The sequence below is a fragment of the Epinephelus fuscoguttatus genome, linkage group LG15, assembly GCF_011397635.1.
Source record: "Epinephelus fuscoguttatus linkage group LG15, E.fuscoguttatus.final_Chr_v1".
Classification (NCBI taxonomy): domain Eukaryota; kingdom Metazoa; phylum Chordata; class Actinopteri; order Perciformes; family Serranidae; genus Epinephelus; species Epinephelus fuscoguttatus.
In genome coordinates, this window is record NC_064766.1 from 13,832,507 (window position 1) to 13,976,685 (window position 144,179).

General features: G+C 41.5%; 4 protein-coding genes across 7 annotated transcripts in view; 3 read left to right on the forward strand and 1 right to left on the reverse strand.

Annotated features, from left to right (window-relative positions):
* The window catches only part of LOC125901650 (tripartite motif-containing protein 16-like), a 2,192-nt gene extending 775 nt beyond the window's left edge, over window positions 1-1,417 (forward strand). The window contains exon 1 of the mRNA XM_049597419.1: window positions 1-1,417. This exon is cut by the window's left edge and continues 775 nt beyond it. Within this exon, the coding sequence (XP_049453376.1) occupies window positions 1-1,061 (1,061 nt within the window). The 3' untranslated portion in view covers window positions 1,062-1,417.
* An 8,481-nt stretch (window positions 1,418-9,898) lies between these two features.
* On the forward strand, window positions 9,899-11,943 carry LOC125901661 (tripartite motif-containing protein 16-like). The gene is made up of 2 exons (XM_049597449.1): window positions 9,899-10,252; window positions 10,285-11,943. Exons 1-2 carry the CDS (start codon window positions 9,944-9,946, stop codon window positions 11,671-11,673), a joined length of 1,698 nt encoding a protein of 565 aa, XP_049453406.1. The 5' UTR covers window positions 9,899-9,943; the 3' UTR covers window positions 11,674-11,943.
* Window positions 11,944-13,553: 1,610 nt separating this feature from the next.
* LOC125901651 (tripartite motif-containing protein 16-like) lies at window positions 13,554-15,767 on the forward strand. The gene has a single exon (XM_049597420.1). The coding sequence runs from the start codon at window positions 13,618-13,620 to the stop codon at window positions 15,295-15,297; it is 1,680 nt and encodes a 559-aa protein (XP_049453377.1). The 5' UTR covers window positions 13,554-13,617; the 3' UTR covers window positions 15,298-15,767.
* Window positions 15,768-22,953: 7,186 nt separating this feature from the next.
* LOC125901646 (zinc finger E-box-binding homeobox 1-like) lies at window positions 22,954-97,022 on the reverse strand. Of its 4 annotated transcripts, none has more exons than XM_049597413.1 (8): window positions 96,889-97,022; window positions 47,995-48,174; window positions 35,010-35,150; window positions 34,600-34,802; window positions 34,176-34,302; window positions 28,713-30,520; window positions 28,295-28,478; window positions 22,954-26,853 (listed from the first exon to the last, which is right to left on the reverse strand). In XM_049597413.1, the coding sequence occupies exons 1-8, from the start codon at window positions 96,944-96,946 to the stop codon at window positions 26,177-26,179; spliced, it is 3,378 nt and encodes a 1,125-aa protein (XP_049453370.1). In that variant the 5' UTR covers window positions 96,947-97,022; the 3' UTR covers window positions 22,954-26,176. The 4 variants fall into 4 exon arrangements, with proteins under 4 accessions (XP_049453370.1, XP_049453372.1, XP_049453371.1 ...); XM_049597415.1 differs by having other exon boundaries at window positions 96,794-96,905; XM_049597414.1 differs by lacking the exon at window positions 96,889-97,022 and adding an exon at window positions 95,194-95,454.
* Window positions 97,023-144,179: the final 47,157 nt, after the last annotated feature.

Below are 144,179 nucleotides of genomic sequence, written 5' to 3' on the forward strand. Positions count from 1 at the left end.
AGCAGAGAGTCCAGGACAGAGAGAAAGATGTGAAGCTGCTTCAACAGGAGGTGGAGGCTATCAATCGCTCTGCTGATAAAGCAGTGGAGGACAGTGAGAAGATCTTCACTGAGCTGATCCGTCTCATGAAGAAAAGACGCTCTGATGTGAAGCAGCAGGTCAGATCCCAGCAGGAAACTGAAGTGAGTGGAGTCAAAGAGCTTGAGGAGAAGCTGGAGCAGGAGATCACTGAGCTGAAGAGGAAAGACGCTGAGCTGATGAAGCTCTTACACACAGAGGATCACACCCAGTTTCTACACAACTACTCCTCACTGTCACCACTCAGTGAATCTACAGACTCATCCAGCATCAATATCCGTCCTCTCAGGTACTTTGAGGATGTGACAGCGGCTGTGTCAGAGCTCAGAGATAAACTACAGGACGTTCTGAGAGAGAAATGGACAAACATCTCACAGACAGTGACTGATGTGGATGTTTTACTGTCAAATTCACAACCAGAGCCCAAGACCAGAGCTGGATTCTTGAAATATTACCGTGAAATCACACTGGATCCAAACACAGCAAACAAAGAACTGTTATTATCTGAGGGGAACAGAAAAGCAACAGCAATGGGACAACAACAATCTTATTCTAGTCACCCAGACAGATTCACTGAATGGTGGCAAGTCCTGAGTAGAGAGAGTCTGACTGGACATTGTTACTGGGAGGTGGAGTGGAGAGGGGAGGCAATTTATGTAGCAGTCACATACAAGAATATCATCAGAGCAGGAAACTGTAATAAATGTGCACTTGGACACAATGACAAATCTTGGGCTTTATATCCTGACAACAACAGCTATATGTTTTGGCACGACAACATCCGCACTCCTGTCTCAGGTCCTCAGTCCTCCAGAGTAGGAGTGTACCTGGATCACAGTGCAGGTATTCTGTCCTTCTACAGCGTCTCTGAAACCATGACTCTCCTCCACAGAGTCCAGACCACATTCACTCAGCCTCTCTATGCTGGACTTTGGCTTTTCCTCCCTGTTGGAAGCACTGCTGAGTTCTGTAAACTCAAATGAACAGAAGTCATTTAAGTGACAGTGGGTTAATTAGGAACCGGTAAATGTCCGTTTTTGCTATACCTGGTTATGATCACCTTTTAAGGCACTTCATATAACCTGATACCCCATGTGTGCATATCAAAATGTGCAGAATAATCACAGCTATTAGATAAATGAAAAATCATTTGTACTAGACATTGCTACAAGAAAATATTGGGCCCTGAAGCTGAAAATTTAGAATTTCGGTTTTGAAAAAAAGGTAAAAGCAACAACTTTACTACGTGTGAATGGTTTATTAATTTGTTTTGTTCCCAAAGTCAGTGTAAAATATCAAAAATAGCCAAATAAATGCATAATCAAAGTCTAAAATAAAATTTTGGAAAAGACAATTTTTTTGAGTAAATTGTTGTTTTTCACTTTACTTTCACCAAATGTAAGACTGAGATGAAATGACACTGAATAATGAAAACACACCACATATAAACCTTCATGGAATGTCTGCAAATAAAAAGAGCATGGAAACAGGTTTTTTTTCCAAACTTATCATTTACCTATAATTTTGCACTGGAATGAACAAACAAACAAATGAACAAACAAAGAAATACCTAACTGTGGTACATTAGAATAATTTGTCACGATCATAATCAATTGTTTGATCAATCAATCAGTCAGTCAGGGTCAATTGTTCATCTTGGCACTTGGTGACACTCATGGAAGCAGTTACGCTCTACCTGTAGGCAGAAGGGGACATCACAAGCCTCGCACTTCCATGGTGTGTCCTTTGGCCTTTGTTTTTTCTCTCCCTTGTTTCTCTGCTCCTTTTCCGTCTGGGCACACAGCACAAAGAACTTGCATCCCTGGGTGGCAGGGCTGCCTGAGGGTTACAGCCAGGGTCACAGCAAGGGACAGGGAGGTGTCTGTCAGAGGCCTTGGGAGGGGGAATATGGAGAGGCACCTCCCACAGCTCAACAACCAGGGTCTCCATGAACTCCTTGTGAGTGAGTTCTGGCATTGTTGGCTTCTCTTTTCGAAGCTCTTTGTTGAGGATGTAGGAGTTGGTGGTGGTGATGTCAAGGAAGTGGTAGAGAAGGTGCCAGCATCAGCGATAGGTTTTGTGCTGGACGGAGTAGTACTGAATCAGCTGATCCGACTGATCTACTCCACCCATGCACCTGTTGTATTCCATCACTGGAGTGGGACAGTCGAACTGTTGTCTCTGAAAGCCGGCATCTGTCTTCACAAGCTTGTTCACCTTGCCTGTCTTGTCATTGTACACTCTGTGGATTGTGGAGCAGACAGCCACCTGTCTCGTATCCATCCACTTTGTGTACACCACAGGGCCATCCCGGATCCATCTGATGGAACCTCTCTCAGATCGACTGGTGAAAGCATTGATGGTAGGCCTCAGGCAGACCTGCCGGGTTTCCCTGTAGGTCCCACATGCACCGCTCTTATGGGTATTGAGGGCTTTGAAAAGCTTGGGGCTGAGGTAAAAGTTGTCGACATAGACACTGTATCCAGTGCCAGGGTAGGACGGTTAGACAAGATTCATGACAGGGTCATGTTGCAACTTCACTTTTGCCGGTGTACACGTTGAAGTCCACGATGTAGCCATTGGATGAATCTGCCAAAACAAACAGCTTGAATTCCCAAATGATGGGTTTAGCTTTCATATATCGCGTCATGCCTGTCTTAGCCTTGGTGGTGACATTGCGTTCGTCGACAGCCAGCTCCTGGCAGGAATGGTAGCATGCTTTACAAGCCATTGTGACTGTGTCCATCAGTGGCTTTACACCACAGTTTATCAAAGCCCACTGTGCCCCTCTTCTGTTCATTTGCTGCATCATCTGCTCATGCACCACGAAATGGTCCTGAAGGTGTCCCGTAACATGATCTTTCCTGGTGATAATACAGAAAGAGGGTGGTCTTTCTTCCAATAATCAGCAATTTGCTGTAGCCTAATCAATGCCATGAAGACCAGATCATGAATTTATATAAAAGGGGCACATCCACATCCTTCCACGCACTGTCGAGGAGTGCGGCCATCATCCAGGAAAGACTGGAGAAACTCCAGAATGGTGGCCACTGAACAAGAAGTAGGATCCTCCCCCCTGCCTGCACACCAGGCAGAAAACCTCTTCCACTTGCTCTCATACTGGAGGCAGGTGGACGGCGCACAAGCATGCAAAATGGTATTCCTGACAGACTCAGCGCAACCAGTCAGGAGTGGGTCAGGCCCTGCAGTGGCCAGACCCAAAGGATAGCACAGCTATCCTGCTTGGAAGTGTCAACATTAGTCAGCCCAGCTCCCTCATCTGATAGGCAACCGCCTGCAGTGACGCGTCACAGATGTCGTGGATGGAATCGTCCACCTGCGCATCCTGCAGGGAGGTCAAGTGGGCAAGGAGGAAATGGGAAAGAGTGTTCCCAAGGCGGCCTTGCTTTCATTGCTTCATCCAGAGCTACAATCATGGCTGCGATTGCAGGTTCCACCGCCAGCATGTGGAGAAGGCCAACCGACTCAGCATTTTCTATGGAAGCCAAAGCTCGCTCATTTGACCCCGGCCTGGTGAGGGCTGAAGTGTCCCTCCAACAGGAATACAGCTCCTTTTAAAAAATCTGGAGAATGTGCTACCGTAACCTTCACTGAGGGAGGGTTGCACCTATGGAAAGCGCTTGGAGCCTGCACTTGACTTGGGTCGTCAAGCTGCAGACATGCTAGGGTTGCCCGGATGATCGCTCCAATGGCTGAGTCATCAGACCCCCGCTAAGAGCTGGGTGCTGAAGAATGAGAGGAGCCCGTCGCCGTAAGAGGGGCTGGACTACCCTGTAAGTCAAGAAACTGGCTCGACGAAGCTGCGATGGAGAGAGCATCGTCCAATGGCAGCGGTGATTCCTAAAACAAAGAACATAGAGCACTTTGGAGAAGCACAATGCTGTAGTGCGAAAACTACACACCCTCTTTACGCACAAAAACAATGAGCGGAAATTTATTGTTAAGTTCATGAGGTATAGTAAGATTGATAATTTTGTGAGCATAAACAGTGGCTAGCATAAACAGTGCTAACATAAACAATCGCTGACATAAAGAGTTCCTAACATTATTTCCAGTAACATTACCAGCAAGTCACAAGACAAAGAGCCACTTTCTCTCGAGTTTTTTTCAAGACAGACCCAGAGCCCTTGAATAGAGACTCGTGTCATCTGCGTTCACTCCAATGGACCATTTTTTTCACAGTGATGGCGGATCGTGGAGCCTCTCAAGAGTTCCTGGAAGTAAGCAGCACATGCTAGCAGTGCAGAAAAGACCGGTTGTCATGCACTTTTAACGGGTATGACGTCTAAAGACTCAAATTTTACCTTATCATCACAACTTAACTAAATGTCAAAAGATAAAATAACAGATTAGGCTAAGACACTGTAAATACTGTACATACACATAATGCTAACCATGAACAGCCTATTAGTTTTAAATTGTCTTGTCTCCTAAACCATTTTATCTAACATTGGGAAGTTAGGGGGAAAAGTGCTTCCAGTCCTGATTTTTTGCAAGCCAGTAGGCTATGAGTTAGATATCAGCTCAGTTAAATTTAACATTGCTGCCTGATTGAGTAGAGGTGAAATGAAACAAAAACATAACTTATGGTGTGTGTTTTTTAGGCTTTGTGATTCTGTCTATAATACCTGTCTATAATATGTCACGGCTCAGCCAACATTACATTGATAGCAAAGGGAGAGGGAAGTTTGAGGACCTGAATGAGATTTAAAACACAAGATAAGTAATTTTGACAAGTGAAACATACCAGGCTAAATGGGGAATTATTCTAAATACCAAATGTATGTATGTATTACTGTGTTATACAAATGATCATGGTAAACATATATTCTATAACAGTATTAGATATGTAATCTTGTATATTTGTAACCTACTGTAGGAGCACTGGGTGGTGGTGGAGCAGTATATGAAATATGTAAAATATAATATACAGTGTTGGGTAAGTTACTTTCAAAATATAATACACTGTATATTACTTGTTAACGTCATTATAATATTACAATATTAATAGGCATTATAGAATAGAAGAGGTTCATGTTGTTTCATAGCAGCTAACCAAAGCTTTAATTACAGTTCATTAACTTACAAATCCAGTAGTGGGTGATATTGCATAGTCTGATGAAGGTTCTCCTTTGGAGTGCAGATCTGTTACAACTTCGTATTAACATCCCCTGCTTATATTAATAATAGTGTGATGATATAAAACAATTAAATAGCCCAAGCCCTTTCAAATGAACAGATAACTGTGGACACAGGGACGAGAAGACACAGGATCAAAGTATGATAAATTATGATGTTCTATTCTATGGCACTGGACAGACCTATCATTGGATCATTGGTTTATGTCAAGAGACTGACATAAACCAGTGCAATATGACATGATTTCTGTGCGTGTTTCTATGGCTAAAACAAAAATAAAAACATGCGACGCCTGCACCTGCACGAGCACAGACTCTAACTTATGTGTTTTAATTCTTTAACCTATTTTATATCTATCATTGTTGATGAGAGCTGATTTTGCTTTTCATTTTATCACTGTCAGTCAAACACTATGGCTGGTACTTTGACATCTTCTCATTAGTTGTGCTGTAAATGTTTGCGTTTCTTTAGGTGGCGCTCCTTCCTGTGTCTGTTTAACCATGGAGGCTGTCACTGCTCATGATGATGTTTGTTTACCTCAACTGATATTTCTCTACACTGTGGTGGAAATTTTGTCTTCTTTGTGCATATTATTATATTTTTTAATTCTTCCTATGTGTTTGCAAATGTGTGACCTTTGCATTCCCCTTTTGTAAACATCTGTTGTGAATTGATGTCATCAAGAGATTTACATTCACCATAATCTCGCCTTCAAAGACAGTCCATTGACTGTCTAACACATACAGATGATTACCTAACATGTTCTATACTAGATTGCAACAGGTATGCTCCTCTGATGTAATCAAGAGAAAATAAATCAATCAGGATAGCCCAAGAAAGCTACAATTGATTTCTCTTCCCCCCCCCCCCACTTGTCTGCATTGGTCTTCATAGCTTAGCGCCACAAAAGGGTGTAAACTTCTTGTGAAGATTGATGCACTGTTAATCTTGCAGTCAAGTATTTTATACCCATAATGCGTGGTTGTGACCATCACCCACCCTCCCTGGAGACTAGCCTAACAGCCTTTATTGGAAAAACTTCCTAATATGAGCCAGAGAGGGCCGTGATACACCAAAGTGTGTCAAGGGGGAAGTAAGGAAACAAACAAGGGGGAGGGGGCAGGTGCTTAAGTCCTGAGTTGTATAGTGACAGTGCATGCGGAGAAGAAGGAGGAAAAACAAACAAATAAACAAACAAACAAAAAAACAGGGGAGAAACAGGCAATGTAGCTGATGTATTGTGGCCTTGAGGTGGTTGTGCTCCATGCAGATTATCAAAAATAAACATATACATGTCTACTATACTGTACTGAAAAACAAAAACAAAAGAGAAGTCTATACTGAACACCAAAAATGTGAGAGTCTTGGTGGAGGGGGAAAGCCCGATTGTAGAGAAGAGCTGCCAGCGCGGTGTGGTAGGTTTGAGAAGCAAGTGGGCCCCTTTGGAGTGATCCCATCGGTTCTTTGCGATGCGTCACGGAGCTGAAGTATCAAACATGCATGCGTGTATTTGAACCCTCCCAATGTGTTTATGAAAACCATCACCAGGGTCCAGGGCCAGCCCTGCGGGGGAAGGGGGGCAGTATGGCACCCCAAGACCGCAGGAGCGCCCAGACCCCAAGACCAGGGAGCCACAGAGGCCGCAGGACACCACGCAGGCCCAGGGACCCGGGGCGGCAATGGCCGGCACTCCCAGAGAGCCAGAGACACACCCCAGACAGGCAGGGCAGGAGAGCCCACCCACCCACCACCCGACGCGGACCGCCCCCACGCCCCCCAACCACCACCCACCCCCGAACACCCGCCCGCCCCCACCCACGGACGCACCCAGGGACCGCCCCCGACCCAAGGAGCCAGGCTCGGGGGCCCGGCACCGCCCCCGGGGAGAGAACCAGCACCGCACCGGACGGGCCCGTACCAGGAGCCGGCCACCAGCAGACGCCGGACCAGACTGTAGTGAGAGCCCACCCATGCCCGGGCGGACGAGGGAGGCAAGGAGGCGGTGATGCTGCAAGGCATATGTCCCCGGCGCATCGGGAACCAGGGGACAACGAAGGGCCACCCACCCGAACCCCCAGGATGGGCCCCCACCAACACACAGGAGAGAGCGGCCCGCCACGAGCAGTCAATCCCCCATCGGGACCCCCTAGCAGAGGGCCCAGAAACCACAGCCAGTCAGGAGGCAGAACCCAGGCAGGAACCCACAGAGCCCCCAGGGCGCCACCTGGCCCACCCACCACAGGGCCACGGGACCCCCCAGACACCGGGAACCCAGCAACACCACCATGATGTAAATGGGCTCCCTGCCTCCAACCCTCAACCCAGGAGGGCCGGGCCCCACGAGCCACGCCATGCATATCTACAGTGTGTGTAAACCCACCACCCCCCCCTCTTACTATGATTCTCCGATCCCTGACGGAGAAACATTAACCCTACACCGTGAATGTGAATGTGAGTGCCCATAAGTGTGATGTGGTGCATTAAAATTGAGGGACAAAGGAGACAGGTGGGGGCAAGGCTGATGGCTACAGCACACTGCTGTCCTGCAGCCCGTGCAGCCATAGGCACCTGGAACCTGTTCCCATCTGTCCCACAAGATGTAGGTGTATGTGGTGCTTTAAAATTGGAGAACAGAGAAGGATGGGCCGGGGGGCAGCATGGAGGGCTACCGGACACCACTGTCCCATAGCCTGCCCCATCATGAAGCCCCCCAATCCATCAGTGGTCTGCACCTCGAAGAGTGAGTGTATGTGGTGCATTAAAACTGTGGAATGTGTGGTGAGTGAGCTAAATGTGGTTTAGGAGGCCAGGCCAGTGTAGGCCCGGCCCGAGGTCTGGAGGGATGGATGGGAGGGGCTAGAAGGTGGCGCCAACCAGACCCCGGCGCTGCGAGGCCCCCAGTGCCCATGGACAGCGGGCCAGGCGGGCCCCAAGGAAACCCAATGGGCCCCCACCCAACCCCGCCCCACAAGCAACTGCAGCGTCAGGCCCCCGCAATGGTCCCAACCTGGGCCACACCGCCCGCAGCAAATTGACCCCCAGCAGAAGGACGAGGCGCGCCACCAGGGTGCACGGACGACGGGCCCCACCCAGCCCCCCCGAACCCGCAACCCCGCGAGTACCCCCCCAGACCACCACAGACCCAAAGCCGGACCCCCAGCCCATCCGACCTGCCCCCCACCGCCGGCCGCACACCAACGGGCAGGCCCACACTGCGCAGCACCAGAACATCCCCCGCGGGCAGCCCCCAGTCCCCACACCAGGCCCCCCAGCCCAGGGGAGGACCCCGGGCCCGCCCGAGACGGGGAGAGGGGGGAGGGAGGAGGGAGGGGGAAGGGCGGGAGCGGAGCGAAGGGGGGTGGAGGAGGAGCCCACCCACCCCGCACCACCAGGGGCGGAAACAGCCCCCCAGGGGGGCCGGCCACGCCGCCCCAGGCCCAGGGAGCACGAGGAGACCCCGCCCCCGCCCCAGGCACACAGGAGACAATTGATTTCTCATCATCTTGTCGTCTGAGTGGAGGTAGAGAGATGCCCTGTATTCACTGTTCTGGGCACAAACTCTGAGCTCTGAGCCGGAGGTTGCGCCTTCTCTATGGAGAATAAACTCTCATGCATGAAGCTACTCAGTCTTGTTTGCTGACACGACACAGCTTTCCTCACTAAAACAGCTTTGTCACAGAGAAATAAGCAACCCTGAGTTCACCCTGTCTCCTACCTACTGCTGAACCTGAAGCAAGCTGGCAGACAGACATGGGTTGTTCGTATGGAGGAAATCTGATCAATATTGAGGCAGAATTCATTCTCAATGCCTTACGCTGGGAGAGGATCTTCAGACGCCGTTTAGAAATGAGGTCAAACAAGTGTTAAACACACAGTGAGATGGTCGATATATTTAGAGAAACTGGAGCATCTGACCATTATGAAAATTTACATACTGTAAACATCTCCTTGGCGAAGGAAGTTTTGTCTAACACATATCAGAGTAAATGGTCACAGGACACGGGGGGGGGGAAAACAAATTTTTACGTATTGTAACACTGATATTGATAATGAGTTCCATTTTGTGTTTTATTGTCCCTTGTATCATGAGTTGTGCCAAAGTTATTTGATAGGTGTAAAAATATTGATTTGATGTGGCTGAGTGATGCAGAGAGACTAAAATGGATTTTTGACTATAAGGTATAGTATATTGCACTTGCTGAATATTTAGAGAAAGCTTGGGACAATCGAACGAAAAGTACATATAGATGTATTTTTTCTGTTTTCCAGGTGGGCATATGTGGAATTGTTCATCTATTTTGGTGTACAATGTGTAGCTTTCAAACCATAGGAAGTGAATGTGATACAGTCAATTATTGTTTATGGTGTCTTATAATCCCGTAAGGGATGGGTCTTCAGACAGGACACGGAAATAAAAATTCATTCATTCATTGTATCTCTCAAACTGCTCCTTCTCTCGGAATGAAGCAAAGCTTGATAACCCCTCCCCCCACTTCCTGCTCTCAAACTCAGCCAGCTCCACTCTGTCTGTGTATTTCCTTGTTCCCTCCCCTTCAGATCTACAGTTTGAACCAACATGGTGGTGAAGTGAGAGAGCTGACAGGCCCCATTCACTGCACAAACACATGCTGTTTAGATCAGAGCTCAAACTACTTTCAGTTCTGAGAAAGTGAAACTCAGACAGTCGTTGTCACTGAGAGGTGAAATGGCGCAGAAAGGAGTTCAGCTGGACAGAGAAACCTTCTCTTGTTCCATCTGTCTGGATCTACTGAAGGATCCGGTGACTACTTCCTGTGGACACAGCTACTGCATGAACTGTATTAAAAGCTTCTGGGATGAAGAGGACGAGAAGAAAGTCCACAGCTGCCCTCAGTGCAGGCAGACCTTCACACCGAGGCCTGTCCTGCTGAAAAACACCATGTTAGCAGTTTTAGTGGAGGAACTGAAGAAGACTGGACTCCAAGCTGCTCCTGCTGATCACTGCTATGCTGGACCTGAAGATGTGGCCTGTGATGTCTGCACTGGGGAAAACTGAAAGCTCTCAAGTCCTGTCTGGTGTGTGGTGATGTCTGCACTGGGAGAAAACTGAAAGCTCTCAAGTCCTGTCTGGTGTGTGTCGTCTCTTACTGTGAGCAGCACCTTCAGCCTCATTATGATGTAGCTCAGTTAAAGAAACACAAGCTGGTAGACCCCTCCAACAAGCTCCAGGAGAACATCTGCTCTCGTCATGATAAGGTGATGAAGATGTTCTGTCGTACTGATCAGCAGTGTATCTGTTATCTCTGCCCTGTGGATGAACATAAAGGCCACGACACAGTCTCAGCTGCAGCAGAGAGGACTGAGAGGCAGAGAGAGCTGGAGGTGACTCGACAAAACATCCAGCAGAGAATCCAGGACAGAGAGAAAGATGTGAAGCTGCTTCAACAGGAGGTGGAGGCTATCAATCGCTCTGCTGATAAAGCAGTGGAGGACAGTGAGAAGATCTTCACTGAGCTGATCCGTCTGATGGAGGAAAGACGCTCTGATGTGAAGCAGCAGGTCAGATCCCAGCAGGAAACTGAAGTGAGTGGAGTCAAAGAGCTTCAGGAGAAGCTGCAGCAGGAGATCACTGAGCTGAAGAGGAAAGACGCTGAGCTGATGAAGCTCTCACACACAGAGGATCACACCCAGTTTCTACACAGCTACTCCTCACTGTCACCACTCAGTGAATCTACAGACTCATCCAGCATCAATATCCGTCCTCTCAGGTACTTTGAGGATGCGACAGCGGCTGTGTCAGAGCTCAGAGATAAACTACAGGACATTCTGAGACAGAAATGGACAAACATCTCACAGACAGTGACTGATGTGGATGTTATATCGTCACAATTAGAGCCCAAGACCAGAGCTGGACTCTTAAGGTATTCAAGTGAAATCACACTGGATCGAAACACAGCAAACACACAGATGTTATTATCTCAGGGGAACAGAAGAGTAAGGCTCATGAGACAACAACAATCTTATTCTAGTCACCCAGAAAGATTCTCTTTCTTTTGCCAGGTCCTGAGTAGAGAGAGTCTGACTAGACGTTGTTACTGGGAGGTGGAGTGGAGAGGAGAAGGAGTTGCTGTAGCAGTCGCATACAAGAATATCAGCAGATCAGGAACCTGCAATGAAAATGAATTTGGCCACAATGATAAATCTTGGGCTTTATATCGTTTCAACAAAGAGTATATGTTCTGGCACAACAACATCAGCACTCCTGTCTCAGATCCTCAGTCCTCCAGAGTAGGAGTGTACCTGGATCACAGTGCAGGTATTCTGTCCTTCTACAGCGTCTCTGAAACCATGACTCTCCTCTACAGAGTCCAGACCACATTCACTCAGCCTCTCTATGCTGGACTTCGGCTTTACTCCCCTTCTGGAAGCACTGCTGAGTTCTGTCAACTCAAATAAACAGAAGTCATTTAAGAAACAGTGGATTAAATTCTGTGTTTTTGATCTGAAATGTATTTTTTTCTCCATCATTGTTGCTGAGAGCTGATTTTTCTTTTCATGTCTTCGCTGCACAGAGATCAGCTGTCAGTCAAACACTATGGCTGGTACTTTGACATCTTCTCATTAGTTGTGCTGTAAATGTTTGAGTTTCTTTAGGTGGCGCTCCTTCCTGTGTCTGTTTTACCATGGAGGCTGTCACTGCTCATGATGATGTTTCTTTACCTCAACTGATATTTCTCTGTGTGAAAATGTAAACGTGTCTTTGCTCCAAAATGTTTCCTGATTAATGGTATTAATGTATTTGTCTGTTATTGTTTCTCTTCAACTGCATGAGTCTGAGGAGAGAAATCACCAAAGCCAAACCAAACAATGTTGTTGTTGTCCAAACTGACGTAGAAATGAGGATCTATGATGTATTACAAAAACAATATTATGATCATAATCAATAAGGAAATCATTCATTACTTTCTTTTACAAAGCTCAGATTCTGGTCAAACAAACTGATTGTGTGGATGAAGTGAATCTGTGCATGAAATCATTAAACAAAGCTCATTCACAGAATTTACAATATGGGATGTGTCAACAAAACAAACGTTTCAATAAAAAAATGTTCTATACAAATGAACAAAGTATTTTCTTCTTGTCTTCATTTGTATCAAACTCAGCTGATGGAGGAAATGTGAAACTGATATGAGAGTATAACTGAGACAGTTTTCCTCCTGAAACAGCACAAAGTACAGAGTTCATGTTCAGAGCAGAAGAACATTTGTCAGTCAGTCTCTGTCCTTTCAGCTTTCCTCACTAAAACAGCTTTGTCACACAGAAATGAGCAGAGATTTGAAAGAACTTGTTGCTTTTTACAGACAAGATTTTGGCTGTAAACTTTGTCATTAACGATGATTTTTTTTATACAGACATAAAAATCTTCATAAATGGAACAATTTGGATGAGTTGTTGAAGTTTCATTGAGTCCTGACACACATGAGACAGCAGATATTGTGAACTTGAGGTCATTTCATTTATTATGTTGATTTTCATGCAGATGAAACTTCAGAATGAGGCTGTCATGTTGTTCCAGTGTTTAGCTCTGTCACCTCACAGCCAGACGATCCTGGGTTGGAAAGATTGAATCCAGACTTGATTCAAACTTCTTGTGACTCGTTGTGTCCAGGGTGTAATCTGTCAATCCACAAAACAGCCGGCTGTGCTCTACACTTTCTCTAATTTATCCTCAACTGGCAACAAATGAATCTAAAACAGCGACCATTAGTGTTCACATTCCTAAATATTTACAACCTGAGAGCTGAAGTGACTCATATTTGTAAAGTGGAAACTCTTCTCTACCATCTGTCCCATGTGCCCTGAATGTAGCATCAGTGTTACAGACTCCTGTGAACAAACTGATACAGTGTGATATTACAGATATTTAAACGTATCTTTGCTGATGTTGTTTGAAGCTGCCAAAGGCTCAGTGAAGTTTTTCCGTGTCTTCCTGCAGTGAACATCACAGCAGGTTAACAACTGAAATGTCAATACTGATTCACAACACAAGAGGGCGCCTTCATTCTGCTGACCAGGGTGGAGATTAAAAACATGTTTTTAGATCGATAGGATTAGATTTATAATAAAAACACAAGGTGTCACAGATCATGGGTAGTGATGTGAAACTGCTGCAAGTTATCAGCTGATCAGTGTTTTCAAAGGAGAAATTAGATCAAACTAGTGTTAAACACACAGTATCTCACAAACTGCTCCTCCTCGTCCTGGAATGAAGCAAAGCCTGATAACCCCTCCCTCCTCTTCCTGCTCTCAAACTCAGCCAGCTCCACTCTGTCTGTGTATTTCCTTGTTCTTTCCCCTTCAGATCTAGAGAAACTCAGACAATCGTCACTGAGAGGTGAAATGGCGCAGAAAGGAGTTCAGCTGGACAGAGAAACCTTCTCTTGTCCCATCTGTCTGGATCTACTGAAGGATCCGGTGACTACTCCCTGTGGACACAGCTACTGCATGAACTGTATTAAAACTCACTGGGATGAAGAGGACGAGAAGAAAGTCCACAGCTGCCCTCAGTGCAGGCAGACCTTCACACCGAGGCCTGTCCTGCTGAAAAACACCATGTTAGCAGTTTTAGTGGAGGAACTGAAGAAGACTGGACTCCAAGCTGCTCCTGCTGATCACTGCTATGCTGGACCTGAAGATGTGGCCTGTGATGTCTGCACTGGGAGAAAACTGAAAGCTCTCAAGTCCTGTCTCGTGTGTTTTGCTTCTTTCTGTGAGCAGCACCTTCAGCCTCATTATGAATCTCCTGCCTTTGAAAAACATAAGCTGGTGGACCCCTCCAACAAGCTCCAGGAGAACATCTGCTCTCGTCATAAGGTGATGAAGACGTTCTGTCGTACTGATCAGCAGTGTATCTGTTATCTCTGCTCTGTGGATGAACATAAAGGCCACGACACAGTCTCAGCTGCAGCAGAGAGGACTGAGAGGCAGAGAGAGCTGGAGGTGAGTCGACAAAACATCCAGCAGAGAATCCAGGACAGAGAGAAAGATGTGAAGCTGCTTCAACAGGAGGTGGAGGCTATCAATCGCTCTGCTGATAAAGCAGTGGAGGACAGTGAGAAGATCTTCACTGAGCTGATCCGTCTCATGGAGAAAAGACGCTCTGATGTGAAGCAGCAGGTCAGATCCCAGCAGGAAACTGAAGTGAGTGGAGTCAAAGAGCTTGAGGAGAAGCTGGAGCAGGAGATCACTGAGCTGAAGAGGAAAGACGCTGAGCTGATGAAGCTCTCACACACAGAGGATCACACCCAGTTTCTACACAACTACTCCTCACTGTCACCACTCAGTGAATCTACAGACTCATCCAGCATCAATATCCGTCCTCTCAGGTACTTTGAGGATGTGACAGCGGCTGTGTCAGAGCTCAGAGATAAACTACAGGACGTTCTGAGAGAGAAATGGACAAACATCTCACAGACAGTGACTGATGTGGATGTTTTACTGTCAAATTCACAACAAGAGCCCAAGACCAGAGCTGGATTCTTAAAATATTCACGTGAAATCACACTGGATCCAAACACAGCAAACACATACCTGTTATTGTCTGAGGGGAACAGAAGAGTAACATTAATGGATGAAGAACAATCTTATTCTAGTCACCCAGACAGATTCACTAAATGGTGGCAGGTCCTGAGTAGAGAGAGTCTGACTGGACGTTGTTACTGGGAGGTGGAGTGGAGAGGAGGAGGAGTTGATGTAGCAGTCACATACAAGAATATCATCAGAGCAGGAAATTATAATAAATGTGCACTTGGACACAATGATAAATCTTGGGCTTTATATCCTGACAACAATAGGTATCAGTTCTGGTACAACAACATCAGCACTCCTGTCTCAGGTCCTCAGTCCTCCAGAGTAGGAGTGTACCTGGATCACAGTGCAGGTATTCTGTCCTTCTACAGCGTCTCTGAAACCATGACTCTCCTCCACAGAGTCCAGACCACATTCACTCAGCCTCTCTGTGCTGGAATTGGGCTTTACTCCCCTGTTGGAAGCACTGCTCAGTTCTGTCAACTCAAATAAACAGAAGTCATTTAAGAAACAGTGGATTAAATTCTGTGTTTTTGATCTGAAATGTATTTTTTTCTCCATCATTGTTGCTGAGAGCTGATTTTTCTTTTCATGTCTTCACTGCACAGAGATCAGCTGTCAGTCAAACACTATGGCTGGTACTTTGACATCTTCTCATTAGTTGTGCTGTAAATGTTTGAGTTTCTTTAGGTGGCGCTCCTTCCTGTGTCTGTTTAACCATGGAGGCTGTCACTGCTCATGATGATGTTTCTTTACCTGAACTGATATTTCTCTGTTTCTCCCTCACTTCATGGGTCTTACCAGAAAAATCATCAGAGCTTCCTTTATTGTAGATGTACAACTGTTTCTGTTATGTGTTATAAAACTAGATATCATGATCATAATCAATCAGGAAATCATTGATTATTCTCTTTTATATCACTGAGATTCTGGTCAAACAAATGTATTTACATAATAAAGGATTTTTTTAAAGAATGAACAAAGTATTTTCTTCTTGTCTTCATTTCAGGGTACCAAACAAAGCTGATGCAGAAAATGTGAAACTGATACAAGAGTGTTAAAGAGAGCAGTTTCTCCTCCTCCTGTGAATGAGTCGAGTCTTGTTTCCTGTCCGTTACCCACAACTCATTTCGGCCATGCAGCCTGAATCAGTTCATCAGAAGTTTCAGCTGGTTGCAATCTGCAATCCTCACTGCTATTTGCCACTATATCCCCTTAAATCTCACACACTGAACCTTTAAAGGCATAAATTTAATGTGTAGTCTGCATTTCAAAATATAACTCACCATGCATTACATACTCTACTGCATATGAGCTTTTAAAACATGTATTTCAGAGTGAAGAAACAAGGTGTTTTCAGTTTCTCTGGCTGAATAAAACTCTATTACAGTTAAAATGAGGTGGAGCTATGCAGTGAGTTACATGTGCCCAAACTATATGAACCAATGAGAATGTGTCAACCAAAAAATCAAACGTGTTAGTGTTTTCGCTATGAATGAATGAATGAGGAAGGAGTGAACTTTCTTAACAAATAGGAAGAAGTTCAGTAATTATTAGATTTTAAATATTTTTAGCCCTCAGGATTTCATCAGTGGCATTCATAACTTCATCAGAAACAAATTCTTTCAGTCTGACATGAGCTAAAATGTTAAGGCTCGACTATTAGCAATTTCATCAGCTTGTCATGTTGTAAACAATAGTTTTCTTGATCGTAGTTATTGGACTCAGTCATATATATATAAACCCAGCATATAGCAATTAAAAATGCCTTTCACTCAAGTCAAGTATAGTTTAGGCAGGTTTTTAAAATGTGCCATCTTTGGCGCCCCCTACTGTTAACACTGGGGGACATTAGACACATCATCCATCCACCCATTTTCTGACCTCTTGAGGGTCACAGGGGGGCTGGAGCCTATCCCAGCTGACATTGGGCGAGAGGCAGGGTTCACCCTGTCGCCAGACTATCGTAGGGCTGACACATGGAGAGGGACAACCATTCACACTCACATTCACACTTAGAGGCAATTTCAGGATCAGGATCAGGATAAACTTTATTGTCCCTTGCGGGAAATTTGTTGTAGGCAGTCGTGCTAAATAAGCTGCAAACAACATAACAATTAAACAGACTCACAAAAATCAGATAATAACAAAAAAGGAAGGTCAGCAGTCGCAATGTCACAGTGTTACACAGTATTGCACATTTCCCGGGGAATTGCACCAAAATGATGCTATTACATCAAGAATCATTAGCACCATAAGTAGTCAACAAGAAAAGTGCTAAAGTGTTATCAAAGATCCCACCAGCAAATAAATAGTCTGATTAAAGGGCCAGTGTGTAATATTTGGCATGGTTTATTGTCAAATCTGAATCTGAATATTCTACCCATTAATATGTTTATATAAGTGTATAATCACTATAAAATAAAATTCGTTTGGTTTTCGTAGCCTTATAATTTATATATATATAGCAAGGGCCTTGCTTTAGAGAGGTCACCATCTTGCGCCGCCATGTATGTACGGCAGCCCGAGCAGACAATCCAGCCAGCCAGAGAATGCGTTTCGCGTGTATAAATAAACCAACGAAGACAGCGCAAGGAAGGAAGGAGGAGGAGGAAACAGCAGAGAGTGTTAGTAGTTCGTCGATAGAGAGTAGTGAAGTTTTTTTAGTTATAAAGTTTGCGAATGGACCACACTTACCACGGAACAGGAGAGAATGAACCCGAACCGTCATCTGCGAGGAAAAGACGACGCAACTTCACTCCTTGTGATGCACTCTCTGCGGCGCTTTTCCTCCTGATGTTATATCTCCCCAACAATGGCAGCAGCAGCACCGAATCCCATTCTGTGCATTCAGCCTCTCTTCTCGCCCGCTCAGCATCAAACACATGGAGTTCCTCATCTGTATGCTCCGGCTCAAACAGGTATGGCTCTGGGTCTGTGTCTGCTACAAGAAACTCTTCAAAATCGTGTTCAAAGTCGTCCATTGCAGCTACTATAGTCCGGAGATATTGCTAGGCTAAATAAACAGCTGAGCTCTGTTTACAGGCTATGTCTGTGCCTGCTCACCGGTGTATCCCTCCGCAGATCACAGCGCAGGATGTACTGAAAATTTTAGTCTTATGTCAGTAACACACAATAGGATAGCAGTAACGTTACTCCTATGTACCCTGCTGATTGGATTCAGTACAGCTAAAACCACATTTATTACTGAACAGTACAGGTTACTGTTGGCCGTAACCACGCCAAAACAACCAACAAACAAGAATTTAGCTGTAACTCCAACTGTGCACTGCTGCTCTCTCCTCCAGCTCGCTCATACACACACCAGCAAGCGCACTCACACAGCCCTCGTCCCCGTCACACTCGCACCCCGCCCCCTACCTATACTCATTCAATCCCAAACATGCCATTAACTCACAGAACATTGACATTATAACAGAACATTTACTGCAGGGTTGCTAGTGGTGAGTGTGGTAAGCTGTCAGTCAGTGTGCGTGCTGGAGATTGGTGGAGCGGAGAGGGGAGGGCTGCCCCGCTGGGTACTGTAAGTGAGTATTTGTGTATGAAGTGTGTGTGTTACGCTAGAAGAGTCAGAGTTTGGGAAGGAGTCTTTTACGTGCTACCCCCTGGAGTGTTACCGGAGTTTTTGGAGTGCTCAAATAAACAGGCCTTTTTCCCGAACGCTACTCTGGTCTCCTGCTCGTGAGTGATTCATTACAATATCGTAACATGGTTTAGATTTCTAAATAAATATTTACCTTGTCGCTAGATAGACCTACTCCTGAAAAACTTGTGTCTGCGCAAGGCTTTTGGTCCTACGAGGCCACCGTCATTTACCCAACAGGAGGGGTGAGTGAGTGAGCCCTGCAATCTAGAATTTGACCACTGATGTCACTGTTTTCAACCCATTTTACACACAGGCCCTTTTAAAACAAGTTTACAATAATATAAAATCAATAAATAAGAAACAGAACAGCAAGATAAAAGAAACTGAATAAAATCAAGATAAAAATTAGATACTAACCAGATAAAACCAAGGCACATATAAGACCAGAATAAAATTTAGGCGACTGTTTTGTTTAGAAGGGTGATGGACGTTGGGAGGAAGGAGAGCTTATAGCGATTAGTTCTATGTTTGCTTGCTCTGTAATGTCTCCCCGAAGGTAACAACTCATATTCAGAGTGAACGATGTGAGAAGAGTCTTTAAGGATTTTTTGAGCCTGATTTACAGTGACTCTCTTGAATACAGTCTGAAGGGAAGAGTAGTTTTTTTGTCCAATCATCTTCATTGCAGATTTGATCAGTTTCTCAAATCTTAGATTTGTTCTGAATGGAAAGAGTGCCGAACCAGGCAACAACACTTATCTGATGAGACATGTCTCCATGGCTAATTTAGAGTCACCAATTAACCTGTCCCCAATCTGCATGTCTGGGAGGAAGCCGGAGTACCCGGAGAAAACCCACGCTGACACGGGGAGAACATGCAAACTCCCCACAGAAGGGCTCCCACACCCGGGATCGAACCATGAACCTGAACCCTCTTGCTGTGAGGCGACAGTGCTTACCATCACACCACCGTGCCGCCCAGTACCACAGTTGACCTATGGCTCCAGTCACTCAGACAAACTATCAACATTCAGTGACCGGCGCTATGGCAGGTGTCACAGTACACAGCATTTCGCAGGAGGGAATTGATGATTTTGGGGACATAATGTCACTGAGTAGTAACCAAAAGCGCCTAAACTACGCATTGGAGGGATGTGTTAATCATTTTATTGTTGAGAAGGTCAATGAAAAGTTTAAATTACAAGCCAAAATTTACTGGTCACAGTGTACGCTTGTGAACCGCATCTCGTTGCCATCGCCATCCAAGACAAGTTAAAGTGCCACTGAAGTTAAGGTTTTTGGCTCAGAATATGAGAAAAGGATAACGGCCTTTTTACCATCTTTACCAAGAGTGTCTCTCCGTTAGTTTGGTGCTGCGATATTTACATTGAATCATTCAGCGTAACGTTTGCCAACCTTTGTTATCTCTGCGATTACAGATAAATTAATGAAGCTAAGCTCCAGAAGTTAACGTTAGCTTAACTAGAGCCCCATGGACAACAGCTAACAATGATGTACGATCACCAAAGTACAAAAACTACAACAAAATAGGCTAATGAACTCCGAAAAAAGCTCATAAAACCGAATGAAACTGACTTTCTGTAATGCATTTCAATGGACATCCAGGCAGACAATGTCTGAGTGTATAATGGGAATAGCTATATGCACTGTGATTGGCTCATCGTGTTTGAGGGCGGGATTTAGTCATAGGTCAATTACTTATCACCAACTTTAAAATACATTTCTCAACTTCTGCTGCTCAAACACTAACCACTTTAACAAAAGGTCCGTGCATGTAACATTGAACCACTCTGTGCAAATAAATGAATGTTTTTTTCTTTGGAGCCTTCAGTATATTTCATTTTAGCACTTTAATACTTTAACTGAAGGACATCAATCTCTCCTGTAGTGATATTCCATTAGGCTCTAAAATATTTGAGCACTTCCTCTTCTAGACTGTCGTCAGGACAAACCTGCAGTGAACAAACCTCTCATGACAGACAGCCACACGGGTCAGACCTCCACTGCCACCTACTGGTACAAGAAGTTAAGTTCATTCACAGTTCTGCATCTTTATTCACACTTTCACCAAACCAGCACGCCTAATGTTAAAGGCATCAAACCCTTGGTCCTTACAGTTACAGAAGAGCTTCTGGCAGCACCAGCATGAACAAGCTCCCTCCTTGTAGAAGTAAATTTACATCATCATCATCCACGTACACAAATATGCACGCAAAAAAGACCATATCCTCTCCTAACAAGTAAAATGTATCACATCTACAAATGCATCTCTGCACCACATCAGCCTCCCATCTTTTACTGTCCTCTGCAAAGCTGAGTTGACAATATTTTAAATGTCTAACGACATTCGAGCGTCACGTTGGATGTTGTGTTGTTTTGCAGACATTGGGTTTTCCTCTTCATACCATACAGCTGAATGTTATTCTACGTCAAGATGACCTTGGCATAAGATGTTGGATTTTGGTCATTTAACAATACAACATAAACTAACTAAATATCAATGTCATCTGTCGTCAGTATTCTATGTCAAATTGAAGTTGGCAAGAGACATGCCCTGGCCAATGACGTCTAAGAGCACTGATGGCCAGCTGGGAGCAACTGCTTGGGGCCCTCTGAGCTAGAAAGGCTTTTTAAAATGAAAATAAGACAGTAACAAAATAAAATTTGACCTTCTTAAACAAAAACTGACAACACTTTGTGTCATTTTTGCCATCAAATAGTGACAAAACCAATATAAGCACAGTGACAGGTGAACTGACATTTTAGGTAGGCTAAGTAAGTAATTTCCTGTCCCCTATAAAACAAGCACTCTGAGTATTCATTTGAACTCGTTACAATGAGGGTGCCCCCCCTCAGGTGGCTCAGTTTTTCTTCTCTTCTCTTCACCACACAGAGGACAAATTAATAACCATGGCTCATAACTCAATTAATTTAATGATAAGAGTTGTGTAATGCATTGTGGTCTGCAGACTTCAGCGCTTCCTGGCATTGTAAAAGTGTGTTGGGTAGTCTTCTAGCGCCACCCGGTGATAAATCTTCATTTTGCTTTAAATACAAAACACAACCCCAATTCATGAGAACTCTCTTCCTCGGTTTTTGGTACATTTAAATTTTCTGCTCATTAAAAGCAAACTTGATTCCACTTTAAATTTAAAGGTAGTCTCACTAGTCAAGATCTCTTTTGCAAGTGAGCCCCTGAGTATAGCAAGTGAAATAGACCAGAGAAAAGATGCACAAGCATCAGAAACAATCGCACACATCCCTACAAGATCCAAAATTACACATTTAAAACCATCCTATGGGCTGAACATTCAAGCTTTTAAAGGTGCAGTATGCAGGAATTGTTTGGTACTGTTAGTAAACAGTGAAAGCCAACCTCAGATTTACTTGTTAAGGAACAAGCTTTGTCTGCTTGGCTTTTGTTCTCTGGTTTTGCTTCCTCTTGAATACGTGCTGCTTAAAAAAACATGGTCACTACGTTTTTATAAAGCCCCGATCTCTTCTGTGTACTGAGCCAAAGAACGTGCTGAACACAGCAAAAGAAAGAAAGAAGAGAAGCAGAAAATACCAGCAGAGGGTGGAGTCTCTGCAGATAAATATCCCACCACACACTTCTAGTGGGTCATAGGTGATGCCTGAGACAGATTAGTTTTCTGAATCTATACATTGTTTTGTTGTTGTTGTTTTTTTTAGGAAAAATCCTGCACTGTGTACCTTCAATGTCCTCTAACGTTTGTTCCATTTATATAGTGCAAAGTACTGAAAGACAGTATTCCCAAGTTCAGTATTTACCAACCTAATTTGAAAAGGGATTTGATGTACCGACCTATTCTGAGTCTCACATCCTCAGATACCAACACTGTGTCATGACCCTGACCTGGGAATGACCACAGGTTGGATATACTTTGGACATTTTAGTCAGATACATTTGTAAACAAGTAATAGTGTGCAGTTTGTCTGCTTTTTTATATAACACAGTAGATTAGTGTGACCTTCTCTGTTGTATGGAGCAGTGAAGTCCAGGCTCTGAATTGTGATCACTGTCAGGCTGTTTTCTGTTCAGTGTATTTTTAGATCACGCCAATGCATAGGCCTACTTATTAAATACAATATTTATGGTGTGGCAATTTGCCAAGTGTGCTAAGATACTGTCACTCCAGTATCATACCAAGTCGACCCCTATGACCTGGGTGGTTTTGCCTTCAACCAAGAGAGTAGGTTTCGTTTCCATTTTGGGGAGGGACACATGAAACAGGGGGTTTGGGGTCCTCCTCAAGAACATTTTTAGCATTGAACATGTACTTCCTGGATTCTCGTAATATTTTAAAGCAACAATTTGTGGCTTTTCTGTTTGAATTTATTGTGTAATTGTCTAGATAACTATGTGCCACCTTTAGAGCATCAATTCACTGGATTTCTAGGGACGAGTGACTGTAAATGTTCTTCTATCCTTGCATGAAACATTGCAGGTGATAAAGCAGAAACTTGAGAAGTAAAACCAGCAACTCACAAATGTTGTCTTATATTTTATTGTGATGGGGAGTCATAAAAATGGAGCAAAACTAAAATAAAAACAATACAAAAAGACAGTGGATTTACAAAGGGTGAGGACAGAACAAACGATATGCAGCCTTCAACAGTACAATGGAACAAGTTGGCACAGAACAGAAAACAGGGTGGCGGAACGATTCTAAATTTGGCTTCGAAATAAAAAGGGAGGCTTCATAACAAGATCCTTCGTTAAAACGGCGACGACTCATGCTTTTAAAATCACAGAGTTTTAGAATTCAGTAGCTTCATAACGACGCAAAGAGCGGATGCACATGTAACAGTTTCTATTTCTCACTTCATTCCTGTCTTTTTTCTTTTTTTCTAGCTTAAAACAGAAGTCATGTTTACAGAATACATGTTTTATCTTTTTATGGGGTTTTTTTTGTTAAACAAACGTCAGCTCCCAGAACCACATTTTGGGTTGTTGGTTGTAGTTTTTTTTTTGTTTGTCTTGAGATTATTTTTCATACTAAAATATATTATTGTATCAATTCAAACTACAGTAATGTACACTACAATGTGTAATAAATAACCATTAAAGAAAATATAAAAATAAGACACATAAATATAAAAAAGTCTTCTAAAAACTAAACAGGTACATTTTTTTTAATCTGTGAAAAGGGTTCTAATACTGCCATTGTTGAAAAAACATACAGAGGACACACATTAAAAACCAAAACAAAAATAGTACAGACTAATATCATAAACACTGTTCGGTAAAACCAACTGAAAACACTTTGATAGAGACCACATTCACTAACGTTTGTTACCTGAAGTGCGGGACAGCTTGCCACAATTTTTCCTTATTTTTTTTATAAACTGATAACAAGTGCACAAGTTTGGCTAAATTTACTGTAAAATCCTTCTGTCTCCATTTTCCTTCAAATCGACTGATTTTGTGTATTTTCATTTCTTCCAGAGCCAACCAGGTGGAGCAGAGCGTCAAACTGGAGCTGGATAATATTCCCTGCAATTTTTAGCACTGAATATTATTATTATATTTCATTGTGCCTTAACAGAGCATTTTCTGTTTTTCGCACTTATGTAAACATTTTTAAAACTCGGACTTGTGACATGAAGTCAAACATGCTGACTCCAATTTTAGAAACAACAGTGGGAAAGTGATTATCACAACTTAACAAGGCATTTCATATCCACAGGTAGGCTCAGTCTGGACTAGGACTGCAACTAACGATTATTTTCATTGTCGATTATATTCTCAATTAATTAATCAGTTGTTTAATCTATAAAATGTCAGAAAATGGGAAACACTGATCAACATTTTTTTTACCAAAGCCCAAGATGATGTCCTCAAATGTCTTATTTTGTCTTTAACCAAAGGTTGAATGTCGTAGATGAGTAATGAATCCAGAAAATATTCACTTTTAATTTTGACTTTTTTCTCTTGGAAGTAATTTTTTTATCAATAATTAAAGTAGCTGCCGATAAATTTAACTATCGCTAGATCGCTTAATCGTTGCACCTCTAGTGATGTATATATTCGTCAGTGGTTCTCGCACATTTCTCTGCCTCACAACGCTTTACTTTTAAACTAAAATGTTTTAACTATTTGAATATTTTGGGCACTATTGAGCAACTACGACTGTGAGGAAGGCCATAACTGAAAACTATTCCTCAATAGCAAATGTTAATGTCTTTAAAAGTCAAAAATATGCAACAATAGGTGTCAGGACCAGAAGCATATATTTTTTAAGAGATATACTTTGTAGAGCAGCAAAATAAGCTGCAGCTTTTTCGATAACTGATAATAAATTTGCCAAACATTAATTTTATTTGCTGCTTTTCTTTTTTTTATATATAATTTTGGACTGAATGTCCTTGAGTGTGAAATAGCTCTTCAGCTGAGGGCGTGATCGTGGGCTCTGGGAAATTATAACAGGCCATCTTTACTATTTTCTGTTATGTATCAGACTAAATAATCAATGATAATACTGTGTTTCCCAGCTTTCATGTGTGGTTTAAATCATTCTATAGGCCTTGAAGTTTTATTTGATGGGAAGTTTCTTTCAGTTATTGTGACAAATTAGCTGTTCTGTGCAAGTGGACAAGCATTAGTCAATATGGGTCTTGTGTAAGTAACAGAGGGACATAATACTGGCTACATGTGTGAAGAAGAAATGAGAACACTGTTCAATGGCACTTTTAACAGCACACAGGTCTTGCATAAGGCTGGAGGCATTGGGGTGGAGCAGGGAACAGCCCTGTTCCTTCACGTACAGTATGACTTCATATATATATATATAAGCTAATAACACTGAAACACTGACTCGGAACTAAAGTCGACCAAAATAAGGAGAAGCTTAGTAAGAATGGGCGCACGTGTTTTTGGATCCACAGCTGAGCCAGGCGAGGTGGAGTCTGCTTTTGCATCTTCACCTGGAGACTCCACCCATACAGGCTACGCTGGGTTGCGAAACATTGGCGCCTGATGCTGGCTTTAAGGTTGTGACTCCACCTTCCCTGATAGGACAAATTTGGTTATGGCGTACAGAAGCCACCATCTCATCCCGGACTCCCCTTCCCGCCCACAACCCTCCCCAAGAATACTTTGTTTTCCTTAAGGCTAACAGTCAAACTGAAAACAAAAGTAATGCTAGCTAGCAAAGACTAACACTAACATGAACAACATCTCGCTAGCTAGTGTAGATATTATAACACTGAAGGGCATACAATGCATGAGGCATGTATCCATAGGTAAACCAGGAATACTGTAGTGCAGAGGTTTTTGTTCGTAGAACTCAATAAAATACTGATTTAGGAAACTTCATTGGCAATAAAAAGGTATAGAAATCTTTATCATCTTTACAGGTTAAAATGTTTCAAACAAGAACAGGATTAGTAACACTGACCAAATTAAAACAAACAATAAAACAACCTAGTATGTCTCAGTAACAAGTCTAACAAGTCGATGGGTGAGTTCTGCTTTAAAATCTGTACTTCTATAAACAATTTTTAACACTGATATTTCATTTCCACAAGAAAAAAAAGTCACTGTTTTGTTTTGTTTTTTCTTTTTTCAAGTTCAGGCACACCTGGGTTTTTGTACACAGTAGTGGACCGTTAAGATCAGGCAACCGCCGGAACTTTCTTCACTTCTCTGCGGTTTTGTCTTAATTGACTTGACTTCATTGACCGAGGCATTTGAGCTGTCCCGAAGAGATTTTCCATCCTTTATTTGGCGTTTGTCACCATGTCCTCTGTGGGTTCAGCGCCCTCTGACCCCTCCCTGATGCTTTTGTCCGTATTTGCTTCACAGTCTGCCATTTCCTCTGCATGCGCACTTGCTGCTTCCTCCTTGTCTTCAGGTGGTTCCTCCATCTCTTCTTCTTGCATGTGATCGTCCCCCAGCTCCACCTCCACCACATCACAAGCGAACTCGTCTTCCACCTTGTCTCCGTCTGCCTCTTCCTCCCCTGTCATGTCTTCCTCATCGTCATCCTCAAAGTTACCTTCGTAGATCTCGCACTCGCCATCGTCCACCTGCACGACCCGGATGTCGTCCATGCACATGGCCTCATCGTCCTCTTCTTCGCTCTCCCTCTCGTCTGAGTCCAGTTGAGAGCGCGGGGTCGTGGTCCGACTGTCCGACTGCGGGCCAGCACCGGGGCTGCCGAGCTCCGACTGAGCCCTGCGTGGCCCTGAGCCGGAGCTAGGGCTCAACCCATCCTTCTTGCAGTAGGAGTAGCGGTGGTTCATGTGCTGGGAGTATGAGCCAGAGTGAGAGAAACGCTTGCCACACTTATCACACTGGTAGGGTTTCTCACCGGAGTGCAGCCTCGAGTGTTCGATCAGGTGGTGTTTGTGTTTAAAGGCCTTCTTGCAGATGCTGCACTCGTGGGGCCGTTTTCCTGAAGATGATAAAACAAAGAGTCAGACAGGGAAATAACACAAACTCAACTGACGCAGCCTGATTTAAGTAGCAGAATAAGAACTACAACTGATAATTGTAGGGGAGGAAAGGTGTTATTAAAGATGTCTGAAATACTGAAGTGAAGTGCAAGTACAAAAATGTTCATTTTGTTAAATGTATGTATTTAACGGTGCTGAATGTAATTCTGAAAAATGATAACTGCCTTCTTCCCAGGTCGTCATATACAGATGCTTTGGGCTGGGAGTCAGATCAAACCACCAACCCAAAGCGTTGGCATCTGACATCCTGGGAATGATGTCCAATAAATGACTGATAGGATAAGCTCAAATTTATTAAGACTTCACTTTAGTTGTCTTTTCTTTTCCCCTACACATTATTTGAGTGTTTTTAAAGGTGAAACAATGACTTAATTTAACTGGCAACTATTTCGATAATAAATCAATCCCTTAAGTAATTTTTCAAGCAGAAATGCCAAGAATTGCCTAGCTCCAGCTTAAAATTACGACGATTTACTGCTTTTCTTTGTTTTACTTGACAATAAACTGTAAACTTCTGGTTTTGGGATGATGGCCATATGAAATAATTCATTTCATATCATCCTCTGAGGCTCTTGGGGAAATTGTGACGAGCATTTTACACAATTTTCAGACATTTCAAAGGCCAAGCTAATTACTAATCAATATTTAGCATTACTTATATATAAAATAAGTGACAGGGGTTTAAGAGCTTTAAGGGGTCACAAGTCAAAAAAAGTTGGAGCCACTGCTCTAAGGTAACTGACTATGCCTTTGCAATAAAATCAAATGATGAAAATAATAATGAAATGATTTCCAGTTACTCCCTGAAAGCACCAGTCTCCATCTTTACTCAGTTGAAAACAGGTATACAAAGTTGTTTTAAAGTTTGTAAATTTCGAAATCTCGCCAGGCAAAGTAATTGCTGACTCATCGGTACAATAACAAAAAAAATGCCCCTGATGACTCTATAAACAGGCAGTACTTGTGAATGTGTGTCTGTTGTTTGTGTTTAGGTGGATGATGTCAGGGCTGAACCATCACACCAGTGCACAGTAGTGCAGCACACAGCTAACTACTAACAGACCTTAATAAAACCACATTCAGTGTGATACCATTTGAAGCTTCAGGGAAAATATCCAGTTAATTCACCTCAAGAGTCTCATCTTTATAGATACTGATGTCAACTCTTTCTGAGCTGGTGCATTTACAGGCCAGCTGTCCCATAAAAGTTACACTCACACTACGTATAACACATTTAATAAGAGATGATGTCATTTGTAAAGTCATGGCCTTGAGAACTAGACCTACCTTTTAGCAAAAAAGGAAATCTGAGACCCTGCTGAATAAAATAAATTAGACTTATTTAAATTATAAGCCACAGCTTTGACTTGTAGAGCACACCTGTGTGTTCATATTTGTGCCTGAGCAGGGAGCTGCCCTTCTGGAAGACTTTGGAGCAAAGGTCACAGGGGTAGACGCCGTTTTCCAGCCGTCGCTTCTTCATCAGTGCAGCTGAGTCGGAGTCGTTCTGCTCCTCCACTGTGGAGACGCCGTCGGAGCTGCTGTCCGGCCTCTTCTCCTGTTGCTAATGGGAGTGAAAGACATTTATCAATGTGGTAAAACAGTTTAATGCTACGCGTCAGGCGGAGGCAATAATCAGGCAGTGATCGCTGTCTGAGAGATCTTGATGGTGAATGTTAATGTGTTCCTTTGATGGAGTTGTTGAGCTGCTCTGTGGTCAGAGCAATGGTAGAACACATAAGAGAAATCAAAATGGAGAAAATATATTCTGGCAATCTTAATGTTTAGCACTACCAACCTTATGGCCGTTCAGTACGACAGTCTTTGCTCCAGTAGCGTTGCCAGCTGTAGTGGCGTAGGTGTAGGTGAGCTGGGGGATGAGGATGGTGCGCTTCGTTGAGGTGTTGAGGGCACCCAGACAGCCCACCGTGCCCTGACCAGCGATGGCCACCAATGTGGGCAGCTGTGCAGCAGTGACGATGTTGACAGGTCTTCCGGTCTGAGGCGTGGTGACGTAGATGGTTCGACCCCCCAGCTGCTCCTTCCTCAGGCAGGTCAGGTTCAGGGGCTGCTCCTGCTGCTTGGCAGGAGGTGTGGTCCTTGCCAACGCCGCTGCTATGTCTTTAGGGAGGGAGAGGTCAAGCGGCTCGGCCTGGGAGTCTGGAGCATCTGGGTCCTCTGGCTCGCTTTTCACGATGACGAGGTCCCTGGTGCTGACGCCGAGTGATGAAGAGTCTGACGGGGAAGCGCTGTCAGATTCTGATGAGGCTTTGTGTGATGTTTCCTGGGAGCTGTCTTCCTCTGCATCTCCGTTCTGATTCGACACGTCCTCTGAACTGGACTTTGTAGTTTCAGTCTTTTTGGAAACTGCAGTAGCAGCGCTGCCGCATTTGCCCACATTTTTCCCAGAGTTCATCTTGGCAAACCACTTTCTGACCACATCCACTGGAATACTGACAGACTCTGAGATCTTTGCCAGTTCTTCCTCACTGGGGTTGGCATTGGAGGCAAAGTAAGTCTTGAGGAGTGAGAGGAGGTCGTCCACAGGTGGCTCTTCCAGCGTCACCCCCGCCTCGCTTAGCAGGGCAGCGAAGGAGGGGTCTAAAGCGGCAGAGTCAACAGCCTCCCCATTGGCTGCTTTGCGGTGCTGGAGGAGGTGTAACGCCTCCAGGTTGTCAGGACAGTCATCGCATAGTAAACACGTACTGGTGCTGCTGACTTTTGGCATCTGAGCTGTTTGGGCGACTGGAGTTCTAACAGTTTCCATTTCTGTCTGCGTGGCTGCCTCTGTCTCCATGTCTGTGATGGCCACTGATTCTGGCTCTGTCTTTACAATAGAGAGGTCAGCCACCTCTGGGGTCAGGGGTTTATCTGTCTTGGTGGGGGTGGGGGCTGCAGCAGTGGTGACAGTGGGAGGGGGAGCTGGATTGTTTTTGGCAACAAGTGGTGCAGGCTGGGTGGTGGCAGTGGTGGCAGCTGCAGGGCTAATGCTGTAGTTGATGATGATCTTTGTGGTGCCATCGTGGTCCACAAAGGCGGGAAGGCTGATGATCTGCTGCTGGGGCTGCTGGACAACAATTCCCTGCTTCCCCTGCGTCACCACCCCATTAGCTGTACCCAGCACCTGCCGGAGCACGTTTCCGTCCATCGCCACTTTAAGCACGTTCTGCAAGTCATTCAAGTTGATGCTGATGGGTGACATGAGGCCGACTGTTGGTACGACCATAGCCACACCCTGGGGCAGGGTTGCAGCTGGAACAACAGCTGGCTGTGCCGTGCCTCCGTTGACCACTCCGTTGGCACCGGCTGATGTTGCCGTTGCCGCCATCGCAGGCTTGCACTCATATTCCACAGGTTCAGATTTGATCTGGGTGACGGGGAGCTGCTCCTGCAGGGGCTTGCTTTCAGTCTTCTCTTTAAGGACCATGCGGGCGGGAGCAATTACGACTGGCGTGGTCTGGGTGGAAGGTGGGGGTTTGATCGACGTTGGAGGGACGCCATTGGGGGGCGCTGCACCCACGCACTTCTTACTGCTGATGTGGGAGCTGTAGGAGCCTGAGTGGGAGAATCGCTTCTTGCAGTTTGAGCATTCATACGGTTTCTCACCTAAGAGGGGGACACAGAGGGAAAACAAAGTGTTAAAGAGGCAGTTCAATCCCATCTTCAATTAGGATAAGCTTAATTAAAAATGCTTCTGATTTCTCTTCTGTGTAAGTTGAAGTTGTCAGTGGGAATGGGTATGGAACCTTTTTTGATACTGGCAAAAAATGTCTGTAGCACAGAGTATGACAAACTAATTAAGTACCAAATATCTCTTAAAGTGTATAGGTAAACTTATTCTAAGGTAATGAAAACATAATGATTGTTATTTTCAAGAGATTATAAACTAATGAAAATATAAGAATAACATATTATTTCTGCCAGTAGATGTCTTTGAATCCTACACACTGGACCTCTAAGTGTCTGGTCAGATTTTCTGTCTTGTTTAAGTGGAAAAATGTTTTGCTTTTACTTAAAATTATGAACTAAATGTTGATTGCACGGTGTGATAGCTACAGTATTTAATGTTTAGATTGGTTCCCTGTAAGCCTCAATTTTGCAATGCAATTCTGTCTGGGATTGGGTACCATCTGCCGGGAAAATACAGCACAAAGGCAGAGAGAGGATAGCGCTTTTGTTTGCCCAGGTAACTTTCCCCAGCGGCGGAAATGGCTGCACAACCGCATTAACTGTGTAAGCTGAGGTTGTTGTAATGCTCTGAAGAAAACGCAACGCGACAACCAAGTGAAAACAAAACTTTTCTTGACAATATACTGCTGCACAAGTCAACAACACAACAAAATCCCGATGCCCGTGCACCGAGCACTGTTTGTATACACACAAAGTAGGACTCCCGTCTTGCAGGTATCAGTTGTCCTGTGCACACGGTGCAGCAAGCGGCCCGCTAGTTTCACGGCAGCGTCGGGAATATCACGGTCCCGCCTTGTCTGGGTCACGATCAGGATGCATTTCTTTGTGTTTGGCTGCGATGTTAACTTCAGTCTCAGCGCGTTCATCGTGTTGCAAAGAGACCGTGTGTTTGAGAGGAGGGTGGTGGGGAGCGGTTGTTAATGCGGCGCAGCCTTTAGCTTAGCGTGCAGCCCTGCTCGCTTCCCCCCAGCCGCCGCCGCCACCGCCTCTGGTGTCTCCCTCCTGGGACAGAAGCCAAACCTGATCCCGGTGATGTGACGCTCTCCGCAGGTAGACCGGTGGATCTGCCCGCAGTCAGACACGAGGTGGTTGCACACAGTGGCGCCTCCTATGAGATCATGGCAGCTGTAGGCTAAGTGTGCCTGAACTTTACGGTCTAAAAACGAGCAACACAAACAGGCACACACAACTTTCCGGTAGCTGCCGCTACGTCCATGCGGTTACCTGCTGTCGCATTCATGTGGTGTCGGAACAATCGGAAATATGAGTTTCCGAATGGGGAGATTCACGGGAACGCCCCCTCAGGTCGGAACAACAACCATAGAGCTGCTGCATTCACGTGATCCTCGGGTGTTCCCATTTCCCCTGTTGGGAAGTCGTTCTTTTGACTTTGTAGACAAGTCAAAGGCAACACGAACAACATGAACGATACATAGAAGATGTGTTGTGTTTCATTACTCAGAGCGTTTAACGTCCCGGTGAAGATTCATGTTGTTATCAAAGCATGGTGAAACAGTTTGAAATGTCCCACACTTACTGCTGCACCATAACATTCCCTACAACCACTGAAATGTGTCTTAATCCTTGCTATCAGCGTTGGTGTTAATATATAACTTTTCTAACTGGTCTAGGTCACGCTACATGGACAATTACTAACACTCACAACATAATACCATATTACAAGCTACATAGTAGTAATATGTAATATGTGAACTATTCTCCCAGGCCTATGGTTAATTAATGTTGGTGTGTGTGTGTGTGTGTGTGTGTGTGTGTGTGTGTGTGTGTGTGTACAGCACTTTGAGTTTACATGTAATGAAATGTGCTATATAAATTTAATTGCCATTAATAAAAGTTTCACATCAACCATGCAATTACTTTTGTCAGCCATGTTTCTGTGTGATATGACATCTACTCGGCAAGTCATGTACCACTGAACTGTACATGTACACTGTAGTTGAGGGGGCATTCATGTGAATTTTCCCAGTGGGGAACTCATTTTTACAATTATTCTGACACCACATGAATGCATGGACTGTAACAGCTGAGAAAGGTGGTAAAAATTTTGGTACAAGACCTGCTGGCTATGACGTCATGAATGCATAAACACAATAAACACAGAGTAAATGTTTTGTTGATGGTGAGTTCACATTATTGCATATCAGTTTGTGCTAACACGTAATTTGTATGGTATTACGGTGTAAACCATTAGCTGCTGTCCAAGAAGAGTGACCTAGATTTGTTACAAAATGTATTTATTAGCTATAACTGCAATAACAAGTCAGATAAAGCAATATTTTAGTGATTTCAGGAAACGTACTGGTGCAGAAAAAGCTACTTAAGTGTTGCTTAAATGCTCTGAGCAGTAAAAAAAAACATCCTCTTTGTAGCATATATATTGTTTCCACGTAACGACTTAAAAGCTCATCAACATATCAAAGTCGAAAGAACGACTTCTCAACTGTGTGAATGGGACCATCAGCTGTTCTGACAATAACACCACTCAACAGTAGGGGGAGAAAAGTTCTGTTTTCAATTCAGTCTTTGATCACATAGTTCCAGATTTCAATCAAAATAGGCCTTGTTAAGATCTTGTACTAATGTTTGCGTTTGTACAATTTATCATTTAAGAACTTCTTCTTCTTATGGCTTTTTTTATGAAATGAAAAAAATGTGATTAGTAGAATTCTACTATACTTCTCGAAATAAAGTATCGAAATATGTTTTGTATTGTGATCATATACCAAAACTCAGGTGTTGTACTCTAGTATTAAAATATTTTAACCCATACCTGAGCCATAGTTGCCAGTTTCAGTGAAATTCAGTCGCCAGTCGTCCCTTATTTTGTATTTTAAAAGACAACTTAAATTCAAAATTAACCAAAGAGCCCAAAAAAAATCCATCCACCCATCCATTTTCTAACCGCTTATCCTCGTGAGGGTCGCGGGGGGGCTGGAGCCTATCCCACCTGACATCGGGCGAGAGGCAGGGTACACCCTGGACAGGTCGCCAGACTATCGCAGGGCTGACACATAGAGACAGACAACCATTCACGCTTACATTCACATTTAGAGTCACCAATTAACCTAGCCCCAATCTGCATGTCTTTGGACCAGAGAGAACCCACACTGACACGGGGAGAACATGCAAACTCCACACAGCAGGGCTCCCACGCCTGGGATCAAACCGGGAACCCTCTTGCTGTGAGGCAACAGTGCTAACCACCACACCACCATGCCGCCCCAGAGCCCACAATATTTTGGAAAACCTTACATAACAGAGCAGAATGATTTGATTAAATGATTAAAATTCTCATGCCAAAACAAGCAGAGCCATAATGAGCTTATGATGAGTGTGTAGATTTGATGATGACTATAAATCACCTGCAGACACAGTGATTACAGATATTAAATAAGCGCTACAAAACAGGAGTGGCCTGGGGTTTTGAACAAAAGATTGGACTACCAGGGTGTGGTCTGTGTGTGTGTGTGTGTGTGTGTGTGTGTGTGTGTGTGAGTGTGTGTGTGTGAGTGAATGAGTGAGAGCAGCGGTTGTCACGGCAACAGCTCACCGCTGTGAATGCGCAGGTGCTCCTTCAGGTGGTGCTTGTATTTGAAGGCCTTGGAACATTCGGTACACTTGAACTTGCGGGTCCCACCTGTTGCTGCTGATCCAACTGTGGACTGGGAAACGTGACGCTGAGACAAAGAAATACAAGGAAAGAATGAACAATGAGGAAGGTGACGAGAAGCTGCAGAATAATGTGGCCATAAACACAAATAAGTAAGAGGTGTTAGTTTTTCTATTGTTAGCATGAGCTGTTCAGTATTCATGGAAGCCAAGTATCAAATATAAAGCTTTGACCTTTTTAAAAAAACAAATTAAAGATTTCCATTTTTTCACGTTTTACTGTAGGTCAAAGGGTTAAAAGGAACATTGATTATCTATGCAGAGGTTTGAGTTTATGACTGAATCTGCAGAGGCTCTGATGTTACCTGCTCCCTGGTGCCCCTGTGGTGGCTCATGTGCCTCTCCAGCTGCGAGCGGTAGGTGAAGGTGTAGCTGCAGTGCGAGCAGCTGTAGTTGTCCTCGCTGGTCTCGTGGCGATACTTGATGTGCTCCTTCAGCGAGGCGTTGCGCTTATAGCCCCGGGAGCAGTAGGGGCAAGTGTGCAACTGGGAGAAGGAGTCTGGTGTGCCTGTGACAGGGGGGAGGTACATGGAGGACGATGCTTAAATTCTGCCATCTTTCATCCGACTTACTCATTTGTAGTGCCTGACTGTCCCATATAATGATAGGCAGAGTGTATTTTGTGTTGTTGCCACCACACCAGCCTGGAATCACTAGTTTTATTACAGGTTTACATCTCTCACAGTATTGCTGTGAGTTGGTGTGTAAATGTTACCATTTTCATCAGCGCCTCCGGTCTCTGCCGGACTCTGCTCATCCTCAGGGGCTTCAGGATAGATGACGGCGGTGTCTCCCTGCTGGAGAATCTCGTCCACTAGAGTATCCTCTTCCTCTTCTGAAATGCACTCCTCCTTCACTAAAAAGACACACATAAACAAGGTTTCAGATCTAAGCGGGTTGATGGACTTATTGATCAGTGATGAAAAATATCCATCTAACTGATGCTATAGATATTTACAAAACTGTCTGTGTTGCACAGACTGAATCAGCAGCTGAATATGATGTTGTTTCACAACAGCACCACTAGAGAGCGCCACAGGGATTCTTAATTCCATTTGATGGGTTCTACCTCTATTAAACCAATTTATATTTGTAAAATCAAAGCCTGGAGAGCACAAATTTCTAAAACACTTCAGAATAACATTTTTGGACCTTGGCTCTGAGAAACGGTTTCTAATGTTATTTTTTTAAATTCTACCTACCATACTGTTCATGTTATAAAAGTATTGTTTATAATATCATCATCATGGAGCTGTGAGAAAATATGAAGTCACAAGAACAGAGTAAACATTTAGATTCAGGAGTCGATTTTAAAACTCGTACAAGAGAAGCCAAAACTCATCTTAAGGGCACAAGTAGTCACTGAACTTTCTCCGATTCAAAGATGAGACAGGTGAAAGGAACATCAACTAAAACCACTCCAATGATTCAGCTGTTGTGACTCATCTCGACCCCATTTTTGTACAAAACCAAGTGCAAACGATTTCAAAACAACACAAGGAAATATCCCACTAAAACCACAGCTTGTTCCCCTGACCTTTTCAAGTGCAAAATTACTTAGTAGGCTAAGGTTAAAAGAAAAATTCCAAAACTGCTGGTCATGTAATAGCTGCACTGTGCAGAGAGCCATGACCTCTCTGATATTCACTGAGAAACCTTCCATCCTGCTGATACTGTAATGTTTTCTTTCTGAAAAGCAGAGATAAAAACCAGCTTCAATTTATAACTTGTATACAGCGACAGTCAGCTTATCTGATCGGGTGAACTCTCCTGATGATGTCTAAGTTCACATGGAACAGCTGGCTGCTGTAATAGAAACTGCATGTGTTTTCCTGTAACTATAAGGAGCCTTATTTGACGGCTGGACTTCATTCTAATGTGACAGTGAGGAGGAAAGTGAAACAGCAGTATGACGCAGTCAGTTTTCACCCAATACTTCCTCTCGTTAAACACAGTATTTAAATTAAGCTTGAGTAAGAGACTCTCAGACACACTGACATGAGCGCATAAGGTCGCAAACTCATATAAAAGTGTTATCACCAACCACAAGCTTAATGTCTGAGCTTTTTCAACAGCGACTGTGCGCAATAAGACACGAACACGTTTGGCATACAGGCTGGAAATTGCTGTTATTACTTGCCATGACATTACAGTGATATTTGGATGTTTACAGAGCAGAGAGGGAGGGCAGGCTTTTATCACATTTACCTTTTGTACAATCAATGTGTAAAATTGATCATATCAAGATCATAATAATAATAATCACTGATACAAGCAACAGATGAATAAGAAAGGTCAAAGTGGCCGAAGAGAAAAAAGAAAAAAAAATGTCAGTGTAGGATCACAGGCTTTATTCTGAAAATGAACTGCAGCTGTAAGACTAAAGACTGTGAAGCATTCTCAGTGTTTCCCTTATTTTGTACGTCCATACAAGATTACAGTTTAACTGGATAGCCCTACTCTGATATCAACTTTAAGATTTTAGTTGACACAATGGTAGATAAACAGTCTATAAAGGGTTAATGCCTGTATTAAAGCAACTTAGTACTACAGATTAGAGACAGATTTTTCAAACAGTGGGCAAAATCAAGGCAGCAAAGGCAGCAGAGACATCTTGATGCGTATGTCTCGTTTCCACGCAGTTTTGTTTTGAGTCTGTACTTCCATATATTTTACGGAGTGTGCCCCTAGTGTTCAACACAAGGAAATGCATCTCTTTACTGATGAATAAAAACGCCACCACAGAAATGGCAGAAAAAGTAACTTTTGTTTATTTATTTGTTAATTTTGCTGTCCAATCTCTGTAATATGCACATGGAGCAGTACACAGTCAAAGAAGTACCAATAATGTGTGACGACAAAGAAGTGAGGAGGTTGGCCTGCACTCTTTAAGTTACACAGCTAGCATGCTACCAGTGTTAGCTAGCTAAATATGCCGTTGAACTTGTCATTAAGAAAAAAATGTATAAACAGAGCTAAACATTCAGCAATCTGTCAGCTGATTTGCTTTAAGCTAACTTCCTGTGGCACAGTGCATATGGTAAATCCGAAATCTGCTGTAGGAGTTCAGTTTTTTCAGTGTACTCAAGGCAAATTCTGGACTGGAAAAAAACTGAAGGAGTTCTGAAACACATTGGAGATCACAGAAGTTCTAATAGAAATGAAAAGACGTCCGGTCGACTCGCATATGTGCACAGATCTATGCGGGAACAAAGCTCCAAAAACATACATTTCCCATTATACAACTAGATAGCATCTTTTATTCAACACCCCGCCTCTCAGGTTTAAAGGCAAGTAAGGCAAGAACCAAGGCAACATGATTTTGTCTTTGTAGTGTAGTAGCAAGATTTATTTGTCTCACAGCTGTTTTGCTTTTCTCCGTGCGTCTTATCATATTCATTTGCTGTTTATTCTCTTGTTTTTGTCTCAAAATATTTCGCTCTTGCTTGTAAAGCACCTAATAACATTGTTTTGAAAGGTGCTGTATAAATAAATGTTCTTCCCATTCTTATCACGAGCAGACACAGAGTCCACGTCACTAATTGGTCTGAACAGCATTTCATCACTTGTAGCCGATGATGCCTGTCACCTTGTTAAAGCTCTGCTGTTGCCTTATATAATAATCTGTGTAAAAACAGTGGTAAAGTATCTGGGGCAGACACGTTACCTCACTTTCTGCATGTAAAAACATTGATAAGAATAAGCAGTGAGGTAAAACTGCGACCAGCGTTGCCATGGAGATCAGGCATTTGAAATGCAGGCAGGACCGGTGCCAAAGGCCACGCCTCTTCCTGCTGAGCCTTGTCAGGGACAGGTGCAGCTGTGTGTGTGTGTGTGTGTGTGTGTGTGTGTGTGTGTGTGTGTGTGTGTGTGAAGAGGTGGGACCAGGCCAAGCCCTGTTAAGCTTCGTTTTAAACACACAGATCTCTGCTTCCCATGATCTCATCCAAAAGCTTTCCAAGTCTCGCTTTCCCCCTCTGAGACACACTCATCTAACTTTCATCATGCTTCTCTCTCTCTTTACTCATCCCTCAGTGTCTTATTACCTCCTTCCTTCTCTCCCTTACCTTACTTGTTTGTCACTTCTCTACTCTTTGTCCTCATCACTGCCTTTTTTTTTTTTTGCGGTTTCTCTCCTTCTCTCCAGTCTCTCCCAGAATACGTCCACACTAACAGCGCGTCTACACCGCAGCAGCTTCAGTGCTGTCTGGGTCTACACAAAATGTGTTCTGGCACAGCACTGAGTGTGCATGAGCCAGCTAAATTGAAAAAGCACCCTTTTCTCTCTGTTTTAGCCTCCGCACTGAGCCAGCATATTTGACACCTACAAAGAAAAAGCTTTTTGACAGTGAATCAATGGGAAAAGTTAAGGGGACAGCTTTCTGACGACCCTCTGTAATCACTCTCTTTGAATGTTGATAGAGCTGATCACACACTGCAGGTGTTGTCAACTTGCATGTAGTGTAGGTTGACTTGGTTGCACTTTTAGTGATCATAAAACTGACTGACTGATGTTTCACTGCAGCAGAACGAAGGTTTGACCAGCTACGGAATCACCTAGTGTGTCTCATTCCTTACAGGTATTAAAGGCTGCAACTTATGATTATTTTCATATTGATAAATCTTTTGGTCTTTGAAATGTTCAAAAAACATACTGAACATTTTTCCTATAGCCGCAGGTGACGTCTTCACATTGTTGTTTTTGTTTGACCCACAGATATTCAGTTTACAATCACACAAACAGTGATGTTGCTAGGTGCAGGTCCTGCGTCCTGAAATCATAGACACAGTGGTGTGTCTTCACTTCATGTGACAGAAACCACCAGGAGTGAAACTAATGTTATTCTTACTGTCATATTGTCTGTGATGTGTCTGCTTTTGTGCCTGCACTCTGCACAGATCTGACGCCTGCCCCCCCGTCACCCACCCTAATCCCTGCCACCCTGCTGCCTGGAAAATGGCGGCGGTGTCTGAGGCGTGGCACAAGGGTCCCTGGGGACTACCAGTAGACAATAACCTTATTATTAAGGTTCATAAAATACAACTAAATTTAAGGATTATGTAAGATATTACTAGACATTCCTGCAATCTTACATCACATCTGCTGTGACATTAGATGCTGTATTCACTCATGTCAGTGCTTTACCATCCAGGGGACACACCCTATTTTTTCCCCTGATAATGCTACACTGTGATAACGTGACTGGACCACTGATCAAATCTGTACTGACTCATGTCGATGATGGCCCAATGATGCAACCTGTCCAGGGGGACATGTTGGGTTGAAAAAATATTTTCACTGGAGGCCGCCATTTCCTACCACCTGCCACCATAGTCTCAATGAGTGAAAGGAAAAAATGAAAAACTCCTTCAAAACGAAAGAGAAAAAGTCTATTTCTCAAAATTTATACAGTAGCTTTTTGATTTTTTTATAGAGTATCACAATCATATATCACATTTGATTCACTTGATAGTGAGTAGATGATTTTGGTCCTCTCTGTACTCAATGCCAGATCTGACATTTGCATAATTTTTTGTACATGGACAATGTATAAAGATATATATACTATATAGCTAGGTGTCAATGGATTTTGTAAACAAAGCTTTAAGATTTGGGTTTTTATTTGTTTAATTTTCAGATACAGTGGTGTAGTGGTAGTTGATGAGGTGGGTGTACTACTAAGTGGACAGGCAGGTTAGCGTGGAGGAAGTGGGTATACTCTCCTATATATTACAATGGCTTTTTGGCTGATAGGTGGGTATACTGGAAATGGACAGAAAAAGAAGTGGGCATACCCCGTATACCTGAGTATACCCTCCACTACACCACTGCAGTTTTCAACATACATAAACATACCCATAAATAAAACAACAAAACATCAAACACAAGTTTAACACTACAATGTAATAATGTTTGCCATCAGAAAATCAGAAGTAGGCTGAAGAAGACGAGATGAAGTTGTTTTCCTTCTGATGTGTGGTTTTCAAAATGATTCAGGTTTGGTATGGATGTAATCTCACTTATTCCATCTTCCTCTACACCCTCCTCTGTCCTCCTGTCTTTTGCTAAGTTTCCTTCCCTCCATCACTCTTTTACCCTTCCGTCCTAACCCCCACTCCTTATCAGGCATTTCTCTTTCCTCTCTCCGTTTTCGTCTCTAACTTTCCCTCCATCTGTCTCTGCACCTTCATCTTTTCTTTCAATCCTCTCCTTTGCCTTTCTTGGATTCTGCCCCTCCTTGTTTGCCTCATTCCCTCCATCATCCCCCCCCCCCCCCTTCACTGATACACCTCTCTGCATATTTTCCCACCACACTCTACAATTACACTTCATGCCTCGCAAAAAGCTACGCAGTAATGACGACCAGAACCCTGCAACACACACATGTGGGATATCAGAATGGAATGAAAACAGGAAATCATGTGGTGCACACGCACACACACACACACACACACACACACACACACACGCACACATACACACTCAATGGGACATATTTGCACAACCTGGCTCACACACATATTATTCACGAGCACAAGCACCCGCTACACAGAGCACTGCACTCGTATACCTTGCCAGAACCTGTCACTGTGAGTCCGTGGTGAATTTATAAGGCAGGATGGATTGGAGCTGCAGTGCGGCCCAGACTGCAGGGGGAGTAGCAGACACTAATCTCTCACCAGAGGACCAATTCAACACCAGCTGCTCTCCCTGCTTTCTCCTCTTGCCTCAGACAGGGAGGAAAGAAAGGAGCGAAAGACAGACAATCCAAAAATATCACGCGAAGCCTTTGAAGGGTTCCCAACGTGGCTCTGCAGCCCTGCAACATTTCATGACTTTTCCATGACTTCCCTCCAACACTGTCGGAGCTCGCACACACACTAAGGACGTTACTCCTTCCTGGATTGTTAATGTTTTTCTAAAGGAGTGAGACGGCTGGTTTTTACTGCAGGTGCAGCTGTAAAACAACAGGTAATGCGATGAACGCGTGACTCAAGTCAAATACATTATAGCACGGTCTTATACCAGGACCTCAAAGAAGTGATCCGATTTCCTCAACTTCCCTGTCCAGACTACACCTTTATAAATTCAGCATGTTGCTCTGTATATTATGTAGTTTTCTATCCTACATTATTGCCACCTGATGGTAAGAATCAAAGGTTGGAAAGCACAGCATTCAGACAATAAATGAAGTATACTTCTCTGCTCAGCACTACATATTGTACTCAATTTTGCACCAAATATGCTGCAAGCCACACTGACGATAAACAGTAAAAAGCCCATACAGCACCCCAAAACAGCTGCTTTCTTATTAAGTCACACACGTCTACTTAATACAAACAGCCAGGTTTAAGTTCCTGCTGACATCCTCCTGAGAAAGTTGTAGCTGCACCAGCACTGTTCTGATACTGGCCTCTGTGGCAGGCAAAACCAAACACATTCTTCCTACTGAAATGAATGGCAAGTGAAGAGATCTGCAACTGATCAGTGTCACAGGAAGTGTAAGAAGAGCATGCACATAATAGGAGCAGAGATGCATCAAGAAAAATATGTGACTGTGTGTTGTGCCCCCTGCTGCTAACCAGCAGTGTCTGTGTGTGTTAAACTGGTCTGAGTGTGGGATGGGCTGGTAATCAGGGCTTTATGGTGGCACCTGGGCCCAGTGCTCCCAGATTATAAATTGAGGCTCTGTCAGTCATTCTCCTTCTCCCTCTGTGCCAGACAGGCACCTTCTCCAGTGATGTATCAGCCTTGGTTAGTCCTTGGTTCCCCTTTGATTATTTTGTGCACTCTACAATGTTCCCACACTACAATGATCATCCATGCATTCACATCCAACTCTTTGTGTTCTTTTCATTATGATTGCAAATTCAGTTACTTTTGTTAAATAAATTGCTTTGCTTAATCCTCGTGTCTACCTCATATTTGTCATGTCCCAAGAGCCAGGCTCTGACACTGTGCATAATGCAATTAAAACACATCTTTATCGTTTGTTATCATCGATCTTACACATAATTTCACATAAAAGCATTTTGTGATGGTTTGTGTTATTGTTCACTGGCGCATGGTTAATATGCTCTGTTCTTTTTAACACTGGATGTGTTGATAATGTGCTAACTGGCTAACTAGCATCAAGACAGTCTTCCAGTTTCCTTTTTTGCATGACAATTACAGACGACCACCATCTGCTGGTGTGGAGAGTTGTTTCCTCTCACACAGGTGCAGAACATTCGTGCTGGTTGGCTGTCGGCTGTAGTCTTTTCAGTGTGATCATGTGCAACTTTCTGGCCAAGACAGAGCGACATCAGGCGACGAAGCAGAGGGCCTTTGGCGCCGCCTGTTCTCTTAAGTTGGTTTGCTGTTTCTAGGCCTTAAGACCATGATATGTTCTGAACTGGACATTTTACAGGTAAGAAAAACAAATGCAATAATAACACTGTTTCTTATGTTACCTAAAACAAATTCTCTGCATCTCTGTGTTGTAATTTCTTGTTACTTGTCAGCCATAGTCTGCCAGCAATATAGGCCGTGCTGATGTGAAGCTGTGTGCACTGTCCTACCTCCCAAAAAGAGGATGAGGCCTAAGAACTTAGAGAAGTTAGTCCAAAAAAGTCAAAGAAACGATGCCAATATCAAGGTTTACTGAACAACAACAAGCTCAGCAAACCTCTGTGGATAATTAACAGCTAATAATATCCAAAGTCAGAGCACCACCTATCACTTCAAACACTGAGGAGAGACTTTCATACAATATCTGTAGTTGGATTCTGAGCAGAAGAAATGAGGAGAGGAAAATAGGGGAAACAAAAGCAAAGAAGGCAAGCTGGAAGAATACAAAGAGATGAAAAGAGACCAGCAACTGTAGAAAAATAGCAAGTTCACAGAGGAGAAAAAAAGAGAGTTGAGAGAAGGAGAGACACAAAGTGAAAGAGAGCGAGCAGCGCTCATGAGCACTGCTCACACCATGTAAGGCTTTATTCAGAAACAATGAAACAAGCCTTGAGAGCAATATCTCTCAGTGTCACATTCTCGCTGTCTCCATGGTTTTAGTATTTCCTGCTTGGCTGTAACTGACTGCTGTTGAGATGAAGGCAGATGCTTGCGTAGGCTGAGCTGTTTGCTGGGAATCGAGGATTAAAAGGGCATTGAGAAGCGGTGTAAACACAAGCCAATCAACCTCTGCTGTTGAATGCAGACTTGGTTCTGCCTCTAGTTATTAAATCTTGAGGTAGTTTTGTTGTTTGGTGTGTATGCTAAGGTGTGTCATGTTTTTCAGAGTGTGCTTGTATGGCTGAGCGCTGATCCTGCAAACTGTCTTACTATACTGTAGGTTATCGGGAGTTTTAAATTTAAGAGTTTAAAGAGCTTTCTCAAGCTGTCTGGAAGTGCAACGCCAACCAATGTGAAAAACAAAATAAAGACACAAAGCTTCCAAAAGAGGCTTTCTGTCTGCACTTCCTGCAGCTGGGGAAACTTCTAAAACTATAAATGGGGAGCAGAAGAGGAAGGACAGCAGGAAACTGATCGATAAACTGTGTTTAATAAAGCTGTGTGATGCATCCTGCATGACTGAAGCTCTTCCGTTTTAATCTACAAGTGGACATGCACTGCAAAGAAATCCTGTCTGCAGAGACCAACAAGAAGCAGTTTAGCTGACTCAACTCCCCACTGTCAAACACGATCCTAGCAGTGCTAATGAGGAAACTCATTAAAATGTTATTTCACTAATATTTCAGTCAACACACCTGTCTTTACACACTGCATACTGTAGGTGGAATCATATGCATTCAAAAGCAGAGCTGAAATTATGAGTTGATGTCAAATATCTTCTCTTTCAGGTTCTCAAATTTTCGAGTTTTGCTGCTTTTCTTTGCCTTATGTGACAGTAAACTGAATTTATTTAGGTTTTTGGCTGTTGGTTGGACACAGCAAGACACTTGAAGACTTCTCCTTGAGCTTAAGAAAATTGTCATGGGTGTTTTTCACTACTGTCTGACATTTGATCAACTAAACATTGTTTGTTAGTTGCAGCCCTACTCAAAAGATGTTGCAGCAGAGATGCATTTTTTAAAAAGGTATTAGTAGGTGTTTTTTTTCCATTAATATGTTAATTTATGCGGCAAAGAACATCAACATTTAAAAAAAAAAATCTAAAGTGAACAGATGGACAAGCACCTGCCAAGACAATATTACTGAACATGTGGCCAAATAAGTCCTATCCTATCTGTTTTTCATGGTACTCTAATATTTGAATACCCTACACTTAGGTGATAATATTTTTTTATCTCTTCAGACTTGGCACCCTAACAGTCCAGTGGGCACTGTTTTGGGAAAAACTTGAGTCATTGATTTTGAAAAGAAACACCAATCTGAGGACAGAGAAGACAAGGAATAATGATAAAGCTTATTACTATGACTTATCAGAGAGGGGTGGAGAGGGGGAGATTGAATTCAGAGGAAGAGGATGCGCGCGCACGTGTGTGTGTGTGTGTGTGTGTGTGTGTGTGTGTGTGTGTGTGTGTGTGTGTGTGTGTGTGTGTGTGTGTGTGATTAGCAGATTAGACTTCAGGATGTAGAGTCGTACAGAAACTCAGAGAAGAGATGAGAGCACAACATCTGGCTCTGCGAGCGAGCAGGCGTTTCCCAAGGCTGAGAGGAGCATTGAACTAACCTGATCAAAGAGAAAGCAGGTAGATGTAAACAGACGCATAAATCATCAACGGTAAAGAATACTCCCAGATACGCTACGTGAAGACGGTGTTATTGTGGGCTCACACTGCAAGATGGATCGAATAAAATCTTGGTTACAATTTGTGTCAAACTGTACAATCTTTATTTTTAGGCATATCAGACTGTGTGACTTCTACCTGGTGAATCCTGGCTCTGACAATTTTTTAATTAAATGCAAGCAGATCTGCACTGCAGCTTTGTCAGCCAGTGCACTCTGCAACTTTCATGCAACATTATGATTGTAGTTTGCATGTAAGTTAGTTTGTGGTTCATAGCAGCAATTAAACTGTGAAAATTTGGTCCTACATTTCCGACATTGTATGTATTTGATGCAGGTAGTCACATAAACTCTGAATTGGCCGCTGGTGGAAGCATCTTAAAGTACAAGCGATACCCACTGTTTTTAATTGATGACCAAAAACTACATGTTTCTCTCACAACTTCCGGACTTTATCTGACACAGCCCAAAATCCCAAAACATAAAGTGGCCTTCAGTTTGATGTCAGGGTGTTTCCACAGGCTAACAAAAGGTATAATATAAAAAGTTGACCTAAAAAGACGTAATTACATTTTTAGTACATTAATCAATATTGCAAAAAGAATTTTGTCTTTCTTTTATACATTCTATAAGCTTCACTTCTCTGCTCTACAACTCTGACTGGATTACACTTTCACTCTAATTTCCACTTCACCAGTCATCACTTTCATCTGTGCAGTGGCTCAGTAATCTCATCCGAGCATCTCTTGTATTTGCATTACGCTGCATAATGTGTAAAGCAGAGCAGCAAATGGTTGTCTCTTATACTGCTGTCATACCAAACAATGAAAAACTGTGAAGAAGAGGTCCTACACACAACAGTTGACCCAGATATCTGTGCAGATCTCTGCTCTGTTTGTAAATCTGTTTGGTCCATTATTTTCTGTCATGGGTGTGAAAGTTGCATCATACAGGGGCCACATTTACAGAGCTTAGACTGTGAAGCAGCAGAGAACAGGGCTCAACACTAACTTTTAAATGTGGTTGCCAGGTTTGCAGACAGACATCAGCTTGTGCTCCATGAGACTGAAAATGTGGTTGCCATTTTTAGTCACATTATATTTTGAGTAATTAAGAATCTACGCAGTACATCAGTTAAATAATGAAAACGTGACATAAAGGAATGTTTGAAAGCTTAATTACAGCAACCAAACAAAATCCGCTGATACCTGACATGTGTTGTACATACTTTGCAGTATCAAGCTTCAAGCATGTTCATCTGGTTCTCTGTCACTTGAATCAATTTGCACAGGTTAGTGAAACTTCTCAACCTTGAGTCAAACAACTTAATTTGCTACGCCACTGTCTCTAAAACAAATCCCTGTGCAAGTAAGTGCACCAACACACTTGCAGCACTGTCGCATGCAGTGCTGTCTCATTCCAGGTTTTTCTGTCTGTAACAGCAATATTTAAATACCACTTATACAACAAATATAAAAAAATATCTGGGATGCACGTTTTGCTGTTTGCAGCTGATGGCAACCAAAGCCCAAGATTCGGTTGCCAATTTCTCAAAATGGTTGCCAGTGCAACCTGTTAACAGTAACTGTCAAAGCCTTGAGAAGTTAAATAATCTTTAAGAGTTGAAACAAAATGTTTCTGGTTAAGTTAAAAAGCAAAAGCCAGACCAAAATCACAAAGGAGGAAAAACACCTATCACATAGCTGGTGTGAATGGAGTATTGTCATGGATTTGGGATATGAACTGCCTGCAGAGAATCGACCCAGGGCAGAGTATTATGTTATTGAAAGGTGTGTTAGCCTGTTAGGGAATGTAAGGGATTTGTTAGTAAGGATGTGAGAGCTGGAGATTATACAGAAAACCCTCTGCATGACGGGCAAGATTATACATTTTTGAAGCGTGTCTATTTCTCAGACATGCTAGCTTTCTCATCTTCTGTCTCTTTCTGTTTCTCTATCTGCATGCCTCGTGTTTTCCCTCTTTCGAATGCTCTCCTTTGCTTCTCTGTATTGTGATCACTCTATATTCTCTGTTGATGTGAAAATGTCTCACCATGCAGAGCTGTGATCGTGTTCAGATTTTCCACACACCGACGCTCGCAGCAGAATGCTTACTTTACGTGTTTTTATCCTGGCGGCATCTGGCCATCACATTTCTCAATTAAGATGCAAGGACTTCAAAAAACTGTGCTGTATATGTACCTTAGCTCATGTAGCACTGTTTCACAATAATGCACAGCCGCCACAGTGAACATAAGTCTGCTTCTGTCCTGATTCGGTTACACTTGACAACAGTTGCGTGGATAATCTCACCACCTGCTCTAATGCATCTACTGAAACAGAGGAGCCAACGCATGTCCATATAAAGATGATAGTACTACCGTACGCTGAGCTGACTCACACCATTATTAATGTACCTTTTTAAGGTTTATTTACAGCGGTGATGGAGACGAGTGCGAGCCATACAGACATTTCTGTGCACATTATTTGCTATCACTTGTCTATTTTTATTAAAGTCCTGACTGTTAAAGAAACAGGTTTAGATTCAGTATTGTTGACATCGACTCTGCAGACAGGCTGGGAGAATATGTGTAATTCATGTGAATAACACTCCCAGAACTACAACCAAAGGTGCAGCTGTGTAAAGGTTTAACTTATCTCACAAGTGCTGCAGCAGAGCTGTGTGGTGACAGCTTGTGTAAGCCTGTGGGTGTACTGGGCAGCTCCCAGCTGAGAATTTGTGTTACTGTGTGAATCTGAAAGAGGGCACTGCTGAGAAAGAGCAAACATGCTCAGCAAACCGTCCCAGGATTAACAGATATAGGGAAGATCAATCTTGAAAGTCTCGTCTAAAGCCAGGGAAAATCTGACCTACATTTACCTTCACAAAAACACCGCACAGTTAGCTGGAATAAAAAAACCTGCATACTGATAAACGAATAACCTTCCTGCTTCTACGGTGGTGTCTCACCTCCATTCAAGGAGCCGTTGTGGGGTAATACTGTCGTGGTGGTGTCATGGCTGTCCTGCGTTTTGGTCCCATCAGCATTAGCGACCTCAGGCTCCTGCAGGCTGTCCTCCTCCACAATGTGTAGCTTGTCCTCATCATCAGAGTCTGAACTGGCCTCCAAGCCATTGTTGAAGTCTGTCACTGCAGAGAAGAGCAACAGAGATGCAAGATGATCTAACATGTACCACTTATAGTGTAAGATTTTAGCAGCTTCACCTCATAGCGCTCATTCTGATTCCCAGTGTTAAGGAGCCAGCAACCCGCTGCTGTAATCAGCTCTGATGAACATCTGGGATGCAGAATATAGGCAATTACCTGCAATTACTGACTGCCAAACATGACATCAGTGTGATCAGCATCTACGCTGCATGTGGAAAGGCATAGCAATATGCCTCTATTGGAAGGAGTCCAGTCTGATTGCCTCCTGAAATGTCTCTCCTTCATACACTGAAAAATATATAAACCCAACACTTTGTCTTGGCTACCATTTTTCAGAAGTTTAAATAAAAGATGTGAGACTTTTTCGATGCACACAAAAGACTTATTTCTCTCAATTTTGACACATTTCTTAAAGTCTGTGTCAGTGAGCACGTCCCCTTTTCAAGATAATCCATCCACCTGACAGATGTGGCATATCAAGATGCTGATTTAACAGCATCATTACTACACAGGTGTGCCTTGGGCTGGTCACACTAAAGTGAGATTTCTAGCATCCATGGAAGTCTTCAACCAAAACAGCCTTTGTGTTTTCCTCTACTCACTCACAGAGCTATGATCTGGCCCAGAAAATTCAGTCCGACCCTACATGAACCCACAGTTTCTGTCCAACACCAACCCAAGCCTAAATCATGGTAGCCTGAGCCTGACTAAAAACCCTTATTTCAACTATTAAAAATTTATTTAGGACAGGCTAAAGTCTTAACTAAAGTCTTTTCAGTGTGGTAACAGATATTTGTGACACATCTCATTTTCCCAACATATGCACAGGACACAACCTGATTCAAGCCTGGGAGAATTTTGAGACATTACAGCCCAGCCTGGCCCGAAACCAGCACGTCAGGCCTGCCCCAATAGGGTTTGGACGGTCTACAAGAATATACAGTGAGGTAAATGGGACAACAGTGCAGAGACAAGCTGTATGTTGGTCGTTTGTGAAGAAAGCATTGTGTGATCTTACTCTCTAGTTTGAAGCCACTTTAAATGCAGTAATAGGTGCTAAAGCAAAAATGCAACACTGCAATCCTTTAATCATCTACTGCAAATGTGTTCTAAAAGTGTGTCAATTATGGCAGCCATAATGATGCTGTGATCTTCATGGTCATTTCCTCAAGACGAGACCCCCACACCCATGCTAAAGGTACATAACCCTGCTAACCGGTTAGTGAAAGGTGGATCAATGGAAAGCAACACAACACAGCATCAATTAGCCCACCTCAACCAAGCAAGACCATCAGCCACCACAGACCAGAAAATACAATGTACTTGTTATCTGCTGTATCAGTTAAAATTAGAAACAGACATCGGATATTATGTCATTCTATATTCAAATTAAAAATAGGAAACTAAAGTAAGGAAAGGAAGCTGCAGTTCTTTCATCACACTTTCACTTTTGCTGGAGTTGCTAGACAAAAACAAGAAACTCTGCGTTAAGAAGACTTCAAAATGTTTCTTTAGCATAATGTTTTTACATTAAACTTCATTTCCGCTGACCCTGACCTCTCAAAACCCAATTAACTAGCCAAAACCACAACAGTCTGAACTCCAAACCAGATCTCATGTCTCCAGATCCTCTGCATCATTTGCTCCAAACTTTGCAAAACATAATCTCCATCACGTCGTCTCATCAATCTCTGATTCAAGGTACAATTTCCTTCTCGTCATGTACACAGAGAGACATAAGAAAGGACAAACTGCAGCCAAGGGGAAAAATAATCACTTGTATATCAGCCTCAGAAAGCAAATCTATTTTACACTATGCTGGAGTCAGTCAGTTTGTCTGTGGGGTACAGCCTCTTAATGGGAGCTCAGGGTGAAAAATGGACCAACTGGACTGGTCTGAAGGAATTTAGGGGGCGAGTTCTGTGTGTGTGTGTGTGTGTGTGTTTGCGTGTGTGTTAGCAGAGAAGTTGTAGATGATGGAGACGTGTGGGTACACAAGGATGCAAGTGATGATGAGCACTATGCGGTAAGTATTTAATTGCTTTTTCACTGTCAGCATGTGTGCACTTATGACTGTGTGTGAGCACAGTGAGTATATACCAATGTATGTGAGGGAGCAAAATGATGTGCAAATGTGTGTACGCTCTCCGCAGGGTAGCTGTACGTCTTAGTGGAGGTGCTGAAGACGCCTAATGAGCAGGAAAGCTCACGTTGTTTGTTCACAGGTGACAGGTGCGCACACACACAAACACACACGAAGGTCCCAAACCACAAAGCAAGCTCTACGTGTGTTTGTGTGTGTGTTTGTAAGTGTGGTTCCGCACCTCTGCATGAAATGGGAGGCTATTTCAGGTGGAGTTGTTAACCGCTCACATACCCTTAAATGCACAAATGCACATACTGCAGCAGACCAGAAGACAACCATCTACATCCGAGACCCACCCTGAGCACATGCTTTCTACACACACACACACACACACACACACACACAAACACACACTCCTCAAGGAATGATGCGGTTCCTTTTGGAGACGATGCTGTCACTGCTCCAGACAGACGAACGGAGCTGTGAATGCAAAAGTATGAGTGTGTGTGTGTGTGTGTGTGTGTGTGTGTGTGTGTGTGGGTGGGCGGGTGGGGTCTCGGGGGGTGAGATCGATGCACGTCTGGATCGATATAAGAGGCTGGAGCAGAAAGAGAGGAGCATAATATGTTTGTATGCAGGAGCTCTGGTTTGTGATTTCATATAAGCCAGATGATGGAGAGAAACATGACACGTACACATCTTTTTCTGGCTGCTGTTTCAAATCCTTGGACATTTCTGTATTTTAAAGGTTGCAGCTTAATTGCGGCTCAGTACAGAATTATAGTATGTCTCATAGATAGTGATACAGTCAGCGATAGCAAGAGTAGGGGGAACAAAATGATATCCTCAATGTGCTTGCAGTGTTGATTACTCTACACGTTATTTTCTCAGTTAAATAATTAATGTATACTAAAAAAAAAGCCAGGAAAGAGTTATAAATTTCCAAAACAGTCTCCCAGAGTCCAAGATGATGTTTTCTAACGGAATGTTTTACCCAACCAAACGTCGAAAACCCAAACATCAGCAGAAGTCGAGGTAAACCAGCAAACATTTATATTTGGAACTAGATCAGACGCTGTGGCCAGTAATTTTTGGTATTTTGTCTTAAAAAGTACTTCAAATGATATATTTTCAAAACATATGTGATGACATTACAGTCACCTGACATACATTAACATATGTATGCTAACATTTTGGCCTTCCCTGTCTTGCAAGACATATTTCAATCTTAAAAGACCATCCTAGTTAAATAAAGATGAAAAATGTTATCAGGAGACAAAATATTGATGAAAGAAAGATCAAAGAGTCACGTGCCTATGTGCCGTGACTTGGTCCGACCCCAAGGGAGACAACTTCTTACATGTGACCTGTAGCTCAGCTGACTTCTGATAGAAAGCTGAGCATTAGTATTTGACTACCCATGGACAGTGTAACCAAAAACCTAAATGCTAGCTTCAGTCACCCTCTGCGGTTTGGCCAGATGCAGATCAGTTGAGTAGTTAATAACTTCGGTGCAGACAGTCAGCCATAACACACCCCTGCTGCAGGCGGCAACTTCCTAAAAATCAACAAACTGTGTCTCTGTTCATTCAAACAAAAACACGCATTACTAAACAGACAGTCTTGTGGCGATTCCAGTAATAGAAATGTCTATAGTTTCAGAGAAACAGCCTGTGTCTGCTCACCACACCAGAGGCTGCCTGTTGCAACACTAGTGAGTTATTCTTAACAATGGTGGCCGGAGGGAACAGCAACCAGCTGAGCTCCAGATAACAGGGAATAACTGAGAGGGCATCATGCCTTTATATTCTGTTTTCATTCATTCAGAGAGGTTGAAGATTTTGTTAAAAATGCTTTAAGCAGCAATGTGTTGTCTGGATTTTACTGCATATTGTGATTAAACAATCTATTCCAGACATCAAATGCAATTCCTTATCTTTTAAGGATTGTAATTATTCTCTCTATTTTTCTAGACTTGTGAGATATCACAGAGGATACGGATGAAGAAGTCTCTATTGCTTTAAAATATACAGTGAAACTGCTCTACTCAGCATCTACAATATTATAACAAGTCTCTTCAGTCAGATAATATTCTCTTTAATATTCTAAAAAAATATTTGCTTAATGTTTTATAGAATCTGCGTAACACTGATGCTTAAAAGCAAATGAATAAATCATAACGTTTGTTTAAACTTCACTTAGTAAAAATGAAAAAATATCAAGCGTGTCATCCCAGGCAATCTAGATGCTCGTTCTACCTGCCTAAATAAAGTTCTGGTGTCAGGTATGTACACCAATCTTGTTTTTTAATAGACAGTGACAAAGCAAGAGGTAAAAAAGCAAACTCTGTTTTGTAAGTCAGTCAGTTGCTTCTGTTTGAAATTAGAGACATGATTCACAGACAATATGAGAGTGGACCCTGACTACAGCTAAGCCTGAGGTCAATGATCATCATCATGTGCTTGCTTTGCTCTCCTGGGTGCAGTTACCATAACAACGGACAGGGGACACTGCTGAGCAGAGAAGCAAAGACAAAACAATACAAGTGCTCTCCAGCTCATATGATGTAAACATAACTATTACACACACACACACACACACACACAGAAGTCCTGCAACAACTTTCTCATGTATGTGTGTGTTTGAAATCAGAGAGTTACTGTGTTGGAGAGAGACACAGAGACAGACCTGTCCACATCATCATGACAATGGGTCAAATGAGCTGTTAATCCTCCATCTGGAGGTCTGCAAAGAGGAGAGGCCAGCTGAGAGAGGAAGAGGGAAGTCTAGACGATTGCATTCCTCCCTTCCTGCTATCAGTCTCTCTGATTAAGAACCAGTTTCATAACGGGCCCCCTCATTATTACTCCAAACTAATGTTTATTCAGATTTCTTTTCTTATTACTCACTGGACTTCTGCCACGTCAAGTCATAAAAGTGAAAACATGTTTCATTATTCAGCGCACTACAGGCCTGGCTGGAAGGCTTGGCTTGCTTTTCATATCATTGACAGGGCAGCTAAGATTAACTTTATGTATACTGTACTTCAGTTAACTGAATGAGCTCACAAAAGAGGGTATAAAACAAGCAAAGGAGTAATGAAAACAATACTGAGGTTTTGCAGCTTGAACGTCTAAACCATCTTACGAAAATTATTTCCAGGGACAACTTTAGCAGTAGATACAGTAGTACCTGTCTTTCTTTCTTCCTTCTTTCAAACATATGTTCTGACTCGGCAAGACATGTTTTCGAACACATACAGGTGCAAACATAAAAATTATGGGCCATATATTGATATAAAGATAAAAATGTCATGTCAACACTTTGTCAATCGTTAGCCAGTAACAAGAAACACAAACCACCAGAGTGTATTTCAGTTTCAAGGTGCACTGCAAACAGCACTTTTCTAACTGGGTGAAATTTCTCATCAATTATGAAAAAGGAAATGTTTCAGAGAAAGTGAGAGCAACAAGTCAGAGGATGGAATTCATAATATCCTGTCTGCTTCGTGTGACTTCATTTGACCTAACCTTCATTTAATCGAATCCGACTGAAATAAAAAATAATCTGCAACAAGACCTTAACAAGGAAGCAGCTCCAGTGATACACAGCAAAGTCATTTCAATAAACAGCAAGAACAAAAATAAGAAAATTACACCTAAGTCATTAACAGGTACCAAAAATCACTCCTCTAAAATTTCAATGAATAATGCCCACAGTTCCTTTTTATATAAGTCTAAGTGCACAGCAGCAGCAGTTTCAGCATCTGACTTCCACAGTGTCAGCATCATTGAGCCAGACACACATCAGGACACGTGACCCTGGAGGGGAAATCATGTGTGTCTGACACACCACAACACAACCCTGACTGGACCACATGGCCTGGTTTCTGGGTCAAAGGTTGGCTGCTGTGCAGTCGGAAGAGACGGCGAGGGGGGGGGGGGAGCTAGAAATAGACTACTATCAGTCTGTAGATACAGTAGCCTATATCTGGAGAGTGCTTTGAGCTAACATGCTCACAATGATGATGCTAACATGATGATGTTTAGCAGACATAATGTACTGAACAAAAGACGCAGCTGAGATCAAATGTTATTAGTTTAATTCAAAGTATTGGACAAGTTTGGTTTTGACCTGATGACCGCGCCAGACAAAAAGTTAAGAGATCACCAAAGTTATTAAAAGTCATCCTGAGAGGAAGATGAATGTCTGCACAGACTTTCATGGCAATCCAACCAATAGTTTTTGAGCCGCGTTAGTAACATGGTGAGAAACATCAATGAATTTGGCTGTGCATATTTTCATATTGAACAGTACAAGATAACTAATAATTAGTGAAGAACTCATCACCATCAGTCATTAATTAAACACTTAGTGATTACCTCTGACAGCTGAACAAACACTCATTATGTTGTACATGACTGATTATGAGTCAACTCCTTTATTTATGATGTGTTATCGAAAAAACCCTGACCAAAGAAAGACGAGCGAGCAAAACATCACACAGCACGACAAGACCGCAGCTAGTTTGCTAGATGTGTGTGTGTGTGTGTGTGTGTGTGTGTGTGTGTGTGTGTGTGTGTGTGTGTCTCTGTATTGACCCAGTGCAGCTGTGCAGCATGGGACGTCTGCCAAGCCCCTAACAGACAATTACCCTACTGTGTGTGTGTGTGTGTGTGTGTGTGTGTGTGTGTGTGTGTGTGTGTGTGTGTGGCACACCAAACACAAGAGTGAACATCACTAAAGCTGTCTGTCTGCTACTAGATGTGACCAGACTTTAACATGGTGAGCAGCTGCAGAGAGAGTCAGCCCACTTAAAGGGACAGTCACACATTTTCTCCTCCTTCATGTGTGTCACACACACCACAGCGTTAACGCAGTAATCACAATGTAATTAAGGTCCAAACATAACGCGTTAATCACACAAATCACGTTAATCGCATGCTGTTATCTTGTCTCTTCTGTGCAACCATACTTGAAATCAAGCCGTCATAGTGGCTTCCTGCTGCTGTAGCGATATAAAAAGAGACACCACTGAACACTTGAATCGCTCCTTTCACGTTAAAAAACAAAAGTAACATGCAAATTTTGTCAAACAGAATTAAAACATCACTGAAGAACTTCAAGTGTGAGCTACCACTGGGGTTGCAACAGTATGAGATTGTCACGGTATGATAATCATCTCATTATCATCACTAAATATGATGATTTCATGGTAGCCCAGAATTTATATCATCAGTCAGAACGACCCTTAAAGGAATGAAAACATAGGGGTTAACGTTTTATTACTGTAATTGAAACTTGAAACCTTTTTTGTTAATGGAAGTATGTGTAATAGTCTCCCCCTTTTAAAATATCTAAAATAAAGGGGAGAGTCAACGTCCAGTTGTATTTTTTTTCAGTATCATAGACATGCAAATGTACACGGTGTGATAACCATCAACTTTTATATCACAGTATACCTTGAAACCGCTATATCACTGCAACCCTAGCTTAGCTTAGCTGATGTCAGCGGGTAACTGAAAAGCAGGCAAATTTTAAACATGCAATTAAAAAAGCAGTTAATCGTAATTAACTATTAAAATTCATCAATTCATTGTGATTAAAAACATCGATTGTTTGACAGCCCTGATAAATTTATATTAACTAGAGCTTCAAATAAAGACATTTTCATTACTTATTAATGTCATTTATTTAATTGAAACTAATTATAACATTTTAGAATATGGTAAAAAAAAATATTCATCACAATTTCGCAGAATCCAGTCAACACTAAAGGAATTCTTCGTTTTCAATGTACAATAATATAAGACAGAGCGAAGCGGTTAATTTGCATATTTGAGAAGCTGCATCTAGCACATATTTATCATATTTCCTGACCACTTAGCAATCAACTTCCAAACAATTCAACAGTAATCCATTTTGATAACTGATTATTGTCAAAAATGCCAAACATTTGCTGGTTTATCTTTCTTAAATTTAATGGCACTTTTCTGTAACATATAACAGTTATATGAACCTTTCGGGTTTTGGACTCTTGGCTGAACACAAGCAGTCGAAATAGATGACCTCGGGCCGGGAGAAACTTCTACCATTTTTCGACATACAGACATGGAATGGAAATGGTTTTTTGCTGCAGCCCTGCTAAAGTTTCTATAATGTGGATTTCCCATAAATCATACTGCTTCCTGCTGTAAAAGGACTCTTCTTCCATTTCTGACAAGGATAACCAAGTTTGGAGTGATTTTTTTTTTTCAGCTCCCTTCACCACAGTCTCCGAAGGCTTTAACTACTGCTGAAGAACAGCACTGGCTTTCTGTTTTGCGCTGTAAAGCAATCAACCAAACTGACCATCGGAAGTAAAAGGCCCCACAAACACCTGAAGAGGCCGACAATCTTCTCTGCGATGTTATCCTTTGTTTGTGTTAATTATATGTACAATAATCACTGTTAAAATGCTACAGTATATGCCGCCGCTGCGAGGGCCTTCCAGGTTAAAGAATGGCTACATCATTATAAAAACAGCCCTCGTTGCAGGACTGGAAGTTGTTAGGCACTGAGTCATATTCTTGAGGTGTCTGTTAAAAGTCAACATCATGAGGTAAGGCTGAGGCTGCGTCATCTGCGCAGACAGGAGAGCAGGGGTGTGGTCACTTATTTCCCTGGCACACCGCACCGGCTTTCCATGCCCATCTTGCCTTAATACAGCCAACAACCTCTGGATAAGCACACACACTGCAGAGCTATAAATGCATCATCTCCACACACACACATACACAGGAAAGCCCCTCTAGTTGCAGCCAGCTATGTAAGCCAGAGGCCAGGGGACTCCCGCCCCCCGTCCCCCCCTCCAAAAGAGACAGAGCATCTGCCACGTGTATGTTCATATATATATGCGTGTGTGTTTGTTAGAGTGAGAGAGAGGAAAAAAGCTCAGTGTGCATTTGTGTGATTAATAACTGTACAGTGAATCTTTATAATTCACCCTGGTAAGTCACTGAAGCCTGACGTGTTTCAGGAATTGTGTGTGTGTGTGTGTGTGTGTGTGTGTGTGTGTGTGTGTGTGTGTGTGTGTGTGTGTGTGTGTGTGTGTTTGTCCACAGAGTAATCAGGACTCTCCAGCTGCTTCCTGCTCAGCCCAGGTGCTCAATCAGACCCCATCAGACCTCTCTCCCTCCCTCTCTGTCTCTCTCTCTGCAGGGTGGGCCCTTAAGCAGAGAATAGTAGGAACTCCAGAAAATCTGAAGGGCCTCAACATTCTGCACCAGGGCTACAACCTACACTGAGAAAAAAATACTTTTAAATTGGATGCAGGTCTGACTAGAGCTTGGAGAATCTACCACCACCTCTTATGCTCACTAGTTAACACATTCTATCTAGAGACTGTATGAAATAAGGGACATAGCTTTACATCCAGTTACGTGGCATTACCCGTTGGTTTGTGGACAGTTTGAAGCCCTGAGTTTGGCATTTCTGCCGTCTACATCTTGTTTTTTGGGGGGATTATTTTGGAGCCAGAGGTGACCATATTTGGATGGGATGGTGGAGCTTTAGAGGAGCGAGGTGGATCTGACTCATACACCCTTTTTCCACACTCATGTGCTGGCGTGGCTTTGGTTTGGTTTGACTTGGCAGGGATTTGCATATCCACTGCAACAGGACTACCTGCCTGAAGGTGTGACTTTAACTGATGACCGGCTTGTCTTGAGTGATCATGTTCAAAAGTAGCGAGCAGGGCTAAATTCCCTTGTTACTTTGCTGCCAGTGTTTTTCCATCACACTTAAAAGACATTTACCAGATGGAGGTGAGCTGTTCGCAGAGGTGCAGTAAGAGCTCTCTGCCTCCCTGCAGTATTAGTACACTTTTTTTATTGAAGAAAAGCTGCTAACAAAGTTTTGCTAATTTAGTGATTAACACATTTCACTTCCTATACATTCTTCACAATAAAGGTTCCCAGTTGTTTTGTTATGTAAACGCTTTTATTGTGAAGCACCGAAATAGGGAAATTATAAGTTTTCATCAGCAGTAACTTCACACGTCTCATATAGCTGAAAGTGAACATGAAACTGTAAAATAAAGCAGGTATTTAAAGTAAAAACAAGATGCAGGAGAGGCACTAAACTTAAAACCAAAGACGCTACAAAAGTACTAGAACTGAACCTCCTTGTTGGAGGCAGTCAGACCTGCTTTTGGATCTGCTCTGGAGATGATCCATCTTTGGCGGAGCTCAGTGTGACTCGATAATATGAAAGACAAATCAGTGTGGGATGGTTTGACTCTGCCAAAAGTGGTAATGGCAAAAGGGTAATAGACTGCAGCGACATCTTGCAGATGGCCTGTCACTCAAAGCGGCCACGTCTTCAATTATGCCGAACTTTAAGCCTTCATAAAATGTGAGTTACATAAAAAATCATCTCCCGTACAGTTGTCATGAAGGGGAAATTAGCTACAGAGACCAAAACCATTTTTGTAACCATATAACCATGGCCTCAAGTGGCCATTCAAAGAGCTGTTTTTGGCACTTCCATGTTGGCTTCATTTTTCAGTCCTGGAGTGTGCCACTTGGTTATATCTTGTCTTCTAAAATCCATACAATAACCTAAGTGTACCTTAAGATACCAACATTTTAACGCCTGACTTATAAACAGTCTTTGCTCCTTGTTTGTCCTTAAAAAACAAATTCCTGGGACATGTCTGTTCCCACAATTTGACTGGAACCCATCTGGAGACCAACAGGAACCAGTTCAGTCTGTAAAAGAGTGTTAACCCTTTTCTTTCACCCTCACAATCACCAACAACAAACACGATCTCTTCATGTGAAACATGCTAGTGGTGGGCAATATGGATAAAAATCCTTATTTACAGTATTTATATTGCAATGTCAATACGTAACTTACAATATATTTTCTGATTATCCAAAAACAAACATTCCTGTCAAGTACCTGACAACATATAAAGACACTTTATTATATTGTTGCAAAAATCAAATTAAATCCAACTGCTACAAATCAACTGTGCTCTTTCACTGCCAGCATTTCTCACAATGTCCTAATAGACCTGGAGACATTAAAGGGCCAGTTACCAAAATATGAACAGTATAAAAAAATCTGATGAAAAATGTGTATCCTCTCACAGTATATACAGTATATTGTCATATTACCCACTACTGCACGATTGTCGATTAGACAAATAAAGAACAAACTGTAAGAAATAGGCTCCTAATTGGTCAGTTGTCGTGCTTTAAATGATGCAGTTGGTTTGGTTGAGTGGGTAAGCCCTGTATAAAACAGGTGTTACATGACTAAAATGGAAAAATTAAAACTAAAATAAACTAAAAATATTGCATGAGTGTTCATACTTAAACTAACTCCTTTTCATGTCCTTTCATTTCTGAGTTGAAAGGCTGTTTTTTTATACAATATCTGATTACATGGGACAACTGAACAGTTGCATGAAAAAGAGCAATTTATTCTTGGCATTTCATCTATTATTTACAGTCACCAGCCTTGGCAGGTTACCAGAAGGGTTAACTTGACAGACTGACTCCACCCACTTCAAGTCTCTCCGTGTAAGAGAATCATCATGAATCTAGGTTAGTCCCACTGAGATCAAGGATCCTCTTTTACAAGGTAGACCTTTTAGCACACCGCTATGCGTGTCAAGTGTGAGCGACTGATTTTCAAGGTTTCATTCCACACCGGAGGTGGAGGGGAAAGCTAACTAAAATTCACATGCCAGTGTCGCAGCAGAGGTCCTCAGAAGGGTTTAGTGTTATTTCGGCTTCATAATTTTGAGTTGAAATATGCTGCTAGCTGAGGGCTTGAGTAATCATGGCATGTACGAATAAATGAATGAATGGAGGAAGGGAATCTCAGAGATGGAGCCACTATGAAGTGTTCAAAGTCAACTGTTCAGTTTTTTAGATTTCATAAAATACAAGATAGTCTAACAGTCATATTTAGGTTAAGTTAGATGAATATCCTGATGACACTGTTTCCAGGGATAATTTTGACCACAATAATCGTAGTGAGGACAAGACTAGTGTTCTTATATTTTATAAATTTATAATTTGTGGGTGGTGCAGTCTGACAAATACTGAACACCTTCAAATCTGTTTCTAAGATAAAGGTCTCTATTTTAACAGTATCATCACCAGCTAACATTATAGACATACAGCGATGGTATCAGTAAAGCTGGTGTTAACAACAAAAATGTGGGTCTAATACTTTCATCTCTCAAGAAACTTCATCAGAGTTAAACATGACTTTGTTTCAGAGCAGTAACCCTTCAGCTGCTCACTGACATGCATTAGCCTCTAAACAAAACTAATTACATTTGCCTGAGAATGCAGCTTCTACCAAATTACACTGGGTGTAATATATCATATCCAATAACAGGACGCTCTTACTGCCCGAGTGAACCGGCACTTGTGTGTTATCTGTCAACTGCACCAGTTTCTGCCATCAAACTAGAGCGTTTATGATTCATGTAATATTTGAAAAAGCAAGAACTCTTGGCTCAACCACTCAAACATTATCAAAATTTCATGTCTACATTAAACATACAAGAGGCAGAGAGAGACATAGAGGGATACATCCCAATATAACAAGGTCACTTCAAGATGATTCATGACTCTAATAGTTACCATATCATGTTACTTTGTGCCAGCGATAATTTTCTCAAAGAGCATTTTATCTTAATCTATTCTGGCAGCGTTTCTTACAAGCTGCTCTTAAAAGCAGAAAACAGGCCTGAAGTGACTCTTACATCATTTTCAAAACTTCCCAGACGTTATTAGGTGACTTACAGGTGATAGGTGGTACAACACCGCGGCTTGGGTAATTTCCCCAAAGCTCCCGTTTACTGCAAGTGCAGCATGCGTGACTCACAACATGAACTCTACACCTGAGAAACCACTGACATCACTGCTGGAGTCTGTGTGTGCAAGTGTGTTAAAAGAGTGAGAGGTTGATTAAAGTGTGATTGATGTGTTGAGTGCTTTAACTATGGAAGTAAAAAAAAAACAACAATGACCATTAAGTAGTAACTGAGGACATAATTCCGTAAATCAAGATATTAAATTCTATTAAAGTTCATTCGATCAGTCAGTTTTGAAAAGGATAATATGCATCAGGTTAATGGCATACATGGCTCGCTCAATTTGTGTGTGAGTGTGCGTGTGTGAGTGTGTGTAATGAGTCATGCTCGACAGGGGGTGGCAGTACACTGGGGTATTACATAACAATCCCAGCTCTGATCTCAGTCCTGTTATAGCTGCCTGGAAAAACCACTGATTTCACTGCACCTCTGTGCTACATCATCTTCTGTCTCACCAACTGGAGTTCATCAGTGAGTCATATAAACACAAATGGGCGAGGATGTATGGATTAGAGCTGCTCTAGGCCAGATTTTTATATAAATATCCTCCTGTCTCATTAAGTCTCCTCAGAGTGGGGTTTCAAGTTAAAGAGGTAACTCTAATTAAGATGCTCATTTAGTTACATTCTGGTGTCGGCTCTGTGAACAGACGTGAATTAAACCTAAAGAAAGAACCTTCCAAACAGCAGTAAGCGATGTCTATTCAGAGAAAGCTTCACCAGCACTAAATAATTTCCTCTCTTGTCCTTTTAATAAAAAGCTTCACATATCAGACAGAATGGGAAACATTAAATGTGCACTCACGGTGCAGCTTTGATTGAAATGCAGCCTTAGATGAACTGCTGTAGATATTAAAACACAGAATAAATTTTTAATGAATCATAATCAGTCACTTAAACATCGAAAAATAAAATGATTCAAGGTGTTTAACTTTTTTTAGCTATTTAAAACAGAATGAGCAGCACTGCTTTAATCTCATAGGTGCACTTCGGTAAAGCAGGTGGGCTAACTTCCACAAATCTGCCTCTTTAATGCCAACTAAAGTAGGAGTGCAGTACAAAGACAGTGCCAGGTGGAGCTAAGTATATCTGTGTAAGTGTAAGTAAGGAAAATGCTAAAAACAACCGCAATTGCAGGTGGAGGAAAACAGGTAAACATAAGGAACAATTTGTTTCAGTTCACCTGAATTTTTTCGGTTTCAATTTTACATGAGCACAAGTCAAACTGAAACCTGCATACATTCTTTGTACAACACATTTCCAGAGCAGTGCTGCATCTCAGATATGTATCAGCAGCGTTCAAGACAGCAAGGCGCCACGCTACAGATGTGACAATGAGCAAAGCCTGTTCAGCACACAGAATACGCAGATTTCACAAAGCAAAATTTTGCTCTTTTACAGCTTTCTTATCTAATCTTAACTTGATTTTGAGCTCCATGAAGCCCATTTGTGTTTAGTAAAGCAGATGGGATGCACACTGCACTATTAATCCTGCCATGCTTGACCTCACAGGGTTGAAACTATCAAACTCTAATTGGTTGCCAGAGATCTTAAAATACTTAATAAAACTAGGCAACAGCTAAATAAATTAGTGTATTACCACAAAAAAATGCTTACATCTCACTGTGAAGTCAAACTCTTAAATTATGAGCATATATCTGGTCATTAAAAAAGTCAAAAAATACTGTAGAAGCCTTAATACATTAAGGTTTCCAACTGAAAAGCCAAATGTTTCTGCTGCTACCACTTCCAGGGCATTTCTCTGTGTGTGACCTGCTCTCTGACCTCTGACCCCAGGGGTCTGTTTGTTCCAAGACAAAAGAGCTTGTGCTTTTGTGAGCGGAGCTCCACAGTGAAAAGTCCCACTGAGCCTGGAAGTCGGTAAAAAGTGATCTGCCGACTAGGTGCATCTTTGACATTCATCTGCCACACCGACTTATTGCTACCTGCCTGATGAAACACACACACACTCCATCCACTGTTGGTGTGTGTGTGTGTGTATGAGACAAGTGTAGGATCAGCAGGATTTAACTCTCTCTGACAACAACTGGGTCACACGCTAACACAGTGCTGTTAGGAATTTACTCCCACACACACACATATATACAAACATGCAGTATAAACACAGCTTTGACCTACATATGAACATATCAGAGGCTAATAGTCTAATAAAACAGGTCATGTCTGTCTCTGTACTGACACACTCACACACACCTCTGGTTCAGTGACAGGAGAAGGAGGGTATTCTCCCTCTCTTGGTGACAAATGTAACCTAAGTATTCACGCAGGATGTTACATATGAGGAAGTGAGGGGTAGAGTGGTGAGTGGTCACTTCCTGTTTACCTACGCACCTTCTCCCCCCTGTCTTCCCTTCAGAGCGCTGTCTGCGCTCAGGTCTACACTGGTGTATGAATGGATCAGCCATCACTCCAAACATTAGTGTTATATGCACATCACATGGGGATAACAGGGAAACTTAGATACAAGGTGGATACATGTTACAATGTACATGTTCAGTTACAGGTGACTGCAGACAGCAGGACAACACCTACAAGTTCAGCACAACTCGCTCCTTTAATCGTGAATCTAAATATTAGACAGGTACCAATACAACTTTTTCTTTCTCAGTACAGATTCAGAAACCTCTACTGGGTATCTGTCAGAGGTAAAATGAGGCCTGGAATTGACCAAGTGTAGGCTATACAGTCAGTAGGCTATACCTTCTGCAGCAAGCTAGCTAACCCTACACTTTTCAGGGTTGAGTTTAGTTTTTCCACTCTCTCCAGGTAATGAGTATCATCATTACATGCACCGAGGCACAAAATTAAGCTTAAAATCAACAAAACCAGCCTGAAAATGAAGAAAATCTGACACAACTGTACGAGAGTCTATGGAGCACAGCTGTGTAGCTGTCAGATCACTATGATGCGCTATGATTGACCAGTCTGCATTCAAGGGGCAGGACTTAATGAAGGGTTAATTATGGTGGCACTAAAATCTGAGTGTGCGTCCGGTGTGATTCGATGAGTATACACTAAAATAAACACTGACACTGACAGACAGCTTTCACATGAATCTGTCACTTCAGGGCCAAAACCCAAATGTGTTTAATAAGGGCAGTCATATCAGACACAAATCCACTAGATCCAGGGCAGTAGTCACCATATACATTGAGGGGGACACCCCCCCCCCAATGTTCAGATATGCCCAAAATGTCATCCCAAATATATAACTGAAACTGAAAAACAGCAAAAAAAAGTTTTTTTTTCATTGCTATTCTACGATAGTGTGAGTCATGAGACAGACCTTTCTATGGATCAAAACACTTCAATATGATTATGGGTGAAGTTGTACTTTATTAATCCTTCATCCCTAGTCTAATGCACTTAGACATTAAAAAAAAAAAGAACCGTATCGCATGTGTTAGTGAATTTGTACATATTTTACTTAAGAATTTCAATGTCAGGAAGTAAGGGTGTGTTTGGGGGGGTGGGGGCGTGCAGATTTGGTCCCCCCCCAGTTTTGACTCCATGGCTACAGCATTGACTATATCAGATTGGTGCAAACCTATCGAAAATTTGAGCAAACATCTCACTTTATACTATCTTCTGCATGAAATGGTAAACTGCACAATTCATTACATCTTGTCAACATTCAACAAGGGATAGTAGAGCTACACATGAACACGCAAGCAAGCAATCAAAAGAGAACAATCCACTCACAAAAACGCAGCCCAATCTTCTGCAAAAAACAAACAAAGAAAACATGGATTACCATTAGAGCTGGGTTTGAACTAGGGCCAGACCGATTTATTGGCCAGCCGATATAATCGGCCGATTATAGCCATTAGAGAATAATCAGCAATCGGCCAAAAGTTGGCCAATTGACGCCGATGTTAACACTTATATTTTCATCACTAATAAAATGCAGGGAATATGGTGTTTTACTTAGAAATGATGTCCTTGTGTTACTTTTTGCACTATAACCTACCTCTGTTAAATTGGCAATAATAAGAAGAACTCTGGTACTGTGAACATACATGTGAATGTCTTAATTCATATAGACTTTGCATGATTATTTTATTTCCCAGAGGTTTACTGCCTTTTTGCACATCATATTTTTGATTTATTTTGTGTTCAAATTGTTCATATGCTGCTTGTTCCACACAATTTCTGATAATAAAAGTATTTGAAAATAGTAAAATGTTCTTCCTTCAATTTATATCTTTGTAACGTGTGTTTGAACTATATTTAAGCCATCAAAAGCAGGTATTTCAGGGGTTTTTAAATTGAAAAACGTAAAAATTTAATCGGCCAATATAACGGTTATTGGATTTTTTTTATTCCATAATATCGGAATCGGCATCGGCCCCAAAAAATCCATATCGGTCGGGCCCTAGTTTGAACCTCAATACTTCCATGGCACAAACCAAAATACATCCATAGCAACAAGCAGAGACAACTATTGTACAAAAATGCTTGTTTGATTATTCTCTTAATTCTCTGAATCCCTTGCCTGTGTAACATTTTATACCTGAGAAGTCTGGCTTCTGTTGGTTAAATAAAATGATTGGCAGAAAAACATGTTTAGAATTGTCAGACTAACGTCTTCTTTCAATACCTCAATCTGATGATGATACGAACAGAACTTAGCACCTATATGAAAACACTAGATATTCACCAGGTCTTAGTTACTCAAGCCTTGACAAGACAAATGAAGACATAGAGAAACACAGACAGAGTCACAGATCTGTGGCTGTTTGGTCTATAACTGTTTTCTGGCCTAATGGACTGATTCCTTTCTCGTTTGTCACCCGTTCACTTTTGATTCGCATCTAGGAAACAAGAAGAACATCACTAACATCACCGGGCTGCTGGTGGAAACTCCCTGCTGCCAGTCCAGTTCTTCTAAATGCATGGGAGGAGAAACAGAAGTACTCACTTCAAAACAATAAGTACCTAACAGCCCGCGGACTGTCACTGTGTGTGTGTATGTGTGTGTGTGCGCATATTGTGTGTCAGGGACGAAGCAAGCAGGCATTCAATCACATAACCTGGACTGTCATACTCACTCACATACTCACTCATAAACTCCCTCCCACTCAAATACGCATGCACACACACTCTCTCTTTTTCTACCTACACACACACGCGCTCTTTAGCTCTCTAATACACACACTCGTCCTCACTCATGCAACCACTCTGGCAGGGCGTTTCCCATCTTCCTCCACCACAGCGGCTGCTGAAGGGAGCATATACTGCAGCTTTAATTTAATGCTACAAGACATGCATTAATCTGCTGCATGCAGGACACACACATACTGTACACACACTAATCTTGTCTGCCAAAAGGCCAACCATACCAGCTCTACACCTGGATTAAAGGGCTTTAAACAGTAATCTATCATGGATGATTTAATGTGTACAGCTACTGTTCACTAAAATCTCAGGGTTTTACCTGCTGTGTGTCAATTAAGTCACAGATCTGAGTGAAGCTGCAGATGAAGGCTGACAAGGTCGTAGTTAATGAGACGGCTGCAGACAACATCGCAACTTTAAAACTACCTGTATACCTGTATTGTTGTATAAATTCGTATTTGCATTTAATTACTTGTTTTTTAAATAATCATATTGTTGATTTTATTCTGGCAAATGTCACAAAATAGTGGAAAAAAAGGCTGTTAAAGTTTCCCAGACTCTTTGGTGTCCAAAAGCCCAAAATACTCAATTTTAAAATGATATGGAATAAAGGAAATCAGTCTCTAAATGAAGCCATCTATGTCAAGCTGGAACAACCATCGTTAAACAGAGGGGGTGGCTTACAACACTACTTATCCCCCACCTACAATGCAATCTTGGGATCCCTCCCCAGACGACTTCACACCCATTCACCCCTGGTCCCACCTGACCCTAACGACTCACATGGTGGCCAGGTGGGTCAACGACTCACTTTGTGACCTGAACGACTCTGAAACTAAGAGCTCACGTGACCCCTACGATTCTGCAAGGGCTTCCACCCACACAGGGTTTATAGCCTGCAACTCCGTACCAGTCATTTAGAACTGAAGAAGCTTCTTGGATGAGAGGCGAAACGTCATCAAGAAACGCAAGCAAGTCCTGTTGCCTACGATATAGCACTTACGAGTCTCTAAATGATGGCTCTCTGCTTACTTTATCATGGTTGCAACAACGAGTCTTACAGGTGCCACAGCTGCCAAAAAAATAAAAATAAAAAAGCTGCTTGCCGTTCCGGTAAAGAGCCCTTTTATGTTATCATACCAAGACACTGATAACTTTGTTAGTTGGATATGATGTATTCCGAGCAACAAATTTAGTCTGAAGTGGTGGAAAACAGACAGAAGCTTGTACATTATACACCTTTATTAATATTTATGTAAATATCAATTAAGGTTACATCTTCCTATTTCTTCCATTAGCAATTAATCAGTATTTTTTACACTTTACAAATGAATTTTCTTTCTAAAAAGGTCCAAAAATAATAAAATATACTTGTTATACTTTCCCACTGTTCAATGTGATGTCTTCAAATGTCGTGATTTGTCCGACTAAAGATCCAAAACCCAACTCATTGTAGACACATTTGCTTAAAAAATACTTTCACTCTGAATCACTGAATCAATTGTCAATTTTTTTGATGGTTTCTGTTGGTCAAGTAATCATTTAACCTCTAGACATAACGTTACATCATCTACATATAGCCAGATACACACGGCAGAAACAAACAAATCAGATTTTCTAACACTATTAGGCTGTTTTAGTTGAGACAGAAAAGACTCAAGACATTTACTTTGAGCAACTTACACAACATCCACATCGCATCGATGCAGACATACAGCTCTGATGTCAGAGAGGAGAAGGCTGGGTCAGCAGAGGCCAGGGCCCCTCCCACCACTGCTACTTTATTTAACTCTCAGGACTTCAAAATACTATTTAGGACAAATGGTGTAGCTGATGGGCTCTCTGCTGGTGTAACATCAGTCACCCATGAGTAAGAGAGGCTAGCAGGCTAATCACAGTGATGTAGTCTGCCTGCCTGTCTGACCTGCTTCCCTGCAGTTTGACAAACAGCCTGGGGAACGAGAGGCTGGATTTTGGTGAAATATCTCTTTAATAGCCTTCTGAGTCTGAAGGCTTAGATGGAGGACAGGTCTGAGGGCAGGACCTGAAGTCAGGCAGAAAATAGCTCAAGGAGATACATGCGCATGTGTGGAAGTGTCTGTGTGTGTGTGTGTGCTGTCTCAAGCCTGCCTCGCCAAGTATAAGCGATTAAGAGGAGCTAGATTGACCCTGTTTTCTACTACAGTAGTCCCTGAAGCAGACCCATGAGGATAAAAGACCAAGGAGGTTACATAATCTCTGCTCCCAGAAGACACTCGCATATACAGTATAACCGCTCCTGTCACAGTCATAGAGAGACTGACTGACTACTGCATGCACTGCTGGTGACAGAGATAAATCAGAGGGAGGAGGCACCTTGGGTTCAGCAGCCAGCAGCCAGTTAGCAACCTCCCAGGCTTTCAAATCTGCTGGATGCAGCTGACTAGTCAAACCGTCCCTGAAACCACCAGGTTGAACGAGAGGGAGGCCGACTGCAAGAGAGCAAAAATCAATCTGATAGCTTGAGTTTCCATGCCAGGGGCCACACAAGAGCCCCGCCGACCGGAGAGCGACTGATTCAATTTACCTAAGAAGCCCAGCTGTTACTCACAGAGACAGAGAGCGAGACAGGGAAAGTGTGTGTGTGTGTGTGTGTGTGTGTGTGTGTGTGTGTGTGTGTGTGTGCCAAGAGAAACTGCTATACTAGCACTTTCCTTTCTTCTCTCTTTCTTTTTGTAATTCCATTTTTATGTCGGTCCCACTTTGGCAGACACCATGTTCAAGACTTAGACATTAAATCTTGTTGTTGAAATGACTTTGTGTGTGTTTGTGTGTGTGCCGCGCATGCATTTCTCTTTCACAGTGCTTAGGCTCATGACAGGCTATATATTATCCATACATCACCTGCATGTGACTCTTTGATTTCATTATGGGCACAAACAGACTGCAGTGCATGCGCAGCACGACCCGCAGTATAAACAGGTTCCTTTCAGAAAGCTGCTCAACACTCATTTCCCTGTTCCCTGCTTCTTGCTATATCAGTATTACAGTCTGCACACTGTGGACTAAGGTTTACCCTCCTCACAGTCTGGTGTTATGCAGTTTAACTTTTATTTGGACGAATTTGGGAGACAACTTGCCTGTTAAAAACCATAACAGAACACATCACTTGTTAATGATGAATGTGCCATTGCAGTTTGACCATCATACTTATTACAGCATACCTTTGCATGTGCTGAACTTTTTGGAGGGACACCTGTGGTTCTGGCATACCATCGCCTCATTTTATATACTTGTATAGTTTGCTAATGCCTATGCCCTAAGCCTGTGTGATGACACATCTTACAACAGTGTAAAATGTGATAAAAATTCCTTGGACTGAATTATACTTTATGTTGAGGCACTGAATGTTTTTTGGGGAGAAAGCAGCAAACAGGTGATGCTAAAACTGCAAAAGGTGCCAGGCAACAATGTGACAATATTTACACTTCGATTGCAGTTGCTTGCTCTTTCATTTTCTGTTGCATGGAGAGCTGCGAGTCTCTGACCTCTCCACTACTCTCAGCCTTACTTTACTGGAAAGCCTGACTCACCCAGATGACTGTGTCTCTATAATACACATCACAAGCATGGCCAGCAGACAGACAGATTTAAAGACTTAAACACAGATGCAGATATCCAAATAAATCCTAAATCCAGATATCCATGTTAACAGTTTGCAGTTCACCTGTTCTACAGTAAAACCAGTCTCCAGACTGGAGATCCCCCTCCACACGTTTACTGAAAACACTGTTTAGGAGCAAATGCTAATTATGCTTCAAACAAAATGAGATGTGACACCCAGAGCAGGGGAAGGTCAGGGAATACAGAGTCCTCACAGCCTTGGAGCAAGATCACACTGCACCATGCTGCTGTGCAACATTTGTTTTACACTGCTTGGACTATTCAGGCAGTGCAGAGAAAAGCCCTGTCCTGATAGCATTAGTGTTAGTACAGGATATCCGGGAATGGAGATTTTTCTGTAGTGAATCAGCAGTTTTAATCCAAACCAGATCTGTTTGGGTTTTTTTCAGTAATAGATGTTCTTGCTTATGTTAAGCCAATACCAGAATCATCAGATCAATAAATGTGATTAATGAGGTCCGACCTGCTGTTTCCTATTCTGCTTGATGCACTCACAAGACTTTCTTTTTAGGTAAGGAGGTCAATTCTTTCCAAGTGCTTTGCACTCACTAAATGTTTGTCTACAGCAGGACACAGATGAATATAAAGGTGTTTTTTAAAGATGCTGTATACCAGCCAAGATTCCTTAACTGCACTCAAAGAGAGACTGATACCAGTGTCTCTTTTCGTATTTCAGTTTCAAACCGTGCTATTTGTGCCTTAGTGGTTTCTGTTTGTAATCAAGAAATTCATATACATATGCATCATCCACATTTTCATAGCAAATCTAAAGCCATCTAGATAATGCACCTTACTTTTGCTGCTCACTGGTGCAGTGGCTCATACATCAAAAGCTACGTTTGCCTGTTTACTTTTAGAGCCTTTAACCTGGTAGGCAAGTAAATGACTGTTTGACAAGTGCAATCTTAGTACATCACAGCATATTTAGTTGACAACACATGAGGATAAAGTGCAGCTGGTGACCATCACACTGTTGGTTACCAACAGTCTCTGCCACCCCCCACTGAGCAGCCATGTTTCAGTGTAAGACCAGAGGGCAGAAAGGAGAGAGTGCAGCCAAGCCAAGAGCCATGCTGCGCCAATCAGCACTAAAGAGGTCGGAAAGGTCGCTACCCGGCCACTGGTGCCCACTGAATGGGAACGAGCAAAGACTAAGCACGGAGAGGCCACCTCATGAGGGAAGGAGGAGGAGGAGGAGAAGGAGGAGCGGTCACTGAGGGGGAGAGGAGAAACTCTGAGCACATGGCCTTTAACCACATGACACACTGGAGGAGAGAAGGAAGCAGGGGCAGCAATGTTGTGGTTGAAATGCAACAAAGCGTAGTAGAGTTGGAGCTACTCCTGAATCCATTCATTTGAATAAAAATCAGTTTATACAGCAGCAGAGACAGAGGAATCTTCCCTGGTGGCATCAGCACAGACACAATTTACACAGTAGCATTACATGAGATTTTGTATCCCAGCCCGAGCGGCCTAGTCGTCTGCCAAAATGTGTTGGAAAACTCCCACACGCCTTCTCAAACTTTAAATTACACTATCTTTTAGCAACACGTGAAATTAAAATTTCAGATATTACACAGGCAGCAGTGCTTTTTTCACAAGGGTAACTAATAGCAAAACAAACATCTGCAAATGCTACCTGGGTGGCGTATCCTGTACACCAGGAATGCAACAGCACTTGTGTTAAAATACAGACTGCAGCTTTCTAAAGTATTACTGGTGTACTGCTCCCACCACACGGGCCGAATTCAACTATCAAACCACCACCCACTGAGTCAGAGAGCACAAGCGTATTCATACAAAACAAAATCGACGTGAAAGACTGTTCTCTCACATGCAATTATATCTTTGTTATAATATTACTGACGCTTAGACTTCATAAATATTCTATGTACAGAAATGCAATTTGTATAATCCCATGACTTTAAAATTTCTTGTGCTGTTGTCCAGTTGTCTTCATGTCCCTGCTATAGACTGACTGACATCTTCCAGTACTGGCCTTTAATTTAATACCAAACATCACTCTTCAATATGTTGAAAGTTCTTCTCTGATTAGTTGAATAAAAACATGTAAAGCAGGTTCATTTTCTTCACTTTTTTTGTATTTATGGCAATAATCCACAACACCGTGGTAGTGCCTCTTAATTTAAAGGAAGGAACAGGAAGTCTCCCTGTCAGTCTGTTAGTTATTAGATCACCTTGCCGTAAAGGTATTGCAAAAAAATGAATAAAATTTGATGTGTTCTGCCTGTAGGTGCTCTCAGTGGAAAACTCATTGATTAAAAGATAATGAATACTGGCACAAAATGTTGCCTATTGACCAATCTCGTAACCCATCACCTATCATCTGACAATGATAAGTCTCTGGGAGCAAGGGCCAATATTTCGAGCTGGTCTAATGCAGATATCTGAGCCAAGACTTCCTTTTCCTTTTCAGTCTTTTCAGCTAATCACTATTAACAGATATCGGCATAAAAAAGATGACATAAATCTTATTCATAATCAGACAGAGCCGATGGGTTCTGAGATTGCATTTTGGATAATGCCTTCCACCTCTCCACACAAAATGTCGTTCTAACGTGATTCGTCGATACTACTTGGACTACAAACTGAAACCAGAACACTTCCAATACCAAAATCTTGTCCGTCGCCTACAGGTTCTGCATACATATGTAGAGTTTGCTCACTGAGATTACCTATTGACAGATTATTTTTTCAATTAATCATTTAATATATAAAACAGTTCAAAATGCAAACATATGACCTTATGGTCATACAAGACAGAGAAAAGCAGAGCAAAAGGAAACTCTCACGTCTGATAGACTGCAGCCAGCAAATCTTTGACATTTTTGCTTGTAAATGATTAAAGATTAAAGATGAAAATGGGTTATCGATTATAAAAAGTTACCTTAAATTCTCTTCTGAACAACTAGCTTAATTGTTTTAGCTCTATTTATGTATCACTACTGGCTTTAAAAATACATTTTGGTCACTCTCTCGGTGGACAGTAAAGAGGCCTCATCAGTGATACCACAGAGAGCAATCCATGTAAGTTTGTTCCACTTTCCAAACAAGCTAAACTCAGATTGTATCATGCCGGCCTGTTTTCTATTTTTGTTGATTCATGAATACAGATTTATTCTTCCCTTTCAACTTAACCCAAATCAATCAGGATGTGAATGTTAGCTAAATGCTTAAAATGTCACCACGTCTGTCAGACCTGGTGCACATCTGGAAGCAGGAAGTCCTGTAACCATCTTATTATCCAGCCCCAGATTCCTGTGAAACGCGCCTACGCGACACTTTACCCACTGCACACAGACGCATGCACCGTTTGCCTTACAATCGACAAAACAAACAACAAACAGGCAGACATGCAGCGGGTGACACTTTTATAAAGCATCGGAGGTTCTGGGGATTTGTTATTTGTTCTTGCAGCCCCTTAGGATCCTGTGTTGTTCTGCTGGAGTGACAGCTATTGGTGGGAGCAAATCTAGGTCATCACTGTGTTTGGGGATGCTCAGCATTAGTATTTGACCCAGTAGTTTCACAGCATGGTAGTCTTCCAAAAATTGTGAGGTGTATGAGTCTTACCCCTGCATTCATATTCACATTGAGTCATCTCCTACATCAAGTCTGTCAGGTGGACCACTAGGCTGTCAGCAGGTAATCGCATTTCACTGCGTCCTTGTTTCTCTCCCAGTGAGATCTCATATTAAACATTCAGAAGACGAATACACAAAGAGAAATTCATTATTGAAGTGGATGACAACAAGCCCTCTGTATCTGTTTGTGATAAATCATCCGAACTAGCGATCACATTTAAAGCAGTGGAAAAATACAGGATTTGCCTGCTTAAAAACTGTATCTGCAGACCACCACTAAAATCCTAACTTTGTTATGCCTTCCTTTAGCGGGTAATAAACTTCAAACTTCTCTCGAGTTCCCAGCTAGTGGAAAAAAAGAAAAAGACTGTGATTACACTGGGCTGTTTCCAGGTCTGAATGTGTCCATGTGTATGAATGTGAAGCGGGCTGTAGCTGCTGATCTTGCGTGCTGAGTAAACTTTCCTTGGATTAAAAAAAAAAAAAAAAAAAAAATTTAGCAATATGACACAATACCTTGTGGTTGTACGAAAAGAGATGAGAAAATGAAAGATGAACCAGAACAAGCGTGTAATTAGATGGTGAATATTCTGTACGACATCAGACTCTCAGCAGGGTTGAAATTAAATGAACGTGATACTTTTGCTGCACTTTGGTGCACTTTGAGCAGACCTGCTCGACGGCAAACAGCATGCATTGGTTTTCCAGAGTCAACCACCCGTGCTTTATTCTAAATTATAGTTATTTTCTACTGTCTACCACGTGTCATTCAGTGTTCCCCGGGTTTGTTTATACTGTTATCTTTGTACCAAGCAGGTCTGCGTGCATGCTGTCATCTGTGAATACACCTCTCCCAGGCAATTTACCTCGCCTCTTATTATACTTAGTCATTCAAGAGATTGTGATTCTGATAATGATGCTGCTGAAACATGACAGATGAGCTAATTGTCTGTAAAGTAAGACAACAACAAAGAGCAGCACATGTATTATCTTTTACGTGTTTTCAGTGGAGCTGAAACGATTGGTCAATCAATTGAAAAGTCAACTGCCACAAAATTAATCTCCAATGACAATTTTGATGATCATATAATCATTTAAGCCAATTTTTTTAACAAAAATGCCAAAAATTTACTAGTCGTCACATGTGAGGGTTACGGTTAGGGTCATTTTCTTCATCCTCTATGACAGTAACCTGAGTATCTTTATGTTTTGGACTGTTGGTCAGATAAAATAAGCAATTTAAATATACGAACATGGAATTTTTTCATGTTCTATAACATACATATAGACTAGGGCTGCAACCAACACTTATTTTTTCTGTCAATTAATCTGCAAAATATTTTTAGTGTATAAAATGTCAGAAAAATAATGGTATCAATGATTCATCCATTATCCTCATCATTGCAGTCCTAATACAGACCAAACAATTACTTAATTAGTAATCATAACGATGAAATAATTGGCAGATTAAATAATAATACAGCCCAAGGCTATAATGCAGCTGTGATTTCAGAGCCATTTGCATGGACAGCAGGGGTTTGGTGGACTTCTCTTAAACCCAAACATCTGGGTGAGACTCAGCAAGCGACCAACCTGCTGACATGTCCCTAATGCTACATTCCTTTTAGCTCCAGAGGAGATGTTATGCAGCTGTTCCTGACCTGTGACCTCCATCTGTAAGGTGCAATATTTCTAACGCACAGCCATCAAGTATTAGATTGGACAATTTCACATAACAGAGAGACAGAAAGGATCGGTCCAGGTTGCTCAGTGGACATGTGCCACGTACTTTGGGGGCAGCATTCCTTTATGACCTTTAACACAACCCCCATGCCATCTGTCCTCCATCTTTCCTGTCACTCTATACTGCAAGTGGGGGTTGGGTTGATCTTTGCTTGGTGCAACAAGGTTAATATCCTCTCAATCAAGCCTCGCTTCATCACTGGGTGCTGAGAGTGAAACCTCTGGCTCAAACCAGCGAAAACAAAAGATGGTCAATAGGAGCTGCCTGGAAAGCTACAAGGACAGTTGGACGCATCACTGAAAGTGAAAACAAATCGTTGAGAGAAACACTTCTGCTTGGTTTTTGCTCTGTGTGTTAATTTTGTCTCCGCTGACCTTTCCTTTCAAGACTGTTGGGGTTATCGCACTGGAAATGTCATTCAGGTTCACCTATTAAAGCTTTAATCACACATAACACTCTGTCTACTCTCTGAGCTTCACCCTGACTGATACAGCCTTAAAACACATTTATAATATAATGATTATCATAAAATATAATGGGAGAGATGGAGATTCAGAGGCGCTTAAATGACAGCTTAAGTGCAGAGTAGAGGACTCGGTTACCTCCAGCACATCTTGTGTTTCAATCCACACCCTGATTTTCCAGACACGCTTTAGTTGCAGTGATGTAATTTCAATTTGTACATGGACTAATTTAATATCTATTAGCTCTTGCTTTCTCTTTCACTGGTGCCAAACAGATATCCTTTAGGATATCCTATAGGCAATCAGGTAATGTGGAAGCATTCGGCTAATCATACACCAGATCAATAAAACTACAGTCAACGTGTTCGCTACCTATTCTGTCCATGCGGAGATGACAAGACCACTGTTTGAATGGCATGCCTGAAATGGAAATGCATAGATTTCTAAAAATGATTCCCCTCTCCATTGGAAAAAGCATTTCCCAGATGGTTAACATTCATTCCTCACAAGTACACGTTTTCCATAGAAAGATCATGAGGTAGCAGAAAACTTAAATATACTCAATAGCTGGTTTTACTTTTAAGCCAACAATCTTTTTTTTCTCTCTTTGCCTGCTTTTAGCAGCGTGCTTGAAAAAAATGTGGCTCTCTCATTTTGGCAAGAAACTCCGCTTTAATGTCCTGCCTGCAGAACTTATCTCTCCTCTCCCTTACATTGGTCACAGTGAGATTCGACAGGAAAAAAACACTTCCATCTTATCAATAATAATCTCTGTGAGCCTGATTTATGCCCCAGCAGGTACCGCTGCACTGCTGTGGTCATGATCTCATCCTCACTACCAGCTCCCTTACATTTTCCTCCTATTCTCACCTGCTCAGTATTCATATCACACACGTTCTCTCTCTCTCTCTCTGGCAGAAAACTCCTTGGGAAATAGGTCGGAGAACTGTAGACTTCCACTGGTTACAAAGAGCTGCTTAGCATCAGTAAAAGCTGAGCATTGTGATGTGCAAAACATGACATCTGTGTGTTTAGCTGTGTCTCTGCGAGAGATAGATGCCTCCGCAACACAAGCCCGCCTGTGGGGGAAGTGTGTATTGCCGTGAGCGGTTTCTGTATCCGCGCCATGCTTCACTTGGCTAGGCTACGCTGAACTAAGCGCTTAGCTTAACACTATACAAGACAAGCCTCTTGTGGCTCTGCCCTGAGCTTTAAGGTGAGCGCACACAGGCTTTTGCTGTCATGTCAAAAATGCTCCTGGATAACACTTCTGACCTCACTTCTGACCTCAGTCTGGGCAAACTGAGGTCAGCTGTAAGGTAACATCAGTCAGAATGTTTGCTTTAAAGATAAAGCACACAGACGCTTATCTCAATGAGACATGGGCTGATGCAAACGCACCTACTGAAACACATGATAAAGGTTCTTTAAGGGCAGAGTGAAAGAAACAACACATCTTAAAGTTCTAATTCTGTGTCCCTACATTAAAGCATCTTGGAGCTTCATAACTCGGATACGGATGGGTGGTTGTATCAGCTCTGTCTGCTCTCCACATACTCTATGCTTGCTAAATCATGCTAATTTTGAAGCAATCAAACCAAAAGACGGAATCACGTACAGAAGCTAAAGATGCTATGAGTTACATTTCACTGTCTTTGAAGCACTAGCGGTTGCCATTTCTTATTTAAATAAGGTTTGTACTATTGTAATCCACATTAAGAAACCAGATTGAACATGACCACAAATACATGTGACTTTTACTTGAAAAGCATCATCAACAATATTACGCTACTTCCGAAATTCAGTTTAGTAGATCTGAAATCCAAATACTACAGTAGTATAACATCTCTATCATGCTGTAATAACCGTCCACCTGTTAAACTGCAAAGTCCCTGCTTTCTCGCAGCTTCGGCCTTTATGAATGGGTCTCTGTGTCCAGTCAGCAGCCTAATTTCATAATCAGAACACAGATGGAGAGCGGACAGAGCTGCAGCCTCCGCCTCCCTTCCCCACTAACGATATCTCCATCTCAAAATGCAGTGGGCTACTTCACACCATCCCACCATCTTACATCATATTACTCAATCAGACCACTGTATTTTTGGCACGGCCAGCGCAAAGAACGCCCATCTACTGTATGTCAGGAGTTGGCAGCAGCCGTGGCGAGCTCTGTGGGCAGCTCCCTGGCACATAGCCCCGGCTGGCATGGCGGTTCTGTCCTCACTAAATGAAGACCATGCCGCTGCCGTCTGGATGTCTGACGGGTAGCGAGCTTGCTTTTTGAACGGCTGTCAGCAAGGGGAGCGTCAAGCTGGGAGAAGAGTCTATGCCCGGGTACCACAGAGCTGGCAGTGCAGAGCTTCGTGTGTGTGTGTGTGTGTGTGTGTGTGTGTGGCACAGAACTAAAGCAAAGGGGACGATCTCCATATGCTTTCAGCCGTTGGATTAAAAGTTCAACTGAACCTCTGGGGTGACTGGAGGAGGCACAGCTACAGGCGAGATATTTTCAAAGAACTTTATCTTTATAGCCGTTTGTTTGGTATGAATTCAAAAGGTTTGCTCTTTACAGCACAAGCTGGGAACAAGAGATCATCTTTGGTGTATCAATTTACATGCAAACAGATCAAACTTTCCTATTTGGTGCATCTGCGCAACTCTCAAAGTCTGGGCGCAAGACAGAAAAAACAGTAGAGAACTTCCATGTACAGACTGAGATAATAATGACCTGTTTTGAGAGCATAATGAGATGCTAACCTACTTTTTCTTTATAGGTGTGTTTAGGGAAAACATCAAAAAATAAACAACTCAAGGCTGCTCTGTGTGTTGAAGGCAATAAAGACAAAGGCATAATCCTAAGCCTGCAGGCGTACAAAGCAAACTCCCCAGATGTATAGGCAGTCTGAGAGGATACACACGTGTTTGAGTGTGTGTGTGTGTGTGTGTGTGTGTGTGTGTGTGTGTGTGTGTGTGTGTGTGTGCCTGTTTACCCAGTTACACAATGCAGGGAGGAGGGGAAGGAAAACACAGGGACAGGCAGGAACCTTTCCGAACGGAGTTTAGCAAAATGTCAAGCACGCTCAGATCGCCGGTCGACTGAAATGTCATCCAGGCGAGGCAGCAAAGAGGCTAAACAGAAAAACACTGCACAGGTGTATCTGCGCAAAGTGAACGCCACACAAATACTTATAACCAATGCCTTTGAGTTACAAATGTGCCAAATTTAACTGTTAAAGGATAGAGAGGGATTAAACTCCAGGGCACCTTGGCCTTCATGATATTTTTTCATCCTTTGAGGACTGTTAAATTTGATGCATATTTAATGCTTCTGAAAGTGTGTGTATTTAAGTGACTGTGTGTGTGTTTTGGCCAAGACTGAGTTCTCAAATGAACATGTTGGACATTACACATTATAGCTTTGGAGGATCCACTTTTAAAAATAACTAAAGAAGGAGCCAAGTGAGGTCGAGTCAAGTCAAATTAATTCATGACGAGCTTCTGAGAAAACATGTTTGTCAAAAGTGCTTTAAATACAGAAATAAAAACGGTTCAAATCTGAAGCCACAGGACGCAGCTTGAGAAAAAGCATGTGTGTTCAGGCCAGCTCGGTCTGTTAAGAGGTACTGAGCAGGGGTGTAGCTTTCCTCCCCTGAAGTGTGGTATAATATAATTTTGCTGAAAGGCTGCATGCTCACGCCACGGGAAGAGAGTTTTATATCGAAGCCTGCCTGCTGTAACGGTGTCAGGTGGTATTTATGAGACTTGTAATGGGGCTGAAGCCCAGGCACACCTGCTACGCTGGGAAGGCTATACACACACACACAGACATCAATCCACACATACTAATGCACAAACACACATATAATAGCAGCATTCCATTTTTTTGCTTACTCTGCCTGTTTCTGCTTGTTTTCAGTTGTATTTAAGTGCTAGACAAATCTGATGAGGGCAAGATGCACATAAACTGGATTTGTCTTCACATGAATTTAGTGGAAGAGACAGGACGCTGGCAGGAGCTTTAACAGTTTGTTTTTTTTGTTTTTTTTTTTCAGAAGAAGTAAAACTTAAAGCCAACAAGAGAGGAACATTTTAGGTTGCATCCAATGAACACACTTCCTCATATTCATCTGATTTGGGATTACTATTGTAACATTTATTTCAAAAGCTCACCCACATATTAATAAAATAAATAATAATTATTTATTGTATTAATCATTTAGTGTATTAAATGTCAGAGGATAGTAAGAGAAACCGCCATTATAGTCTCTCAGAGACAAAGTACTGTATATGAAATCCCCAAATTGCTTGTTTTGTCAAGTCAGCAGCAAATAAATGGAATAACTGTTTGAGCTCTAAGGTTTTGTGACATTGGTACAGGACAAAATGTTAACTAACAGACTATAGGCAGAGTTGTTATTTTCGCTTGACCAGAGCTGGCTGAAGGTGATAAAGTTATAAGTATCCACAAAATACTTGACCTCGCCCTTGCAAAGCCACTTAATAAAGGGATAGTGCACCCAAAAATGAAAATTCAGCCATTATCTACTCACCCATATGCCGAGGGAGGCTCAGGTGAAGTTTTAGAGTCCTCACATCCCTTGCGGAGATCCGAGGGGGGAGTGGGTAGCAGCACAACTCCACCTAATGCAGGCTGATGGCGCCCCAGAATAAAACATCCAGGAACACATAATTGAAACCACAAAATATCTCCATACTGCTCGTCCGTTGTGATCCAAGTGTCCTGAAGCCATTAGGTGGAGTTGTGTTGCTACCACTCCTCCCTGGGATCTCCGCAAGGGATGTGAGGACTCTAAAACTTTACCTGAGCCTCCCTCGGCATGAGGGTGAGTAGATAATGGCTGAATTTTTTCATTTTTGGGTGCTCTATCCCTTTAAGTCATGAAATCCTAAATGTGCCCAAATGTTTGCCTTTTGTTGCAAATAAACTACAAGATTACTCATGTATGAATGTGCTGTAGCTACACCTTCCGGATGCTGCATTGTGCCCCGGCGGTTGACTTCTGCATTTTTTGGTTACATTAATGTTATTAAAAATACATATTTTTGTGAATCAATTCAAATTTATTTTCGGGATTTGTAAAGATTTCTTCACCCAACCCTACTCTATGTGAAACATGTGGTAAGGATATTGAAGTTTGGTATCCACAGAGTACATACTGCTGATCTGTTGCTTTAAAAATGTCTCTTTTGTTGAATTCTGGGCCTCTGCCCAGCCTCTCTGCTAGACTATGAGAGGCAAAGTGACTGGTGACTAATGAGCCTCCACACAAGCTTACTACAGGTTGGTGAGATTAACTCCAAGTATCTCTGAGCTCACATTAAGATGCCTGCTGCATGAGACCAGAGGGGGGGGAAAGTGTTGATGAAACCCAGTCGAGATGTAAAAGCTGCAGCCTCAAAGCTGCACCTGTGCCAATTCTCTTATTCCGATAACCCAAAAAGGAAAACTGCAGCTCAGCCAGACTTTTGCTTAGGTTACATACTTGATGAAGGGAGGAAATTAAACTCTTTTTTTTCCCATCGATTACACTGGCTGACGGCAACAGCTAATTTGTAGTGGCATGACTGAACCAAACATTTCAAGACTAAGATCAAAAACTTAAAATTGTATCAGGTCTGTGCCAAAAAAATAAGGTACTGACTTCAGTGTAAAACAATAAAATCTGGTTACATTGACGAACCTTTTAGAAACAAAACTTCCCTTCCTTTGCTCTAAATGCTGTCACATTTCTATCAAGTCGAGAGCTGTTAAGATAAACTGTAACACGAGTGGTTATGTGGTTTGACATCTGATGTTTATGCTTTACAGTGCAAAGTGAGGATGACAGTTTACCTAGGCAGGTGTAAAGATAGCACAGCGTTTCCCCCATGAGTACTGGTGCACCAACAGAAGAGACATCACTACAAAGAAATGCAATATTTAGATTATCGGCTCTTCGTTGAAAAGTATGTGAACAACACAGAAATGTTGCACACAGTTGGGTCCAAACAAGGACACACAATGACCCCACCCACCAATGCTGCAGTGCTGTTACAGAGGGACCCCTGTGAGGACACACAGTAGACCCCGTCACTCACATCCTGCCATAACAGACACACCTTCTTGAGAGTAAACAAGCCACACAAACACAAATAATTTCTGGTTGAGAACTTCAGTCTTGGGAGACTTTAACAACGCAGCTTCACGACACAGTATGGTGATGCAGATGGCCTCACAGACGTCCACATGCACAGACACACACACAGATGAAGGTGTGCTCGCCTTTACCCCACAGGTTTCGCCCTGGGAAGGCAGAGGGAGCCAAAATCCCGCCGAGTGGCAGCAGCGCAAACATAGGAACAAAATGATGAGAAAGCCCGCGGGGTCGTTTGTCCACATCTCTTGTAGACTGAACAGCTGACACCTCAGCAATCACACTGCAGTGGGCAACACCGATGCCAAAACTGCTTTGATCGACAAAAATCTGCCGACGTGGATCAGCACGGTGGCATTCTCAGTGACAGCGGAGATCCTGAACGCTCGGCAGAGAAAAGAATAACAATTACAGAGGGGAAGCAAATTGGATGTGATGATAAATACATAAAATGCAGTGAAAAGGGCAGGGACACTGTAAGATTGGGTATTTTATCCAAAATGCCTTGAAGCTATGCACTACCCAGGAAACTACACTAGAGCTGCAACTAATAATTATGCTCATCATCAATGAATCTACTCATTATTTTCTCAATTAATCTACTAACTGTGTGGTCTAATGCCAGAAAATAGTAAAGCTTGTCAAATTTCTTAAGGCCTAAGGTGATGTTTTTAAATTACTTGTCTTTTCATGTGTATTCAACAAGTATTTCCTAATATGTAGAATGTGTTAAGACAAAAACCTCTGATTTTACTTTACCCAGACTTGAACAGTCTAAATCCCAAAGATACTCAGTTCACTACAGCATTAAAACAAAGAAAAACAGCAAATCCTTACAACTGAGAAGCTGGATTAGCTGTGTGTCAATTAACTGTTTGATTAACGGTTTCAGCTCTGCACTACACATGGAAGTAAAACCCCAGATCTTGTGCTGCTGGTGTCATTATCTTACCCAAAGAGATACACAAAATCCACCAGAAATAGCACAACATAACTGAATAACTTAAAAAAAGGAGCTCAATCAACAAGCAGCAAAAGGCACAATCATGACTCAGCATAAAAGTATGAACCATCAACTGTGAAAAATGGTTTGCAGTTGGGTAAATCTTTACATTTGATAAGCTGGGACCAGGGTATATTTTATATGAATATATAATGCCAGCACTATTGGCTATCACTGCTAATGTTAGCTCTAGTTTTTCTTCTGTTTATTCCAAAGAACAAACTGCTACAACAGTAAACATGAAACACTTTGCTTCTTGTACAACAGAGGATGTTCCCAGAGATCAGATGTCAAACATCACATTTTTACAATTTCATGGACTGGCTAAGGGCTGCATCACTGTCGTGTCACATGAATCACTGATAGCAGAAAAACATGTATTTAGATATGACTTTAAGGCCCTGCCGACACCCTGCCAGGAACCCCGGTGGGGAGGTAATGCAGTTACTGTCGCGGCCCCGGTGCAAACGTGTTGCTTCATGCCTACAGCTCATCAAAAATCGAGCACTCCTCTCACCCAGCAGCCGCCTCAATTACAGCAGCATCACCCCCCGGCTCCATCGTCCCTCCATCCATCCCGTCTGGGTGTAATTCATCAGGGCTGGGTGGCCTCCATTAGCGCTCCTCCGCGGGGACAGGACAGCCTCTAAAGCACAGCACTCAGGGAGCGCACTGGGGCCCCGCACTTTACCCTAACAGCTTCATCAACTCCGCATCCCTTGAGCCAGACACACACACTCACACCAAACACACAAAAACACACACACACACACAACCTCTGGAGGGCCCAATTAGCAGCCATCACCTGTAATTCAATAACAACACTCCCTTTCTTTTAGCCTCTCCAGCTCTCTCTTTCAGTCGACCGTGAATTTGCTTGCGTGATTTACAAAGGACAACTCCTAATGTTCTCCTACATCAACAAGCAAATCTAAATCTACGCTGACAGTTTATTAAGGGATCTGAATAGACCTGCATATTTTGTTTGCAAGCAAGAGGTGTCTTCCACCTCCTCTTCCTTTTTACAAGCCTAATATATCATCCCTCTGGCTCCATGCACTCTACATCAAGCCCACAGGACACAGGATGGAGGAGAGACACAAAGAGAGAATCCACAGTGCACATCTCTACTCAGCTTCTAATCAAATCCTCTGTTCCATTTCAGTGTGTTCACTCACCATCTGTCCTGCATGGTGGGAGAGGGAAAACAGAGAGACAGCAGCTCTGTCTCTGTCCAACTATGAAACACATACATCCCAATAAATAAAGAAAAACCTGTCCTGACTACAGAACGTCAACAGAATCATGGAATAGTGGTGCACTGTTTACAGACAGGTCTACTCATACAGGAAACATCCATTTAAAAGTGATCAGACCAGTCAGAAACCAGTGTAACTAATATTTTCATTATTGATTTAAGTACGAACATGTTCTTAATGGATTCATTTGGGCTATAGAATATCAGAAAATAGTCAAAATTGTGCATCTAAATTCCCCAAACACAAGCTAACATCTTAAAAATGCTTGTTTTATTCGACCAACAATCCAAAAACCACAGGGAACAAATGCATTATTAAACAAAAAATTTGCACATTTAAGTAGGTGAAACTATCAAATGTTTTGCTTGAAAAATGACAAATAATTAATGAATTACCAAAATGGCTTCCAATAGGGTAGCAACTAACAATTATTTTCATTGACGATTGATCTGTTGATGATGATTGATGAGTTTCCCAAACCCTAAGATGATGTCTTGTTTTGTCCACCACCCAAAGTTATTCAGTTTACGGCCATAAATGAGTAAAGAAACCAGAAAATATTTACATTTGAGAAGCTGGATTCAGAGAATTTTGACTTTTTTTAGTACAAAATGACTCAAACTGATTAATGAACTCTGAAATAAGTTGGACGTCAATTTAATAGTCAACAACTAATCGATTATCGTTTAATCTCTGCAGCTCTAGTTTCCAGTAAATTTTCTGTTCATTGACAAATCAATTCCTTGGCTAATTGTTTCAGCACTCACTAATTGCGAATTGAACCTGGAAAAACATGATGGTGCACCCACTGGTCAAAAATTCAGTAGTCGCAGAGCGAGACAATACAAGGAAGCTGAGAAAAGACAAAACTTTATCCTCTGACACATGGGAGCGACAACCTGCCAAAATCCAATCATGTTCATTTTATTCCCTATGGAGAAACAGAGCCACAGAATTGTTTTCTGCTCCAACTCAACTGCGTGAAAGTAATCAGCTCAAAGTCATGGTCAACGGCTTCCCAGTTCCCCCGAGATATGACTTCAACAAGTGACTTGGATGAGAAAGTGTTTAAACACAAATGAGCTCCAGCACCAGTGTAGTGGCGATGGAAGGAAATCACTGCCTAATCAGAGTTAAGTGTGTAGATTACCAACTCAATGCTAAAGGCACCAGTAAGCTTCAGGCTCATGAGAGGCAAGATGGAGTCTGTCACTTGGCGTCTGTATGTGTGAACAAGAGGTTGGTAAGGACTGACTTTTCCCAAAATGCCTTGCAACAACCTCCCAAAGAGGAGGCGTGGTTGATTTAATGTATAAATGGTAGGTATGTTATATATGTTTTATTATATATAATCTGAGACGCGATACAGTTACGGTGTAAAAGACGAGATGAAACCATTCTACCGTGCTTCTAATCTAATTCTCTATTCTACTCCCACCTGTCCTGCTGCTGCTGTACCCACTGAGGTCTCTGGGGTGTCTTTAGTGAGTCCAGGCCCCTCCTAACCCACCTGTCCACCGCTCATGATTTATGTCTCCTGAGACCACTAGGGCTGCTGGGAGGTCGCCTCCCTTGCTCCAACTCGAGGTTTAACATTTTACCTTTTTTTAAGCTTTATTCAATCATAAATTATTTGGAATCTCTCAAGAATTCTTTAGTTCTGGTCGTGGTTTTATATAGCTTTGGTTTGTTAAAGTAATAATGTGAAACGTGAAATCTGAATAAATAACCCGCTGTGGTTCTTTTAGTTATTTTAATGCATAATGTTCCTATGAAAATAATCTGGCTCCTGTGAAGCGGGATTTGAGCATAAGAAGCTATGAAAGGGATATGCTACGCTACATGCCTACAGAGACATTTTCCATTACTATATACTGTAGAACTTTAGTGAGCATGCAGTGCTATTTTAGATTAAAAACCTCTTCCAGTGTCCTGGTCAAGACAGCACAGAGTAGAGAAATCCAAGTAAGTCAGTAGCACTGGGTCAGAAAACCTCGGTTTTCATAAATGACAAGATCAGTAATCAGTGACGTGCACTTATGTCCAACACTTGACCTAACTTGTATTGTCTTCAATCAAATGTTAATTATTGACGCTTGTTGAGTCCTCTGTCTTTTTTGATGCCGATTTGGATTTGGATCACCAATGTTACAAAAAGGTAGAATGAGCTATTCTCGAAACAGTAGATTTTACTTGTTTTAAGAACATTTAATATGAGGGCTGCAACTAACAATCATTTCCCCAATTAACCTATTCATACAGTCTATTCAGAAACTTCTGAAAAATGGCCATTTTAGTTTCCTCAAGCCTGAAATGAAACCTTCAGATTTTAACTTACAGTTCAAAATCCTAAAATATTCTGTATACTTTCAGATGAGACAAAGAAAAGCAGTATATCTTCTTAAATCAGCAGCTGTAACTGGATAAAGTTCAGAATTTTTTAGCTTTAAAAAAATTACGATTAATACAGTTAATCAAATATCAATGTAGTTGACATATATTCTATGTTAATGAATCAATTATTCGAGCAGTTGTTTAAGCCCTGTTTGATTCTATGACTGAATAAAACTAAGGTGAAGTACAGGAAAAAATGTAGGGCTCATAATATAATGCAAAGTCAGGCTTTCACCTTGTACTGCTTCACTGTTTTCTGTATCTATTTCATTGTCTGCTCCTTCTCTCCTCTCAGCACCACATTTCCTTTTCTACACCTGTTCCTTTTTGGTTTACCTTTGAGATGTGTCCCAAATTTAATGGAAGCAAATAAAAGTGAGTAGCCTATCACAGGCAAGCGGCACACCACTTCAATGACCAACATGCATGGGATTACGGCTCGACTCAGTCTTTACTGTAAAACATCCGAGGCTGTGGCTCGGCGCAGTGCCTGGAGGCAGGCAGCAGCTTTGGGCTGCGTTTTCACTGATTTCCTCAGAGCTGGAGGAGCCGGCGGACTCTGTTCTTCTTCTCAGGCGGCGGGAGAAAAAAGAGAATGGAGGATGGCAGGATATGCAAATTGTAGCACCACCAAAGGAGAGGGAGAGGAGTTTCCCACAGGCTCAGTGTGAAAGAGTGCTCCCCCTCTCCCATACACACAGGACTTTGAATGGGACTCTTTCTTTTGACACACACTGGCCTGCATGCACACAAAACCCACACAATCACACAAACGTATAAACACATGTATAAACTCATTAAACACCAAATTGAAAATGCACACATGCACTCGTATGTGGATGTTTTAACACACACAGATGCACGCATGAGGTGGGATGTTGGTCAGCAGCAGCAGAATAAACTTGGTCCTTTCACCACAGGCCGCCTTTCACAGCTCAGCCTTGGTTAGCACCACACAGTGTAGATTAAAGTTTTAGCTGCTAGCTGCTCAGGGAGCCTCTTGAATACATGAATATTCAGGTGGCTGAATGGGAACGATGAAAGGCAACAGCAAAGCAGGTTACTTGTGGAAATGGGTTAGGCCACCTTTAAGAAAAGTGCTAATACGAGTTTGGCAGTTCCTCTGAGATTTTATGCACCAGTGGCGCTGGAGGTAAATTTCAGTTCTGGTTCCACATTTGGCTTTGTTTTGAGCGTAGGTGGCAGTCAGGAAACTCTGTCTTCATGACATCAATTTTAAACGGCATTGTAAGTTCGGAGGAGGATTTGGCTGTACCATGATATTATTGTAATTCCACACGGCAGACTACACAGAAATTGAATCGTCCCTACCACTCTTCTGAGCTCTTCATTTTTAGCATGGTACATATCCTTAACATGTTTATTATGAGGGCCCAGCAGCTTTAGATGCTGAATGTATTTCACTAAACTATAGCAACAAATGGGCATGTCTTTTTTGCTAATAATCCGGGTATCGATGACATTTGTACTCTACATTATTACAAATATATTGATTGTATTGGCAAGGCTCATTTCTGCAGCCTAAACATGGAGCAAGCATTGAACGTTTGTTTTGCACTACTTTGGCATCAAGGTCCACCTGCCTTAAAGTTTTCCTGCAATTCCAGTCTTGCACAATTGATATAATTAAGATGTAATTTAGGCCTAAATTGATTTAGGTGCGCATGGACTGGCACTTGAGGACTGACTACAAATGCATCTAAAACAATTTTTCAGTGGAGACAGGTCCTTTAAAAGTGACATTGGTGAAGTAGAAACACTATTAAAGGTCCAGTGTGTAGGATTTAGGGGCATCTATTGGTAGAAATGGTGTACAATATTCCTAAATATGTTTTCATTAGTTTATAATCACCTGAAAATAACAATCGTTGTGTAACTGTTACCTTGAGTGAGAAGATTATATCTACAAATGGAGCAGTACAGTCACCTAGAACGGACAAATCAAACGCTGGCCCTAGATAGAGCCATTCACCTTTTCACATCACCCACTGCAATTCTCCTAAATGCTTTGCACATGGGAGAAGTTTCAGTTCTGCAACCTCACTGCTTGTTGCCACTAAATCCTACACACTGGACCTTAACTTCAGTTTTAAATGTACACACTGCTGTACAATGATTTGATGCATCAAAAAAACTATCTATGATATGTCCCTATGATCTTCACTCACGCACAACGAGAAAGAAAAAGCCAAACATAACCAAATGAGCATCTTCATGCTGCTCGCTGCTACAGTGCTTCTCAGCACATGTGGCTCATGTGCTTTCTGGTGTAACACAGCCCCAGGACTGCTCCACTGACCTCTGACCTCTCCGTGGAGGACTGGGAGGGTGGGTGGGTGTCTCTGTGGGGTGTGGGAGGGGGGCTTCTTTTAAAACCTGTGCTGTCAACACTGGTGACACAGAGAAACGTATAGTTTTGAGTTTCAAAAGCCACATGTGCCCCTTGTGTTTTAGATTTATTTAGACTCCTGCGAGTGACACAATCGGTAGCTCTCAGTTTCATATCAAATCAGATGGCAGCACATCATTTCCCTTCCACCTTGACTAAAAATACTTCTCATGTTGAGTGTTAGAGTGTTGAGAGTAGTACAAGCAAATCACACCTGCACGACGACAGGCACGTCTGTGCTGGCGAATGTCTTAAGTCACGAATTGTTTGATAAAGGCTTCTTTCTGAGTATGTAGTTTAGTTACTGGGGTGATTGTGGCTGTGTTGTTTGGCTTAGCCTACCTCAGTACATCTGCTAATGTACAGTGTCTGTCAGTGTGAAAATCATTGCCTCAATGTTTTTATAATGACACACTCCCTCACTTTCTGCCTTTAAAATCCATTATATAATAAACTCATCAAAACAACCATAGATATTGTTTTCCTCATTTCATTCTCATTAAGCACGGCTTCAATGTTCGCTTTATCCATTCTCTGACTCCTTTATTTACCCTGCTTGAAACACTATGCAAGTCAAATGCAGGGGTGTATATTGTTTAAACCTGTTCAAAGCTTATGCGTATGCCTTTATGAGGCTGTATTGAGTCATCTGCCTCAACTGTCCACGCCAGATCCGTCAAGGTGCCTTTATCAGCTGACGTCATCTAATTGAAACGCACCAGCATCAGCAGCGACCGCTGATTTTCCCCAACAGGCACCATGTTAATGCATGTAAATCCAAACAAGTAGGCCTCTGTTGTTATGCAAAGCCTGGAGGAAAAGTAGCTGTTTCCCACCTTGATGCTAACACACAACACACACCCTCTCTCCCTCTCACTAACACACACACACACACACACACACACACTACTCAATTAGTCACAGCAGCAGCATCAGTAGCCCTCACGCACCTCCCCCTCTGGACCATAAAAGGCGATGGGAGGGGTTAATGCTGACTTGCTAAAGACATCCTGTAGTGCTTTGTCATTCAGCAGGCCCATTTGTGCGAGGGAAACAGCACACACACACACACACACACACACACACAGCCCCGGGCACGTCAGCACAAGGAGAAAGTAACATGAATGGCCAGTGGTCATAGATCAATTAACAGCTACTGTTGACCACAACTATTTTAATAATACCACTCAGGACCATTTCCCTCTGACAATCCCCCCTAGTACACAACAAAGGTTCACGTGTGCGTGAATATTCACATTACACTCAAAAATTGCCACACTCACATGTTGAATTTTGTGAACTTCACGATTAGCTACACATAGATGTTGAATAATATCTTAGAGGCAGGACAGTCACATGACTCCTCTCTTCCGTAGACCGCTGTGACTGGTGCACCTCAAGAAAATGGTTCATTCATACAACAGCAAAAGAAATAAGAGGACTATAAAACGTGCCGCAGCATTTATATTTAATTCAACCCTTTATTTCCTTTAAAACTACATGATGTACAAAGACACAGCATGCCACAGCCTGATTTGAAGCAGTAAGCTCAGTTGAAGGGCCGTAGTCCCCACAAGATGATGCAAAGCTTGCTTGTACAACATGCAACGCCTTAATAGAGCATTACAGCTTCAGCGTCTACAGAGGAGAGCCCAATAAATACCAGGCACACAGAGAAAATGCTGCTCATCTCATCGCATCAAACAGCAGCAAGCTGATCAAAGAGCCTGTCACCAGAGAGACAAGAGTACTCCTTTAAAACAGTAATTCAAAGCATTTTTGTATCAACAAATGTCTGTTTCCCTTAGTTGATATAACTTATAGAAAACAGCAGTCAGTGAACAGAGTCATTGAAGCTGTTATAAACACTACACTTGTCTGCTGATGCACCGTTATCAATGCTAGTGAAAATACTCCAAATAATTTAACCAAACATACATCTGCAATTTATTATAAAACATTTTTATCAGAGCATATGCTCTCCAACTGGCACCAACGGGAAAATTTAAAAGTTCCCTGTGGAGTTTTTGGTCTCCGGAGTGCTATAAGTTTTTCTATGAGTGGATCCCCGTTTCGTATATGCGCGCACATGAATGATACAATATACATTCCTGCCAGTGGTTTCACACTATTCCTTTGCTCAAAAGGTGGTGCAAACATGCTAAGATACACAGCAAAGCACTAGCAAAGGCAATGAAAAGAAGTCTGCTAGCTAGTTGACACTGGATGTAAACAATGCAAGACTCATTTTTTTAAATCTGCTTTGCAAATATTTCATGCATTCAACACATATGTTAGAGCTCAAGGATACACACAATGCACAATTTCATGAGACTGAATGTAAACCTAACTTGTTAACAAGAAAACTCAAGAGGGCACCTTTAACTACCTTAACCTTTCCTTATTCCTAAAAAACTTAAACAGGACAGGCGGACAGACGCTGGTTAAAGCCCAGGCCCTGGCAGGCATGAAGGTTTGAGCAGTCCAAGCCTGGGAGTAGGCCGCTGTGTTTATCCTGTCAAGGTATGTTAACACCAGGCTGCATTCCTGTAGTCCCTAAATTGCAGCGTTAGATTACAGCCCAGCTGAGAGCGTACTCGTACACACACACACAAACACGGAGCACTTTAAAGCAAGTGGAAAAGCGTTGGATGACGAAGCCGTGACCAAAGTGGCAGCAGCAACAGGCGGCACACATGGAGGGCCGACACCTGCCATTTACAGAAGAACTGCGGGCGATCGACAAGCGGTGGAGCTAAAAGCAACAACGTCCTAATTCTTCCCAATTCTCTGCTCATTTTTCTTTCTAATTACTTTAAAAACACAGAAATAACTGTTTTATGTAGCGTGCATGCTGCTGCTACTTACGCTAATGTTCAGTGGTAAGCATTTCATTTGGCAAAAACAAGTACAGTAAGAAGAAAGTAAAGGTTGTTGAGGGTCTCTGCAGGCCTATAGCTCGATGACACTCATCATTTAATGGGCTTTTATAGCACCATGTTTACAGTTGCTGCCTAGTGGGGAATCATCTCTGTAAAGAAGTAGAGCAAGGCGAACTGTCAACTATCCTTAACACTAGGGAGGTTAGGGCAGGGGTGTCATCACACAAACCCACCAAAGAGTACAATCTGGCCCACTGGATGACTCTGCACACCTAACACTGAAGAACATCTGAGAGCTAACTGTGTCAGGAGACAGTTAGACGGTAAGAAGATACTTCATGTAAAATGTTGCTTCAAAGGCTTTTCCACCCTGACCAGAATATAGTTCTCTGAAAGAACAATGAATACTTATTGTGGTCATATTTAGATATATTGAACACTGTGCAAAATATTATCAAGCAGCAGCTTCAGTACAAAAGAATCTGTTTCAGACCTTAAACAATACTGGTGGAACCTTATTGCTAAGCTATTGCTTAAACTTTTGATCTGTAAATGGTCTGTAGGGCAAGAATTAACCTGCCTCCTCAATAGCTTCGACTTTAGTTTGGTGTGATGATGCCAGCATTACTGCACAGGAGAGGAAATGAATGGACAAATACACATGTAGTGACAGTGAGTATTAGACTGACTAAATGCGGAAAAACTAAGACACACTGTTGAAGCTGCTCTTATTTATTTTAAGACATTTCTTCAGGCTGTTCATCGACTGTTTCATAAATGGATGAACCTTTTCAGAATGCTATTGTACATCAAACATTTGGAGGTGTTGTTCTTTAAAGGCTATTATGCAATGGTTTTACTGGTCTAGCCCACCTGACATCAAATAGGGCTGTAAGTGGCCCATGAACTGCAATGAGTGTGACACCCTCGGGTTACGTTAGGATGCTTACAGACACCTGAATGAGTCTCAAGCCCCATTTAATCCCGGAATGGGGAGACAGAGTTGTCTTGCCTTTAAGCCAGCATTGGAGGTAGGTATAGCGTCAAAACAACGTCGATGTAAAAGAGACAACTGGCAGGACAGGATCAAGGGCGGCACAGGTGTGACGTTTCGATGACATAGTATGCAACACACTTCGGGAGATTTAAAATATAACTAGTAGCAGTTAGCAGCGAAAGAAAGAAGAAAGACAGTGGCCGAAAATGTCTGCACTTCGATAAACAATGAGGTTTAGGAGCTCGTCAGCCGCCATTTAACAGAGATGGTAAATGCTTGTTACTGCCATGTTAATGCCATTGTTAATGTTTATAAAGCGCTGTCGATGCATATGCTTTTGTTTTACATGTTACGCCCATCACTCCTGCTTCTGCGATACCAACATGCTGTCTAAAATGACACACTGGGGCTGCATGATGCTACAATTGTTTGTTTCTGTGTAAAATACAAAGCTGGCATAAAGAAGGGACTTTAGTGCGGCCCGCAGTCTCCTCTCAAGCAAACTGCAATGTGGCTCATCATGAATGAGATCATAACTACAGGAAATGACTACAAAATACAAGGTTTTAAAAAAAGAATGGTAACACCTAATTGGAAAAAAATCAACTTCCGCAAAGAGCACAGACAGTGTTTATCTTACATTACATGGACTCTAAGTAGATTTATTTTCTGCCTCCAACCAGCAAGAATGGCAGATTACCTAATCCAACTGATAACGATCTGGTAGTGATTTTGTTAACAGTTCTGGTTCACTAAAATATAATTGTGCACTGTGAGACTAAAACCACAAAATAAAATGCATTGCCAACTTTGACGTTGTGGTTTGGACCCAAGAGAACCAGCGGTAGGTATGACTGTGCCCTTCACACGTTGTTAAAGATGTTAAACTGTTAAATATGTACCTGAAACTGTCAGTCTCTTCATCATGGGCTATAATGTGAGGACAATTGTAAAAAATGCCTGTAATACTTATAATGCTGCTTTAGAATGTTCTCAAATATATACATATAAATAGTAAACTGTCAAGTGAGGAAAGGAGATGGATCCCTGGAGCATGTAAGGTGTTAGAAAAGATCGATTTGTTAATTAATGTAGGATATCGATTGAGTATTTTGATATCGTTACAACATTCAGAATCTGGGAAATAATAATGGGTATTTTCCAAAACCCAAAACAATAAATAAACATATAAAATCATGAGGAGATTTGGCTCCAACGTGAAAAGTGTACAGTGAAATGTATCTACAATCACCTGAAGAATAGCTAGTTATCACTGAAGGCCCATCTGTAGTCTATTTACTCACTTTATAATACATGGCAGGAAGTTGGTCCACCTTAAGACTAGCATATGTGTAAAGTCATGAGAGCATATGAACTGAAGCTTTTGAGACAGTATAGTTTGTGGTATGATCAGCAGCTGTGTGCCACATCATGGTGATGACAGACTGGAGGTCATGGTACATTAGCACAGGCTAATGTTTGGCACATAATCTCCATTGAAATTCAAAGGAGTGAAAGGGCTGTGAACAAGCAGTGGAAGAAAACTAATAAAAAAGACACGTTTGGATTGAGGCAGGTGGAAAATGAAAGGGCAGAGCAGATGAAGGCGGTGCGCAATGAATCACAGCACCTTTTGCCATCTTGATTGTGCGCCACGTTATACGGACACGGACGCGCTCCTTTCACATTATAATCTCATTTACCCGTTATGTGTTTGGAAATTAAAACCAAACGACACGCTGAGGATTATTCCCATGAAGTATTTGAGCCTGATACTGCGAGGATATCAGGTGGAAATCGGTTAAAATACACCTTTATAGGTGTTGCATCACCTTGCGTACCTGGCTGTCTCCGGTCCAGAAAAAAAAGCAGCAACCCCGCCTTCACTGCAGTAATGGTACTGACCGCCATTCCCTTCCGCTTCTCAGGAAATTGTATAACGAATTACCGCAACACAATAGATGGAAACGAGAGGTTTGACGGTGAGCCCTGTAAGCACTATTATTGCACACGGTGTGGAATAACAGAGAAATAACCACCCTATGCACTGCTCATTTTCCGTGCAGACACTCACACAGAGCTGCAGAGTGCACGAGACCAAACAAGGCGACCAATCCACACACACACACACACACACACCAAAGAAAAACACATAAAAGGAAAGATAAAACATGCACAAGTGGGTCAGAAATGCGTGTCGATGAGATAAATCCCGCGAGAATGAAGGGGAGGCGAGCATCCATGCGAAGCTGGCATGGCACACGGTAAAAAAAAAAAAAAAAAAAAAAACTACAAAAAAAAACTACAAAAAAAAATCATCTCTACCTGCACAAGTTGACATTTGGAGCGGTTTTCCAGGCTCCTCACGAGACACAGAGCCTTTAGGAAACGGCGAGCGGATCCTGTTCCGTGAACGGTCGAGAGCTGCAGGTGTTATTTCTGTTTATTTCTAGGCCATTTGTCAGCCCCGTTATCCGCGTTCAGGTAAACATGATGATGATGGTGATGGCTCCTGTACGGACGCACAGAGTCACCGTCGTGTCGTCAGCAGGAGGAAAAAAAGGTGCTTTCCAGCCCCTCGGCTCGCACACATTAAGCCTCATAACGGTGTCTAAAATATATAAATATATGGGTTTACTTTTTTTTTATTGGCTGATACGACGTGAGAGGGGGAGAGTATACAGGTAAGAAACCGTCCAATGAGAGAGTCTGGCTATAAAAGGATGTGTGAATTTAAAGTTATTACAACAACGTAGACCTGAATTCTATTTTTATATCCTTTACTTCATGACAGGTGGACTCAAAATTATGCTTAATATGTGAAACACCTCATTTGGTATCATTTCATGATGACATCACAGAAACAAGCCCCCAGTAGGTGATAATAAAGGGTTATTACAACTAGTAGGCTATATCACAGAAGACACTAAAATCAGGTAAATATAATGTCAACACACACAACCAAGCACATACAAGTCCATATTTGGGATGAAATGACTCAAACTCTATGCTGGGAAACAAAAAATATACATTTCTAATAATGCCCAAAATGCAGCCATGTGCATCATTTACTTTCAGCATTGCAAACAGTTCACTATCCCGAAATTACAGGTGTAAAAAGCAGCAGCCAACACTGTGCAATAGGAGCAATTTGCACAACAATCAACCAAAATATCACGCCGAATAACTAAAAATGCTATTTTAATAAAGGTAAACTGGTTCAAGCAATGAGGACATGCATGCATGAGATTGATATATGTGCTAAATATACTTCAGGTGGATTAAAAATACAGTTTCCACTCTTACCTTAACTAAGGGAACATGTGGTGCTGCAGTTGTGGCAGGCAGGGCTGAAGTGCAGATAAAATAAACATCCCATCTCTCTGCCATCACCGGAGCAGCAGTGGACCCGACCAAACCCCATGCAGAAAATCCCATGTATTTACTGCGAAAGCACGATTTCCCCATCCGGCCATCAAAACACGCACATAAAGTTGACTTATTTAGAACGGCAGTGACAAACTGCACCGTCCGGAGCCGAGTGAGCAGCAAGTTAGCATGTAACTAACCTCGCAACAACCTCGCCCTGAAAAAAAAAATCATACACTAAAACTACAAACTGCGCTCAACGGGCCACGTTGTTATGTGAAAGCCCCGCAACCTGCCGCCAAGTGTTGCTGTGGGTGGGAAAGTGGCAGAAAAGTGCAGTAACAAAGAGAGGAAAAGTGGAGGAAAGTAAGAATACAGACAACTATCAAGCGCTCCTCGGGTTATTCTGGCTGACGGATAACGGTTCACTGTCAGGCGGCCCCATGCACCGCTAGGCGGAGAGAGAAGCCAGCCAGGTATAACGGTACACCACCACACTGGGATATATGAACACACTAATACTCCCCAAAAGTCCCCGAAACGTGCTCCAACTCACTCCCAAAAGTCTCCAGGAGAAGTTTACCGAGTGAAAAGCTCGCCGGCAGCCCGCCCGGCTCGCCCAACGGCGGGTACGGAGGAGTTGGGACTTACCGCTGCTCCTCTTCGGGTTCGCCTGTTTTCTGCGCTTACACCTGGGGCCATCCGCCATGATCCTCTTGCTGAGTCTGAAGCGCAGCCGCTCGCGAGCCACCTCCTCCCTCCACCTCCTCCTGTCTCCCCCCTCCTCTTCCTCACCCATCCTCACCCCTCCCTTCCCCTGTCCGCTTTACGACATCACCTTCCCCCAGCTTAAAAACACCTGGTTTGCGACACACTGGCTGCTTTTACGGCATCACCTTCTCAAACACCTCAGCACGTGGCCCCTCCTACTGGCCGCACATGGGTGTGTGTTCGCTGAGAGGCGTTTCCAAGCGGTGGTCCGACCGCTCTGACAGGGTCGTCCTGAGGCTCTCACTGTCTCTGCCCCTCCTGACTGCTGAGAAAATGAAAATAAAACAGGAGGTGTTTCTCCTCAGGTGGAAGAGTATAAATGTGTCTACAAGAGTAGAGCTGAGGGGAGATGAGTGTGTCAGTAATAACATAACATAACATCAGTCAGCTCAGAGCAGCAATGCCTCACTGTAACAATCCCACATTATAAGTCGGCCTAAAAGTCCTGAAATTAAGGTGATACCAAAGTAAGAGTATACAAGTAGGCTATTATAAGCAAAATGTACTTGAAGAATCAAAAGTAGGCAAGTCAGTGGAGAAAACTGGCCCTTGCCAGTGTAACACCATTATTGTAGCCTGTTATTAGGTTATGACTGATGCATTCAGAATCAGCACATAGACTATATATATATATATATATATATATATATATATGCTTGTACTCATATTAAATGTGATATTTGCATGTTAAAAACTGAAAAATGGTACTATAAAAAATAGAAAAATATATTTTACAGGTACAGTGAAGTACAGCGGATGTTTGGTGTTACAGGGATATTGACACTAAATGGCCGCGCATCAATATATGTAAGTAGAATTTTATTTTTGTAGTTAGTCAAGGTAAATATAGTTTTAATAATTATGAGCTACTGTGGAGTAAAAAGTTCAGTATAGCCATCTGTATAGTTGAGTGAAAGTACATGTACCTCAAAATATGTGCTTAATTACACTAGACCTACTTGAGTAAATATACTAAGTTACATCCTAATACCAATTCTTTACCTGAATCCTGAAGCTAAAATATGAAACTCAAAATAAACTGTGACAAACAAACAGGTAGATGTAAAGGTATTCTAATCCTCTACTTAAATAAAAAGCACTAATACTGCAATGTAAGTTTTGTATTCCAAAATTTTACTTGTACGTGTATGTACTGAAGTATTGCTAGAAAAATATATTAATAGTATCAAATGTGAAATGAGTCATTATGCAGAATGCCCCTCTTAAGAGTATATACAGTACATTTATTGAATTATTATTGCAGATATTTTCACTACCTTATGCACTGTTGGGTATTTCAATCTAAAACAATACATAATATTTTAGAAAACAATTATATCCAATGATATGTATGGTTGTCAAATAAATGTAGTCCACTAAAAAGTACACAAGGTATTCATGTCATGTAAAGTAGTAGAAATCATCTACTTCAATTTTGATGTACTTATACTTAAGTACAGTATTCGAGTAAATACTATTTAATTACTGAACATCATTACATACTGACCCAGGGGTCAACTGCAGTACACGTCTCTACTAGTCATACTGTTGTATGTTGAAGTGGCACCCAAAAAGCAAGAAATGATGATAGAGAAGTAACTCAGTCTTTGCTGCAAGATATAATTTGGAAAACACATCAAAAGAACTCAGAAAGCAGCAGGTAAAATTAAAAGCTCAGTTTTACTTGTGGTGTGACACAAACTGAGGTCAGAACTAGACAAAGGAGAGGGCAAACTTTACCCATTTAGGGACTGGGCAGACGGGCAGGAATCCAAAGAGCAGGCAGGGAAAGATGGAGGCTGGAAAACATTTAAGTAGCCAGCACAATAAACAATATGGAAGACAATGAATGGAAATGAGATTAATGCTGCAATGTTGATGAGAAGTGGGAGCAGGTGTGCAGGTGGGCGGGGGAGGTCAGGTGATGGGGAATGGCAGGTACACAGCAGTTACTGCCAGGCATGAGGGACTGGCAGGAATAGGAATGTTCAATCCCCATTTCCACTGGAAGAGAAGTCTCCTCTCCTGTGACGTTAAAGTTTTAACATATTCTGCTGAATATAATCCTTTGCAATGTAGAATGTATTTCAGAGACTGGCAGAGAGTGCTTAGTTTCTCAGTGGTGGTCTTGTTTGTTCACTGTAAACACACTGGATTTCTAAATTAATATGCTGATGATTTATTGATGCTAAAATGCAACACCCCTAAATGAAAACAACCAGTTATCGAAATGTCAAGAGTTTTTAAGCAGCGAGTTAAGAAAACCTGAGCCCAAACATAGACGCCCAAACAAACACTGAGCAGGGTTTTGTCCTCAGTGGGGACAAAAGTGCAGTGACAGTTCACAGCAGGTCAGGGGAGTGGCCTTTAACGGTCCCGTCGAGCTATTCTTGTACCTGCAGATGATCAGGTTTCCAGTTCAGACACACCAGGTGCTGCTGCGAGCCTCTCACAGGACTCCTCTGGATACCCTGACACTGCGTCAAAGACGGGGTAGAGTATTAAACTGCAGAGGCTCGACAGGGGGACAGAAAGCTTGAGATTATAAGCTTTTTTTTCCTGAAGGTGCTTCATTGTTGTCCGCTGTCTGACTCAACAGAGACAGCATGGGTGAGCTCGGATTGAACTGTGAAGGTTTTGTACAGGAGGGAAACATGTGGAGCAAAAACAGCTGCAGGAGAGGTCCCTTCTTTTTGGTTACTCTGTTACAAGTAAAAGGCCTGCAATAAAAAAGTTACATTATTATGTATTAGCATTAAAATACACTCAAAGTCCCAAAAGTGAAAGTACTGATTATGCAGAATGGCCTATTTCAGAATGTTGTAGCTGGCAAAGGTGGAGCTTTTTGTCACTAATTTATATCCTGGTGGGTAGCTTCATGTATAATAAATCATCATCAGTGAGCTGATTATTTTTGTATTGATAATTTGAATCAAATGAACTAGTAACATAATGTAGTACGGTGAAAAGTACAATTTCTGATTCCAAAATGTAGTGATAAAGCAGATAAGCTTATAATTAATGGACTTACTTAAGTACAAGTACCTCAACACTGTACTCAAGTACAGTATTTGAGTACATGTACTTAGTTACTTATGTCACTGGCAAAAATGTGTTATTGTTGATGTGCTGCTGCAGTGGGCCACGTATCACTTAGTGGTTGTCCATTGTATTTTACTTAAATTTCTCTAGCTTTAAAGTTATGACAAATCAAGGTCACTTATTCTGTAAATGCTTGGTTTAAAGATTATTTAAAATTAGCAGCATGCTTGTATTGAGTTACATATTTAATACCAAGGGGGTATTTGTTATTACTGGCCCATTAAATGGAAATTTGAAATGCCTTGCAGGTCACTACGAAGATATTTCCTGTAACTCAGCATGAAATATTTGGAAATGTAATAAACCTGACCAGAATGTAAAACAAGATTCTGTGTATGACATGACTGTGTAATAATGACTCAGCAGTGGGACGGGTGCAGTGTAAGAGGTACAGTTGTAAAACTCGAGTACAGATTTGATCGTTACTAGATCTTACTTTATAGTTTTACATGACTGAAATTCATGCAAGGGAAATACTGCGCTTTTAACTCCCCTCGCAGATTATAACATGCAATAGATACATTTATAAATATGAGTCACTTGTATAGATTTAACACAACAGAAGATGAGTAAGAGTGATACAGTAATATAACATGCAGTATATTGAATCAATAAGCCACAAGAAGCTGTGGTCTACACTGATTTTAGGACAGCTAAGAGGCGATCTTGTCTAGCTGGATGACAAATACTTCAGGCCTCATTTAGGAGTTGCCTTCTTTAGCTCTGCATTTCATATAGGTGACTAATTGGCGCAGTAATCCTGAAATTGCAACGGGGTCACAGCTGTTTGTTTTTAGAGTACTTTACAATGGCTTCAAACACGTGCCGCTCAACCGATCATGATTAAAGACTGGAACTCTTTGCTTTTTCTCTCTACTGTGACATGTCAAAATGTCCTCTGTTAAAAAAGCATATTTCCCGTGCTGTGGTGACACAGTTTTTGGGGCTGAGCTTGGAGAGTGTCAGAGATTTCCAACTGTTGTTTGATGGCATAAAAGCTTCGGTTCCAGTGTAAGGTGCATGTGCAGCTGATGAGCCACATGTGTAACATTCAGTCTTACCTAAAAAAAAGATTAATCTGTGGAGTTACTGCACGTACATTCTTGCTGATGCCATACAGACTCTGATCACTCAGAACAACATTTTAAGTACTAATTGAAATGATCTGATCATAATAATCATTTTTGGTTGCAGCAATGATATGAATATATCTGAACATGGCTGGAAGGTTGTGAGTGGCATCATATTTAAAAATGCAGCCAAAATGTGACTGCCAGTTTCTCCCACAGCACCTGCACACATCACTTTGGATAGAAAGATGATCTGACTGTCAGTTTCAACTACCCCCCCAAACCACAGCAAACCCCTACACCACCACATCAGTAATGCTTTAATCGAATCTCCCACTGGCAGGATATGAAGGGCTGGAGAGTCCTCTCCTATCTGGGGAGTCTTGCCCTGCTACATCACGTCGTCTCTACAGGCGACTGCTGTCCTGCTGCCTGTGAAGTAGAAGAGGAAATGGATGCCATTATTCAATGCTAATTTAGTATTGACATGAATATTGGGCTCAGAGGGCTCTCTGTGGATCTTTTTTTCCCTCTTTAGTAAATTCATTTGTCTTTCAGCGGGGAAAATCCTACTCAGTGAGTAGTCAGCTAATAGACTGTGAGTATTGTTCTTTGAAGAAGAGGTGAGCCCTAAGGCTAAAAGCCCCTCTATCCCTGCCTCAGCAGTCTCCTTTGTTGTGCATCAGGTAGGGGTTCTACCTTAAGACTGAAGCTATGGATCTGCCTGATACACAGAGATTTAACCCCTAAGCCTGTTAGTCTTAGTATCTTGCTCTTATAATTTATTTCCACTATTTACACTAGAAGACAGTTTGCTGCAGTGAGGTATATCATTTAGTTCGGGTTATATAGTTTAAAAATAAAGAATGGGTGATGTTCTATTTTGAAATAGGGTGGAAAACTGCATTTAAAAAGGATGTACATCACAGGTCTGATAAATTTGTGCCTTTATGCAGATATCTGGTATAGATGTAAATGCACCCCACATTTAATCAATTATTGTATACTGTTCCTCTAGCTTTCACACCACCCTGTTTGGAAGAACTAAAGGCCCTGAACACTTTTGCCTTCCAATGTGGTCGGACAACATGTAGCATAACCTGGTCCTAAGATTCTGTAGCCATGCTACCAGCTCTATCAGGCTGTACTTCGAAACACGTTCTCACTCTGACCTCGTCACATATTGACGTTTTGGTCATGGACTTTCCACGTCCACACCAAGGTACCCTGGGTGTGTTGGTTGTTGACATTCTAGGATACTGTGTCAAGTTCTCTTCTTTCAAGATACACTTCCGTTTTCACAGGAAATTTACAGTCTCTTTCAAAATAAATGCACTACGTCGGTCAAAACTGCAAATTGATGTTTTTTTTCCTTCAACAGTTTAGGCAACAAAAACATATCGTTAGATTAAGGCAACAAAAACATGGTTAGGTTTAGGCAACAAAAACAGTTAGGCGTAGGAAAAAAGAACATGGTCTGCCTTTAGAATCTTAAGGAACGCGAACACCGCTCTCTCGGGTGAAGGTCGTGTTTGTTGGACCCATCCAGCACCCCTCCTGCCTGCCCCACTTGGACTTTTGCCGCCTTAACTTTAGTCATTGTCTTGCTGCATTCCTCTCTGATGCCGGCAGGCACTGTTAAACTATGACAACAATCGTCTGCGTATCATGCTGACGTTAAGGGACGCCTTTTTTCGTTGGTTTCTGATGGCGCAAGTCACTGCCCAGGCACTGGATTTCGACAACTTCAGAGTGAGACCAGGCTTTACTTAGAGTGGTGCTTTGAGCTAAATGCTAACATCAACATGCTAACATCCTCACAGTGAAATTGCTAAGTTGTTAATGTTACACAGGTATAACCATGCTCATCCTCTCAGTTTAGCATGCTAGCATGCTAATTAGCACTGGTAATTAGCACTAAATATGAAGCACAGCTGAGTCAGCTGGGGCTGATGAGGATGTCTTTTCTTTTGTTGGTATTTGTTTGTAAATCAAAACACTGAACAAATTAAAAGTTGAGACAGTGGTGACACTTGTGGACAAGTCATAAGGATTTATTCTCTAGGTACCATGAATATCCGTAAATACTTCCAATAGTTGTCGAGATATTTCAGTCTGGACCAGTCACACTGCTAGTGTGGCTAAATATGAATAGATGTTAGTGGGGCAGATAAACAAATGTTTGTCTTTTATCTCTTTTTGTGTCACACACTAACTCAGAAAATCTTGTTTTACTTTTATCTCTTATTTTTGCTGTGTTTTATATTCCTCATTTCTAATTTATGTGTTTAACTATAACTTTTCACATTTTTGTCCCATGTTTTGCATGTCAGGTAAATAGATCAGATTGGGCCAAAGTTGGTGAGCACTTTTGAATGCTAATACAATGCTAATGATAAATGCTCAGACCAAGACACCGGGGTTAAAGCTTTAGTAACTTTACTTTGGTGTTACAACTTCCATAGATCTTTTTACCCTGATGTACCTCCTGTTTTCTATTCAGGCTAAAGGCCTGTGATTCAGTGTTTTGCTTAATGTTTGTTAGGCGGTAGGTTAGCTTGAAGCTTTTAAGTGAAAAGTGAGATACAATACAGTATAGCTCAGTCTCTGATATGTTAATCTGCCAAAACATGTAACATTTCCCCTGAACAAATCAATTAACTTCAGCTGCTCTCGAGTTTAGTACCATAGAGGGGTTCTGTGGCCAACAGATGAATAATGTAATTTTGTGTCAGGATGAGTAATGCGGGCACAAATCACTTGTCTGGATGAGTGGCTGGGGAGTTGATAATGGCGAGTCCTCACATTGGGTTTATAAGGCAGGAGGAGAGAGGGAGATAATTCATGCTCTCTCTTACTGTGTGTCAGTCTCTCCATTAATGATATGCTGTGAAGGCTGTGAAGCTGCACGGCATTAAGAATAAAGAGAAGGGCACGAACCTGGAATAAGGGAAACTATCTGCTGGGAAATGTTTACTTTATGACAAGGTTGACTAAAGGGTTTCTGTGGAAGCCCCAGTTCAGTTTTAACATGTAAATGTCTTTACACATGTATATATTGCCACAAGTATTCTTTAAGGTGACTCATAAGTCTGTCTAAATGTGGTTACTGGGTTTCCTATCATGCAAAGTACTGTTTTATTGATTACTCATTGATTGAGACCATTCAGTCTGAGCATCAGATTTTCATTTCATCCTGTTACCTGAGATAAGAGTTGTGTTTGACAGGACAAAGTCTGGAGGGATGTTGCTGTGTTTTGTTTACCTTGTGGACAGGTAAACCAGGGGTCAGTTGGCTGACCACTGTCCCAGGTGCGTGTGTGCGCATGTGCATGTTATTCTGCTTGTCTATGTGGTAACAGTGTGAACACCTGAGGAAAGTAGGTAATAGGTAAAGACAAGAGTTGAACTCCTCAGTATCATAAAGCAACAGCTAACTCAAGAATTGAAAATATTTTTCCTTTTATTTGCAGTGCTATTCATCAGTCTGGATTGTTTTTGTGTGTGCTGCCTGGTGTTGGAGATATCAGCCATAAAGATATCTGCCTTCTCTCCAATTTAATGGAACTAGATGGCACTCAGTTTGTGATGTTCAAAGCACCAAAAAATAATAAATAAATAAAAAAAAACCTCAACAACAATGTCTCTTTCCAGAAATCAACCCAGTTACTCAAGATAATCCACAGACCTTGTTGTGAGCAGTTTAGCTCACAGGACCTATTTTCTGTCTAGTGAATGCCACCTGCCAACCACGTTGTTCACACTCAGCAACTCACACCAAATCAATCAAGACTTATAAATAGTACTATAGGTGAAAGGAAAAATATTTGTGTTTGATTTTTGAGTGAACTGTCCCTTTAACATGTGCATCAGCTTATTGAAACAAACACAAATCTTTTCTTTGAATGAAATAATGATGTGCAAACATTTGATTTTTAGCATAATTTAGATACAGTATGTCTGCCTCACATGGCCCTGCTACTACTGTAACTACAAATGCTCATTTAAAGTGGATTAACCGATATCTTTGGATGAAATATTGAATTAATTGACTCCAAGTAATGCAAGACAGCCATTCATGGTGCGGAAATGACAGAGTTCACACCCAAATATGTAGCTCAATAGAGATTTTAAGCCTCTTTATCTCACTGATTTAATTTTACAGCCAATTACTGTATGCGATTCTTATGAATCTTACAGCCATTTTTAGTGGAAAAAACTCAGATATTGCACCTCATACATCATGCACATTGTAATTCCAAGTCAGCAATATTAGGAATATTCACTTCAGTTCAATTCAATTATATTTATAAAAGCCAATATCACAAATCACAATTTGCCTCAGAGGGCTTCAAAGTTTACAACATCTCTCTGTCCTTGGAACGTCACAGCAGATAAGGAAAATGTCCCCCCAGAAAAGCCTTTAACGGGGAAAAATATATATGCATCTGATGGCCTATTTGGTATTTCTCACTCAGTGGTAAAAAAACTACTCAAGTGTCAACAAACCTACAGTAAAAATGCTACAAAGCCACCATTGCTGGCAAATTAATGTAAATCAAATTTCATATTAGCTCTAATAATTAAAAATTGTTAGTTGTTCAAGAAACTCCAGAGTATTTAATACATTAGAAATAGCTCACATAAAGATAATTGCCATTCATCAGGTGTGATACCAGGGTAGCAACAGAGACGCATCAGGGAGGGTTTTCCTCTGCCTCCTATTCTGTCCACAGGGTGTGAATGCAATATAAAGCCACTGTGTGCAGCCTGCCTGCAGCACCAAACGGTAGACCAACAAATTAAGCAGCTGATGAACACAGGCTAGCACTCCAGAAATGAAGCTAAAGATCCAGAAATGCCAACATTTTTGACAGGAACTGGTGACCAAAACCAAGCGTGAGTAGGAAGAGTGGGAGGTAAATGTCTGACTTAAACATGAAACATAGCCTCAAATAAAAGCTAGTGTGGCTTCATGTCTGCCATAAAAACTTTATTAACCGCTGACATTGGAAGCATTATGTCTGTCAGCTTGTTTTAATGTTAATCTACGCCGTTGGGACCCAAAATAAATTAATGCTTTAAGGATAGAAATTAAATCAACTCCACCGCACGGCGACTCAGACGACACACAAACTGCTCACCCTCCAAATGAATCAACACCTCACTCTGAATGACGCAGTAACACCCTCAACCCCCTCTTCTCCCTCTTGCACAACATTCATTTCCTGTGCAGTGACCATCACACCAGTGATCAATAGACCCCAGTTCAGGTGATGTGTGCAGCGATAACCTGGCCTGTTTGCTCATTCCCAGCAGTGATAATGATGAGCCAGTGCAATGAGTCACGTGCAGAAACAGGAGCGACTGATGTCATTTTGCATCTCCTCATTTCCACTGGGACCACTGTGTGTTTGCATGTGTGTGTGTGTGCCAGTGCAAGCCTTTACACATGCGTAGATGTGTGCGTTAGTGTGTTTATATTGCATGCCTGTATGTGTGTGTGTGTGTGTGTGTGTCTAAAACAGTGCTCGTCCTGAGGCGCTGCCTGCTGTTCGAGCCCATACCTGGAGGCTGACCTCATTTGTTGCAGCACTGCAGCTCCGGACACATGGAAGTCACATGACTAAGCCCTCCAGACTCCATATGGAACAAAAGCCTCCTGCTTACAGACCCTGCTGACCTTATTATCACAGTACCCATTTTGAGCTTTACGCTCGAAAACTCTGCTTCCTCTAGTGCAGTGGTTCCTAACCTTTTTGCCTCATGTGTCATGGGTTGCATATGTCAGTGAGTAGTAAACAAACTGATTTTGCCTTCTCAGACTCTTTCTCTTTAATTTGTTTTGTATAGGAAATCTATCTGATACTCCACAACACAAAGGCCAAGAAGAAGGAAATGTTAGAAACCAGTGGATAAAATGTTCAGACAGTAAACAGCACAGCATTTCTTTTTAAAAGTTGTGTGCATGTGTGTTGTTTGAAGTATCAGAGAAATATAACCCTTAAGTGTGAAGTTTACCAGATGCCAACACAGCAGTTTATAATACTATGTGACAGGACTTCTGATGGTTTACGCAGCTGCAGTCATTTTATTTTCTTTCATAATGCAGATTTACATTCAAGTATTTTACCAGTAACGTACACTTACAAGAATTTGACTGACATTATTTTTGCCTCTACATCAGCATGCATGCTGCGTCAACAGAGTGGCCCCATAATTTTTTTTTTTATTTTTTATTTTTTCCAAGCAGCAACCTCAGGGGCTGAAAAATGAAGCCAACACAGAAGTGCAGCAAACTGCAGTTCCTCAAATGGCCACTTGAGGTTGGCTTCAAAAGCAAGTCAATCCCCATAGACCCCCATGTTAAAATGCCCAACTTTACAGCAGAAATAAACATGTTTTCAGCCCGGTACAAAAATGGTTTTGGTCTTTATATCTAATTTCCACTTACATAAAAACTATACAGAGGATGAATTTTTATGTAAGTCACCTGTTTTAAGGCTAAAAGTTACACATGATTAAGGGCGTGGCTGCATTGAGTGACAGGCTATCTGCAAGGCATGATCACAGTCTACGAGTCAGATCCACCCCTCACTCTTCTACAGTTCCACCCTCTCATCAAATATGGTCACCTCTGGCTCCAAAAATCCAAGATGGCGACGGCCAAAATGCCAAACTCAAGGCTTCAAAACGGTAGTCCACAAACTAACGGGTGATTTCATGGTGATTATGTCCATGAATTGTTTTGCAGTCTAGTGGTGTTTCTCAAATCACACACTTCTGTTAGTACTCTTCTATGTATTATACTATGTGCACTATGTACTCATTGGTGTAGTGCGCGAATTTCGACAGGGTAGTGTTGTCTCAAACCAAACATGGCCGTTGTGCACGACCGCAAATTAGCTAGTTAGCAAACTAGCATTAGCATTCGTGGTATCATTCGCGGTACCAAATCATTAAAGACTGCGATATTAACCCAACAAACATACTGCTGGCTTATACCAGACAACAGTATAGTGGCGCTTAGTGCAAAAAACAGGTCGCACAGTCCTCGGCCGCTATTTCCAGTTTGAAATGTGGTCCCTCCCCTTCCGCTACATAGCCAAGATGGCGACCATAAACGGTGAGAAGTGTCCAAAGTTACACACTCAACTTCTTGACCGTTTTGAGTGCACCATCCAGGTACTCATAGCGCACTGCATTTTTCCATACTTCTCAGTGTGAACGCACTTATGCACTCAAAATATTAAGTGCAAGTACAGAAGTACCCGATATGAGACACAACATAGGTTTTATACACAGGTCTGTTGCCTCTCTGACTTATAGACTGTATAATAAAGATGGATGACATGACTGTAAAAGTAAAGTACACAGAATTGTACTTACAATACGCAAGTAAAAGTAGGTTCTTTTAGCATGACTCAGATAACCAAACTATATGTATTAATACTAGTGATTGCACAAATCTGATTTATGTGCGTGGTTTTTAGTTGCTGGTTGACAAGAATGTTTAGATATGTAGCCTTACCAAAAATGTTTCATAAAGATGAACAGCATGACAGCTTCCCAAAAGTGAAGCCAAAACATCTCTATCGCCTCCTGGTGGCTGGCTGCAGTATAATTCACAAACCCCGCCCCATGTCAGCAGATGTGACATGGGCCAAACTAAAAGATCAAAGTACACATCAAACTGATTGCTAATTCATGGACTCTGGTTCCAAATGACATCAGAGTTTGGCTGTGTGACACATAAACACCAATCAAGGTGGAGCAATCCTATTGTATCATCAGAGCCTATTGTCTTTATCAAGTCTAAGCACAGATATGTGTGTACATCCATGTATAGATCACACACACCTGTGCCAACTCTATATTCACACCCTGTGTGTGTTTTGGACCTTTTTTCAGCAGGTTCACTACAGAAGTATGTGATACCTTTGAATATAAGCTCAGCGGGCATACTGAATGCGTGGGAAGATGAAATAGTCTTTGCACACGGGCATGCAAATTGTATTGAATTAAACCACTACGACTGAACACACACCAATGAAATTTCTATGCATATGAGTGGAGCTTTATGAAACAGGCAGCACTGCAAAGGAGTTATGGCTCTACAACCCTTAAGGCTGTGCCAGTTTACTGTTGATGAATGACACACAGGCTTTAGTACTTCATTGAATATTTCAGAAACACCTGGTGTGTTTGTGTTTATGTATTTCTATACTACACATCTTCAGTCCTATTCTTCTTTTTTACGGCAGCATTCAGCAGGATAATATGATACTGTTCCTAACCCCCCCTGTAGTCTGACGTCCTGTTAATGATGACCTCACCCTGCCTCAGCCCCAGTGTATGATGGGATGGGGAGCAGCGCTCGTTGTCTGAGTGGAGGGTAAGTCATTGCTAAGACGTCCCCGTGATTCATCCCGGTTGACATTATTCAAGATGATAGCCAGACTTGCTGCTTGTCATGCTTTCACTAATAACTGGAGGGAAGAGAAAAGAAGAGGAGTTCAAAGAGGGGAAGGAAAGAGAAACATCATATATTATTAACGCACCAAGCACATAATAGAATTATTGGGAAAGGTTCGAACACTATAGATGCATAGGTGCAAGATGAATGAACATCACATGTCTCTAGTTTTGCACAGATCATTTAAGAAGCTCATAAAGCTACATTAGTATACACCATTTGTTCCCCTTTATTCGTGGATTATACAATTGTTACATGAAAAGCTCATTTCTTAAAAATTAACACTACTTCAAATCATTTTAGTTTCCTCTATAGATGCCTGATTATTTCAAATTGATAACTGTGTTTTGTGCCAAAGAGCACTATGCTTTACTGTACTGTTCACTGATGTTTAATTCGAGCATTTCTGCAGGTCTTCCTTTCAGCCTGCATACAGCTCTAACCTTCTCCAATAAGGAGTGGCAACCTGTATGTAGCCTGACAGGTGAAGCCAAGAGCAAAATAAGTCTTCAAACTACTCACCACACCACTGCTGCTGCACGGTAAGCTTATAGTTGTAAACGCACACACAGCTTGACAACTGTAGGTGACTCAGATGAGTATATCATCATTTTTGTCAACTCGTCTCATCTCATATCTTGACTGGTGACTGAACAGTAAGAGAACAATGTTCAAAGAGACTTTAGCATGTTAGCAAACAGTTGCCTGCTCACTTCAGCACACAGAGAAACATTAACAGACATTTGGAGTCTCCTTACAGTTTCGTAGACTTTTTCATTGGCATTCTTTTGTTTGCAAAGCTATTCTTGGCCTACTTCCAGCATACTGAAAATGGCTCTGCTCTACATTCACAAAACATGTTTTTATTGTCTGTACTGAGGGTATGTACAGAGTTTGGCAAGCAAGCATTTATGGATGCAGCTCCTTATATGTGGAATCTTCTGCAGAAGGACTTAAAGTTGCAGTCTTTGGTTCCTCTTGGTTGTTTCAAAACAATGTCGCAGGATTTTTGTATACAGTCTTCTTTATGCCATTGTCACAGTGTGTCTAAGCTGGTCTTTGCATTCATGTGTAGTTGCTGTTTTTGTGTTTTTACAGTTAATTTCTAGAATATATTAACATACTTTTTGGCTTTTCTTTGTAGTAATCGTATTTTGCATTTTTTTTAGTGCTTGTTTTAGAGCTTTATTCTGTTCTATGTTGTCTGTCTGTAACGTATGTTGTTGTTGTTATGTTGTCTTGGAAAAAAGATTTTTAATGTCAAGAGGTTTCTCTGGTTAAATAAAGATAAAATAAAAATAAAAACGAAATAAATGTTTCTGGCCAACTGGTAAACCTAAGCCCAATAGTCACTCTACTTTTTGCTCTGTTTTTGGTCTCCACCAACTCCGAAGGGAAACATCTGTCTCTATAGCTGCTACTGTACATGCTCAACTAGGCTATGTTTTTCGGTTCACTATGCTAACATGCTCACAGTGGCAATGCTAACATGTTAAAAGTTAGCAAATATAATGTTTACCATGTTCACCACTTAGTTTTGATTGTTAGCATACTAATATTTGCGAATTGGAACTAAAAATAGAGTGTAGCTGAGGCTGAGTGTCATTAGTTTGGCAGGAACTTTGTCATAAACCGAAGTACTGGACAAATGATTGAAAATGAAAATATTTTGCCCTGATGGTGGTGCTAGATAAAACTTACCAACGTTATTATAATTCATATTCAAATTCAAATTTCCTTAGCAACCCCTTCCAGAACATTTCACTCAAAACCTTAAATGTCAACCTTATAATGGTGCCGGAGGAAAGTCAAAGGATCACCAACATCACTAGGATAAATCTGCTGGGAACCATGAATGTTTGTGCCAAATTTCACAGCAATCCATCAAATAGCTGTTAAGATATTTCAGTCTGAACCACAGTGGTGAATTGACCGACGACATCATCCATAAAGCCACGTCGCTACTACGGCTGAAAATGATGATTTCCATAAGAAATTATATTGTGTCAAGAGAAATGACAGAGAAAATGCACAAATCATGCAAGCATGGAAAAGAGAATTGTTGATAGCTAAAGTATGTACCTCTATCCCGTTCACACCTGTCACTACAATAAAGAGAGAGATCAGGTCATTTCCATTATCCCTACCCATTAGCTCCGGAGATGTACCCGTGCATCCACACAAACACACTTAAATCTCTGTATTTGAATCCACTGAGCACCATCATCATCATCACACAGGTAACCCCCCTCAGCCTCACCCTGTCATCAGCCTCAGATCAGCAGAAATCATCTCACTATTTTGACACTAATTGCACTTTGTCGAGATCAAACCGCCTCGCAGTGTTTTCTCTGCTCACCCCAAAATTCACTCTGACACTTGACAGTCACTGAAAGAAGCCTCATATCTCACACATCAGACAGGTATCTGGTACGATGTGATGAAAGCCAAATTTAATATTCAAAACTCTTTTTTTTTCCCCCAACCTGCCATCCTCAACCTCCTCTGCTCTTCTCAACTTCAGAGTGACACTTTAATCTGCCGGGTCTTATTCAAAGTGGCTAACAGTGGAAAGATACTGTCTGCACTGTTTGATGTACTTTTATTGCTGTGTTGTGCATGATTACTGAAAACCAGTCTGGGACCAGTCTGGAAATCTTAACTAGAGAGGAACCAGGTTCTAAAACATGTCAATCATAAATATCTGTTCTCTTTTATCGTTTAAAAAAACAGCCTTTGTTGTTAAGATGTTTCTGGCATCAGTCAGTGTGAAAGTAGCAACATCTTATTATTCTTGCGTTAAAGAAAATCTTATCAAAATGATAAGTTCAGAAGTTGTACAGCTTTCACATTCAGCTCCATAAGTGATTGTGTCCAATATCTACAGTGTCTTATCATATATCAAGGGGTATTTGAATATATTTTTGTTTCTGTCTTTCTCTTTCTCTTTCAAACTGAAGTTATTAATGCACAAATTAAAGTAGCAAACCAACTTAAAACACTCTCAACTGATGGCTGGTTGTGATTTTCATGAACCTGTCAACATCTGCTGATATTTTTTAAGTTTCAAACAGGCAAATTCAAAGTTGAAGTGATTATGGAGAGTGATGCAGTGCTGTCAGTAGGAGCTTGGAGGAGCAGATTTTGTGTTTGTAATGTTTTCAGTCCAGCAGTGAAGTGCTCTCAAACGAGTGCTTACCATTAACATGGTCAGTGAAGCTTAGACCTCATAATACATTGAAATCCTGCAGGTAGAGCGCTTCAAATGTCCTAATTTCTCACTGAATGTGGTTTCTAAAGACGGGGGAAATGAGAGAGGAGTCAACCATTTGTGTGTTTGATATGCAGCTTTGGAAATAGCGACAGTACTGAATTTTTCAGGATTTTCTTTGAACAAATTCAACATACCTGCGTCAAGCATACAACACTCAGTCCATCAGATTGCATACCAATTCAAAGAAAGGTTCAGGACAGCAACTTGATTCTTTCAATGAACATTAATGTACCAACAATTTTCAAACAAATGAAACACCCTTCCACTAATCCTAAAATGAACCAAACTTAAAGTTCCCACAATTATACATAGCTTTTGTCTTTATGTTTTAGCATGTAGATGTGTTTGTTCGGAACAGCAACCTCCCGCGACGAAAAAAAAATGTGAAAGTGCAAAAAACTGCAGTTCCTTGAATGTCCTCTTGAGGCTCCAGAAGACAGTCAGTCCCCATAGACCCCCATGTTAAAATGTCCAACTTCACAGCGGAAATAAACATGTTTACAGCGTGGTACAAAAAAAACAAAAAACATTTTTGTCTCTATAGCTAATTTTTTATAACACAGCCATTTACGATTAATTATGCCTCCAAGTTATGTGGCTACTTTGAGTGACAGGCTGTTGGTGAGGCATTGCTACAGTCTATGAGGCAGATCCGCCTCTCGTTCTTCTGCAGCTCCACCCTCTCATCCAAATATGGTGACTTCTGGCTCCAGAAAACAAGATGCTGAAGTTGAGGCTTCAAAACGGCACTCCACAAACCAGTGTGTGACTTTGTGGTAGCTGCATCCATTATTTTACACAGTTTTAAGTTAGTTCATATTGTTTTTTTTTTACAAACAGTATGATTTAGTTTTATTTAACGCCTACCTCTATGCAGATACTCTTAGCTATGCCTTTATATATGTATTGCTTATCACATGTTAAATGTGTTGTGTGATATTATGTGCTTTCCACATTAATTTCCTTCTATTTATGTGTAAATAAACAACTTATATACCTGAAAGTCATGTGCCTCAATGTTAATTTTTACTATGTGTAAAATGGGTTTCACATATGATAAATTCTCATGTGCCTTTTTTGTAATGAGATGTTAAGTGTTATGCATATTGCTCCTTATTTCCCTCAGTTGTAATGGGTCTTCTACCTGATGTTAACAGAGATTTGACACATTGTGATGACAAACTAAATGCAGTTAAAGCAACAGAACATGGACTTTCAATGTAAAATAGATGTAAAATGTACAGTACTTTAAATTAAATACATTAAACACACTTTTTACAAAAATGCTCAAAAAACTAACCTGTCTCACGACGGTCTAACCCAACCCACATTCCCTATTAGTGGGTGAACAATCCAACACTTGGTGAATTCTGCTTCACACTGAACAAATGTTAGTTATAGTAAAACAATCATAGTAATGTAAGTTGTCATATACAATGGGCATGTTTTCTCACAAACCATGCATCCTCATCCCTCTTTCTTCCTCCCAGTCTTGGTTTTGTCTTATAAAAAAAAAAAAAAAAAAACACCCAGCAGCTCTTCTCCTGTTCCAGTCTTGACCCACATGTAAACATCACTACAAGAACAGCCACTTTACCTGATAATTGACCCGCGACAAGGCCAACCACTCATCCCTGTGCCTGCAGGACGTCTCCTGCCTGCTCCTCTCTGCCTACCTTGCCAGGAGTGCTGGCAACACCTAGAACAGGCAAAGTGCATAAAGGATTAAATTATGAATGGAGATCCAGCGAGGCAGAAGGAAATGGTTGTGATAATAGCATGACAGCATATTTAATTTGCAGATAATTGCACTGTGGGGGCTTTTAAGGGGCTCGTCTCACACTGGCATTTTTAATGAAATGGGCAAATCATGGCTGTTGTCACTTTACAGCCTCTAAAGAAACTCGAGGCAGATTAAAAAAAGCAACAGCATAAGAAAAGTGACTGCATGTGCTGTGTCTAAAATTTGAATGGTTCAGATTGTTGTTTGAAAATAAAGAAACCAGGCTTTTGCACCCCCACAGTTATGTGAGAGCAGTCTGACTTCGGCATTATGAGGGGTATGTTTTTATTATTTTCCGTGTCCATTTGGTAATCGTGCATTTTGTAGCAAAACAGTGTTTTTGTTTGCAGGAAGCATTCAAACACATGTATCGGCAGATCTGGGGTCAAAGATAAAAGCTTTTCTGACTGCTGTGCTCGTAGAAATCTTGAATCTTTTCACAGCAAAGTCAGAATGTGAAGTCAAATGCGATATTTGGAAAAGTGCAGGTCAATATGTGAATGTCTGAAATGAGAGGAGCAAAATGTGAGGATCGTGGACCAAAAGTAAGTGAAGAAAAACATTTAATACTCTTGACTCAGGTCAGCACTGGCATTTTGAACAGGAGCATGAATATTAAGCATTACCAAAATGTTTCTCTAACCCTAAAGGGGGGCGTGTTACTGGTTTTGAGCAAAAAAATTAAGATTAAAAATGAAGTGATAAATTTTAGTTTCTCCTTGTTTCAGGAATCATCCAGACGTGAGCATCAATACTGTATTATAAAATGTGACGAAAACTGTCCCAGTACAGCGCTGTACTGTACTGAGTTTTAGTTTAAAACACTCAAAAATGAAGTAAAATCAACAGCATATAAAGATGTAATAGTTTTGACATTATGTCAAAGATACCTGGGTACTATATTGTAGAGACATCTCCTGAAATGAGCATGCTAACCAGTTAGCCTAGTCTGTCCCATCTTGTAATGCAACTTGTACCTCGAGAGACGATAGTGAGTCATGATAACATCCAGTTTGCCCTTTGTTCAATATGATTGGACAAAGAAGTATAGCTATCCTGAGTGTAGCCTCCATTAGCGGCACAGTAAACACAAACGCCCGCTCCTGCTATTTTACCAGCACAAAAAAAAAGAAGTGATTTAGAATACAGCAAAACAAAATTAAACTTTGCCATGGCTGGAGACAGCTCTTGGTCAGCTCACAACATTTCTTTTAGATTGGTAGGTGACATCTAACATTAGCCATTAAGCAAAATATATCTTTGGTGCAGCTAATGACTGTTTGCATAGTATGGATCCAATAATGAAAATGGTGCCCCCTACTGTATTTCTTTGGAGTATATGGCAAGAAAGGCTATTAAACACTGCAGCTATACAAAGATTCAGTGTGTAGGATCTAGGGGATATTTATCAGCAGAAATGGAATATAATACCGTAAGTATGTTTTTCAGTGTATAATCACCTGAAATTGCCTGTGTTTTCATTACCTTAGAATGAGTTGTGTATAAGGAGCAGGTCCTCTATGGGGATTACCATGTTGCACTTCTACATTTCAACAGCAGACCAGAACATATAAACCAAACACCGGCTCCAGATAGGGCCATTAATGTTTTTTGTGTTGGCCAAGGTCTAGTTAGAAGCCCCTCTGTGACGTGTCGGCAAAACACAACATTTTTAAAGGCCATACTGCTTTATTCAGTGTTTCTATCTGTTTAAATCACTGTGTGCATTTGTGTTGGAGAGGGAGAGACCATCTGAACAATAAACACTGAGGAAATTCTGACTGGGAGAAGCTTCAGCTGGTTGAAATCTACAATCCTCACCACTAGACTCCACTAAATCTCATTAAATCTCATACACTGCTCTGTCAGAAGATTAATGTTTGACTTGAAGGTTCGTTTGAGGCGCTTTTCAGAGCGGAGCCATCCAGTCTGGTCTCACTTGCAATGCATCAAATACTGTCGCTTTGTCAGTGGACACTGGTGTCAGACACGGACTCATAGAGGCACCCTTCACAGCGGTATGATATGCACCAGGCAGCGGCAGTTTGTAACACCGCCAGCAACTTCTATAGCATACAGAGCGAGAAAGTCCCTGTAGGGTGGGTGGTAAGGATAGAGGGGTGGCGGATGTGAACAAACTCCAGACTTTCACCCAGTGTAGCCAAGTGTTGGTTTCCAATCTGAAACCAAAAGTCAAAAGTAAAATTATTTTAATAACAACATAGTGTGCTACTAGGTATAGCATGCCATGCTAGTAATGTATGTCACATGCCAAAAAGCCAAACCATCATGCTTTTTCTAAACCTCATCTCATGCTTTTGTTGATTAAACATAAGGAAGTAGACCGAAAAATGAAATTTTGAAGAGTACACTATGCATGTAAATGAGCAGAAAGTGTACATTTCCTGTGAAAACGGAAGTGTAATTTGAAAAGACACAATGCACCTAACAAGAGTAAATGGACATGCTGTCCCTGAATGTCCAAAACTGGCACAGGAGGGTACCTAGCATGTCATACTTTGACGTGTAGCTCCACTGACACAGTGGCAGTGTTTGATGAACAGGGATGGGAATGTGTTGACTAATAACTGCTCATCCTTGTGGGGTTTTTTTTAATAATTATAATCTGTGAAGACTGCATGACGAAGATGATGCAATTCAGTTGATGCTATTTATCTAGATTCCCTGGATACCTTGAAATATTATCAGCTATGCTTTGTAACATAATACACGGCAATAGTGCAGCCAGTGTGTCCTGAAAATAGCTGTAATATAATAGACCTCACTCAGGGATGAAACCCAACACTCCCCCACCTTCTGCATCAGTTGTCCATGCACCATGCATGTGTAATCTCTTCTGCCTCTGAGCCTCTGGTTGCTGGTCAGCTGCACACTTTGATTCATGTAAACACACAAGTGGAGAAAAGGTAATCTGTGTCTCGGGAACGAGGGGAGCACGCTTGACGGCTCGCAAGAGTTAAAACGACTTGAGGCTGGAGATTCCCATTTTGCAGATTAATGAGGTAATTCATGTAAATGGTTTGGTTTCTCATTAGCATATTGTAATGAGGTGAGCAACCCACTTCACTCGCTGCCCTCTACTTCTTTCTCTTCTTCTTCTTCTGCCTCAGCATCGGCCTGCTACACTGGAGTTTACGGGCAAATTAATACAAAGAGACAGCCATGACCTCCTGAAGAGGGATGTTGTACTGCTCAGTGTGTGTGTGCGTGTATGTGTGTGTGTCTGTGTGACAGGGAGAGAAACAGTGCTGTGCCTACCAGCTGTTTCATTCAGCCATCTGTGGTGTCAGATGTTTGTAAGGATGCTGGAAGTTTCTCAACGTGGTGTGACGAGCACAAGTGCACATTTTGAGCATTATTTGGCACGCATGCATGCATATGACCACGTGCGCGCACACACATTTCCTTTTCCCTCTCTTTGTGTCAGTTCAGCTAAATTCAGCTTAATGTAATTCAACTCATTTCAGTTCAGATGGTGCTTTCTTGGCGTGAAATTACATAACTGCCACTGCAGAGGGTGACAAAATTAATTAGTACAGAACAATAACAATTAAAACACATTAGTAGCATTATGCGTCAGTCTGTATTGTTGCATTATATGAATCATGTATATAAAAAAAAGTCTCAAATAATATAAAATAGACGGCAGAAAAAACAGTATTTTATGTAGCAAAGTGAGCAACTACAACTGTTATTCAAATTTAATGCTAGATTGTCACAACTAAGCTTTTATTTATATGTCATTGGTCATCATTTCCATCAGAGTAAAATCATTACGTAACAACAATGCTGCAGCCAAATGTAAAGGAGAAAGACACAAATGCAGTCAGACGATCAGAATTATGTCCCAAACTACAGAAGAGTTGAAAAACTTGAAAGAACAAGTCAAGTCTCGTAAGCAAATTGCTAACAATGAAAGACAAGGCTTTGTGAGTAGTGTCTTTTACAAAGATTATGTCCTTTAGTGCACTGACCTAATAATTAGACATGTTATTTGTTGCAATGCTAAACTGTTGATTACATTTTTTATGTTCTGGAAATGCATTTTCTCATATTTCTTACATTCAGCTCCTGAATCTTGTCTTAGCCCAGTCCTAATTTAAGATCTTAAAACGCTCTTTTTCCTCTCTCACTGCAGTAATCTTTGTTTGTCTGAAATATTCAGCTCTTGAGATAACAGTAAGATCCAATAGAGAACTTGTTGGGCTCACAAAAGAGCCTGCAAAATTTCAGAAAATTGTCTCAGTGATTTGAGTCTCAGCTCTGTGTATTTTAGGTGAGTTGAGAAACCTCCGAGAAGCCTGTGAGCACTGCTGATTTATTCTTCACTTTTCTTTCTTTTACAAATCAGAATTAAGTAATTTCACAATAAGAAGCCAATTTATTTCTGGTGAGACAAAGAAACTATTTGAGATTATTGTGAGCAGCAAAGTTTTCCTCTGGTTTGAAGTCTCACACAGCTCTGCTAGGGTGTTTAGAAAAACATTGTAATACAGCATAATAAAATAATGTATTTTAGTTCAGTCTTCACCTTTAGAAGAGTATATGTGACAGAATAAGATCTACAGCCATGCTGGTGGCTCTTTAATGCTGTGTTTAGAGACAGCTGTGCTTTAACATCAGCAGGCTAACGTGCTCACAGCAATCATGCTAACATGCTGATGTTTCAGCCCAGTCTCCAGAAGAAGATGTTGGCATTGTACATTTCTGCAAACCAAGAATTTGTTACATTTGCATGTTTAATACGTATCATATCCACATATCTAAACTGAAGCTATATATAAGCTGACTTTGTCATTTGGAGGTGGTTAAGATGGTTGATGGCTTGTCACCTTGGCAAGACACCTGCCAAACTGCAGACTGCTGTTCGAGACCAACAAAACCAGTTGTTTTAGCAAGTCATTGCTTTTTTTCCATCGACTTTTCCAAACGAAGGTGTTTTGTAGCAACCTGTCACTGTATTTCCAGCAGCATTTTAGGCTCCAAACCCTAGATGTTTTGTAGCAACCTGTCAGTGTTTTTGGCAGCTTGTTAGGCTTCAAAAGTTTGGTGTTGTGTAGTGAGCCATTGGGCGGGGATAGTGCCACAAAAAATGGTTGTTTTTACTGGGACATTGCTGCGTTTGTGCTCCCAAAACAGGGTGTTTAAAGCCAAAACATGACCTTTTCCTAACCATAACCAAGTTGTTGTTTTTTCCTAAACCTAATCACATGTTAATCATAGATTTGTTGAAGCATGGAGTTTCAACATATCCGCTACATAATAGCATAATAGGTGGCACAGTGATGCAGTGGTTAGTATTGTCACCTCACTGCAAGAGGATTCCTGGTTCAAACCCAGGGTGCAGGGTTCGAAACTCGGGGTGGGGGTGCCCTTCTGTGCGGCGTTTGCATGTTCTTGTGTGTCAGCGTGGGTTTTCTCCTCCGCTTCCTCCCACAGTCCAAAGACATGCAGGTTAGTTGGTGACTCTAGGTTGTCCGTAGGTGAGAGTGTAAGAGTGAATGGTTTTCTGTCTCTATGTGTCAGCCCTGTGATAGTCTGGCAATCTATCCAGGGTGTACCTCACCTTTCGCCCAATGTTAGCAGGGATAAGCTCCAGCCCCCCCGCAACCCCTAACAGGATAACCGCTTATGGAAAATGAATGAATGAATGCTACATAATAACGTGTAAATGTAACATACTAATACTACGATGCAACATTTTTTCTGCCAATTGGTTTGGATGTGTAGCATATGTTATGTTTACCATCTTACAGTTACAGTTTGATAAGCACTAAACACAAGGTGAAGCTGAGATTACTTTAGTTTTCCAGGTATTTGGTAATAAATTCAGCTGTTAGGCCAAATGAAATTTTGACCTGATGGATATTTATATCAAGAATGAAACTTCAGTTGCATGGTAACAAGTGATTGTATATTAGGATGGTAACACGTCTCTGTTGAAAAATGGTCTCCAGTGTTGGATGTGAATTTTCCCCTTGATCTCTTCTGACTCTTTGTTGATATCTTTGTCCACTTCCTAATCTTCATAGACTTTTGTTTTTGTCTGTTTCTGGTGTTCAGTCTCTTGTTTAACGATGTAGTGTTCCCCACAGCTGTATGTGATGTCACACATGTACACCGCTCCAGATTTTCCATCCAGACAGGTCATGTTTTTAGTCTTTGATTTATGATATCTTCAGCTCAATCAATTGTCATGATTGAACAACGTGTGGAAAAGTAATGTTCCAACCCCCAGCTGCTTCAGTGACTGGACAGCAGTGGATTATGTTTTACAGACATGTGTTTGAATGTGAAGCAGGGTGATTGTCAGGGAACTGCCAGTATAAATATAAGCCTAAAAAAAATTGTAATAAAATTCTGTGTTTCCTCTCAGTTGGAGTCCATCTCATCTTGTTGAAAACGGCTCCATAAAGCAAGCTGTTTCCCTTCAGCTGATCGCCCAGATGATCACAGCGAATGCCAGGACGCTGTAAAGAATTACAGAGCTGTTGTCTGAACTGAACAGCAGAGCAGAGAGCCGGTGAGATCCTTCCATGTACCTGTCAGCCTGAAATGATGACTGACTTCCTGTGGGCTGGAGAAACACTAATAGTCTCCAGCTGGACAGAAAGAAATCTTCACCGTGTGTGCGTGCGTTTGCTTCTAACAGCAGGAAACTTTACACCTACGTTAGGTCAGAGGATGACTTAAACATATGTGAATTTCTGTGTTCACCTGGTGTGGTACTTTCCCAACAGAAGAAAAGATTTCAGGGTTCAGGGTTGAGAATCAAACCGGAGGTGACTTCACGAACACGTCTGAGAATCTCTCTCCTCCTGTCAGGTAGACGATACTGTGGATGTGTGATAGCACCGTATCTTATTTTCTGAGGTATTTGCAGCTGGATTACAAATACCTGACAACATTGTCTGCTACCATTGTGAAGCCCTGCTGCTGAATTTCATATGTGCAAAATAATGGACAGACCAACTGTATCACAACAAGGCCAGAGTATACCTGAAAGACTAGCTCATATGGCAGGAGGTGGACGTACAGACAGAGCTGTCATGTTTTTTGGCCCCTGCATGGACTCGACTGCAAAATAGTGAGCTGTTGAATAAGCGGAGCCACCTGGAACAAAAGTGAAAGTATGACTACAATATGGTTTTTCCAAAGCAGGGGAGGTAGTTGGTCGATCAGTAAACAATAAAACAAGACCGATACCTGAAAGTTCAAACAGGAACATCGGAGTGAAACTAACCTTAAAACCACAGATTCAGGTTGAAGTATTGAGACTTCAACACAGATAGACTTTTGAAAACAGTCTAGGCTCCCTTATACTACCCTATACGTATTATCTGCATGTAAACAAAGCAAAAGTATGCACTAAGTAGAATCTCCCTTTATGTTTGCAACACTATGTTTTATTATTTGACTATTATTGCACTACACAATCTGCATTTCAATTTTGCAGTAGGCATAAGTGGAAAAAAAATTGGCTATTTGTGTGCTATTGGGTTGTCTGGTCTACCTGTAAAGGTTTATGCACCACTGGTGGTGCTGTAGTGGGTGTGGATGAGGAATCCAATTTGGAAAATTTCATCCCCCTGTCCATTATTCCCAATAGCTAACCTGGCTGTAAATATGTAATATAGCATAAAGTAATATATAAAGTAGCTTAAAATGGTGATGTCTAAGTAAAATACAAGTACACAAAATTATACTTATGTACAATACACAAGTAAAAGTAGGTTCTTTTAGCTCAGCTCAAATAAGCTAACTATATTTATTGCTACTAGCGAGTGCACAAATCTGATTTATTTCCAAGATCATTCGTTTAGCTAAGCATCTCTGGCATAGACTGTATAATAAAGATGGACGGAATGACAACTCCCCAAAACATCTTGATCACCCCCTGGTGGCTGGCTGCAGTATAGGTTATAAAACCTACCCCCCTCCAAATCAAAGTTCAAAGTGCATGTTGAATACATTCTTCCCAAAGATGGTTTCTGTCATATTAGATAGCTCTTATCACCCTGATGTATGTTCCATTGTTTGTTTTACTGATACGTTTGGTTTTAATGAGTTATTCGATGCTTTTAAAAGGGGGTTAATGTCATGATTGACAGCTATGTGTGCCAGCTTGGTGGATAGGTTGCATGGTTGGACCAGGCTTCGAAACCAATTTTTGTAATGGCTAAACAGTGGTACTGCAATTTCCGGGATCTGTCTCGTGATGCCATTGGGCCCAAAAAGACTTTTTCACATTGACGTACACTGGGAAAGAGACGTCTGTAAATTTGAGGATACATTTTTTGAGCATCACAACCCCTGCAATATGATTCATTTCAATACCTGGATTTAACCCATTCTGTCCAATAACATTTGGAAAGTCTAGAAGAGACACAGGATTAAATAATTTCATCCCCATTCAAGTTAGCAAAGTTGTAACCTTCATGCTTGATGCACCACTGAGAAATTTTCATAGGAATTAACAGTGTCCCACTGCCAATGCTGTATCCAGGTCTCTTTATACATCCATGGGGCGGACTCCAAATGACCTCACCAGCAGAAAATGACAGAGGCCATTTCTGGGATGTTTTGATTTTATTTTTATACAGCGGGAAGAAATGGAGACATGTCATCCATCTTTATATACAGTGAATGGTCTGTGTTAATTGTCTCACAAGCTAAGGGACATAGCCTTTTTGCTGTTTAAAGGGAAAAAATCACACCAAACAGCATCTAAACTGACTGAAAGTGATATTTTCTAAGTAAATTTTATGCTGATGACAGTGCTACAGCTCTCTGCCCAGACACTGGACATTTGTTTGCCAGCCAAGTGCTAGCTAGCTGCTAGATACAGTATGTATGAGTGCTTGTATGAAACACTGTAACGCTCAGGCTGAAAGGTCCAATGTGTAGGATTTGGGTGCATATGGAATATAATATAAGTTTGTTTTCTTTCGTGTATAATCACCTAAAAATAGATAAATTATTGTGTTTTTCTTACTTTAGAATGAGCCATTTATTTCTACATAAGGAGTGGGTCCTCATTCATGGAGATTACCATGTTGCACCGCCATGTTTCAGTATCCCAGAACAGACAAATCAAACACTGGCTCCAGATAGGACCATTTGTGTTTTCAGAAAGCCAATCTGCAAAGAGCAGCAGAGGAGTTGCACTGGTTCGTTACATAAAACTGCTTTATTCAGTGTTTTTACCGGTTTAAATCATCAAGTTCATTTGTTTTGGAGAGGAAGAGACCTCTGTGGATAATTCAGCTCCTGCTTAAAACCTCCTCACTATCTGGATCTTAGGTTGTTGGAGAAAAAAGTTGAGCACACATTAGCAAGCTACTGGAGCATAATGCCAAACAGCATCTGAGAAACACTGATTTGTGATGTGGAACTGCTTTATTCAGCGATTTTACCGGTTTAAATCACCAGTTCAGTTTGTTTTGGAGAGGAGGAGTCCTTTGCCGTTAATTCAGCTCACAGTTAAAGCCTTCTAAACGTCTAGATCAGAAAAATGTGGACATACAATACGTTATCGGAGAAGAAGGGTGAGCTCGTAATAGCATGTTGTGGGCAAGCCACCCATCTCCGAGATGCCAAACAATGTCAAAAATACATTAATTTGTGACATGAAACTTCTTTAGTCAATGTTTTTACTTGTTTTAATCACCTAAAAACCTCCTGAACAACAAACTGCAATCTGCGATTCACTTCTAGATGCTACCAAAACCCCCTAAATCTTACAAACTTCACCTTTAAACAGTGGTTCTGCAAAGATACTGAACAACACAATGTGGACCCTGCACATCAATCAAACTAATTGGTTGATCAGCTTAGAGCTTAGTGTTGGCAGGTGGGTTCAAAACAGAAAAAAAATTATATATATTCACATTTGTACAAAAACCTTGGAAAGACACAGGCATGTGGATGTTGCCAAATGTAGCTTACACTGTGGGGTTTTATGCGATGTGCTTTATGGCTGTTTTGTGTCCACGTCCTACAGAGGACATTAAATTCATCAAGCAGAAATGAGACAAAAAATGCATTTAAATTTCAGTTGGACTGAGAGTGTTTTGATGACTTTCTGAAGAAAAAAAAGAGGTAAGATTGAGTGCATGCTGTAAAAGCTAAGTGCAGGTTGTTAGTGTTATACGAGCAATAGGCTAATCCACACTCAGTTGCGGTCACAGTGACCTTATCGTTATGGCACCCAACAATCTGAGAGTGCCGAAAAAAAGGCACTTGTCTTTCTTCTAACCAAACTTCTTCTCACTGTAGTTCTACTTGGTCTGCACATTAATTCATGTGTGTCTACAGTACATGCACTGACTGCTGTGACATGCAGTACATAATTGTAAAGTCTGTAAAACTGCCCAAACTCAAAGACAGATTTGAAAGGCACAAGCGTGTATCTTTGCTTCGTTCTTTACAACAATGATTCTGATTCTTTTAGAGCATAAAAGCCTGTCCTCCCTCTGGCTCAGAACAATCTTGAGCTCATCTAACTTCACTGGAGTTAAATTAAACATTATCAATTCATCTCTCCACCTCCGCCTAAAAGATTTTTTTCCCCAGTCATCAAAATTTCTCTCTACTCAAGCAAGAACTTCCTCTTGTAATCCTGTCATGTATGTTTCATAGCGCAGACATCCACTCAGCCCTGCCGTATCTAAAACCATGGCTCAGTTGCTTTGATCTGACGGGAAAGACTGCAGTGTCTCTATCGGGGAGGAATTCCTCACAAGTCTCTAACATGCATCCAGGAGTTTCCTCAGAGAACAAACAACCAATACATCAAATGGCAGTTAATAAATTATTCTTTGCATATCTTTTGAAAGTGGGTGGTGTATCACTAGTTTGGGGTTTGCACATGAACATGTATCTTTTTTTAGAATTTGATTCTCTCCCGATCGTCTGAATCTCTGTCCCTCGCCGCATTGCCCTAAAAGGTATGCAACAACAATTTAACCCAGGTCTGATCTACACAAACAGAGGGAATGAAACCATGTTGAAATCATTACCAAACCTGCACGCTTTCGGCTGTATTCCTCAGCCTCTTGCAGGTAGGAGCTACAGTCAAACCGCAGAGCATATTTGAGATATCTGGCTCGAGGAATGTGTGTGTGTGCTGCTTTCCATCCTGAGGTGTGTTTTCAAGGTCTCCAGGCTGCATGGAGGTCCCTACTCCAGGCCTGCTCCACATTAAAGCCACATGTCTCTGTTTTTCTTTCCGACAGGCATGTCATACCTGCAGCTCTCACACATGCATGCTGCTGTCGTAAGGTGAAAACCTCGTGACTCCACACTGGTGATTGTCAGGATTTTACTCAGTATGAAAGATTCATTGGTTCACAGTGGTTTAAGAAGCATTTATAGCCAAATGAAACCTTTTTTGAAACGTGTATGATGACTCAGACGAGGTGAGGTAACCTGATGGAAAAAATGACTGGATGCATGCATTTACTGAGGAGCACACCATGAAACACCTGGCAAGATGAATCATTACCAGTGTTATTAAATAGCTTTAAAAGCTTTTTGAAGAGTTTTATTATTTTGTAATACTAATGATTTTTTTTATTTTATTTTGAAAATGTATCAAACATTTTTAAAAAAATTAAAGCAAAACACACTTCCGCTGGAATTAAATACTTTAAGGCTGTTGATTTTTTTGGCATACCAGACTATAACCTTAGCATTCATTTAGAGTTACGACTATGCTCAACTGATGACTGTTAGTCGAATGTTCACTCTCCTTTTCGCTCTGTTTTGGTCACAACCAACTATTTAGGTGAGATGTTGGTCTCTTTAGCTGCTAAATGCTCCATTAAATTCCCAAGCTCATCTCTGATTGTGTCTGTCTGCTGTTTGGTGTTGAGCAGGTAGTGTAAAGTGGGTAAACTATATAATTTATTTTAATGTACTTCAACACTATGTTTCTATTCCTGAACCTGACCTATGTAACTTTAGTTTTCTAAACCTAACCTATTTATCTTAACATTAAGTACGTAATGACGCCATTTGTGAAGCACTAACTTATGCGATATCATACAAACGGCTGCATGTCCATTTTCGTTAGATATCATACAAACTGCTGTATATGGATACAAGTGGTATCCAGTCGTAAAAATACAAAGCAATGAGCTGAAAGACTCTGAAATGCTTCGTAGACCTATGGGGGAACTGCAGAGTTGACTATAAGTCACTGTTGTTTCATCACTATGAGTGACCTCCTCTTATATGCAAAGTCCTTTTATCTATTGCTAATATGAAACTTAACTCCCTGACCCTGTGTAAAGATATTGGCTGCTGAATTGGATCAAATGCCAATGACTCCAATTTGATTAAAAAAAACCCACTGGCACGCAGCTTTGCATTACGCCACTCACAGCTTGAAAAACAGAGCAGTGTTTATTCAGCTGAATGCTGCAATGTGGCCCTTCAGTCACAGCTGCTAGTGAAACAAATGTACATGATGTATGTATCAATTTTTGAAATCAAAATGAAATTCAGGGATGATTTTACACTTTCATTTGCTGTTTGCATTGTGTTTCTGCCACAAACATGTATATGTGGGATGATATATAACAAAATGATAATACAAGAGCAAAAGTGTCAGAAACACAAACCAAAATCATGAGCCATGACTCAGTTTTCTGCAGACCTCTCTGTGGGTGCCAGTGTAAATGTGCAGTGCACTGTATTACAACACAAAAGCCCTTCATAAATATGACCTCACTTTAAATGCTGCACTTATAGAGGTGCTGTAACAGACAGCATTATATTGGAAAGAGTCTAAAAAAAATCATATTTACAGACACCATGACGAGCAGTGATTAAGAAAACTTGATTTAGTGGTCACATGGCAGGTTGAATGTGTACATTTTGTATCACCTGTGGGACTGTGTCAGGTCACACTGATGAGCTGAACGTGCTCACATGAAATCAGTGTGGGAAAACAGTAAAGCTTGACTGGTTTATGTAATTTGGTGGCATGTACAAGAACAGTCTTTATCAGCAGTTACATGTAGTCACACACACAGCCATGTGAACGTGACACGATATGATCTCTCTCTCTCTCTCTCTCTCTCTCTCTCTCTCACACACTCACACACACACACACACACACACACACACACACACACACAGTCATGTGAACGTGACACGATATGATCTCTCTCTCTCTTTCTCTCTCTCTCTCACTCACACACACACACACACACACACACACACTGAGTGTTGGACAGGAAGGGGTGGGTTTCATGTTTCCTGCAGTGTATTCCCCAGGATGTTGGCTGATGTCTTGATGTGAACCATTCTCAGTTTTCTGCAGCTCCCAGGTGAGTGTGTGGCTGCAAACTTTCTACTAGGAATCAGAAATCACCTCCTTTTCAGGAGTTTTTTTATTCATTGTTTACCTCATTCTCAGGTCATATCAGACAAGATGTAAAGTTGCAACTTACTCTCTAACAAATAATCTACTGGTTCAACTAAAAAAAGTTAGCAATTAGCAAAAAAGGTAACAATTTGCATGCATCTTCTTAAGCAGTTTCAAATCTCGCATTACTAGGTCTTGTGTCTTTTATAATTTGACAAACTCAATTAGTTTAGTCCAACCAACATGACTTACTTTAACCTAAAAAAAAAAAAGGCTTAATTAAGTTGAACCAACTTAACATTTATCCGAAAATTGTGGCAATATTTAGTGGTCAAATTGTTTTATCCAAGAAATTCCAATTTATTTACCTTAATTCCATCCTACTCAAAAATGTCAAAAATGTTCTTCAAATCAGTTTTTAACTAACTCAAACACATTAATGTAACAAACATATTTTTTTTTATGCTGGAAACATTTATTTTAAGTGTTATCCACTTACCCCATGAAACATTTTTAGAGTGTACTGCCAAAAAAAATTTATTTCAAGTACATCTAAAATAAAATATTTCCAAGCTAAGTCCCAATTTTACTCATTTGACTCTTCAAGTTAATTTAAAAGTGAATTTTTAGTAATAGTATAAAAGTCAAAACACAACAAAACACTTGAAAAATGTGTAAAATTCACAAACCATGCAAAATTATTGTTGATTTTGCATGGTTTGGTGGTTTAACCCATTCATATTACAGAGACTGAGGGATATTTGTTTTGGTTTGTGCCATTAATGTCAGTCAGCTCACAGATTAAAAACATATGGATACTTGAAACTTGCCTGAAAATTGATTTTAATGTCAAAAGCTCTCTTTGAACAGAAATTAAGTCTATGTAAATCGATCTTCATATTGTAGACTTACTGAAATGGAAACTACTGTCTGTAAAACACTCACCAAACATCAAACTAAATGTGTGCTGCACATGGATATGGGCCTGGAGCAGCAGATTGTCTAAAAGTTTTACCTCTAAAATTCTTCTATCTCAGTTTCTCTCTGCCCTGAATGTAAGTGCAACTTGTCGTTCCCATCCTCTGTCTCTTCTCCCTCCATCTCCTCCTCTGCCTTTCTGTTTCTTTAATTCAATCCTCTCCCTCAGTTTTAATGCTGCTGAGGTGGAGTCGTCTGTCTTTATACGATGTGCTGGTTACGATGCCTCGGGGTGCACCGTCTCAATGTTGATCCTCTCCTCAAAACCGACACAGACCTGCTTTGCTGTGCACAATATTTAATGGCAGTGCTGCATTACAATACCTGCAATTTGATTCAAAACACATCAGCATGTAGAGTTATATCAAAAAGAGTGTTAGTACAAGGTAGACTCGGGAGTGAATGTAAGACGCCTGCAGCGAACCACTTGGAGGATGAATAGACTGGAAATTCAGCAACTAAACTTTTTATTCACTGTTTCAGTCGATGACTGACATGGGATAAAACTAAACATTTTACAGTGGTGCTGTCGATATTCAGTGAAGCAGCTTCAGGCTTCCAGAGTCTTGTCTAAGGATTGAACGTGTGGGAGAATAGACTCCCAGGGGCTGACAGATGCGCAGCAGCAACATTGGCACTGTTCAATATTATGTTTTTTAATTGGAAATGAGAATATCATGCCCCCTGAGTAAAGCCAGTAATTAAGAAAGTATTATAATAAGTGTCTGTCTATTAGAGGTAATTTACTGGGAAACCATTTCAAGACAGACAAATGTAGACTGATAGTCAGAATAACACCCCCAGGCCATATGTGACCGTATACACAAAACAGTATTCATTTGTGTATGTTAATTGTCAAACATAACTCTGCTTTAGAGTATAAGTACATAAACACAGGTACCAGTACACAATACAGTATCCACTTAACTGAATATTTGGGACATGAGGTTATTCCAACTGTTGTTATTTTAAACTAAATCTCTACAAGTCTACTAATATGACAACTATCAGTACTATTAATACTCATTCATTCATTTCCCATGACCACTTATCCTGTTAGGGGTTATGGGGATGCTGAAGCCTATCCCAGCTGACAGTGGGCGAGAGGCAGGTACACCCTGGACAGGTCGACAATTTAGAGTCACCCATTAACCTGATGTGTATGTCTTTGACCTGTGGGAGGAAACCCACGCTGACACGGGGAGAACCACTGTAGTACCACCATTTTTTTTTCTTCTACTACTGGCACATTTCCCTGTGTGTATTGTCAACTGTTAGGGCTACATTGTGAATAATACTGCTAGTAGTACTATAGTTTGTACTGGTCTAACTAAGATTGTAATTATTAACTGTCACCATGACTAGTATTAGTACTAATATTATGATTATTGCTGCATGCCTGTGTTGATTTTGGCAGCTATTTTTGATTTAATCTTAGTCTTGAGATGAAATGCTTATTATTTTAGTTATATTTTAGTCATTGTTATCCTTCATAGATTAAGTCTAGTTTTATTCTACAAAAACTCTGAGCCCCCTACCTGCCTGTTGAACAGTAATCAACCCATACACCTTCCCAGAGACAGTCCACATCTGAGCGAAGTCCTGCAGGAAACACATGTGAAGACCAGCAGCCAGTGGCTGCTTGCTACGCTGCCATTCAGCTGCTAACAAGTGGAGCTAACTGCTAACAATCATCCCAGCAACTAACAAACTCCACAAATCCATTCAACAGCTCCAATGTCAACAGTCAGACACACATGGCTGATAATCTACTGCTGAATCGCAGCTCACAAATTGCACCATCAGCTGACGCTGCTCCTGTGTGAGTGTTTTTACTGGCTAGCAAAACATCCTGGTGCAGAATGTATACTGGAGTTTGCCTGCCTGTTGCTTATGCGGCATTTACATTTAATTGCAAGCATGGTCCTTCTGGGCTTTCAATGTCCGATAGTCCACAACTAACTTTTTCAACCCGTCTCATCTCGTCAACGGAAATGAAACACACATTTTGTCATAGTTTTTATCACCAAGATCTATCTTGAGCTCTTCATCGTCTAATTTTTCATCATGAAAAAAAGGTTGCTGACAATAATTTTTGTCATAGTTTTCGTCAGTGAAATTAACACTGCCGCATGTTTTCACAGCTCCTACTGTCAATACTGCCACCAGTACTACTGTCAACACTATTGCTGATTATACTAATTACTGTTTTTAGTATTATGGCTCTGTTATTAATGCTACGACTGATAATATTTCTACTGCTACAACTGTCACCCACAACTATCAGTATCAGTATCGTTACATCTTCTACAACAGTGATCATGCATTGCTACCTCTGCCATTACTACTACTTGCAACAACATGAGTGCAGTGCAGAACAAAGGTTTAAACACCGCTGCTCTCTGATGGTCTGATATCATCATAGCCAAGAGGCAGCGAGGAGTTTTCCTGTTCCCTGATTCTCTGTATAATCTGTTTTTTACATTTAGTTTTGTAGCAAATGTATTGAAAATCTCAGGTACAGTTTTAAGTTACGCACAGGGGGGAAAAAAACCTCTGCAGCAACAGGGGAATTGTCCTGCCTCTGAATACCTCACTCAGCTAAATATAGCCTGGAGATGCATGTCTGTCAGCCTCCCCCTCCCTCCCCCTTCACCGTCCCCTCAAGCCCTTATCTTAATTATTTCCAGACCTTTCAAACACAGACACAAACACACACACACACACACACACACACACACATACAGCTGATAAAAAATACCAGTGTTGTGTTTACAGGCCTTCCTGCTGATCTTAAAGTCAGGAGAGGGCGTGACTGTCTGTGTGCGTGTGTGATGGCATACGCTCAGTTTGTGTGTGAATGTCTTCTGTAAGCTTATATGCATGAGCCTTTATCAATCTCAGTGGATATTTGTGCACATGTGCATGAGGAATACATAAAACTTTAAGCAAAATTCTCTTTCTCATTATCTTTTATAGCTGTCCTTTATGAAATGATCACCAATCACCAAAGAGAAGTACGGCAAAATAAAGGGCAGTGTTGGTATGTTTCTTAAGCTGGTATTATTTTTTCTCCTTTTAAGCTTTAGTTCTTTAGTTTGCATAGCCTATTCTTGAAACTTGTTGAGTTGTGCAGTGTATAATAATATAAAATCATGATGATAATAAATTGTGTTTACATTTATGATCACTTAAAATTACCAATATAAGATAATGCAGTCTGGGGATGGACTGATATGAAAAGTCTTCACTGTGAGATATTGATCATATTATTTCATGCATTCTTCATACCTGTCCAAAACCTGGTGCCTACATTACCCATAATGCAACTGAACTGCCAACAGTTCATTTAGAGATTTACAGTGGGCATCAGAAGCCTGTTAAACTCACTTATTTTTCTTCATTCATTGTAAATATCATAGAGTCTCAATGAAGAGAGTATGAATGTATATAATACACAGTTTAAAGCGAAGTTAAGGAAAAATAAAAAATGTTAAGTGGTTAAAGCACACTCAAATCTTTGTGATGGATTACAAGTAACACCAATTTTTTTTGTTGTTTTTTTTTTTCAAAAAAGTGAACTATTATGTTAGGTACTTAATTGGCTAAAACAGGTCTGATGTTTTAAACCTTTAGATGTGAAAATAAAGTCACTGTCACCGTGCTAACCTGTGCCCTATAAGAGTAGGTTGTCCACTCGGACACATTATCTGCAATTCTATTATTAATTGGATCTGTAGTCCTGGTCGTCTAGCCCAGGCCTGTGTGGCTGAGCATGTTAGTATAGTTAGCACATGTGGGTGTAGCTTGCCAACCTGCTAACGTAAGTAATTTCTGGTCATCTTAGCATGTATACTGATATCACTCACATAAGCCCTTTTTAGATTACAGCATCTGTCAGGTTTGTGTTTCCCTCTTTCTACTAGCTGCTTGCTAATTCCTGCTATCAGCTGTTTCCTGTTTATCCACCACCAGTGGCTCGCACGTGCGGCGGCGTCATCAACAGCTCCTCCCACAAGTCTTCAACAGCCCCTCCCGTTGCGGAAGGGCGCCTCATTCTTTTTAAACTAAAAGGGTTCCGCCAATATGTCTACTCTACGAGGCAGAAAATTGGGCACCTCGGATCAACTTGCCAATCTGGCTCAGTGTGTCTAAACACTCGCAGCTTGCCGGCAAAACGGCCCAACATTCGTGGATAATCTGGCAGTGTAAAAGGGGCTATTGTTAATGTCATCATGATCCATTTCTAGTATTAATACTTTCTATTTGAATTTATTGGTCATATGTAATTTCAACTGACAAAATGTTGGTTAATGAGCATCCATCTGTTTCACCTGCTGAGCATGGAGCCAAACAGGATGTGAGAGCCTCCAATGGGCTTTATAGTAGAGGGAAGTCAGACTGTACCATGTTGAGTAAAGTGTAGGGGTGGGACTTTTCATTGTGTCAGGGAATAGTCTTTCTAAATGACTTTTATTGTTAATATTTCTATGTTAGGACACTTCGAATAATCATTCGGAAAATACTTGTTGTTTTTACATTGAAATTTTATTTTATTGTCTTAATTGATTATGCACTAACTTTGTTTTGTCTGTAGGAGGAGCTTCCTGTTTAAAAGCAGGAGGTAAAAGCTCCTCCATCTTGGTTCATTGTTCAGCTGCAGGCTTGGTGACAGGTTGATGACAGCTGCCTGGTAGTCACGGCCCGAGCCAAATTTCTTTATTGTCTGAGGGATTTCCTTTTATTATTTTTGAGAAGTTTATTTGGGGATTTCCGTAGAGTTTTTCCACAATCTTACCAAAACCTGCCACACCAGATGAAGATTACTGCGGCCTCTGTGTCTTCTCCATTCAATATTTTGTCCAGAGAGTGTCTATCTATATAGCGTATATGGCTCTGGGGTAACCAGAGCGTGTGTGGAGATGGACATGTGTGCATTAGTAGTGATTAGATTATGTCCATCCTTCAGCCTCTCCTGTGCAGCCCCCCGGGGTCCCCCCTCCCACCCTGTGTAGAGAGAGCTCTGAGCGGTGAGGTGTACAATCCACTTACCCAACTCGACTCTCCCAAACACCTGAGGAAACACTCCAGCACCCTCACACATAATGTTACTGTGCAGACCTGCAGAGTTATGATTGCTGCTGGGTCCAAACCTCGTGGCTGCAAGATGGAGAAAATCAGCCTTTAACCAAAGTGCCTTCCAGCAGCAGGAGTGCATACTCAGAACTGCAATTTGATGTAATTGTCTACTCGTATTTTCTGAATACCTGTTGATTTTTTAAATTATGAAATGCATTTGAATAGCTATCATCAGTTCCGCTCATGGCTGTGTGTGTCCTCAATTCAAGCAATAACATTAGATGAAACTTTAATGATCTCAGTGGGGAAATTGGGTTGCAGCAGCAGAGGCAAAGGATAAAATGACACCGAAAACACAAAATGGAGGTTTCATAAACATAACATGACAAAAAAAAAATGTGTTAAATGGCTTTCAAGGAACTGTTGCCTCTGATAACGTTGGCAGGAAACACTGCAGGCTTATTATCTTTCCAGCTCAGATGCGTCATATTCCCTAATAGCACATATCCACCCATCAATAATTCATCATTTCATTCAGCTAATTAGCTGCTCTTTTAGAAAACACTGTAAATGTCAAACATGTTGAAATAATTGGTATGTTTCTGTCATAGTCAATGAACATATGAGCAGTCCTGGATACTGAGAAATGAAAAGGGACACTTTTAATAATGAGTGGAGGTAAAATGCTGTTACCGCCAGTAGATTTCACTCAACAAATCTATAAATTCTTGCACAAGAGATGTACTGTTGATCCTTAAGCTTTGACTCAGCTTGACTGTGGCCAAGGGCAACCTGTCATCAGGATAATCTAATTTTGTTTTCATCTTTCTCATGTCTCCCTACTTACTATTCAACTGTTACTCATATGAATGTTTACTGACTGATCTGCGTTTTCTGTAGCTGTAACTTTTACTTTTACATCATTTACTGATTTCTCTGTCACTGCCGGTCACTGCCCATTAAAGATCCAGTGAGTAGGATAAAGGGGGATATCCTGACAGATATGGAATATACTAGTTCTAAGTGTGTTTTCTTGAGTGTATAATCATCTGAAAATATGAATCATTGGGTTTTCTTTACCTTAGAATGAGTTGTTCGTACCTTCATAAGGAGCAGGTCCTCGTCCCTGGAGTTTACTTTGTTGCGCCATGTTTCTACAGTAGCCCTTTACGGACAAACCAAACACTGGCTCTAGATAGTTAACAGCCCCTCTGCAGCACAAGTGTTGGAAAAATACAGGTTTTAATAACAAGAAACTGGTCTATTAAGCATTTTTACCACATTAAATCACTGGATGCATTTGTTTCGAAGAGGAAGAGACCCCTGTAGATAATTCAGCTCCTGCTAAAAATCCTGAACCTCTGGATCAGTGTAAAAAGGTGAGCACACATTAGCAGGTACTGGGCTTGCGGCGTGTCTCAGACATGTCAAACAGCACCGATAAAAACGTTGATTTCTAACATGAAACTGCTTTATTCGTTGCTTTAACTGATTTAAATCACCTGGTCTGTTTGTCTCGGACAGGAAAGGACCTTTGTGGATAATTCAGCTCCTGCTAAAAACCTCCTGAACGTCTGGATCTTACGTTATCAGAGAAAAAGGTGAGCAAGCATTAGCAGGTGCTGGGCTATCGGCCCATCTGCAACATACCAACTCTTCAAATACAGACATTAGTCAGTGGTCCTACACATCGAAATATGACATGCTAGCTACCCTCTTGCGTCAGTTTTGGACACTCGGCAACGACATTGTAATTTTCATCTGTAAATGCATTGTGTCATTTCAAAATACACAGGAAATGTACAGTTTCTGCTTGTAAAATACAAAGTCTTTTTCAAAATAAACTTACAGCATAGGGGAAAAAAACTTTGGTTTTAGGTTTTCTTCCTTAAGTTCAGGCAACAATAGCACATGGTACGTTTTAAAAAAAAACATGTTTTGGCTTAATATAAGAAGGGTTGTTACGAACATAATGTGAGATCATGTGACATACATCACTAGCGTAGCATGCTACACATACTAGCACACTACATTGTTATTAAAATAACTTGGTTTCACACTGGACAGGAACAGCAGGCTCCCGGGAGAAAGTCCAGAGTTTGTTTGACCTATGCACCTTCACTCCTACTTGCCTTATGTGGACTTTGCCACTGTGTATACCATAATAGTTGCCCGCAGTGTCACAATCAGCTGCCAACTACTGTATATGATACCGTAGCTAAGAGTGCCTCTGTGCGTCGGTGTCTGCTCCCGAGTGCCACTGACAAAGTGTCTGTATTTGACAAGTTGGGTGTGAGAGCGGGCTGACATCGAAGGAACTCTAACCAGAAGAAGTTTCAGCTGGTTGCCATCTGTGATCTTCACCACTAGATGCCACTAAATCCCCTAATTCTTACACATTGTTCCTTTAAATAGTTACTTGGTTGAAATAAATCTATTTATCACTCTGGACCTCCTGCAGGAGCCAGAGGTCTAGAAGTCAGCCTTTCTGGAGGGAAGAAGAGAAGAAACTGGAGTTTATATCAGGGATGGGAGTCCAGGGAAACTCACCTGAACTAACTTTTACTTTCTCAGCAAAACCCTGCTTCGCTTTTATACAACCACACACACCTGGGAACCAGCAACCAGCAGAGTACGTGCCTTGCTCAGGGGCACAATGGAGGGGAAAATGAAATGTACTGTGAAATGTATTCCCTCCACTTGGATTCAATTGCTGTGCTGCCCTTGATGGTTTTATCCTTCGCCCAATTTGCTCAAGAACACAAAATCCCAAAAGTGACATGCAAATGACTTCTGTGCATTATCTTCAAGCTGTGAGAGCGATTCAGTCATTTTGAAAGTGTCATTGCCATTGTCACCCCTTATGATCACATTATATAATGAAACATTTTTCCTCTTGACACCTCCTCATCTGTCTTTCCTTTATTGTTATATGATTCATTATATAACTGCTGCTGCACTCACTCTCTCTTTTAAACTCTTGTCTCCTAGCTGTCACAAGCTCTTAAAATGAGGCCAGAGGTTCATTTGAGGCTTCTTGCCGCACACACACCTATTTCAGTAGGTTTTGTCTCATGCTGTGTACAAAACAAAGCTAGACAACCCAAAGTCATCTTTTGTAGTAAGACGTCAAGACATGAAGAACGATAACATACATAAAAGGTCAGTCCAAAGCCTCAGACTCAAACCACACAGCAACATTTGCTCAGACATACATAATGTAACCATGTCTGCTCCAATATTTCATGTTAAAATTATGCTTCATCCGAGCCATACCGCATTTTAAATGACTTAACAGCCTCTTTCTTCCATATAGCTTAGTCTTTCATATGTCCAAGTCCTAGTCCTCTGGCAGGCTGATGTTATGAGTCAGGAAATTCTAACAATCACAAAAAGATTTCTTCACACTCAGATTTAGAGATAAAGAGGTAGGAACAAAACATTACTCACAAGGAAAGAGTGAGTTTTCAATCACTGCAAACATTGCAAAGTGATAACCAAATGACCATTCAGTGTGAATATCAGAATATGTGACGCGTCATGTTTTAACCTGAATGAACACTGACTGTGTTTACAAGGTCTTTAGTATCCCAGTTTTGATTGGGTTTTTTAAGTATCCCGTTTTTGTGTTTGTGCATGTAAACACCATATCCCGAATTCAGAAACCAGGTTATGCCCTTTTCCCGGTTTCAAGAAACCCTGTTTTGCCACCTGGAGTACTCCGATAGAAGCTGGGATACTGGAGCATGTATACGCCTTATCCCGGTCTCTGACGGCTCCCCGCCGTGTGCGCAGGCGCCAGAGTGACGCACCACATATACAAGCAACATGGCGGCAACGAGAGCTTCCCATTTTTGGAGCGACGAAGAGACTGAATTTTCCCTGAAAATGATGAAAGAACTCAACGTAACTATATGTTTAGACGGCAGAAGACACAGAAATGCCGACCTATTCAAGTCTATTGCGGATAAGCTACGTGACGCCGGTTTTCCACCTCGCACCGCTGAACAAGTTAGGTCAGCAGTGGTGTTGCAATCGTCTTCTCGAATGCAGCAGAGCCTCCACAGGAAGATGCCTTATACCCAGGTGAGTTATTTAGCTAATGTTAGCACTTAACATAATGCTAATTTATACTTTACCTGCTCATCTCAGAGAGAAATGTTGTGCTTTTTTACTTCACAGCTATAAGGCAGTACTGATAAGATTACACTTATTCATTCACTTCAGGTCTAGCGACAATCATTTATCTTCTTATCTTGAATGAATCTTCCTACCTTTTAAGCTCAAAAGAACTATTTGATACACATGATTCTCTCATGACAGCAATACTGTACTATACAAATCCAAGCTTTACTCTGGATTGAAGTACCCAAAACTATTTAAAACGCATTACTGGTATTTATCATGTATACAGGGATATGAATAACCGGGTTTCTCTGTGTTCCATGTAAACATCATATCCCGGATAAGCTCAAAGCCGGGATAAGCCTCAAACTGGGATACTAAAGACCTTGTAAACACAGTCACCGGCTCCTGCATCACAAAAACTGCTTATTTACAACACCAAGAGTCTACAGGCCACGTGACTCACTGATGTCAGCATGCTAACATGCTCACAATGACAATGCTAACATGCTGATATCAAGCAAGTATAGTGTTCACCATCTAAGTGCAGCTGAGGCTGATGGGAATGTAAGTTTTTTGCAGGTTTTTTTGTTTCAAAGTCAAGTATTGGATCACTTAGAAGCATGTGCCTTGTGCCCAGCGCTGTCAGGCCTCAAAACTTGGTGCAGGTGATAGCAGGAAACATCAGATTGATAGTAAATAAGTAGACACACGCAAGAGGGTTATGTTGCTTCTTCTTTTAATTTAATCCTTATTTGAAACGTTTCAAACGACACATTTCGCCCATGGCTTCATCAGGTTAGCGAAAAGTAAAGTCTTGGACCAAGCGAAATTTGATCTGATGATGGCGCTAGATGAAAAACCAGGGGATCACCAATGTGATTACAGTTCATCCTGGGGCGACCAAATCCATCCCATGGTGGTAAAGTCACATCGGTTACAAACACAGATGTGCATACAGGACAGTATTATGTCTCAAATGATCCTACAAATGTACTGCTCATTTCACATATGGTGTTCAAACACTGCAAGGCACCATTCACATTCACCTAACAGTTTGTGCACAATTATTGTCGGAAGTTTTCAACAAAAGCATGATGGCCTGTGAGTACTAATCACTTTCTTTATTTGTAGTTCCAGTTAAAGACTCACCAGCAGCTAACGAGGAGTCATTAATGCAGACTCACATCCTAATTCTCCTGTTGCACAGCAGTAGAACTGATGTAAAGTACACATCTGCATGTTACTGCCACCTGAGTACCTGGATTCAAGAAAAAAAAGGTGAGAGGATTTTTACTGATATATTTTACTCAACCATTTTTTGAAAGGATCATCCAAATAGTGTAGATTTTAAACGGATATCTCTTTTGTCTTGTGCCCAGTCTCAGTTCCTTCTGATAAAGAGCATTTCTGGGATCAAAACTTTGTACTTCTTTAATGTAATAAAGATAAATATGAAGGAAGTTACAGTGTGGCCTACGTGGGCCTTGTTGATGTGACTCAGAGTTGTATTGGAATACTGTGTGTTGTATTTGTCATGGTGCATTCTCTCTTTGTTCTTACTGACCTGTTACGGTGTGGATGTGTGTCTGATGAGCTGTGGGTGGGCTGCTGTGATTGGTTGACATGAGTGCTAAACAGCTATTGGTCCATCATGGCAGACTCAGAGGATATAAGCAGGTTGCAGCCAGTTTCATCTTCTCATGAGCCAGTCAGCATGATTATGTGATACACCAGTTGCAGGATACCTTAGTGGTTTGTATTGTATTGCTTATTCTGTTTTCTTTTGTTAGATGATGAGTGATAGAGGTGAGGAAGGTACGATATTAACATTGTGTTAATTATTTTGTTTTTTATTGCAGTACCCATCTTGTTAATTGTTTTAGAGTCTATTTCCAATGACAGTTCCTTAATTTCAAAGGCTTTCTTTATCTCTATTCTAAGAAGCAGGGAAAGAAGAGAGTCACATTTTTTGGAGGGCCATTATTTTGTACTCTACTTGAGTAATTCTTCATTCGAGAAAGTAAGTAAGTAAGACTCTTCAAAGTCCAGCAAGATGCATCATCCCTTAAAGCTGGACCAGTGGCAGCTTCGATGTTAAAGCTCAAATTGTTCAACTATAGCACCCTCATGAGGCTGGACAAGGTTTTACATCATCAGGAGAAACATTTGAGGGCTGAAGATGACACATGACATGTAATAAACTCTATTGCTGTAAAATAGAGCCCTGACCTTAAAATAAGTACCTGTGCCACTTGCTGAAAGGCAGAAAGATTCACGGAGAGCTGGTTTTATGGGTGTGATCTATCAGAGACAGAGAACTTGTGTGTATGAACTGCACTTTCTTATTATCCCTCATCTACTGTATTTTTGAATAAATACATAAATCTACAAAGCATCAGCCGACGTGACTCAGAACACTATGAATATGTATACTTCCATGCAGCTGTGACACAGGGAGATCTTTGCAGGACAACCATGTTCTTCACTGTCAGTGAACCTTTGCAGCTCTCCCTGGGATCAGTTGAAACGACCGAACCCGTGGGAACGAACAAGCAATTTTTATGCTTTTACCAGAAACATGAAGTCTTTGATCCACTGTTTTCAAAGCCTGGCTCACACGGTTCTTCGTCTGCATCTTGGCGAAGGCCTGAGGAGTGCTGCCAAACACACGGGCCATTGAACCACCAGGGGATTTGAATAAATGTTTCTGGAATCACTGCTTCCTTGTGTCCTTGTTAAATGAATTAAAAGGAGATGATACGGTGGCTGTGCTTGGTTTGGATGTATTTAGAGGTGCTCTTGGTTATGTAAATGAAAAAGCAATCAATGTTGCTGGATGAAAACAGTGGAGCTGAATTGAATGTTCTCATTTTTCCACTGATGCCCGTTTATTTGTTAAATCAAAGGCTACAACAGGGACTTTTCTTCATGGGTCATTACAGTAATAACCATGGGAAAAAAAATCCAAAGCAGCAGCCGGGGCTGCACAGTAGCTACAACTGAGGACATACATCTCGTCTAAAAGGTTTGTCCAAGAAATTTGGGGTTTTAACCGGTTTTGTCGCCGGTCTGCATTTTAAAGGCTGATTCAAGTATTTTTTGAAATGTGACCACTTTCAAGTGAGTTGATAAATAAAAATTCCAGATGCTGCAAACCAAAGGCTTTCTTTAAAGCAGCTTGAAATGCTGAAGAAAAGGAGGTTGACGTGTGATGCATTATTGAGCAAAGCGCAAGAGATTCTTCTTAAGTTTCAGATGAAAGCGTTGTTGCTTTCAAGAGTTACAGCTGTCTGAATTTAAAGCACCGTGGGGGCCTTTTTAAATCATCTTTTGATGCTAACACGACCCTATAGACTGGAAATACAGGATAGATAGAAACATTCACAATAATGTCTCTTTACCTTATACCAACACTTTAATAAACAGATAAAGCTGCACCAGATGGGAACTGAGATCCGGGCTCCCATTTGCTCTTGACTTTAGCCTGCTGAGCTAATTACACGGTGTAGACTACATGTATACAGCCTAATAATACACAGAGGTGACACAAGAGCCTGGTAATTTCCACTGGTGTAAAGCAGCTCGGACCAACACAGCTCTGCTTCTCACTGTTTTCTAGGGCTAGCCAGCTGGTAGGGAATGTGACAAGGAAAAAGAAAATTACAGTGATAAAATTACAAAGGTTTATGTCAGTGACACTCAATTTATGGCCTCTGAGCCAAATCTGGCCCTGAGCAGGGTGTCAGGTGGCCTGCCGACTGTTTTCTAATTCACAATGAAAATCGATTGATTCACACTGATTGTATACAAGGTGCTAGAGTGCATGAAAAACATCAAAATATAGTTTGTTTAGGTTCCTCTGGACCCCCTGACAGAGGTCTAAGCTGAGCCCCTGACACCCCTGTTACACCTGGCCCATGTGCAAGGGTGCTGCAAAGGGTTTGTCTTGCTTACTCATTTTATCTAATAAAAATGATTAATAAAGTATAGTAAAGTCTACGTCAGAGTGTGGAGGATTTGTTTGTAAAGCTGATTACACACGTTCCTGCTGCCTACCAGCACCTGACTACCTGTGGCTGTGCAAGGAGATTTCATTGATTCCAAAAATGATTAATATTTGTTAATTAACAGGTCCCTCTCCTTCTGCCATTTTGCAAAAGTGGACCCCAGACCGAGCAAGCTGAGTATCCCTGGTCTATGTGATATTTTCTATGGCTGTGCACAAACCAGGCTCGACACCAAGGGAGAGAAATTAAATCTCAGGGTGATATTTTTTTCTTCTGTTGGGTCATTATTGGTCTGCTATTGTGGCTGCACTGCACAGTAAAAAAAAATCTCATATTTTCAGGTGTCACAGCTAAGGACAGCATTTGTTGGCTGTTAACCTTAGTGTTTGTTTCAACTGTTATAGCAGTTGTAAAAATTTCCTACCGTCACAGTATTTACTTTTGAATTGCCACCATCAACCAAGTTTATCTGAGCAGCCAAAATTACAAGTTAACCGATCTGTGTTTAAATGCTCCATATGAAGTGAGTTTAAAACTGCTAGAGAGACTCCTAATTAGCTGCACTTTAAATCAAATGGTGATATATTTCAGATATAGAGTGGGGAATTGTCATAGTTTTCTCTTGGATGTGATGGGTGAAGCGATAGTGGGCTGCTGCTTTCACTAGATTGTGTCACCTATTTAAATGTTTTATTGTGTTAATATATTTGTAATAGCAGCTAGCAGCACCTCAGTGATGTTTGGGGGAGGATGGTTTAGTTTAACAGCTGTATGATTGCATTATGGGACAGAAAGCTTGAAAGAGGAGCAACTAGACTCATATTTTTAGCTAATGATTCATGATGAGGTACAAGGGCCCTGTTAGTATATAATGATCTAGATTATGCAAAGAAAATTATACTCGCAAATATCTGGCACAAGAATATAGTTTCAGTTTAAATGTAATAAACGTAGGCAATACGGACCGTGCTGCTTGTTTAAACAGTTTTATCTGAGGTCCATATTACCGTTAAAAAAAAACCTTGTTGCGGTATCAGGATGTTTGTTCTTTGATTGTGTTTCTCTTTCAGCAACGCTTCCTGCTTCCTTGTCATTACTGCTCATTAAAAATACAGCAGCTATAGCTTGTGTACACAAGGTGCCTGCAGCCACAATCACAGAACACAGCGTGATGATGGATATCCTGTCAGAGGAGGACTGGCATTTGTTCTCAATCAGAAAAGCAATGGCAGACTCCTGTGAGCTTAAATGAAAGTAATGAAAGCTGCTAAACAACAGAGGTGATAGCACGGGGGTTAGTGTCTTTGTTTCTGTTTATGCTGTTGGAAGAGTAAGATTAATGATACAGGTGTATTACACTGGATGTGTTTACATTTTACTAAACTCCTCCGTCTCTGGCAAAAACAGTCCAAACAGCGAGGGGATGATGAAAGTGATTTAGAGAAGTGAACTCGTGACTGTAAGTTCAAAAGTTCAAATGTGGGTGTAGAAGGGAAACGAGCATCGCAGGTATTCCATTTAGCTTTCATATCACAAGAGCCGTTGAGGCCACATGGGAGGCGTAGTTGTCAGACTACCGAGTTTGAAATTATGAGTTTACTGGAGAAATGTGCTCATAGATACAAAGAATCTGATTCTGGGTCTCAGTAATTCACACACTGTGCAAAAAGCAAACTTACAGGAAAGAGACCAAAAGATAGAAAATGGGTAAACAAGCCTAAATACATCCATGGATAGATTACTGAGAGGGCCAAGTCGGCACAGGCCCAGGGGTCCAAAGTGTCAGGGGACCCCTCTGGCCTTCACCTGTCACTTAAATTAATTCATACAGACCAGGAGGAGACTCAAAAGCCCCGTAACCCTTTAAACATGGTACCT

Bases quoted from the DNA above. Each gene is read 5' to 3' on its own strand.
- LOC125901661 (XM_049597449.1), top strand. From the start codon at position 9,944: ATGGCGCAGAAAGGAGTTCAGCTGGACAGAGAAACCTTCTCTTGTTCC. The intron at 10,253-10,284 runs GTCTGCACTGGG...AAAGCTCTCAAG, and splicing joins CTGAAGATGTGGCCTGTGAT to TCCTGTCTGGTGTGTGGTGA.
- LOC125901651 (XM_049597420.1), top strand. From the start codon at position 13,618: ATGGCGCAGAAAGGAGTTCAGCTGGACAGAGAAACCTTCTCTTGTCCC.
- LOC125901646 (XM_049597413.1), bottom strand. From the start codon at position 96,946: ATGGCGGATGGCCCCAGGTGTAAGCGCAGAAAACAGGCGAACCCGAAG. The intron at 34,303-34,599 runs GTAACATCAGAG...TCTTTGTCTCAG, and splicing joins ACAGGGGCACCAGGGAGCAG to CGTCACGTTTCCCAGTCCAC. The intron at 26,854-28,294 runs GTGTGCTCTACA...TATCATCTTCAG, and splicing joins GCACAAATATGAACACACAG to GAAAACGGCCCCACGAGTGC.